This window comes from Pectinophora gossypiella, chromosome 12 (genome assembly GCF_024362695.1).
Source record: "Pectinophora gossypiella chromosome 12, ilPecGoss1.1, whole genome shotgun sequence".
NCBI classification, from domain to species: Eukaryota; Metazoa; Arthropoda; class Insecta; order Lepidoptera; family Gelechiidae; genus Pectinophora; species Pectinophora gossypiella.
Window position 1 is genome coordinate 5033066 of NC_065415.1, and position 144179 is coordinate 5177244.

General features: G+C 36.2%; 1 protein-coding gene across 3 annotated transcripts; it reads left to right on the forward strand.

Annotated features, from left to right (window-relative positions):
* Nucleotides 1–24795: 24795 nt before the first annotated feature.
* Nucleotides 24796–100153, forward strand: LOC126371498 (uncharacterized). Of its 3 annotated transcripts, none has more exons than XM_050016811.1 (7): nucleotides 24796–25524; nucleotides 58491–58528; nucleotides 92154–92311; nucleotides 92648–92746; nucleotides 97196–97357; nucleotides 97921–98094; nucleotides 98333–100153. In XM_050016811.1, the coding sequence occupies exons 3-7, from the start codon at nucleotides 92243–92245 to the stop codon at nucleotides 98516–98518; spliced, it is 690 nt and encodes a 229-aa protein (XP_049872768.1). In that variant the 5' UTR covers nucleotides 24796–25524; nucleotides 58491–58528; nucleotides 92154–92242; the 3' UTR covers nucleotides 98519–100153. The 3 variants fall into 3 exon arrangements, with proteins under 3 accessions (XP_049872768.1, XP_049872769.1, XP_049872767.1); XM_050016812.1 differs by having other exon boundaries at nucleotides 24796–25137; XM_050016810.1 differs by lacking the exons at nucleotides 24796–25524; nucleotides 58491–58528 and adding an exon at nucleotides 83088–83377.
* Nucleotides 100154–144179: the final 44026 nt, after the last annotated feature.

Genomic DNA, 144179 nt, shown 5'->3' on the forward strand with positions numbered 1-144179 from the left:
AGTTTTTAACTTGATTAGTTGTGAGGTTGCAAGTACATAATTATTAATTACCTTTTGAAAGTTTGTCACAAAAATGCCTGTTGCATAAAAAACTTTGCTTAACAGTTCACGACCTCAGTCCCTAACTCATGAGCAGTAAAAAAGTTTCGCGACAAACCACATCCGTACCCTGATTGAGGACACGACAAATAAATCAGTAAGCTTCTTAGAGTGAAAAGACAGAAAGAAAGCAATGGCCGAAGGCAAAGTGCTGACATTAAAAGCAAATCACATCACCAACACCACACACACCAGAAACCAGGGTTGATAGGGTTGGTAATCCACCTCACAATCCACACGATAGAAGAAAAGAAGACTTAAATCAATAGTCATTTCGCTGGTCTAAAACAGACACATTGATGTAATACATCATTAAAGCAAAATTGCTTTTTGAAATCTTGGTCGTTTTGTACTTTTATATCTGTGCGCAAATATCAAATTTCAATGTTATTTTAAAGATAAACAGCTTCAAAGTGACTTTTTTAGACTCCTGGCACTCTGTTTCCACTTTCGCTAATTTAGACCCCGTCTGATCAATAAAGCTACACGTGGCAGTTTTCCAAATATAGGCACAGTTCTGAATTAATCAAACAAAACATGGAAGTATCGACAAAATGTCTCCGTCGCACCCTCTAGGGACTGTAACTATGAGAAGTACCAGTAATATTTCAATGCTCCTGTTAACTATTCATCGGCCACGTAAAAGACTAGAGCAAGTGGATGGATACGCGTTAGAAGGGATACAATTTCTGTACGTGAGTTTATAAGGGTCGGTTTTATCACTTGCTGATAGACTGATAGCCGATCTGCCTGATTTGATGCCGTTTTCATAGTCGTGTAAAAGCACTTTATCACTCACACACACCCTGTGTATGTGTACATTTCACTTTAAGCACTTTGTGTTTTTCTTTTGTTAATTTTTTGCTAGTGAACCTTTATATGAAGTTAAAGATCTTTGTAATCTTCTTGAGCATTCTTGAGCTTCTTTTTTTTTGCTTATGTATGTTGAAGATCCGAGTTTTCTTATGTTTTCATCAAAATGCATCTAGTCATCAAATTCATAAAATTCATTCATTCATTCATCAAATTCTGGTAATACATACTTAAAAATGCCATCCGCGGTCCACCACAGAGCCATCAAAATCTTCACTTGCTATTCTACTTAGGTACAGGTATTATAATATTTTAGGTCAGACAAACTTTGAATGTTCTTCAGTATTAAGCTCTAAGAGAAACTTCAGATTTCCCGCTTGTCAAACCGAACCGTTGGGGATAAAGTTTCCCCTTGATCTATCTGTAATAATCGCGGGTGTAATAATGATGGCTGACCAATGGCCAGTTTCCAATTATCTAGCTCGGCGATGGCCAAAGTGGGTCCCCAGAACTTAGGGGTTCGGTAGAATAGTATTTCATTTCTATAGCTCTCACTCGTGCTAATTAATATTTAAAAGAAAATTATAAAGTCGTTTTTATTTTTTTTACACATTCACTTTAATTCTTCTAGACAAGAGGGAAACCACTGCCCTATTTTCCCTAAAAAAAAGCATGAAGAATGATACACCGACAAGAGCGTGGCTCTCAAATTGACTGTACCTACTTAATATTTTTAAAACATTGAATTCGTTTACATTTTGTCACCGCACTCATTTCATTTTGGAACGTAGTTAGTTTTCGTTTTCAACAAAAAGGATTGTGGCCCTTTGACTTTTCAAATTGTTTCTCTTGCTTCAGACTAAGTACCCAAATTGCACTTGCTTGCTTTTGTTTGCATGCTTGCTTGGAATTTCAATAACTTTTAAAAATGTTTGAACACTTTCCAACGTCAAAATGTAAGTGCAACTTAAAACTGCATAATGTGGGATGCATTTCCAAAAGTATGACGCCAGTATGCAGTAGTAAAGTTACATATTACTAACAAACCACTTCTCCAACTTTCAACTTCTTACCAGGGGAATTTAACTGTAAGAATTTTTCACTTTTGAATTTCGATGTAAAATTTAAATGAAAACTTACTTTTGGTTTGTTAAGGAATGCGATGTTTTACAATTTGTGGCTCTGCTTCTCGAATTCAAAATAACCGAGTTTTTGTACCTACGTAAGTATCATTCAACTGTCTGTGTCTAGTGGTTACGGCTCTAGTGGAGCTCTGGAGGTCCGGGTTCGATTCCTAATGCACACATTGTCGAAATCACTTTGCTTGAATGTTTTTATAATTACAATTATATAGAAGATTGTATTTCCAGTTCACACTTACGTAATAAACCAGTAGCTAACATTGTGAAATGAAATCTTTTACCCAATAGTTCTAAGCCTGAATGCGGTGAGTGTGGCAAATATTTAGTGTGGAAGTTTTGTGGCAGTCGTCTGCGTGAGCTGCCTCTAAATTGGCGCCGATCAGAATCCAGCCTCGTTGCCAATATTCAGGTATTTCTTCTTGTATTTTAGACTCCTAAGCAACTAGGCGCTACACTGACTTAGAGAGAATACCAATACCGACATTTCAGTGTATAGTGTTAATAATTATACATCAGAAATGATTGATAGATAATTACTTAGATAGTTTGTACTTGGAAATGAGTCGAGTCGCTAAGACATTACGAAACAAGCATTGTACCTACATTTTGTCCCTCTGTGATTGCTATTGCCTTTTGTTTTTTTTTTTTCTAGAGAACAAAGTAAACTAACGGTTAATTTCCTTCAATGTTTTATCTATGGGTAATTATTATAGGTCGGTTACCTACTCATACACATCGAGTTTTTTTTTTTTGACGTGACTTATTGTAGATTTGCCGCAGATGGCATTAACTAGTTGGCCTGACAAATGGGGAGCGCTGAAGGTTCTCACCCGGTACAACATTTAAGACAACAGGCCTAAGGGTGCCCAGTTGGGCGCGAACCTCGGCTCCTGAGCCGTCGTCTGAGAGGAAAATTATTTGAAAGCGACTCTAGTGGGTCTATAGCGATAAGCGCTGATTGAGGCAAATCGTCGTCCGTCGACATTGTGTTGAATCTTTCTTGTGTATGTTTTAAAATGTTTCTTCGGTGATGTATAACTATTATGGTTCTTTATATCAATCTCAGGACTTCATAAGTTGGTATTACTGTTATTTTCTAGAGTGCATGTTATTTTCTAGTAATTTGTGACTATTTTATGAGATGCGTGCTTGAGATCAATATTCAGTATTGCATTAGAAAATCCCTTACCCGAAATTTCCGTAAGCCTTAAGATACAGAAGGTACTTGTAATACTAAGGAAGAAGCTCTTGTTATACTACAACTTGTAACTAAACCTTAGAAGCTTAGACAGAGTTGAGCAGTATCAACATTTGCTCTACAAAGTTGCATTGTGTCTGAAGCATGCCTTCAGCTCGCAAATTTAGCGCATTTTGTTCCAACCACGGGCGTTGTGTGTAAAATAACACTTCGCTCAGGAAAAGGAGAATTCCGGAATGCTAAGACTTTGTAAATGCCTGTAGTTTGTTTTTCTTAATATACTTTGTTGTACTTATATTTGTTTTGTCTGTATTTTAAGATTCTTCCACTTATAACGAGAAAGTCTCTATCAAATATCCATTATTTTTCGTCACAGTATAACCTGTATTATCAACCCTTCGTTCAGCAGGACCTAGTTAGATACCGGAAAAGTAGTTTATAGAGATATGAATCAACATCCCGGGTTCGAATTCCGACTCGGATTCTAAACTACTGAATTCGACTTTATGAGTTTGGATCATTGAAATCACGTTATATGGCAATAGGTTCGCCCCCTATATATATTTTTTAAGAACGTCTAGCGCCCTGTGGCGAGGTTGTGAGAAGCTGCAGTAGTTTTAGGCGGATGAGACGTTCGTTATGTAAAAATTTACGATTCAAAGTGTAACTATGTTACCTACTGAATAAAGATATTTTTGAATTTGAATTTGAATTTATTACGTGAGTCTTGAACATAGCTGGCAAAGAGTGGGTTGTTAATATGCTATAATATGACAAATTCTAAAATACGCATCTCAAAACATGCCGCGTATAAACTGACACGACACGCGCAGTACCTGTAGTGTTAAAAAGAGTAAAATCTTTGTCCGTTCTAGAAGATAATGCCACAAGACACGTAAAAAAAATACAGAAAATCTATATCTAACCAATAGGATGGCTGTTCAACTTGTCCCTACGCTGAAGTACGGTAGTGAATGTTGACTAATAGATTAATAGTAGGATTAATTCTGTAGAAATGAGGTCGTTGCGAAGCATCTGCGGTGTTAAACTGAGTGATAGAGTGAGAAACAGTATGATAAGAGAGAGATGTGGTATAATAGACGATATACCTAGTGACTAAGATTGAGAAGGGAATATTAAGTCACGTAGAGCGGATGAAGGACAATAGGATTACAAAAGTAGTATATAAATCAGAGGAAGACCTAGAAGGACGTACACTGACCAAATTGGAGATGTCCTTAGAAAATGTTCAGTACGATCTACTCTGAACCGGCGTGCGTGTATAAAACGATTGATGAATATGGAGAAATCAAGAGAAGTGTGTCAGGATCGAAGCAAGTGGAATTCTATAGTTTCTGCTTACCCCGGTGGGAAAAAGGCGCGAGTTTATGTATGTATGTATAGCTAATCAAGCCATAACAGCTGTAACAACAACTCCTACGCCGCTAAAACTTCGCCATTCACCGGCATACTTATTATTCGACTTTACATAAAAATGTGCGTTCATGAGGGATTTTTTCCTTTCAAATACTATTTTGTTAGATGTTACGGCATAAAAAAGGTCGAAGGCGATAACTGAATAATTCATAAGCCCTTATGTGGCACATATAGGGTAGCGACAAACGAACCGTAAGTTTGGTGAATGGAAAACCCAGGGATTCAACGGTTTGGTGGCTATTCTAAAACAATAGGCGGGATTTGCCAAGATCGTGTTAGATTACCAAATGAAGGTTCCGTTTATTCATTCAGATTTAATTTTCAGCAAAATAGTTTTTTGGATAAGTGGCTGAAATAATTGAGTTCAGACCAAAAAAAAAATAAAGAAAGCTAGAAGAAAATGTGTCCCTCGTTTGGTTAGGACTTTACAGGCTGATCACCTGATTGTCCGAAAGTAAGATGATCCGTGCTTCGGAAGGCACGTTAAGCCGTTGGTCTCGGTTACTATTTACTGATGTAAGTATGTAGTCGTTACATGAGCCATGTCAGGGGCCTTTGGCGGCTCAGTAAAATCCCTGACACTAGGGTTCATGAGGTTGATATTCCACCTCACAACCCACACGATAAGAAGAAGAAGAATGTGACTTTTCACTTTGTTTAAAATAATGCGTAACCCTAAATCACCTTTTGACTCCAGGGTAAATATCAACTCGTAAAAATGAGGGTAGATACAATTGAAGTCCCAACAGAGACCTGGGGAATTCCAAGGAATTTCTCGTTTATTTGTTTGCCAACTCAACGATATGTAGACAATACTGAAGACACTAGACTCGCAATTTGACCACTGTCATATTTTAGCCTAAATATTATGATGGCTGTAAACAGAAATGACAAAAGTTGACTAGTTTTGTGTCTATCATAATATAACTTAACTTTATCTATTTTGGATTGATTAGATTATATTTTATTTTCATTATCAATTTTCAACGATATTTTCATTATACCTACTCATGTCTTCTGAACCTCATCCAAAGACTTTATATTGTACCTATATTCTCATATTTTTTTTAGTAGCATATAGGTAGTACGGTTACGAGCATTAATATGTATACACTTTGGTACCATATCACATTAACTTTTTTGACAAATTGAACTGTGAGTCTCACTAAATATCAAACATGTTAGTGCGACAGAGTCCTAAAGTGGGTACATTATATTGCTCATGACTGTACTCGTAAGTCCCACTTCTACGCAACGGTTTCCCTGATCTCCTTCCAGCTTTCTCTACATTGTTGTTACTTTAATTGTTGTACTTTTGCGTCTCCAGTAAAAAATATATTCATTTATTTGAAACCACAAAGTTCGCCTTACTCTCGCTTACTTTGTAACTGTTCATGCAGAATATCAAAATTTTATGAACTCAACTTTATTACAATGGAAATTAAACTTCACAGTTTCGAATGAACAAGTTCCGTTTTTGAGAAACTAATGACTAACTTCGGTTGCTATTTATCAGTAGATATTTAGTTACGTTACAGCCTCCGTGGTCTAGTGGTTAGAGCGTTAGGCTCACGATCTGGAGGTCCGGGTTCGATTCCCGATGGGGGCATTGTCGAAATCACTTTGTGAGACTGTCCTTTGTTTGGTAAGGACTTTTCAGGCTTGAATCACCTGATTGTCCGAAAAAGTAAGATGATTCCGTGCTTCGGAGGGTACGTTAAGCCGTTGGTCCCGGCTATTAGCCGTAAAAACACCTCCACCAAACCGCATTGGAGCAGTGTGGTGGAGTATGCTCCATACCCTCTTCGGTTGATTGAGGGGAGGCATGTGCCCAGCAGTGGGACATATATAGGCAGTTAATGTAGCTTTAAAAAACTCATCGACATGTGTATTCTGCCCATCCTAACCTACGGTGCCCAGACCTGGTCATTGACAGAACGTCAAAAGTCCAGGCTCAAGGTCTGCCAAAGAGCGATTGAGCGTAGAGTGTTAGGTGTCAAACGAATTGATCGAGTCCGAAACACAACACTGCGTTCAAAAACGGGAATCGCTGATGTGGGATTTAAAGCCGCCAAACTCTAGTGGGCCGGACATGTTTGTCGCATGCACCCTGAGCGGTGGGCACGGATCGTCACGCATTGGGTGCCTCATGACGGGTACAGGCTTCGTGGCAGACCTCGAAAGAGATGGCGTGACGACTTGGACGCTTGCCGGAGGGACTGGCCGGAATACGCACAGGACCGCGAAAAATGGAAAGAGGAAGGGGGGGCCTTTGCCCAGCAGTGGGATCTTGTAGGCTAGATTAGATTAGATTAGCTTTAAATTAATTTTCTGACAAAATCAAAATATTATCGGGTATTTTATTGTAAAAACATAACCTCAAAGAAGATGAATTTACTTAATCTAAAATTTTGAATAGCAATTTTATTTTTATTCCTAAGTAAGTATGCCTTTCACAGTTTCTCGGAAGGAGAGATACATTTTTACGTACATACATAATGTTCAAAGTTCCAGATTTCTCTCGAGTGGCATTGATTTTATTGACTGGTAAAGTGCGACGATTTAACGAAGTACGGCTGTCAGTCGCTTGTGCATAAATCCTTCCATTCACCGGCCATCAGATGAATACTTAATGCTCTGTGATTGAAACTTGTCCGTACGAAGTTGACAACGCAGATTATTATTGATTTGCCTTTGTTGGCCGTGGTTGATTGAATGTAGACGATGGTTGAAAGTCTGGCCTAATAGAAATGCGGTTACCTACTTAATATTAATGTGTTCGAATTACTGCAATAAAATTTATTAGGCACTTATATCAAAACACCATTTTTTTCTTATAACATTCTAACAAAATATTATTCCAATTTTTTTATAGATATATTTTGTGATCGGTTTAATGTAATTAATTAGCATTTTATTGTAAATGAACCTGTAGATTTGGACACCTTAACTGAAAATTGGAATGATAATAATTAAAAAAATCTGTATTTATTATATTATTAATGACTGAGCTATATCAATAGTAACCCTGACACCAGGGTTGATGAGGTTGGTAATCCACCTCACAACTCACACGATAGAATAAGACTAATCACTTTCCAGAAAAAAAACAGTACGGTATAAACAACATTATACCTAGGTACCTATACCAACGTGTAGGAGGTAAAATTACTTTACGTATAAATAAAACCCATCCACATTCGCCCCCGTTCGCTTTCAGCGGCAATAAAATCCCTCCATATTATAATAAAGGTGCTGAGTTCAAAGCATTTATAAAGGACAATAAAGCAATTTTACATTTTCCATTACTCGACGGAAATCGATCAGTGCGATTGAATGCCTCTACTGAATTAATTACTTGTGATCACCTGTTACCTGGTGATTGGAGGGGAATAAATTGGCGAATTAAACTCGTTTTGTTAGTTTATAATAGAGTTATAATGAGGGAAAGAATTTAAAGTTGGTGACAATTTTTATCAATTCAGGTTTTAGTCAACATAATTTTTATTAAGTGAGGTTTTAGTTTGCAATGTTATAATAAATTGCAGAAGGTAGTCTCTTGTCTCTCACAAAGCATTAGAATTTATAATCAGTGATAAAATATTTAACAAAATACATTGAATTTATAATATACCACTAAAGATCTAATTATAAAGTTTTAAAAGTTTTTTTGCCAAAAGATCCGAGTAAAAATTAGGTTTTTACAAAAGTGTCATCTAGCGGTATTTTTGCGAAGCTTGATTGTAGCGCATTGTTAACTTACGTTGTCTGGTTCTCTTTCACCTTAAATTTTGTAGGTGGCGCTGTATCACAGTATTAAAGAAAGAGTTATTATTTGCGTCTTTGGTGCAATTATGAGTGCAATAAAAATATTCAAAATAAATAATTTTACTCTAATGAGAGTATAAAATATGTAAATAATTGCTTAAAAGGAGTTGAACTGCTAATAATAAAATTAGTTTCTCTATTGCCCACTAGACAGCGCTTAACCTTTAAAGGCAGGTCTAACAAAACTATTATTTAGTTTTAAATATTATTATTATTATCTTAATTACACAAGTACACACCCAAGAAGAATAAAAATTGAAAGGTCTGAGAGAAATCTTAATTTCGCAAAAGTCAGCATTTAAAAATAATGGTTCTATTATTAGAGGTTTTCAAATATTGGTTGACTTTGCTCGTCCCATACGTTTCATATTGATCGTAGTTCAGATATAGAGTAGGTAGATAAGGTATTATAATGAAATTTACAAATTTATTATATATCTATTTAAGTACCTAGTCACTTAACATTTATTTCAAAACGCATTTCGCTCTAGTCGCCGCCGAAAGGCCTAATCGGCAAGAAAATAATTTCAAAACTACAAGTTTCTGCGAACACTATTTATCCGCCATCGCTCTGCACGCACCGCCCTCCCGAGTGGACCAATGCGCGCGAGTTGTCAAGTGACATGCAAAATTACCGCTCGAGGCGCATGCGTGGCCGGCGCCAAATTATACTTATTTCGTACACGACTGTCGCTATTTGCTGGAGCATTTCTGTACTAAAGAGACAGGATATAAGGTAAGTACTGTCTATTATCATGTCACATACTTACGTAGGCGTTACTTTTTATCTACCTATACCTATGTTGGGAAATTGTTGGTTACGTCCCTACCTGACTTTAAATAGAACACACACATAACATGAACTCACAACTATGTTTCCAATTGGGGCAGTTAGAGGTACGTCCATCGCAAGATGAACTAAGCGAGTGAATGTGGAGGAAGCAAGTACCTATTAGGAAAGGAGCACATGAAATTCCATAGTCTCTGCTTACCACGATGGGAAATCGGTGTGAGTTTTATATATGTATGTATGAACGAAATATCCAAGTTAAAATTAAAATACCGCTTAATATTCATTTTACCTCAATCTTATATAGACTTTATGGGCACACATCAGTGCGTATTTTTAGCCTTATAAAATTGGCCTCGACGTAAGTTAATTTGAAACAATTGACAAAATTAATCAATTCTCGACTTGGAATGTCGGCTGTTGTTTTCTTGAATCGTAACAAGGGTGACATCATATTCATCTTAGATTTCAGGACTACGCGTGACTGTAAGTTGTCTTCACTGGTCTTTTGTGGCTTGGTCACCCTAAAAGCATTTACCTTTTTTTTTATTTAAATCTCCAACTTCAATAAGTAGTTAAGAAAAAGTGAAATATTTACAAGTGGGTAGGTACTTAGTTTTGCATGTTTTGTACGTCTCGGTCTATACCGGACAGAAACGCTTTTTCTGCTGAGTTCTGTCTTAAATTTAATTATTAATTACAGAAAACTACCTCTGAGGTTCGTTTGTCAAAGTTACACCGCGATACGGAAATTTCAAAAGTTTCCCAAAAGCCCCCTGAGTCAGGGGGCACAGCTGAAAATCAGCGTGGTGGCACTTCCTCAATGTCGGAGTGTCACAACATATTGCTGAGCTGAGTCCCTTTTTAGAAATAAGGTTTAGTTATTATGTTTACTCCTACTGTGTACCTATACTTACTTATATCTCAAATAAATGATTTCTATTCTATTCTACTCGACAAGAATAAGAATTCTTAATACTAATCTATAGTAATTATGCCGTCCAAGCCTACAAGTCACTTTAAAATACCTGCATAGATGGATTTGTTGCACAAATTGTAATACATCGGTATCTTATTGTAAATAAGGTATCCTCAATGCCTCTTGTTTAAGGTCAACTGCAGAGAATTCTTTACGAGTGGCCAATATTTATGTTTAAAATGAAATCAGTAAATAAAATGTGTGATTCTGAATGCTTGCCTATAGGACTATACGTTGGTTGGTGCTAATACTGCAAGTAAATATTTACAGTAATGACAGCAATATTATTATGTGCATAGTGCCACTTATACAGGGTGTTAGTGACATCGTACCGAATACTGAGGCGGATTATTCTGAGTTAATATCATGTGAAATTTTCTATCGCAAAATTCATGTTCATTTTCAATTCTATATTTAAAAAAAAATCACGAGCTAAATCATCCCTTTCATTATTTATTACTATAATATCACTTACACTCCATACAAGTACGTACAGTCATGAGCAATATAATGTACCCACTGTAGGACTTTGTCGCACTAACATATTTGAAATTTAGTGAGACTTACATTTCAATTTGTCAAAAAAGTGAATGTGACATGGTACCAAAGTGTATATATATTAATGCTCGTGACCGTACAGGTAGCTGTATACGGCTGTTAGCTGTTGTATGGGTGTTAGTGACACCGTAACGAAAACTTTGTTACGATTTCAATAACACCCTGTTTAACCATGTATAAAATAGCTCAAGAGTGGAATGGAAATCTATTTAAATTTGTATAATAGAAAAAAAATCCGTGTTCCGTATTTTCATGAGTATATCACTCACAAAATACACTATCCCACAAGACGCCATTCCGAAGTTTCTTCTGTGACAAACGAACCAATTCTAACTCACATTCTTTAGGTCTGCGTGACCAATCCAATTACGTCTTATAATAAGCTACTATAATTTACAAAATGACATTCCGACTGTCAATATGTGTCATTTATGTCATTTGTGGGACAATTACGGGACAATTTTGCCCGTGGCGACGCTAGTCCCGGAGATATGGATTTGATGATTATGTTCGCTTTGGTTGGAATATGTTGTTTTATGAAATGAAGCTTCGGTTTCAAGGCTTAGTTGACCTTGTCTGGTATGAAGATGTAGGTACACAATATACTCAATTAATCACCAAACTTTTGACACGGGGATCGTCTTTCTTCAACAAATGTTCTTCCTTATAGCTGCATTGATAAATGATTATCACGCATCGGGGAAGGAAAGCATCTGATACGGCTCATGAAATGGCTCCTTTCTTACATCAGTAAGAAAGAACCGAGACCAACAGCCTAACGTGCCTTCTGAAGCACGGATCATCTTACTTTCGGACAATCATGTGTTCAGCCTGTAATGTCCTAACCAAACTAGGGATCACAATGTGATTTTTGTGATATGTACCCACCGAGAGTTGAACCCGGGACCTCCGGATTGTGAGCTTAACACTCAAACCACTGGAGCACGGAGGCCGTAGATCAAAATACCTACCTATAATACCTAAGGGTTAAACTTTACATACGGTGTGGTAGTAATACCATTTTATAGTGCACACCTTTTACATCCCGGTTTTCTGAAATACATACCTCTACTCTTTTTTTAAAGTTGTTTATTGTAAATTTGGCAAATAAAGCATTAAATTACTTGGCCTAACAAAACCTTAGTCACTTACCTAAAAAATATGTAAATTTATTATGAATTATTTTTGATTTAAATAGCAGATGGAATTGTGTAATTGCTAACAATATTTTACTGGCAAGGTAGAGGTTATTTTGAGGTACCGAACAGAACATATATAGTACTTAGTCACAAGTTCAAAGAGTCTCGTGTCAATTGGTTCAATTAATTAGTTGCAGTTCTGCCCAACCCATAAAGATGACAAGCTCAAGTCCTTTCAAGATGGAATTGTCCAACCGAATAGCTTCTACAATTGAATCCCGTGAATCTGATTTGATCTATTTTAAATTACAAAAAAGCATACTTATAATTTACAATACTTACTTTGCTTTATAAATCTATTACATATTTATATAATGCAAGTAGCTTGTCGACACGTATGTCTGTCTATCAAATTAAGTTATTACCTTTTTAGCAGCTGGCATTATAATTTACAATTCATATTTCACAGATTAACACCAGTGCAAAATCCGTTATTGCCCTGTTCGGTAAACGCGTGATTTGCATCGTAGTGTCCCTGGTTCGAATCCACACTCGGATTTTGAACCACGTTTGGATCATAGATAATAATAATAGATACCACGAGGTTTCTAGTCGTCCCCTATGACACGGGACCATAGAATAAGGAATATACTACGTATAGAACGGCAACTCTCCGCTCCCCACCAGTTACCGAGCTAGGTTTACCTCACCCCCCCTCGAACATAGTTTAGACTTGAATCGTATGGCGCCAGACGTCACACACACAGATGCGTGTGTACGGAACGTCAATGTTTAGTGTCTGTGTAAAACGAGGTTGTTTGTATGATGTGTCCGAGGTGTGAGGGGACTTAAGCATACATGCCTAGGAGTGGCTTCGGGTGTACAGACGCGATGCTATGTAAGGGCGTATACAGAAACAAAGCTGGACAAGTTGTCGGCCTCTTCAGTGCTTATCGGTGCGCATTCATATATTGTCCTGCGCGGGTCACCAGCGCTGTGAAGCGCTGGTAAGCCCTGATAAGCGCTTATAAGTTTGCAGCTTTCTTTCTGTATACGCCCTAACACCAGTGCCCGCAGATTACAGCCACAGTGTGACCAGGGGGGTTCTTCTTCTTCTATCGTGTGGGTTGTGAGGTAGGTTACCAACCCCATCAACCCTGGTGTCAGGGTTACTATTGAGCCGCCATAGGCCAGGGGGGTTAAAAAGGCAACAACAAAGCAATTCACCTCATCATCATCTCTCTAGCATTATCGCGTTTCTAACACGGTCCGCTTACTTAACCTGAAGATATGACAAGTCCGGTTTTACACAGAAGCGACTGCCTGTGTGACCGTACAACCCGCGAAGGGAAAACTATCCCAATACAGATTAGGTCACATAATGCAAAAAAATGAAAATGCATATGAAAAGCAAAGCAATTCACCTAAAAAGCAATATTTCTATTTGACATTTGTTTGCATTAGCCACTGACTGAGATACATAGTAGCTGGGACCGCTCCGATACATAGATCATTTTACTTTCGGACAATCAGGTGATCGACCTAGAAAGTATCACAAGCGGGAATCACAAAGCGATTTTTTTATATGTCCCCACCGGGAACCAAACCAGTGATCTTCAGATCAGGAGGGCACTACTCTAACCACTGGAACATGATGGCTTCTTATCCAGTAAATAGCTACTTATAAGTAGCCACTTAGTCATGGTCCGTTCCACAATAAATATTACATGACAAAACCTATCTAACACGAAATCGATAACAAAACTTGACGTCACAAAAGGCCAATTAAAAATAAAACTAATCGATACAGAAAACAGGTGTTCAATCCCCAATAAGTTCTCCACAAACTACATATCCAATAAACTTCGATTGAACATTTCAAATTTTAATCAGTCCACTTTGAGGTCATTAATCAAATGGTACGTGACCTAAAAACCCAATTCACTTTCACTCTTAAAGTGGTTTGAATACCAGACAGTGAGACGCCAGGTGCAATTGAAAGTGGTTCTATTCTTCCGAGAACACCGACTCATTATCATTAAACTTTTCTCGTAACATATTGTTATCATACATAACTATGGTATAGAAAAGTGAGTTAGTTAGGTACGTAACGAGAGGAAGATTTTGTGAGGGTTTTTTTTTGGTTTTTGTACTATTACAATTTAGTCTTTTTTTATCTTTTTGCGTTACTTACAAAGTTTAGTTTCTTTAAATCACATAAAATAAATTTAAGTATTTTAAAGTAGTTAATTGTTTAAAGTAATAGTTTACTTTATGATACTGTAATTAAAAAATCGCAATGAAATTAATAACTGAGTGACTGTCATCATCATTAATGATTACCACAATTGATTACTTAAAAAATATTTCAAATGTTGATTTTTAATTTAATTGTATTTTCGATTTGATATTACATACCTGAACTAACTGGATTTTATTTTATTTTTTATTTATTTTTATTTTAATACAGATCACATAAACTTTCTTAAGCATTAAGTAGCTACACGGCTTCCGCGAAAGAGACCTCAAGTCCTAAATCTATCACTACTTGTATCTCTGCTAACCCATTAGAGATCACGACCGTTCGTTTATAATATATGCAAGCATTGCACTTTTTTTTCTAAACCATAGAAGTTAGAGATTAAAAAAAAAACTGTTTTATAGATATTATCAGTTTTCTTTGTAAATATTAAACTATACATTAGTAACAATCCATTCATTTTTATTTCGAAAGTTTGTCTCGTGCACTTAAAAAGATATTATAATTTTAAAAGTGTAGTAGGTACTTAATTTTGCAAGTCAGTGTATGTTATTGCGTCTTCCGTAATTCACCTCATGAGTTGCCTGTTTTATTTTCGGTAAGAACATTATGATCGACGCAGGCTTCAAAATAGAATCCCGACAGACTTAGCACAGTGTAGAACTAAAAAATAATAAATAGACGTGATGACGTACTTAGCGACGAGAACCGGGAATAGTTCGGCTCGGCTCAAGACTTTAATTGTTGTAATCGATGTTTTTGTTGTAACGAATGATACTGTAATTGTGGATCGAGTAATGAATCGAATCGGCTGCATCCGCAAAGTAATCGAAAGTGAGACTGCGCAAAAAGGATTTTTATTTTTTTACATGTTGTTGTTGCATGATACCGTCCATTGCGCAGGAGTGGCTGCTAGGGATCTTCATATGTGGAACCCTCGTATGGGGTCCACTGCATCGCCACAAAATAAAAACTTAGGGTTAGCTGGCTTGATGAGCTTAGATGAACCGATAGCAATAAATATTATTATCACATAAGACCATATTATAGAATGAAGAATAACAAATGCCTACTACGACCATATGCGTGTGGAAAATAAAACAAAAGAAAAGTGAAATAGCATATAATAATAAATATTGCGATATAAATAAGCAGGGTAGTAGTTTATTTATGAAAAGAAAGACATCATAAACAAATCCCCTTTTACCCTGTTACCATTACTTTTTTCTAAATGGAAGTGATAAACTTAGTGTTAGGACACCGACCATGAATCCCTTCCAAAACTCCTTTGGTTCGCGCCAAAAACTCCCGCCACCCCAAGCCACGAAAAAAAGAAAAAATAAAGTTGACTCGACTACCGCCATCGCGCGTTTCTGTACAAGACTAAAATAACATAAAAGTATATTAATTCAAGTTGTGCTGTTTAAACTTAATCTGAAAGTGCACTAGCAGTCTCCAGAGCACCCCGGGGTCAGAAGAAAGCAAATTCAACAATCCTGTAAGTACCTTTCCTTTGGTCGGTGTTTTGTATGGGCAAGTCTATTTTTCAGATTCAAAAATATGACTAATCTCAGTTATCCAACACTTAGTTCTCATTATACATACTTATACTTTTCAGTGGGTCAATATGTCACCTACATACACTAAGGAACCTATCTCACTAGGACAACATGCATTGCCGAGATTGCTCTTCCCATCATGATGTCCTAGTCTGTTGGTGGCAGTGGTGTCGCTTTATTAAGCTTAGAAATGATCTAAATAATTCTTAATCTTTTGACATACTTTCCATTACAGGAGGCAACCTATTTGTTTCCCTTTTACCCGTGGTCCCACCAACATATCTCCCTGGTGGGTCCATGGGTATTATTTTTTTACCTGTTTTTCTATCGTTTTAAACATTGATAGCCAGTGGGTCTACGGGTAATACAGGTCATTAGAAACTATAGCTACTTTGTAAATTTATTGAAAGTACAATACTTTCAATAAAACAAAAAACAAAAGAACAAAAAAAATTTAAAAAAAAAATATCTTTTGTTATTAAAAATAACAAATTATAATTAAAACGCACATAATAACGGGTTCTTACCGCTTTTATAGTAGGGATATGAGACTCCCACACCGCGTAAACTTAAAATAATGTATAAGAAAATATAGCTTAACGTGCCTTCCGAAGCAAGGAGGAGCTCGAGATGAACTTTTTTTTTCGTGGTTACCCATCCTATGACCGGCCTTTGCGAAAGTTGCTTAACTTCAACAATCGCAGACCGAGCGCGTTTACCGCTGCGCCACTGAGCTCCTCGGATCCTGTAAGTTATTTCGCTCAAATTAAGATAAAATAAAGCTAAAAAAATGTGGCTGTAAAAATAAAGTGCAATATCGGTTGTGCAGTGCCGTTACACGCCGTCGCTTGTGATAAGATGCACCGCGTACACTTTTTGGATTGGTTTTCTTCTTGTGGGTTGTGAGGTGGATTACCAACCCCATCAAGGCAACATGCCCTGACATGGCTCATGCAACGCCTACTTATTTACATCAGTAAGTAGTAACCGGGTCCAATAGCCCGGATTTGGATTGGTTGTCTATTTGCTGTACGAGGTCTATATAGGTAGTTCATATTTTTATGGCTAGGTTTTTAAACATGCTAAAACGAAGGTCGTTAGTTACTGATAGGATCTAACCTAACCCAGTCTAACCTATTTCTAGCTCGCGTGACCTCGTGGCCCGACCTGTGGGCGATGGTCGCGTGACGGTCACCATTACCTACCACTACCCACCACTATTCACCACTGCCGACCATCACATGTACGCTTAATTACTTTTTGACAACTTAATAGCTTAAGCGAATATTACTCGTAAACATTTGCATTAACGTGCTACTATAATATTTGTTCTAAGAAAAAGTGCTTACCTATAATGTGCATTTTGAAATTAAAAAACAGTTTGACTCTAGAAAAGTAAGCGTAACGATGAAAATTTATTTTTAAAATAAAAATAATTAACACTCGACAAGTACGTAAGTACCGACATTAATACGTCGTTATTAATTTTAGAGTTCCTCAATGTGAATTCTTGCAGTTGTAGAGAAATTTAAGAAAGAACCTACCTAGAACTATAATTGGAATTTGGTAGTTACCTAGGTCAAAGATGATGTATGAAATTCTGATAATTAAATAAAGACAGATCTAAAACTGATGAAAAACTTTTTCTTTTACTAATAAAGTAATAAAGGAAAACGTAATAATAAGTGCGATAGTTTATCACGTTATTCAATAACGTCGTAGTTTGCTTTTTCATAATTTATGATTTTTAGTAAAAAGTAACTGATTTGACTAGTTGGAAACTATCCTCTTATGGCGTTGACAGCAAGTCCCTGTACGTCAATTCCCGCTACGGCGAGTCTCTATATAGTGAGTGGGTCTACGTCACGTATGTCATTTGTTTGTACAGTCCAAAATACAAATATTATAATGACGTTACATACTCTTATATACAAAAAATAATTTCCAGTACCGGTGAAGTCAAGGTGTAAAATGGTTTAAAAAAACCAGTTAGGTACTTTTGGTGTAAGGTACAAAAAATAAATGGGTAGGTACTTATATTCTGTCCGACATACATCTCAAAACAATAGTGAATTTGTTTGACTGTACGTACAATCAATCAATATTTTACAATTAAGTGTCAGTCATCAGTCATGACGGTAGAGTGGAATAATTGAAAAAAAAACTGACATAATTATACATAAACTCACGCCTATTTTCTATCGGAGTAAGCAGAGTCTATGGAATTCCATTTGCTTCGATCCTGACACACTTCTTTTGCTTCCTCCACATTCATCAACTATTGCATACACGCACGCGAGTTCAGAGTAGCTCGTATTAAACCTTTTCTAAGGACATCTCCAATTTGGTCAATGTACGTCCTTCTGGATCGTCCTTTGCCAGCCCAACCACCAACCTTCGCTTTATATACCGCTTTCGTAATCCAATAGGATTCTCTCATCTAACAATGATGAATACATAGGTACCTAATATTACATTTATAAACCATATCTACGGTAGTTGTAATGATGTTGTTGAGGTAATATATAACGTACCTAACTCGCAGACTTATGACATATTGTGCACGATCATAAACAATACTTAGGTATGATCCAATATGTTCCACGATCAATATATAATAAAAAATATATATACGTATATACAATGCGGGGACATTCCTACAGACACCTAATTTTATTTTAAGTTATACCCGTCAGTTTTTTATTCGCCAAAAGGGACGAATACTTGACAACAGTTAATTTTAAAATGAACAAATAACCTGGGCAAATAAAATAGGCATCACGCTCATATGCAATCTATTTGACACGTGCTGTCAACTTAATTCTGTTGGGTTATTGGCCTATAAGTGTCTGCCTAAAAAAAATTATGCCTGTCGATTACACGTCCCTTTCCTAATATTATTTAGCGGAATTAGTTTTGTGGGGTTTTAATAGTATTAATGAACTTTGTGTCTTAAGTCCTTTCATTTGGTACCCAACACAATACCATTTGAAAAAACTTTTTTTTTCGTCCTCAGTTAATTTCATTCAGAGGGCGCCATATTGAATTTAGCGTGGCGTCACATAGCCTATAACCTCCAGACAATCAAGAAGTTCTAGTGACACCTCAAACAGACGTGCATAGATACATAAATAGCAGTCAAACACATAACCTTCCTTTTTGCTTTGCCGCAGTCTGGTAAATAAACATTTACTCACTTTCGTACCACACACACATAATCCACACCCCAACCCAAAATCCGTACCTATTGCATCACGATTTTCGTGATTATTAGAATTATTTTTCCTAATTATAACGTATTCTATTAGATGCATTGTATGAGTCTCAGTTAAAATGAGAGAATAGAAAACCCACGCAGCCAAAACTTATTTCATAGTTTGATACTACAGATTTGTAATTGTTTTTAGTGTTGTGTTTATATGTGCAATAAAGCATTTTTGTATTGTATTGTATTGTAAAGAGCGCAGGTACACTTATTATATCAAGGTACAGTCTATGTAGGTACTTATTCTTTTTAAAAGGATTGCATAAATGTTACCTTGCACTAGCCTTGTACGGCCTCTGCTTTGTCTTATTAACACATTGTTTGTGGGTCGCCACTGTTTGATACTTGTTTAGAAGCGTGAAGTATCTTAAACAATACTCGTAACACGTAAAGTTTACGTTTACGTCGTAAACAAAAGGCGTATAAAGCATAGAACACGTAATATTCTCCAGTCAGGACCAACAGATTAACGTGCCCTTGGAAGTACGGAATCGTCTTGCTTTTTCAGGGAATAAGGTGATTCGAGCCTGGAGTCTTTACGAAACAAAGGACAGTCTCACAGTGATTTCGGCAATATCCACATCAGGAAACGAACCCTGACCTGCAGATCGTGAGCCTGGTGCAATTAAGTGTATTTGTATTGTATTGGCGTTAAGCCGTTGGTCCCGCCTATTAGCCGTAAAAACACCTCCACCAACCCGCAGTGGAGCAGCGTGGTGGAGTATGCTCCATACCCCATCCGGTTGATTGAGGGGAGGCCTGTGCCCAGCAGTGGGACGTATATAGGCAGTTTATGTATGTATGTATTGTATTGTATTGTGGTTAGAGTCTAACCACTAGACCACGATGGTTGTTATATTAGGTATATAATAATATGTATTATTATATCAGCATATCCCTCGAATTATCCCGTTTACTTGAAGATTTGACAGGTCCGGCTTTTTAACCGACTTTAAAAAGAAGGAGGTTATCAGTTTGACCTCCGGATCTCCAGATCGTGAGACAAACGCTCTAACCACTAGACCACAGAGGTTGTTACTATTTAAGTATATCTTTTTATATTTACGTTTTATTTTTGCTGACATAAATGGTATAAGTTATATTCGTACTATACTTAAGATAAACCTTATAATGTAACCATTTCACAAACTGACTGCCTCTGAAAGCCAAGCCAGTTGCAAAGTTGCAGCCTGGATTCAGTATTTTTTTTTTGTGCATTTTTGTTGGTTATAGCTGCACCGATGTAAATCCACCTTTTCAGTCGGTGCGAGCTCGACGTAACCCTCTCGCTGCCCCCGCGGCGGGACGGTATGCGATAGGCATTTCCCCTCGACAAAAAAAGAAAGGCCACATGAAAAGAAAGGTACATGCCACGATCAGATTCAGTATGTTTTAAAGAAAGGTCAGGTCAATAATACTCTAAACCGACGAGCATGCATGAAGTCTTTCATGAGAGTGGAAGAAACAAAAGTGGTGTGTCATCAGGATCGTAGTAAATGGAATTCCGTGGTCTCTGCCTACCCCAACGGGAAATAGGCGTCACCTTATGACGTATATATGTAAAATTTTAAACATGTAGTGCTTAGTTTTGCAAGCCAATAGTGCTGATAGCGGTACACACCACCTAAATTTATTTTAAGTTATAAAAGGAAAGGGACGGGTAATCGACAGGCATAAAATTTACAGAACACACGTCAATTTTGGACAGGAATTTTAAAAACCCTGGGAGGGTTTTTAAGTTGCCAATATTTATAAATATTGGCAATAACCCGACAGAATTAAGTTGACAGCTCACGTCAAACGGGTTGCATACCAGAGAGATGCCTATTTTATTCGCATGGGTTATTCATTCATTTTTTAAATTAACAGATGTCAATCATCCGTCTTCTTTCCTTTTGGCGGATTGGAAAATTACGGGTATAACTTAAAATAAAATTAGGAGGTGTCTGCAGGAATCGGGGCCAGTGTATTACAGCGATGACCAAAATATTTACCTGAGTATTCACCCTATAAATAGGCATCTATTGGGTAAGCGTTCTACTTTTGGCTACGCCGCAGCACCGCCACTTGCGGTCAGGTAAGAATGTGACCAAATACGAACGTATTACGTACGTACGTATTACGTAAAAAGTAAGATGATTCCGTGCTTCGGAGGGCACGTTAAGCCGTTGGTCCCGGCTATTAGCCGTAAAAACACCTCCACCAACCCGCAGTGGAGCAGCGTGGTGGAGTATGCTCCATACCCCCTCCGGTTGATTGAGGGGAGGCCTGTGCCCAGCAGTGGGACGTATATAGGCAGTTTATATGTTTATGTTATGTAACTATTTCTGTTCAAAGTAAAGCTGGGCTAATTTGAGTAAAAACTGGCTCATAGCTAGATCAATTCAAGGAAGGACTTCCATAGACCTACTTACGCTGAAAGCAGAACAATGTTTTCCGCATAGTAGGTACGTGTTGTCAGAATTTATCCGATGACGTCATTATGATGTCATATTGATTATTTTTCAAATAAAATAGTGATCATAATTCCTTAATAAAACTGAATAATTTGGCAGTGCATATGACGCAGAAGAATTTAGATTTAATGGCATCTTTACACTATGATCCTGAGACGTACTTGACATAATACAATACAATACAATACAAATATAATACTTACATATTATTGCACTAAAATAGAAGAAAATAGTTACAAAAGACTAAAACTAGGTACAAAGCAAATGGCGGCTTATCGCTTAAAGCGATTTCTCGAAGTGGGTATTTCCGTTTTTATTGTTATTGGAAAATAGGTAATAGGTAAAAACAAACGGAAAAATGCTTATTAAATTATTGCTAATTGCAATAACTAACTGTATGTCATAGTTAATTGGAAGTGAAGTGAATCCTAAAAAAAATGTAGCTATTTCCTGGTAAGTAGCAAGAATTTATTGGAAGTGTGAAGTGACCACTTCCAAGAAATTATTGCTTCTTACCTACGCACAACAACAGCCTCCGTGGTCTAGTGGTTAGAGCGTTAGGCTCACGATCTGGAGGTCCGGGTTCGATTCCCGATGGGGACATTGTCGAAATCACTTTGTGAGACTGTCCTTTGTTTGGTAAGGACTTTTCAGGCTTGAATCACCTGATTGTCCGAAAAAGTAAGATGATTCCGTGCTTCGGAGGGCACGTTAAGCCGTTGGTCCCGGCTATTAGCCGTAAAAAACACCTCCACCATCCGCAGTGGAGCAGCGTGGTGGACTATGCTCCATATCCCCTCCGGTTGATTGAGGAGAGGCCTGTGCCCAGCAGTGGGACGTATATAGGCAGTTTATGGTACCTACGTACATTCATAGCTCTTTCTTTTGATTTTGCTGTTCATATTTCTCAGTCTGAAAAAAGCGTGTAAGTTAATTAAACAATTAGTTGTTTTTCTTGCGTGTTTTGGTTGTAAGTTATGTGTCATTCCGTGTTTTGTTTTATGTTTGATACTGTGGTGTGTGATTATATCAATCAATCAATCAATAACACTTTATTGCACAACGACATATACAAAGGACATAAATATACGAATAAAAATAAGCACAATAAGCAGCTTTATATCTTCTGTGTGATTATATCTTTCTTTCTTTAATTATGGAAGTTAGGGAACCCTGGCCTAAAAACCATTAATGCACAATACTGGTTTGATTATCTCTCTCTATTTAAGAGCTGCGCTCTTGTCGGTGGAGTAACCGCCATTCCTCTCTTCTTCCCGCCAAAACCTTCACCTCCCGATACGACACACCTGCACCTTCTCTTTTATTTGTTTCATAAATGTTATCCTAGGTCTACCCCTTCCTCTCTTCCCTTCAATTTTTCCTTCTATAATGTTTGTTATAAATGAATGTGTTTGTTTGTTATGATGTGGTTTGATTATGCTGCTGTGAAATTTGACTAAACGACACTAGCATTGTGACCATAAAAAAGCCATTAATCAGGAACAAAAGACTTTTCAGGCTACGTTCACCACAAACAATATAGATGGCGTTGTACAGCTTTAAATTGATATTTACTTATTTTTTCAATCGGGCACATAATTATTCCAAAATACAATGTAGTGGCAGAAGCATATTTATAAAAAAAATATTGCTTGATATTTGGATCTCTTGTTTATTTTGTTTAGAATAATAAAAGATTGAAGATGCAATTACATATTCAATCTTTTGCCTGGATGTAATAAAAAGGGTCCTCCATTTATACCCAAAACAAAGATAAAAGGTGCATATGTCCATCATATGCACATATGTCGGCATATGTAGGTGGTGTTATCCATGAAATTAGAAGGTTAAACTCTGCATTTTTTTGAAGAACGTAGCCAGGAAGTCCCCGATTGAATTGAATAAAAACCCGATCGTATGCAAGTTTCCATACGTTCTGTTTTTTTTTTATACAATCGTTTTTCTGGCTATTAGGCCTACTAGCCCAATCCCTTCCATAATCCCGTAATGGACTACTGTTTGCCTCTGTGGTGACTCCATCTTGAGGTGGATTATGCTGCATAGACTCATAGTCTTGTTCCTCTGTGGTCCAGTGATTGAGGGTTGGGCTCACGATCCGGAGGTCCTGGGTTCGATTCCCGGTGGGGACATATCACAAAAAATACTTTGTGGTCCCTAGTTTGGTTAGGACATTACAGGCTGATCTAATTGTGCGAAAGTAAAATGATCCGTGCTTTGGAACGCACGTTAAGCTGTTGGTCCCGGTTACTACTTACTGGTGTAAGTAAGTAGTCGTTACATGAGCCATGTCAGGGGCCTTTGGCGGCTAAGTAGTAACCCTGACACCAGGGTTGATGGGGTTGATAATCCACCTCACAACCCACAAGATAGAAGAAGAAGAGTCTTATTCTCTCATAAGTAGTGGAGCTGTTTTTGTTATGAGTAACATTACATTACCCCGAAAACATCCTTTGGCGGCAGCACACCCTTGCCGCCAAATCATTATCGTAGGTAGTACAGCTAGTAGGTAAGAACTTTCATATCATCATCCTCCTGACTTGACCTTATCCCACTCTATGTGGTGGCGTATTCTTCATTCATTCATCTCTGTCAGTCGTCTTCTCCGTACCCACGCCTTTCACACATATATCCTTCTTCACACAATCCATCCACCTTCATTCATTGATATACACGCGCTAAAATCAGTGTAATATCAGATTTGCAGTCACAATATATAATTAAACGATGGGATTTGGATTTTTAAAATACTTAGGACCTTAAGACTCTTTACCGACTGGGAATTATCTTCTTATCAATTGTGGTCACGTCGCGAATGTATCATTCATAAAAAATGTTGTAAGATGCTAAATTTCAACAGGTGAACTCTTAAGCCCAAAGTATAAAAGTACTTTTTGTATGATACAACAAATATAAATATGTACACGTACATACATTTAAGTGAAATTACCTACTTACGACCCAAATACATTTTTAATACATGCGCACTCAAAACAATAAAGATTTTCCTGAAAACTTATTAAGATTTTTTCTTCTTCTGTAGTGGGAAATATGGTATGGCGACCCAACTTCACAGCGCTCAACGCCGTATTAAAATGAGCGCTGGGCAATAAATTTTCTTATCAAGATTACACGAGCGTCGTACAGAATTGCGTTAGTGCCTACCTAATAGCAACGCGCCTTTCTATACCAAACTTTATGTCCCTACGTTCATTGGAACAGTTGACGAAAATAGCATTGTGGGCGAAGACTGCGGTAGTACAACGGCGATAGTCCCCACACACGCTTGTCGTTATGTAATTTTATATTCAGAAAAAAAAAAACAAACGTACTAGTAAGACAATTGAATCGTCAGTATTATTTTCGCCGTGTATTAAGATGCGAGTTTGTACTGTTTAAGTTAGTTTGTTCGCGATAATACGCCGCAGTCGACGTTCGGTGTCGAGCACAACAGACCAATGTTTTGTTCGTGTCAAAATTGATGTTTCTGTGAAGCGAGCGAAAGTGTTTCGATTTCGTTTTGTGTTTCTGTTTATCTAACTGTGTTGCGAGTTGGAGTGAGATTCGGTCAGTGGAATCTGTGTGTGGTAAACTACGTGAGTATTCAGTGCGACGGAATATTTTGATTGACAGTTCGGACATAGTTCAAAATATAAAAAAGATTTCGACTATTAACTGAAATAAGTACACTGAATTTCAAATAGCACATCCACTCACATCGATAGCACTACGTTATCTACATATCAACAATATCATAACTGATATGGCAATTGCGAGTTGCAATCAGTAAACTAGAAAGCGGGCGTGCCCTAAGATGTTCTTGTACTGAAATCGTGTAAACTGGTATCAGTATTCGGGTTATGAATTATTGACGAGGGAAGTAACACGCCCAGTCATATTACACACCTTTTAATTCAGTTAACAAGACGCGAATAGTTTGAACTGTTTGTGTTGCGTCGAGGTCTGAGAAGAAACATCTTGCGGTAAGAATTTACACTTGTTTTATAAGTATTTGTAGATCTTATTTACAGCTTGTCATTACGTACGTGGAAAGTTAAATTTAAAATTGTCGGAAATAATGGTTATATAGAATTCCCTGTTTATAAAACACCTGAGATTTCAATTTACGAAATGGCATTTTCAGATTCGCTCGTATAATTATTTGATTTTTGAAAATTGTTGGAGATAATGGTACTTAAATTAAAATTCCGTGTTTTCCTGAAACAACTGACAAAATGTCAAATTACAAAGTTATTTTGAGGTTCGTTAGTTATTTGATCTTTCACGTAATACCTTACCTTGGTAATTAATATACACAAATAATATTTTAATATTCATTAGGTGAAAAATAGAATTATTGTTTTGAAGTACTTTTGATGTACATACTTAATAAAAACTGTACTTAACGATTTCGGGTATGCGTGCTGATTGCGCAAAAACTTCTGGATTGACCTTAATGTATTTACCAGTTTTTACTTTAGGAGGTTGGTTAAAATCGACACTAGCACCCGCATGCCTATCGCGCGACAAATACTCCATTCTAAATACGTTGGCCGAGCTGGCTCGCCACGATCAGTGGTCTTGTAAACGTTGGCCGAGCCCAGTTCGCCCAGCTTATACGCGGCTTGTTTTTGTAGGCCGAGCCGGCTTGGCCAACGTTTATTGTGACCATGGATTGCAGCGAGCTAGTTGGGCCAATATGTACTGGGGCATGAAATTTTTAACGTGCCTTTTTGTATATTTAGCTCGGATAGCATTTCCTACATGACCGGCGAACTTTTGACTTTAGAACTCAGTACTGCATTTAATCAGTAAATATGCTTAAAGGGTTTGTGTCATGACGTTTTTCTTCGAACAAAATTTATGACATGACGGGTGGAAACTAAATAAAGCTTCAAATAATTCATCCATCCAGTTCTTTAATTAGAAGTATTATGTGAGAAGGTAGATATAAAGTATAGTTCGACGCTTATGAGACATATTCAGTTATGTTGTGAGTAGAACTTTCTAGACTACCTAGTACCCGATCCTTTACAACGCTTAACGACTGTCTACCACTATTTAGGTCAACAGCCCGACTATTAGACTATTGTAAGTGCCGTTCCAATCACAAACTTGAAATTAATGTCATTCTTAATCGTAGGGTATTCATACAATGACCGAGCAGTGGCTCAAATAAGGTTCACAATTTCACAAGATACCCTTTATTCCAATTTATCATTTTGTCTTTGTGCTGGTTATCATTGTTATGACGCTAAAGTACTATACCGAAAGTATTTATCTGCGTTCTGCCTTTTGATACTTTATGGTCTGTTTTTTTTATGGTTTGTCCAGGCATAGACTACTTCACCGGGTCTGCCGTACCTAGTGGAGTAGGTACCGAATTATTAAGCGTAGGAATTACATTGTTCACTATCAACTCTTAGGGCCCTATCTTAATTTGACACAATGGTTGCGTAACCACCGGGAATTTAGTAGGAATTCGGTTGCCGACAATAAATTAGTTAGCAACCAGGAACCACCGTTTCTACAACTGCTACCGTGGTGACATGGTGCCACCATTGGTGTCGAAGCGAGATAGGGCCCTTAGTTGATGAGATAAAATCCACTGTATTGTGTTACGGGCTAGTGTAGTAATATAACCTTATATTTGCGGTTTTACGTTTTCGTATAGGTGGTATTATTTCTATAGGTAGGTACCAAAGTAATAAATACTTCACCACAATATATTATATATTGATAGGTGACAAAATTAACACGGCAACACTGACTTCTTGGTATTACTTACGTGGCTTTTAATTCATTCTTAAAAATAACCGTTTACGCTATGCTTCAGCTTGAAAAGTTTAAGGTACAGAAGCAGTTAAGGTTATCATACCGGTATGAAATTACGGTACTGATTTTCTATTTGTTCATGAAATGGTTAACGTAATTTTATACCGGTATAATAACTGTAACTTAATACGACACGACGAATTTATTAAAAACATCATAGAAGGGAAGATACAAGGAAAGAGAGGAACGGGAAGACCAAGAAGAGCTTACATGGAACAGATTAAAGAGAAGGCGAACGTCGTGTCTTATAAGGAAGTGAAGGACTTGGTATTTGATAGACAAGAATGGAGAATGCTATACCGACAAGAGCGTGGCTCTTAAATTAGTGATGATGATAACTGTAGCGTAGCTCTCTATACCTTAACTTTTTCAAGCCCAGGTTTTAAGTCAGTGATGCCTCGCGTCGCGTCTGTCTGGTTAAATAACAATAGGTAACAATAGGTAATCATTTGTGACAGATCCATTCACATCCGTCTATAATTCTAAATGCAGTTTTACGATGATTTTTATATTTCTGATAGTACACCGTTCGTATCGGCATACCTAGCAAGCAAACGATATTTCCTTACTAGTGAACATAATGACAGCAACCCTTGAAGTTTTTGAAAGAGAATAAGTATTTTATATTTGTTTATAATATTCTTTTTTAAATATATTATATAAAGCGAAGGTAGTATGTCAGGATAGTAGTAAATAGGATTCGGTGGTATCTGCCTACCCTAACGTGAAATAGGTGTGATCTTAAATGTGTATGAAAATAATATACACATTATTTTTCTTTTTGCAATGCTGGCAAAAACCGTTTTTCTACGCTCTAACTCTATTTTTCTACACTCTACCTCTCGCTTATATGAACGGGGCTTTAGCCATTGGTAAATAAATTCGTCATTGACCGGCTGTCATACTATTACGGAATCATCGATCCATCGTGGAACTGTTCGTCACGTCATTTCTATACCGAGTATAACGAGCCGCCATTGTAAATAATCGTAATCCATTATACAAAATATAATAATATATGATTCGAACTCTTGGTAGGGAAGTACTTACTATTTCTACTGTTCGTATTTTCTCACTGTTTAACCCCTCATTTGTAACGCCAAACACAAAACATGAAAAAGAGAAAAAAAGAGATAAAGATGTTGCACTGTCTCGCACCAAATTGTGATTAATGTTGTCTTGCCCGGAAGAAATTGTTGCTTATATGCTGTACGTTGTCGATATCGTCGTTAACGATAGGCCTAGCCCACATACCTATAATTTCACTTCTAATGACATCAGTGATCTGAACAGGCTGATGAGTCAACTATCTGTCTACTAGTTCCCGTATTTGGATATGACTATTTTTTATGAACGTACGTATCTTTTATATTGCGCGCTTTGTTAGGAGTGTAGGTGTGTGGCAGATACCAATAGATTTCTAATGCCCTATTCAAAATTAGCTTTTTTTCACGTGACCTATTTGGTAGACTTGGTCGGAGTTCTAAACTACAATGCAAATACAATACAAATATGCTTTATTGCACACAACATATAAAACAAGTTTTACTCGAAAAATACAGTACAATCTGGCTACCTTATTGCTAAGCAGCAATTTCTTCCAGTCAACCAGTTGCAAAAAAAGAAACATTTATCATTTATTTTTTTATTTATTTAACTACCTGCTGCTATCCGGTTTTTGTTTTTTTATAGCAGTCACCCGTGCTTTGGGAAACTCACAAAGAGAAAATAAAATCGATTCGCGGCTCAGCTTAATTCATTAAAAACTTAAGTGATCTATATCATAACATAGCATCACTCAGAAGTGTAAGTGTAGTATTATTATATATCCACTCCAGCTATGTTTACATTATATTTAGGTGATAGGGGGCGAGCCTATTACCATTAAGCGGGTAGAAACATTTGGAATTATCTATAAACCAACTATAAATTCAAATGTATAATGTTGAATTCCCGAGCTAGAATCAAACCCGAGCTAACACGTATTTATAATACAGATATATTATGTAAGTAATTTTCAATTGCTTAACATACTGGGAGTGTACGTTTCATTGTAAATTAATTGACGACTTCCGATTGTAATTGATTTGCTTAGAAGTGAAACCATTTATAATTCAATAGGTAAGGTGCATCTTATTAATTCAGAAATATACTTCAATCCTTTTTACTTTATCTAATTCACTCCAGTACTCTCGTTAACACGATAAACTCCGTTAAGCTCCCTTGTAATAAGTATCTTATTATTTTTCCGGCATAACACAAAGCCGCAGTATGGCGCCACAGTCGCACGATTTTTAGGCATATTTTCCACGTACGTGTACAGAAAAATGTTTGCCTTACATGTGTTTTTTATGTAGTTTTACTGAGAATTCAATAAAAAATAATCTGCACGCACTTAGCTGTAAATGCTGGTTGCAGCTGTCATTCACATATAAACGGATGTCAGTCAGACATCATTTACCGACACGGGCGTAAAAAGAGATATAAGTATTGTACATTGACGTACCATACACCTAATAAAATACCTCATTGATGTCGAAAACTACATTATATTGGATTAGATTGGCCCATCATTAAAAAGATAGACCATTTTGAACTAATTGAAACAATATCGCACATTTGTACTGTATCCATATCTTGTGTCTGTATGTTGAAATTGTGTTGTGTCTGTGGAATAAAGTACTTAATATTTACTTATAATTAAAGCACATAATAATGGGTTTTACCGCGTTTAAATGGGGATATGAGACTCCCGATATTTCGACACTGTTGCAAGTGCCATGATCACGGGATGACTGATAGACCCATTTAAACGCGGTAAGAACCCGTTATTATGTGCTTTAATTATGATAATAACCGCGTAAACTTAAAACCATTATATTTACTTAATTTGATTTTGACCTTCTACCAGTTCGTATTTCACGACAGGCTCAGAGAGACAAAGAGCTAAACTATATTGCTTTATTGTTTGGCTTGTATTGTTTTTTATTCGCTCCCAATTCAGCATAGAAGGAATACGATACGTTAATCGACTTCTACCTAATCTTGCCCGAAATGATATAAGATTCACATTCACATAATCTTTATAAAAAAGTTTATTACTTATAAGATTAGTGACTGTCTAGGCCCTGTTCCAAGGCTTTTCTTGCAGCTAGGTACTTTTCCTCGGCTATACAGGCCATGAGAAGTTGCAGTAGTGTTAGGCGGATAAGACTTTCGCCGAAAAAATATATTTACTTACGTAGAAATTGACGATTCCAAATATAACTATGTTACCCACTTAATAAGATATTTTTGGGTTTGATAAAGCGTGCAATAATGTATAATTTTCATCCTAAACTGTAGTGGAACATATCGCAGAATGTAGTGATTGTTATAGACATAATGTGACTAATAAATTCTCATGCTATTGCTCGTTTATACTCAGTTAAAATTAAATGCTACTTGCAACCGTCATTTACTTAAACGATGTGTCAATTGAGCCGTTACTTAGCCAGACGGCTATAAATAGTTATTAATCCAGAATACATAAATTAATACATATTGAATAGACTCATTGTGTGTATGTCTATTTGCAATTAATTCATAACATAAACTCACAAAAAACTCGATCAAACTATATTTATTATTTAATGTGAACGAGAAAGTTATTTTTTTGAATTGTAAAAATCGGTCCAGTACTTGTCAAATTATTGAATTTTAAAACAAGGTATTAAGTCGCAGGTCGCAAGTAATTAAAAAGGATGCTTAGAGATTTCCATATACTTACTTTCATAATAAGTATATATGAAAAATGAAATGTCTCGTAGATCCGCCATGGGGTAGTACATCCATCGCAAGATGAACTAAATTCCCAACCCACACTTCACCGAGCTTCTTGTGAAATCTACAAGATTATTAGTGAGCCGTATCGCCAAAATTGCATTTAAAAGGTAAATCAAGCTCGAACTGTTATGGGGCAGAGAGTGCCCAATCTATACTTAGTATTATTGTTCATAATCTGTGTAGATCAATGTTTCATCATAATAAAATACGTTAACGAGATAAGTCGTGAGCATTATGGCGTAACCTGTTTAAATAGTAATTTTTTACTCAATCATGATTTATGGGTTCAATTTTTATCGTAATTCTTTAACACAATTTTTTGTGATACTTTCCATGGTGATGCCGTATCCATTATGCATTAAATAAGTATTTTCTTTGTAATATTCATCAGTTAATAATCAATCACATCTGAAAGAGCCTTGTTAGTACTTGTTAGTATAGTCGCTGCATCAGCGCGCAAGTTAGCATTTAAAGCAGACAGATAGAGAAAATTAGCGTCTGTAATTGCCATTAGGGTAGACAGAGCTACTGTCATAAGTACCTCAATAATTTGCAGCTATAATTGGTATTAAAAGAAGTTGAAGAACACTTAACTCTCATGGTGAGTTCGCTGGTTCAAATTCAACACGGGCCAACCATTGATATTCGAATTTGTTTTCAAAATCACGCTTGGGTGAAGACCCAAGCGCTTCAGTGGTGAAGGAAAACACTGTGAGGAAACCTACATACCTGAGAAATGTGTTTTCGAAGATATGTGACCTAATCTGTATCGGGGTGGTTTTCCCTTTTGGGTTGGAATGTCAGAAGGACAATCGCTTCTGTAAACAAAAACAGGACCTCTGAAATCTTCAGGTTAGGCAAGCGAACCCTGTGAGAACTGAATAACACTAGTATAATGATGATTTGGTATTGGGGTATGATGAACCATTATGGACATTTATATACGTAGTTTTTGACGTGGCCTATTGTAGATTTATAGAGGTAGGTTTCCTACCGCCAATAAATTACCGTTATACCGTTACCGGTGGTTTTGGCGGGTTTTACAACATGTTTTAGATACTTTTTTACTTGCAGAAACTCACGCCCGTAATCCCTAATAGGTTAGGCAGAGCCTCAAGTAATCAAAGACGTTTTGCATGTATATGATTGTATGTATATGATGAACCTTACGGTGACAAGGGACCAGACTATCGCCCATAACAATGAGGACCTTTCCAATCGGCGTTCCCCAAACACACGATAGATGGCGTTGTTCACTTTTGACGTGATATTTACCTATTTTCTCTTTGCTGGGGCACATAATTATTTAAAAATGTAATGAAATGGCAGAGCATTTATGCTACATTACAACTTACAACATTGTTTACATTACATTTTTAAATAATTAAACTAATTGTTGCTCGATATTTGGATCACATTATGTACCTATAGAATAATGTTGCATGCTTCTCTTTATTTTGATCAGAATAATAATGCGTGGAAGTTGTAATTGTACCTGAGTGCAATAAAAATGGTTATCATTCACACCCAAAACCAAAGATAAAAGATGCATATGTCTGTTATCCATGAAATTAGAAGTTTAAACGAAGAAAAATCTTAACAACGCTATCTATCGCGTTTTTGGGGCACGCCCATTGGTAAGTCCTTCATTGCTTAATATTCTGGATGATACGCATTTAATCCTTTGTGTTTTGTCTTTATTTCCTCTTTAGCACAGAAGTTGAAGATATTCACGTGCGGAAGATCATTGACACCGATTTTGTATGAGCGGTTTTGTTTGAAGAAGGTTTATGCCTCCTATCCCGATGGCGCAAAGCACACATGCGTGAAGATTCGCATCTTTATCTATATAGCCGTATAATATAATGTATAGTATAAGTACAGTCATGAGTACCCACTTTAGAACTCTGTCGTACTAACATATTTGACATTTAGTGAGACTTACAGTTCAATTAATGTCAAAAAAGTTAATGTGACATGGTACCAAAGTGTATACATATTAATGCTCGTGACCGTACAGCCGTATAATATAAAAATGGTACTGAGTGGTGTCTGTAGTTCAGCGGTTGAGCGTTAGGCTCACGGTTTGAAGTCCTGGATTCGATTCTACGTTTAATAAAAAAAAAACTTTGTAAGACTGTCCCTGGTTCGGTCAGGACATTGCAGACTGAAAACATTTGATTATTCGAGAAAAATAAATATTCCGTGTTACGGAAGGCATGTTAAGCAGTTGGTCCTGGCTAATATTCACTTGACTATGTGTATCTATCATGTTGGTCTAAGAGAAAGCTTGATAAGTTGTGGGTACTTAGTTCATCTTGAGATGGTACCTCTGACTACCCCAATTGGGATATAGTGGTGAGTTTAAGTTTAACGACTACATCATTAGTTGAGCTATATCTCAGGGGCCTTAAGCGGCTCAATAATAACCCTGACACCAGTTTGAATGAGGTTTTTCATTAATGTATGTAATGTTACATTACAGGCGACTGCTGGCGGTGAGGGCACAGCTTTATGGTTGACTAGCTTTTGCCCGCGACTTCGTCCGCGTGGCGTGTTATAAAAGAGAGATCTTTGTGTGTGTGGGAGTGCATATCAAATTTCAAGCATCTAACTTATGCAGTTTAGATTTCTTCATACATTTTTTTTTCCCGCTAACTTCCATTTTTCAAAATACAGCCATAACTAAACTTTATATTTACTAAGGTATGCATGCATGCTAGATTGAAAACATCTATCTTACGCGGTTTCGATTTTTTCATACAAATGTTTCTTCCCGCTAACTCCCGTTTCCGTTGGTATTTTGCAATATCCTGTTGCAACTAAGCTTTAATTTAACTAAGGTACCTGCGTGCCAAATTTCAAGCGTCTAACTTAAGCGGTTTAGATTTTTCATACAGAAGGATTTTCCCGCTAATTCCCGTTCCCGTGGGAATTCCGGGAATTCCTTTCTTAGTGCACCTCTACGCTACGTCCTTCCAAATTTCAAGTGCCTACGTTTAGCCGTTTAGGCTGTGCGTTGATATGTCAGTCAGTCAGTTTCTCCTTTTATATATTTAGATTCCCAGATGTGTATTAAATCATTTGACGCCCACGCTTTTGTTTCCGCTCCGTTCAACGTATTTCAAGACTTTCAAGTGTGGTTTTTAGCATTCGTGTGCTATATTTAGCATTAGCACATTCTTGACGTGCCTCACTCGTTACAGATAGCAACATGATGTATCGTTTTATTTCGTTAACGGAGTTGCCGTTCTAGTAGTATTATTCTTTAATCTATGGTAATAGATAAATTAAGTAATTATAAGAGACATAAACCGCCGTTGGTCCCGGCTATTAGCCATAAAAACACCTCCACCAACCCGCATTGGAGCAGCGTGGTGGAGTATGCTCCATACCCCCTCCGGTTGATTGAGGGGAGGCCTGTGCCCAGCAGTGGGACGTATATAGGCTGTTTATGTTATGTTATGTAAGAGACATAAATATAAATCAATAGTCTATAAACGTCCCACTGCTGGGTACAGACCTCCCCTCAATCAACCGGAGGGGGTATGGCACGCTGCTCTACTGTGGGTTGGTAGAGATGTTTTTTACGACACGGAACCATCTTACTTTTTTGGACAACCTGGGGCCTGTTTCATAAAACTTACAATTGTAAATTACAACGACAATTTGGTCGTCATTACGTAGCTAATATGAAATTGCAAAATATTTGTGATCAAACACTCCGCAATGTACAACAAATTGTCTTTGTAATTTACAATTGTAAGTTTTATGAAACAGGCCCCAGGTACCCTTTGCTTGGTAAAGACATTACAGGTTTGAATCACCTGATAGTCCAAATCGTAAGATAATTACTAATTTTTTTTCACTTACCTTATTTGTATGTCTTGAATTGATGTAAAATATGCTACTATTAGAAACTATTTCCGTAGTGTCAAGAACCTCGGCAGAACTATTAAAAATTCTTCCATTTTCAATTATGGATATGTCACTCAATAAAAATATGCCCACTCCTATACCTACCTACAGATTTGGACTTAATAGATTAGATATTGTATTCTTAGATGATTTTAGAAGTGTCAAGTTTTCAAATGGTATCTTAACATATTTTAGCTTTCTTCTTCCTTTAGACATATTTGTATTGTTAAAAATAGCTACATAATATACATCATAAGAAATAATAATATACATTTTTACACAAGATTATAAATATGTCTACGGATAAACATACATAGATAAACTCATGCCCGTAATCCCTAATGGGGTGGGCAGAGCCACAAGTAATCAAAGGCAACTTGTAGCCGCTGTTGATACGATGTCGTAAGCTGGATATGATAAACCTTATGGTGATAAGGGATCAGCCTATCGCCCATAACATTCTACTTTTAAACAATTTTCAAAAATCATTTATTGCGAGTTTAGCTGAAGGTATTATAATAATAATATATAAATAATATACAATAATATATACAATATAGAAGAATTAAAATGTCATATTGTAATCTTATTTTCTTTTCCTTTCACCTATAAAAAATACGTAACAATGTTTGCTCATTATTCTTTTATAGCTTGATTGTAATACGGTTTAACAGTCTCTCATAATACATTGTAAGAGGTAATCATGCCAACTAACACCAATACGGAATGATTCACCAGCCAATTTGGAACGTTGTATGTTTGCTTACTTGTTTACATCATTATTACACAACAACAGGAGGTAAGGAACACACTCCGTCACGATGTGTCCGTCAAAAAAGTCTACAAAAACAAAAAATAATCGAACATCGATTTAGATTTTATTATATTCTTTGAATCCCTTACCGACTACTACTTTCTAATTGTACTGTTATACAAGTAAATACCAAGATATCATACCTTACTAACGTTTTGATGGTTGAGAAGAGGAAGTCATCAACCATGGAGGAGGGAGGCATCTCATTCGTAATAAGTAATGTTACTTATGCTCAATATTATACAAACTTAAAGATCATTAGATAAAATAAACAGCCTATATATGTCCCACTATTGGGCACGGGCCTCCCCTCAATCAACCGGAAGGGGGTATGGAGCATACTCCACCAGGCTGCTCTACTGCTGGTTGCTGGAGTGTTATTTACGGCTAATAGCCGGGATTTACGGCTTAACGTGCCCTTCGAAGAACTTAATCTGTTTACTTTTTATAACACAATGCATTTTGCTATTATTTACCTACTTCAAACGTTGTCCATAAATTTCTCGTAATTATGTCTAAAAGTTCGTTTTCGATGTAAAGTATAACAAATTCGTGACGCGCTTAAAGAGTAAAGTCCAAAGCCGATTTGGTTGAAGACAGTTTTTGCTCATTAAAATCAGTTGCCGCTCAAGATTACAGCATCGAAGCAAAAACAAAGGAAATTAATATCAACCATACCGACCAAGTTCAAGGTTGCTCAGACGGAACCAGTACAATAAAGTACCTACTTAGGTACTTGATTCATTAGGTATCACGTTCTTATTATGCAATTGCAGGTAGATATTACTATTATAATGTACCTACATTGAGCTGTAGACTGGAGACGATTGTTGATTGAAATAAATCTTGGCCATGGGCTGATAGTGACAGTAAACTATTTTAACGGGTCGATACGTGATTTAAAAGTGACTATGGACTGGATAGGTTGCCTTTTATTACTGTTGTCGAACTATCGGTAGTTATTATCCCAAAAAAGAGCAAAAAAGAAAGCTCGGTGAGGTAAGCATAGATACTTAGTTCATTTTGCCATGGATGTGGGTACATAAATCGCAAGTTTACAATATTCAACGACTACAAAAATGAATAAAAATGGTAGTTTAAGGTGATCCAATAGTCGACATAGTCCATTAAACAATTATAAGTGTTTATTTAAAAGTAACTATGTACGGTTACAAGCACTAATATGTAATACACTTTAGTACCATGTCACATTAACTTTTTTAACTAATTGAACTGTAAGTTTCACTAAATGTCAAATATGTTAGTGCGACGGAGTCCTAAAGTGGGTACATTATATTGCTCATGACTGTACCATTTGATTAAATATTTGTTCAACTACACAAATAACTTATTTGGAAATTAAAACAATTCAGACACTCATGGCGAAATGTGATATTAAGTTACATTCGCTACTCTACAGTAGATGGCGCTACAACAATTAAAAATGGTTCCGCAAAATATTAATACCGCTACTCAACAATAGATGTCGTATAACGTGCGAACTTTGGTGTGAAATAATTATGATAGATGTCGCTAGCTATATGAAATGAAAGATTCTTGCATGAAGATTTTTTTTGTTCTTGCTGATATTGCCAAGGCTATTGTAATTGAAAATAAGGTGTAATAATTCGTTTTATTTTATAGAGTGAAAAATATCTGCTCAAATTAAGTTTTCGCCCATGATTAGTGTAGGTAGAGTCATTAGGTGACCTAAAACTGCAGGCATTTTGTGTTATTCTTAAAATAAAAATGTCATCTAAAGATTTTATTTTTCATCTTGGTCGAGTATCTACTATTAAAATACTTTTTACTCAATTACTTAACCTCACTTAATTATTGATGATTTCAATAAGTACCTACCTGCTTAACGCAAATAATTATAAAAATAACTTAACCATGATTCAAAAATTATAATAATATATTATAATATTATATTTATTAGGATCCTTTTCCAATCATTAGAACCTAATCTCCCCCCATATTCATGAATTTCGAGAGAACTCTGTTGGGAAAAGTCCCACCTCACGGTTGTGACGGCATTAACGACGTGCGCAGAGTTCTGTGAAGCGACGCGGTGACGTATCGCTGAATGACATTACAGCGCGTCACGGCGACACGCCGTATCGCGAGTTACGTCACCCGCGACAGCGACAAGGTCATCGTGCGGACAAACGGAACAAACGCGCCTCTGATTATATTACACACAGTTATATAAGTTTTATTTATTTACAATTTATTGCGGTAACATTCTGTTATTCACGTGTGAAGGGGTTTTAAGGATACGATTTGTGATTATATGGGTGTGTTTATTTGGTAGGACGTTCGTCTAACAGAAAGCTAATAATGATATCACTACAAAATAAAATAAAATACATACATAAAGAGCCTATAAACGTCCCACTGTTGGGCACAGGCCTCGCCTCAATCAACCGGAAGGGGTATGGAGCATACTTCACCACGCTGCTCCCCTGCGGGTTGGTGGAGGTGTTTTTACGGCTAATAGCCGGGACCAACGGCTTAACGTGCCCTCCGAAGCACGGAATCATCTTACTTTTTCGGACAATCAGGTGATTCAAGCCTGAAAAGTCTTTACCAAACAAAGGACAGTCTCACAAAGTGATTTCGACAATGTCCCCATCGGGAATCGAACCCGGACCTCCAGATCGTGAGCCTAACGCTCTAACCAGTAGACCACGGAGGCTGTTTTATATATATTTACTGTGTGGTATTTATCTATTTATTACGTATCTTTTATTTGTACACTTTGTGCCTTCCCACTTTTGTTAACCTCACACTCCATGCTGGGTTGGCTGGAAGAGACCTCTTTTAGAGATAAGTCAACCTTTTGTACCTATTTTTTTTTACAATATTCATTGTATTAATGTATACAATAAAGAGATAAATAAAAGATATAAAATATGTAAAAATTAGCTTCCAAAGAGCTTATGTATGTGTGTATGTATCAACCACATTACATACATTCATTATCTTTCATCTTAACTGGTAACCTAGATACCATCGTCGCATGCCATTGACGCACAATAACGAGAAGTATTTGAGATCGGAAGTCACGAATTTCTCCAAAGGTCCAGACACTGACTCACTCATCTCATTCACTCTCCAGCCCGTGTTTCATTCATAGGGTTTTCCACACAACCCAAATGTTTCCACTCTAAAGATACTATTAGTCATTGAACTGCATTACTGCATTGTTGAATGGAATAACACTTGCATTTTATTGCTTTTTTAATATGTGGTTTTGTTTGTTAAGTATGCTAAAAGTTAAAAGTTTTCAACTTCAAGGAGGTAAAGACCTAACAGGAAAACCATAAACGCTGAAAAAGCTTTTAATTCATTCATTCACTGATTTGATCTATTACATGTATTTGAAATTTTTTTATTTTTTTTTTATTTTTATATAATTTGGAGAACTTACAGACTAATTATACATTAAATGAACTAAATATACATGAGACAATGCTAATAACAAGTTCCCGCCAATAAATGAAAAGGTAGGAGAGAAATTAAAATAAGATAAGAAAAGTGGCTAGAATGATACATAAAGATAATAGCTAACAAGGAAAAAGAAAACAAAACCCTAAGTCAGTTCGAATGCAGGTGGGTTAGTATACTAATCCAATTTAACTTAACCATTATTATTTTATGAGTATAATTATAACATGAGTAAATTTATTGAGTCTCAAAATATTCTTGTGTTAGAATTCGCTTAATAGATGCAATACTAGTGTGGAATAAATCTATGCTGTTAGATGATTCATTAAAAGATTTGCTCGCACGTATGAGAAACGCATTAGATCTATAGTTAGTTCTCGATCGCTGTATGTGAAGCAATGGACGCTGCCTTAAGCCTAGAGTGTTAGTCCTCAAATATATTGAAGACAGGAGCTCAGGACTGTCGTACGAGCCATTCGCCAGCCAATTACTCAACATGAGATTAATTTACCTATTAGGGAGATGATGCATTAATATACCTATTAATCTCATGTTTAGTAATTTTCTTTCTCTATGGATTATTGTTTTCTAGATTACTTAGTCAGCAATGAAAATACTTAGTCATTATCGGCTCCGTGATCCAGTGGATGAGCGTTGTGCTCACAATCCTGAGGTCTTGGGTTCGATTTCCGTTGGGACATGTAAATAAAAAAAAATGTTTTCATCACTAATTTAAGAGCCACGCTCTTATCAGTGTACCATTTTTCATTCTTGTCTATCAAAGATCAATTCTTTCACTTCCTTATAAGATACGACGTTCGTTTTCTCTTTAATCGATAACTTTTATTACCCTTTCAATAATAGATTTTAAAAAAAAAACAAAAAGTCACGTCTAAAAAAAACAATAATAGACAATCGTCATTATCAACTACTACTACTTACAATTAAGGATACCTTTTTTGTATAAGTTATGTACGCCGTAATTGTCATATACAGGGTGTTAGTGACATCGTAACGAAAACTTTGAGGGGTGATTGATGCCATGATTCTGAGATGATATCAAGTGGAATTTTCCGTCGCAAAAGTATGGAACTGAAAATAATAAAAAAAAACACAAAAATTTTCATGAATATTCAGACTGAAAATTCCACTTGATATCAACTCAGAATCATAGTCTGCACCCTCCCGGTTAGTATTCGTTACGATGTCACTAACACCCATACCTACTTGTATGGCTACCGTATGTACTTGTGCGGGGTGTAAGTGACATCGTAATGAATACTGAGAGGGATGATTCAGCTGATAATTCTGAGTTAATATCAAGTGGAATTTTCCATCGCAAAAGTATAGAATTGAAAATAATTTAAAAAAACTAAAAAAAATCATGAATTTTGCGACGAAAAATTCCACCTGATATTAACTCAGAATCATGGTCTGAATCATCACCCTGAGTATTCGTTACGATGTCACTAACACCCTGTATATTAGTCACAATACCGATAATATAAATGTAAAATGTTTTAATGTATGTGATGTGGTTGTACTTTATAAATAAATAAAAGGATATTAATCTGAAATAAATAATTAGAATTTTAAATATCTACTAAGCACCATCAGTAGGCTGTGAAGATGAGTCACTAACCTTATCCTACTACCTACCCAGCTCTACTCAGTAGACCTAATCCTTAACAAGACAATGACAAGAATTCTCATTAGACATTACTCTGTTTTACGTAGGCCGGTTGCCATGGTTTTTCCCGAGACGCAATTACGGAAGATGTTTCAGTTCACTGAGCAATACTGATCACGGATACGCATAGTGTACTATGTAACTCTGAGTCAGATCGCGTGCGTCATTCATTCATCTTGAACGATGAATGGGACACCATGAAATTGGGGTTGACGGGGTGACGCACTCAAATTTGCTACTTGTGACTTTTTGTCTCTAAATAATCATTAATACCTAGTCATCATCATCATCACCAGCCCATTAAAGTCCCCACTGCTGGAGCACGGGCCTTCCCTATGGATGGATAGGAAGATAATAAATACCTAGTATTAAATATAAAACAACGTAATCTTCATAGCATCAAGCCTACATCCCCAAAGGTGTAGGGCAGCTATGTGTAAGGCCCACGTAATAAATAACAATTGTCCATCAAGTTGAACAGAAACGGCCTCTGTGGTCCAGTGGTTGAGCTTTAGGCTCATAATCTGGAGGCCCCGGGTTCGAATCCCGGTGGAGAAATACCACAAAAATTACCTTGTGATCCCTAGTTTAGTTAGGACAATACAGGCTGATCACCTGATTGTCCGGAAGTACAATCGTGTTTCGGAAGGCACGTTAAACCGTTGGTCCCGGTTACTACTTAAATCTTGTGTAAATTCTGCCACAAGGAGGTTGAAACTGCCCACCATAAAAGTGTGAAGTGTGTGTGTGTGCGTGTATCCATATAAGTGTGGGCGTTGTGTCATATTTAAAATATAAAAATATATATTTTCGGTAACACTTAAATTAACCTTATTTACTTAGAGGTAATTAAATTACCTAGTAATTATTATACTTAATGCCGAAACAGCTTCGGCTCAGCTGATGTGACAGCCTAGCTGTAGCTAGACTATGACGCTGATTTTCAGCTGCAGCCGGTATTTGAAGGACACCTAATGAGGGGCCAGAGGCGCTCAAACATCTTATCCCTAAATAAATAATACACTATATAAGTAGATAGGGCAAAGGTGAACTGTAGCATAAGGCGGCGATTTTAAAGTTTTAAAGATTAAAGATAATCTTTAAATCTATGTATTTGAAGGGCCCCAGAGGCGCTCAAACATCTTATCCCTAAATAAGTACTACACTATATAGGTAGATAGGGCAGAGGCGAACTGTAGCATAAAGCGGCGATCACAATAGATCTTACGGGTCGCAGTGATACAGTGCATGAAATGAGGCCTGTTTAGTCCCAGTTTCTAAAAAAAGCTGCCAAGATACGCCTAGTAGTCAGCAAAAAATTCGAAAGTCGAATGACCCCCGTTAGTTCCCGTGAAAATAGAGGTCTATGTCCACCAGACACGTGTATCCTAGTTGCACGAGCAGCCGGCTTATTTACTCACTCAACCTAAACTTGCTATTTCTTATAGGAACTATTTGGTAAAGAAAACTCTTTGAAGAAATCGAAAGTCATACATCAGAATAACCGGAATAATTGATTTTCTATGGCATATTTAAAAAAAAAACTGGGTAAGTAAGCATAATTGAATACTCGCTTTTATGCTGGACTCTGAAATATAGCATTATCCCGTTTTTCATAGGGTCCGCTTACTTAACCTGAAGATTTGACAGGTGCGGTTTTTACAGAAGCGACTGCCTTTCTGAACCTCTAACCCGCAAAGGGAAAACCAGCCCAATACAGGTTAGGTCCCATACTTCCGAAAATGCTCTCTCGGGAATATGGGTTGAGGAGCTCGGTGGCGCAGCGGTTAACGCGCTCGGTCTGCGATTGTTGAAGTAAAGCAACTTTCGCAAAGGCCGGTCATAGGATGGGTGACCACAAAAAAAAGTTTTCATCTCGAGCTCCTCCGTGCTTCGGAAGGCACGTTAAGCCGTTGGTCCCGGCTACATTAGCAGTCGTTAAAAACCATCAAGCCGCACTGGGCCCGCGTGATGGTTTAAGGCCCGATCTCCCTATCCATCCATAGGGAAGGCCCATGCCCCAGCAGTGGGGATATTAATGGGCTGATGATGATGATGACATGAATTCGACAACAAATTCGACAATCATTCTCTCTTTTCGTCTCGAATTTGAATCCCGGTGGAGATATATCACAAAAAAACACTGATTTGGTTACAACATTACAGGCAGATCACCCGATTCTCCGAAAGTAAGATGATCCGTGCTGCAGAGGGCACGTTAAGCAGTCGCTACTGTCTATTATTTACTTAAGTAAGTATGTAGTCGTTACATGAGCCATGTTAGGGGCACGTGGCGGCTCAATAATAACCCTGACACTAGGGCTTATGAGGTTGGTCACCACTTAACCCCATGTCAGAAGAATATCTGTTTCCGTTGATATACAAAAATCCGTTACCTAATTACAAATGTTACAGAAATGTTATAAATATGAATATTATGAAATATTTATCTGGGTGAGATGGTTTGCGTGGCAAAATGATGAAGTCATACGAGTAGGCATGTAGAGGTGACAAATATTATGTTTATTTTATGAGTAACTCCACCAATATACTGGATTCGCAACACACTACGGTATTTCATAGTATCATCGTATTATCCATGTTTATTTTCTTTATCTTACGTGAACGTGTATATAGAACTGAGAAAATAGAGGAAATGATTAAGCGAATTTCTTGTACTTATAGGGAGATCCCGACTTTCATTATAGTGTTTCTAATTGATGACTTATGAATATAGCATACTCACCACTTATTATGATGACAAACGCGATACAATTCATATGTAAAAGAAAATGGGTTAGTTTTTACCCATTAACATGAATTTAGCAATTGACTACTTGCATTGCATTCCGAATATTCCTATGTATAGTCAACCGACTCCAGATAATATTTTACTATGATGATACGTATAGGTTTTTAGGCCATGTGTTTAGATAAACTTAAAATCTTTCTTGATACTGTCGATAAGTCGGCGCGTTATGATAATATGAGGAAGTGTCTTCTAAGACATCTCAAGAGATGATCAGGGTTTTCATAGTAAAGTTGACATTGCGCACTTCATTTATATGTATTTAAATGTCAATATGCAGTATTGCTTTTTTAGAATCTCCTACAGGGTCTGCACGGCAACAGAGCCGCGCGCGTCGCGAATTACATCGAGGGCTTCAACCAAAAAACGCGGCAAAACGTCGAACGACGATTGGTCGAAGTTCTCGATGTAATTCGCGACGCGCGCGGCTCTGTTGCCGTGCCGCGAGTACTGTCCTATACAGTTCGTCTTAACAAGTCCTATTTTAGGGTTCAAACCGCGAGCTATTCTCGTCCTTTGGTTTTGCGGATTTTTGTAGGAATTATGGGTTAAGTTAATTTATATATGTGTCTGTTCATATTCTTTTAGCATACGTGATCCAATGCACGTCGTATGCACCTTTCACCCAAATTTTGACTCATCTCATAAGATGCCTTAACCGCGACATTTTAAAGACGTCTGCATCATTAGTCATTATGGGAAATCCAATTTTTTGGTCGTTTTCCAAAATGCCTTGAAGCGAACTCACGATCGTTGTAGTTTATATGGGTTTACGTCATTGTTTTTCTTCAGTTTGGCTAAATACCAATCAATTTTGGTTTATAACGACTGTGACTAAGAGAAATGCAATTTTGTTTTCAGTAGGTCCTTTCGTTACACTTTTTCTGATTGAACCGTAAACATAACAAAAACATGCATGAGTAATCTAATGCAATGACAAAAATGCATAGAAGTCGAAATTACAAGAAGGACCGCATTGCTTAGTATTAATCTTACGATAGAATTACAAGGCAAAAATAAAAAATAAATAAATTTGAAGCAGGACAGTACAAATATAACAGTACGTAATGGTAATATTAGTATTTATATTATATTCAAAATTATTTTCAAAAGTATGTTTTAATAGAGTAATAGGCTACTTGAGAACCTAGTCAAATGATATACTTTTTACGAAACGTCAAAAATAAAGTTTTCTTTGGAGTTTGTATGGAAATACTGTCCTGTGCTCTCTCCAATAAAAGCGGTCAAACGTCGTACCCATTGTTACTTTATTCATTAATAAAATTCGAAAATTAAATGATATTGATTTTTTGTCATCTTAGACTGGCTTTTATTTCTAGATTAGCATTTTATAATTTGTCTTTGAGCCAGTCAAATACCGTATTACAATCGATCGGATTTAATGAAGTATTCGTTTAGTGAGGCAATGTGTTACATTTATGACTCGTGGCGTCGTAAAAGCGTGAAGTTTCATAACATTGCGAATACCGATCTAACACTTCCATCGCCTGTGAATCATAGGGTGAAAGCGACCTTCACATTCACTGGCTGGACATACAGACAAACAAAACAAACATTACATATAACCGTGAGTCACGAACGCACGGTGTGAATCGATGCGATCTTTTTTCGACTCTGTGGGTAATAGCGCGGTAACGCAACTTAGGTATGTGTTACATCGTAGGAAGTAATTCGGTAGTATTTGAGGTGCTGGTATATTCGATAAAAACGATAAAAAAATGTACTCTACCTAATTGATTATTTGCTAACGTAATATTTCAAAGAAACCTCTGCCAACTTAGAGACTGTGCGATTTTTTGAAATTAGACTGTCAGGGATTCTATATTTTGAATGAAATAAATGAATTTATAAATTTTATTTATTTAAAAATAAATGTTTAGTACATTTGGTATAAGTATATATTGGCATTTAGTTGAATTATAAATTAATACTACTAGATCCTTCATTAATACTAGGTCTAAATTTGTAGTGTTACTAACAAATAAGGTCATTTTTTATAAGTCTAAAATAAACTTTTAATAATTATTATTTTTAATTTACAGCGGCTCGTCATTCCCTTAGAATGTGATCTTTGAAATAAAATACGTTTACGACAATATATCACAAATTGAGGTCGTCAGGTACATCCATCGCATGATGAACGAAGTACCCACACTTCACCGAGCTTTTTGTTATACCAAATCGATTAAAGGTGGTGGCGTCTATATCATCTGCAATAAGAAAATTATAATAATATTAGTATAATTTATAAGATCACACCTATTTCCTATGGGGTAGGTAGTAACAATGGAATTCCAATTAGTACGATCCTGACGCACCACTTTCGCTTCTTCCACTATCATTAAAGACTTTATGCATTCACGCTAGTTTAAAGTAGCCTTGACCTAGTTTTATTAGCCTAATATCTTAAAGTGTCTTACTAAAAGTATATTAGATTCAGTTTTATAAACGTAAATTTAAAGTAGTACGCTCAATCTGGTTCATATGAGTACATTATCAAAGTTAGTAACTCCAACACAACAACTGATTTAATTCGACAAAGTTTTAAACTTCTTTAGTATACTCTTACGCTTTTCTGAGTTGTAACCTTCATCTTATTGATGTGATTCCCCACATTCTAGAGTTTTGAAAATTCGCATTATATATGTCGTGGCCAGATCATAGAATTGACCATTTCATGAAATGATCGACCATTTCATGAAATGGTCGTATTTCATGAAATGGCCAACTTTAACTGACCATATCGTTTAAACGTCAGCGTTTAATGATATTTCCATCCACGTTTGGCCATATCATAAATGTAGGGTGTCCATGATAAGTGGTGTAATAAAAACGCGAAATAAGGTAGGAAATAATGTATTACTCTAGTACAAAGTACAAAAATGTTTAAAAGTCAAATAAAAATTAAAAAGTCATTTTCGATTAACGGAGTGTTGATGTAGTTGACATATACGCCGTAACTGCATCTCGCTTTGAAGTCGTCGTCATATTTTTTGACACTATTTCATGCCATTGGTCATCATTCAGTATACTTTTCGTGTGTAAGATAAACATACTGGCGGCGTAGGGGTGGCCCAAGGGCCACCCCCGCCGCACCATAACCTACCGTTATGCCTTGTAAAAATTATAAAAAAAAGGATTATGATAATTTAAATTATAACAAAAACATTTATGCGTTTTAATAGAATCCCGTTTCAAGTAGTTAATGCCATCTGCGGCAAATCTACAATAAGTCACGTCAAAAAAAGAAACTTTACGGACAGTAGGATCGTCTATATTTTTCTTTTTTAAAATTAATATCTCTTCATTCGCAGTTTTAATTATATCACATTTTGAAATCCAATAATAGTCCATTGATTTACGTAGCGTGGTCACTCGACCTTCATTATTTGCCATATAACCTAAAAATAAAAATAGTTGCTGTCTACTGTTAATACGAGTTTTTCTTTTCACCTTAGTGTCAAAACATTGCTTCACTGCACTTTTATCTTGTATTTGCTCATTATTATTCGTATTATTCGCGTTCACACAAGAATAATTATTGTCCGCCGCCATTATGCAAAACATAAACAAAGCGACACCAGCGCCACTACCGGTGGATAATGTTACTATTTTACGATATGATCGCTAACGTTTGGCCATATCATGAAGTAATCATGCATTTAGTTGGTCATATCGTTAAACGTTTTGTGTTCATTGATCTGGCCAAACCACATCATGATGTGGCCAACGAATGTTGTTCTATTTCATGAAATACGACCATTTCATGAAATGGTCGATCATTTCATGAAATGATCAATTCTATGATATGGCCACGATATATACATACAGGGTGTGAGTGACATCGTAACGAAAACTTTAAGGGATGATTCAGACCATGATTCTGAGTTGATATCAAGTGGAATTTCCTGTCGCAAAATTCATGAATATTTTAGTTTTTTTTTCAGTCCCATATTGCGTTTTAAGCTGCATAGAACCCATATTTAAAATAAACAAATAAAGATTACTTTTTATTAAAAATATATTTTTAAGTGAACATATTTATATAAACAACAGTAGAGACGGCCTTCTTTGATATGACATCATTCATTCATTCAACTCCTTGCAGGTAATGGCATATCAACAGGAAAACCAAACAGTAATTCATATTTGCTTATCGTCATAGACCACCTATATTATGGCAAAAAAAAAGTATTGGGATATATAGGGTCAGCGACTAATCGCAGGCTGACATAAGTGAACTGTGAACTTTTACAATATATAATTATGTACTTCTCATCAAAATAATCGCAACTTGCGGACGCAAAACAAATTTTAAATTTGAATTTGGAACAATAACGTTCATCTCGTAACGTTTGACAGGAACAATAAACATTAAGAATTAAAAAACGAATACCTACTGTAAAATGAAATACTTATTTGTTTTTATTCCTAATACTCGTATATAATATTTACTGTTTTTTTTTAATATTTTCTAAGTCGGAAGGAGGGTCGGACAGGCAGTCGCTTCTGTAAAAAACCGGACCTGTCAAAACTTCAGGTTAGGTAAGCGGACCCTGTGAAAAACGAAATAGTGCTGGGGGGATGAATATTTTCTGATAATCCTTATGAAAAATAAACTTGCGAGGAGTTTACTAAGACCGTCACGTGTAATCACGTTTGTCCTTGAAATGTACGTACTAATTAAGTGTTCGATCCATCCACGTACCAACCACCAACCAACCACCAACCAACACCAACAACCAACCATTCAAATCCGTTGAACGGAACAATCAAAAACTCATAAAAAACAACACACTATCGCGTCCACTTATTATAAGTTTGATATTTTCTTAAGTAATGTATGTCGGTGTACGGACTTTTGGTTTTTGTTGCACCGTCAATTGTAAAAAAAATGTATTAAGTACTGTACTTATTTTTAATAAAAAAAAAAAAAAATATCCACTCAACTAGTTGTGTGATAGTGATTATCTATATAAATAAAAATGAATTCCTGTTCGTTAGTCTCGCTAAAACTCGGTAACGGCTGAACCGATTCGGCTAATTTTAGTCTTGAAATATTCGTGGAAGTCCAGGGCAGGTTTAAACGGTGATAAAATATGGAAAAGGGTGATACGAAGTTCACCGGGTCATCTAGTTCAAAATAAAATCGTAAAAGTTACGTATCATGTAAATATGTGCACCCGCACCCGTACCGCCGGCGTGGTCGACGATTTCCCTCATTCAGCGCTTATCGCTATCGACCCACGAAGGTCGATTAATTCGTTCAAATATTCTTCCTCTCAGACGACGCCCTGAGCCGAGGTTCACGCCAAAATGGGCACCCTCAGGCCTGTTGTCTTAAATTTTGTACCGGATGAGAGCCCTCAGCGCTCTCCATTTGTCCGGCCAAGTAGTAAAAAAACGCGTACCCATCACTCGACCTACTCGGCGTCCGCGCATAGGGCTATTGATGTGCGCTGACCTTAACCTGCGAACAAGGTTTCATTGTTATATTTCCCATCATCATAGTTTGCGGTATACCCCGTCGATAACGATCACATGCGTCATAGCGATCTGATTTTGATGGCGTCATGAATGATCGTGATTTTGAAAGCCGTGCCGACCTTTCGGGGAATTTCAGTGCGGATTTTACAGATCGGTATCGGGTTTGCTATTACGGAACGTAACGAAAATTAATGAATGAGTAACGTGTAGTAGATCCGTGTTCAGTGTCAATGAAAGTAGACCAATATCATTATTGTTACATACATACTGACGCAAGAGACGCAAGAGGAAAACAAATATTATAGGTATCATCAGGATCTTGAAGCTTTTCATATTGTGCAGGATTAGAACTTATTGTTAAAGGTCTTCTTCTATCGTGTGGGTTGTGAGGTGGATGACCAACCTAATTAACTCGCATCTAAATAAAACAATCTATGTATATAAACAAAATAGAAAGTCGATATAAAAATAACGTAGTAATGTTTTTGTCGTTAACAGGTAATTTAATCAATCTTAGTTAATATTGCAGTAACAGGATACACTAATTACCGAAATAAGAATCGGTTCGGTAGTTGAGCTTCGATCTTGAATTACGGATCTAATTGCTTGCATTCTATTTATAGATCACATTCAGCTGTTCAAGAGTATATTGATTTTCATATTATTCATTCAGTGTTATTTCGTATTTGGTCAGTCACTTTAGTCCTGTGGTACACCGGCTTGCTTCTCAATTGGGGACCGCTGATTTGGAATCCGGTAACGTACTTGCACCAATGAGCTATTAATTTATCTTCAATGCAGTTTTTACTAACACAGTTGGCTCGCCCATTATAGACGGGGCGATACGCCTCGCCATCTATCACGTTGATCTAACAGAAAGCTCGATAAGCTGTGAATACTTAGTTCATCTTGCGATGGATATACCTCTGCCTACTCCAATTGGGATAAAGTCGTGAGCTTATGTTATGTTATGATTATAACCGCGTCTTTCTCCGTTTGTACGGGCCCTATCTCACGAGGACACCGTGGTGCCGCCCGCAACCGTGGTTGTATGCAATTGTATAAACGGTACCTTACCTAGTATATTGCGGGTTGCACAACCAAGAAGACACTGTGTTATCTACGTACATTATGTTGGTGTCCCAGTAAGATGTAGATATAGCCTTAAATAATGTAAATTATACTGTATTTTTACTTGTATTTAATTCTAACTCATAAAAAGAATACTTAGTAGTTACAAGAAGTTAAATTGTTTCAATTTCATTAAACGTTAAAATGGAAAATATTGTATGAAACCTCAAACCATGATGACGTCATAGAACACAATGTGATAAAATACATAAGAAGATTACATATCTATAAAAAAATACCAGTTACATTTTGACACTGCCTTGCGGAAAAAAGGATGGTCAGACGAGCCTCAAAAATTAATACTTGTTTCACGTCGTCGTCTAGCATACCAAACATACAAAGTCCATGTAAATACCAATGACAAGTAAGCGAGTATGCTTCGACGCCCATTTGCGTACATCACGTAATCTAAAAGCAGTGTTAGTAAACATTGGGACCTGGACTTGTTTAAAGAACTAAATATGGCTATAACTGTTAGCAGAGTTACGTCTTCGCAAACAGCGAAAGTACGTAAATCATAATGAAGGAATATGAATAGGCGACGGGAGTGAGCATTTAGCCTCTGCGTCCCGGTGGTGTCCATTCAGTGACTGCTCTGGTCTGGATCCATTCTGTAAATATGACCAGCCCAAATCCAAAAAAATATGATTACATTTTATTTATAATTAAATAAATAACTATTTAATAATCTCTAAAATACGGGAGAGGTGTGGTATAAAATAATAAAAACTGAAGCGCCTCAACCCAGCTTTGCCTGGGTACAAATTTTACCATACATAATGTACTTTAATGAAGTGTGTTTTTAATTGGAGATATTAATATCGTACATACTTACTGTAAAAACAGCTTGATGCAGACTCATTTGATTGTTTTTGAGATAGGCCCAAAATTCATAGGACATTATTTTATATTATTTTGTATTGAAGATTGTTATCGATAAATATTCTCTGATACCAATACTTACTTGAATACATGTCTTTGAATGGAACTAACTAACGAGGTTAGTCAAATTATGAAACCTCTAAAATGAGTTAATACTAACTCCAATAGAGTTACTTAACTGCCTAGCTGGACAAACCATGCGAATTCAAATTGCGGATCTTTAAAGGAACCTAGTGCGTCACATCCGAGCTTATAATAGATGTGACATGGAACTTAACTTAGTACTGTTTGGTCGTGTAATTAAACCTGTCAGCATACTATTATTAAATACTAACACTTACTACTACACTTATTTTTTTCCACTTACAGGAAAGAAAAATAAACTAGTTGGAAGAACGCTTGACTCTCACTGTAAGGTCGCACGTTTCGAATCTAGCATGGGCCTAAACCTATGATTTTTGAAATCGTTTTCCGAATTCATGTTTGGATCATAAATGATTTTCACGTGATCAGCGGTGAAGAAAAACATCGCGAGGAAAGCGCCATACCCGAGAAATGTTTTTCGGAGGTATGTGACTAACCTGCATTGGGCTGGTTTTCCCTTTGCGGGTTGGAATGTCAGACAGGCAGTCGCTTCTGTAAAAAACCGGAACAATCCGGTCAAATCTGCAGGTTAAGTAAGCGGACTCTGTGAAAACGGGATATCACAAGGGAGATGATGGTGAGGGAAGAAGAATAAACGTATTGTTTTTATTTTAATTTTTTTTCTCACTGGATTAAAAAAATACTTATCTCTAAGTTAAGATCAGTAAGAAAAGAGTGTATATGACCCGAACTTCATTCTGTTCATGAATCTCGAATAACATTATTCTATAGATGATGGTATATACAATCTTACGCCCGTAATCCCTAATGGGGTGAGCTGAGACATAAGTAGTTAAAGACAACTTACAGCTATTTATAAATGATGTATGTATGTATATATTAATACGTGAATATCTTTTATATCATATAGACGACAATACGGCTCACCACCTGTTAAATTAGTATAACAGAAAGTTCGCTGAAGATTGGATACTTGATTAATATTGCCATTGAAGTTCCTCTGACTAGTCCGCTTAGGAATATTATCGTCAGCTTAGGTAAATCATATTTTGTTACTTATGCTATATTATGTAATACCAATACATTCCATATCATCATATTATATATTATGATATATACTTACCTAATATGCAATGTATTGGCAATCTGTCAGAGTTCGGTGTAGAGTTCATCATTATTATTATTATCTTTGTTAGGCCCTGCAGGTTATAATATACAAGACCTTTTAATTTATTTTCGCTGAGCTCCTTGCTTTACGACAGTTTGCGGATGAGTGGAGTGCAAAGTTGAAGTATGAAATATTTGCTCATACTTGAATGGCGCCCGTTTTGCGCTAGTCTGCGAAGGTCTGTGTTGCTATATATTCTTAGGGCTCCAAAAGATGGCTAGACATCTATTTGTCAAATTAAGGATCATCAAAGAAATTTCGTGCTTCTTATAACATAAATATTATGAGACATGGAATTCAACTTAGTCTAGTAATCTTCAAACAAAGACATATTTGCATTTAATGGAATAAGTATTTGATTTTTATAAAAAAATATTTAATCCTTTTTCATTGAAAAATTTTGGATGAATGAGTTTATATACCTACTGATATATTTGTACGAATTTAATTGAACTCTACTTCGCGGGCTGTATTCAAACGTAGTTTTTATGACCTATTTAAATATTTGATGGTCTATTTCTGTTTGTTATGTATTTTTGCATACATTCATTCGATAACCGTCATTATTAATTAAAAATATGAATTAGGCTTGTATATTCTCATAAGTATTACCTATGTATTGTAGAATATAATATGTTAGGATGGTGTACGTGAAGATAGTGGAAATGAGCTGCCATGTTATGTTGTAATTTCTCTTGTTTGTTTGATGTTTATACGTGTGCCTTGTTTGAACAAATGTTCTTTCTCTCTCTCTCTCTCTCTCTCTCTATCTGCATAAAACATTTCCTTCTACTTATCTATTTTTGCAACAAGATAGAATGCCCAACCAGAGACATTATATCATCATCCTTCTGTCGCTATCCCACTCTAATTTGATAGGAGCAAGATGTATTCTTCTTTCATTCATTTCTGTCAGTCAGTCGTCATGTACTTATACTTATTATCTTTCTTCACAGATATATCCTTCTTCATACAACCCACCCACACATTCTTGGGTCATCTCCTACCCCTATATCCATCCAAATTCATACTTGTCACCTTCCTCGTAATTTGCCTTACATACCAAGCTTTCTTTTTGCTCCTTACTTATCAATTAAAAGATTTTTAAAAACTTAGTCAATGTAGGTATTTTCTTTTCTTCTACACCTCACGGTCCTAGATTAACAGCGGTTCCTTAAGTATTTCGCAAGACGATATTTCCGATTACGCATACGATTAGTAAGTACGAATGAAACTCGGCGCGGCTCCACGGTTATTAAGAAATGCATCATGCAGATGATCTGTTATGTACTAAACGTCTTGAGTTAGCTTTTGGCAAAGGACCGGTAAATAACGAACAAATCTGTTTATTTATTGACTTTACAACGTATTTTCTGAAAGTTTTTGGTTTACAGTTGTTCCGCGAAGTATTATGACTTATACATTCCGTCTTGTTAAAAGTATCGGACTCGGACGGCACTTGAGCCCCCAGCTCTTGTCAAACTGGGAGCTTGGTAACCATTACACCACCGGGTCCTCCTCCTGTCCAAGCTAAATCTTTCGATGTCATTAAGCCGACGTCTAAATCTAATGTTCTCTTTGTTACTTCCCCTAAAATAACAAAAATAATTGCTAAAAGTGGCCAGTCTTTTTTTTTTAAGTTATAAAAATTCAATATTTTCTACACGAGGTTTTTTAATGGCAACATCTGAGTCATATCAGGGGACTTTGACGGCTCAATAGTAACACTGACACCAGGGTTACTGAGGTTGATAATTCACCTCACAACCCACATGATCGAAGAAGAAGAATGGCAACATTGCACTTATCTGCCGTTGGTCTGCCGAATGTCATCAAAGGCAAAACTACAAAAAAATCTCGTATTAAATTAATTGATTTTATTCATTGTATTTTTAGTTCTTCTTTTCTTCTTTGATTTTCTTTTTACTGATTAACAGATTTGCTTCATTCTTATTTTTCAATTTACTGTTTCATTTTAATTTTACTTATTAATAAGTACTTACTTGGGTGAATATCAAAATTTCAAGTTTGGTGGCGAAATTTCATATTATTTTTTCGTGAAAAATTGGGTTCCGACATGAAAAAGATCCAAAAAGATCCTCGGTTCCGACATGAAAAATAATCCTTTTGGAACCCAATTTTTCACGAAAAAAATATATGACTGTTCGCCACCGAACTTGGCACATTTTGATATTCACCCACTTACTGTTTTTATCTATCGCTTTGTCTACCATGATTTACTGTTGACTACTGCCTACTAATGACTGTTATTTTTCTGCATTCTGAATAACATCTTAAAACTTTTAGACTCTCTATACTATACTTTCGTTGTTAACATTTTGTACTTTCCGATAACAAAAAACCGAAGATGTTCCATTTATTTATCACAATTCGGAATGTAAACATCATCTTGGCATCGTTTAGTACTACTTTCCTCGAGTGTTTTCTCATATCATTTTCGTGCCAAGTTCAATGCTCTATCGATATCCAACGTTGAACGATAAACAACCAGAATCAAGGTCCCCATTCATTGAGTTGTACGTATACGTCATCTCATTGATAAAGTGTGCATGTGTGTGTTGATATCAGTGTAGCGTATCGATAATTCGTTAGTGTGTGTTATTGATTATTGCTTTACTAGTACTAGTATTATATTAATAGTTTTCGGTAAGTAGCTATCACATACAAGCATTTATTTTTTGTTTAACAATGGCACCTCTACGAAAGTATTAATTTAGAGATTACGGCAGTTAGTTTTATTAAGATAGGCAGGCCCACAAAATGTCACAAGAAAAAATGAACCATAATCGTTATCAGCTAACGCTTCACCTATATAGATGACCATTGTGACCACACTACATACTCACACTTTAACTAATACCTATGTAAACACTTTGGTACCATGTCACATTAACATTTTTGACAAATTTAACTGTAAGTCTCACTAAATGTCAAATATGTTAGTGCGACAGAGTCCTAAAGTGGGTACATTATATTGCTCATGACTGTACACATTCGTTCTTATGATTTCTTTGTAAGAAAATTAAGACTATTAATGTCTCATTCCTTGCGCCAGTGGAAAACATATCGCGTATGACGCCAAAAATATCGTGGCTTCGACCAATAGACACAACTACGACTTGTACATCGATACATGTCGCATCGCTCGCGATAATATAACCTCTCCTAAGTGCAAAGACCTCACTTCCTTTACATTTCCTCTTATTATTGATCTCATTCGTTTCTTCCTTCTGTACGGCTATAATTATCTTCACACCTTTTCCGTGATAAGTACGTTCGTAGCTACTTGGCACATTGTCCCCATTCACTATCTCGTAAGGAAAATACTATATTAATTTACTTGATACAGTACTGCTGTTTTTGTTGATGTGACTTACAGTAGATTTACCGCATATAGCATAACTACTTGGCCGGTCAAACGGAGAGCGCTGAGGGGTCTCACCCGGTACAAAATTTAATTCCACAAGGAGTCACCCAAAAAAGATATCAAACCCTGTCAAATCTCAGATTATATTCGCAAATGTAAATAATAACAGTCTAATTGCTTATGCTATATTGTAGTATCTTAAAGCTTCTTCTTCTGTAATGTGGGTTATGTGGTGGATTACCAAACCTCTTCAACCCTTCTTCTACCCCCTCAACCCTGATGTCAGGGTTATTATTGAGTCACCAAAGGCTTCCGAATCACAAATCTTACTTTCACACATTCAGGTGACCAGCCTGTAATGTCCTAACCAAACTAGGGATCACAAAGTTATTTTTGTGACAGGTCCCCGCCGGGATTCGAACCCGGGACTTCAGGATCGTGAGCCCGACGCTCAAACACAGGACCACCGACGCCGTTGTGTGTCTTATGTGTATGTGATATATTTGTGTAATGTCTTAGCTGCTGATATCTAAATAAAAAAAAAATTGAGAAAATTTGAATATGCCTAGTACGCGTGTATGCGTGCGCAGTACGCGTACGCATGTTGGCAGGACGTACGACAATAGCCGGAATAGGAAGCGGCGCGGACAACGACAGTGCTCGAGCTCGAATCGAGTTCCGTAATCAGGTTCTTGGCTCGTGTAACTAGAGTACCGAGAGACGTATTACTCGGATAAGAACGGGAAAAATCGACTTCAGACACAACATCGATTTTTAATTTATGGAAAACCTGCAAAAAATGACAGTCCGTTTATCATTGTCATCGGATAAAATTATTATAATCAAATCTTAGTTACTTACTCAAGTGAATAAGTAGTACTTGGATATTTGGTGATTTATTACTTTAAGAAAAAGATATTAAAAGAAAATTCTCCTGTCGACGACAAAATTAGTTCATCGTCTTTAAACCTCGGTAAAACTTTTAATCCGGGACCTTTAGCAGATCCTCTATAAATATACTTAGCTTTGGAAATCAAGAGAATCGATTACCAACGAGTGGAATAACGTTATTAAAAACAATATACGTGTTACTAATTTAAATTAATTCGATATTATGATATTCTATGTGTTACCGACTTAAAAGTTTATAAAATCGATATTCTAATCTAAAGCTAATCGCAAAGACCATCAACCACGTCTCTAAAAGTTAGTGTACTTATTGTTAACACCAAACAATATTAATTTGGTTTATTGATTGGAAACAATAGGCCAGGCGGCTTTACGCGTTAGATTCTGCCCCGATTAATTTTGCTCAGAGGAAATCCTGGTTCATCTATCTGCTTATACGCAGCTATTTTTAAACTAACGGTTTGTTTGGTTTTTTTTTATTCTATTGTCTTCTTTGGCCATTGTATGCGTTGAAACAGGAGATAGGAAAGTTGAAAAGGAGGTATTTCGTCGTCGCGTGTAAGTCTGGATTCCGGTTAAGTTGTTGACCTAGTAATAAATTTCAAGCTTTCTATAGACATTCTTGTTAACGAAAAAATATAAAATGTTTTAGATAAAGAACATTGGAATCGATTGGAGATTTAAATAGGTTTTATGCAGCGCGAACGCAGTTTTTCTTTAACACTGATGGGTTGCTATAAGGGAAGTTACAGTCTTCAACTTAGTTACATGTATGCATGTTGTAAAAGAAAAAAAAGCTCAAATCTATTTTGTCATGAAAATACCTATATAAAGTAAACCATTTTTAAAGAATCGTCGTGACGGTTTTTATTACGTGTGAGCGAGTACCTAAATCTTTATAGTGAATAATACTTACCTATACAAGTATGTGTCAAACTAATAAAAATAATAAATACATAGTCCTAAAAACTTCATCCCTTTTCATACAGCATAAATCTGCCTACTGACGCGTTCATTGAATCTTTAAAACCAAGTCCGGTGTCTCGACTCAGACCCGTCTAAACAGATATTTATATTCATATAGATAAACGCTTATTATTGCTATGACCTTCTCTTGTTCCTCATGATCGTGTCTGCAATATGACAGGTTGTAATTTCGTTAATACAAGACCAAAGCTTTGGGACCCCAAGAGACGTGTGCCGGCAACCGATTTAAAACCATAACTCGTCACATAAAGGATTACGGTGAGGGTGAATTTTGGAAGGAAAGAAGTAAGATAAAGACCTAATCATTCTGGTCAAGTGTTCAAACAGATCTAGGTCACGAAAACCATTGCTTTCAGCCCCAGGCCTAACCATCGAACCTAAATACTAAATTATCAAACGCCGACTAATCATTGGTTGCGATACAAAAACTTCTTTTAAAATAATATTAAATTGACTGCATTTTAAATGCGGCAATGTTTTTTGTATTTTTAATAAATTGAGATAAAAAAATTGACTTTTTGTTGCAGATCTGCAGTTGCTACAGGCGGAAGGCAATAACTATACGGTAAGTGGATGATCGTTTTTCTTGCAGTTCAAATTCAAATTCAAAAATATCTTTATTCAGTAGGTAACATAGTTACACTTTGAATCGTCAATTTTACATAACGAACGTCTCATCCGCCTAAAACTACTGCATTATATTTTATACCCTCAGATTCATGCGATAAACTCACAAATCTAGTATGAATATTTTTTCAAAGTCTGTAGTTTTGTCTACACTCTTTAGTGTTAAAGTTTACAGAAAATGTTAAATATTATGTAACTTAAGACGGCATTCTAATTCCATTGCATGATTTATGAATTTATTCAATTATAAGCTAATTGCGCCAAGGTAAGGTTTATAGCCCGTAGAACAGGGAACAACTAATATAACAAATCTGATTTTCTATATTGAAATAAATATATGTTTGCAGTCAGCTACTTATGATAAGTCCATATTTCCGAACTATTCTGAAGATATCTCCCATACATAGAGCAGAGGTCCGTGTTGGGCTATGTTTGGCCGCTAGATTCAACACTAACTTTGGTCAAAAAGGTCCTTGCTGTTAGAACATGTCAATATATTCATATTTTTTTTATCAGAAAGACATACATATAGACACATACACACACCTTTTTCCCGTTAGGGTTGGGGATGCCACGAAATTCCATTTACTATGATCCTGACATACCACCTTCGCTTCTTCCACTCTTGTCAAAGTCTTCATGAATGCTCGCCGATTTAGACTACATTTGACCTGGATTTTCTTTAAAACATCCTGAATTTAATCGCAGTGCGGTGTCTTGTTGTATTATCAGCAATATGAATAAAAAATATAAGTTATACAACTAAAGAGATCGTATTATCAAACTCCGACCTACTAGAACATCTGATAACGTCAAATTGACATAACACGCTGACATTAGTGTCTTCACATCACTTTGTGTAAATGTGAAAATTTCTTATTGATTTTATAATATTTTTCGTGAATCTATTTTTGAAGAAATTATTTATTTACGTGAGGTCATGGTAAAATATCATGTGTTGTAAATTGTCTTCGGAAAAGGACGTTGGATTCGTTAGGAGCGCGTGGGACGAAATCGAAGGGTGGTCATCATGTTGAACGGATGGTTGCATCGAAGAACAGAAGAGGTTTCCGCAGAAAGTCTTCAGGTATGATCTTTAATTCGTACTTTCATTGCCCGCGACGTCAACTCCGGATCCAATTTTGCCTCGGAAACCTTCGCGGCGCGCGCACATAACCTATCAAAGTTCCATCGAAATTAATATGAAACTAATAAATACTGAATAATTTTATATAAGTAATATAGCGTTAGATACGAATATTATCCTATGAGAATCTGTACAAAATGCCTAGGTAAATCTTAGCATTGAAATTGCTCGTCTTCTTTATTGTAAATAATAACTATAATTGTAGAAATATGTACTTATTTCTTTTTACAACCACCGTAAATACCCCATTTTGGACTTTTGAAAATCGTCTTCTGACAACTTGTGGCTTCACCCATTCCGTTGTATAAATTGTGTCTTATCTCTCAAAGTTCTACGATTCAACTATCCGTGGACTAAACTCGAGAAGAAGTGTAGGTTCTAATCAAGGATTCGAAAATCATATAAATTTGGTGATCGAAAAATCTATGATATGCTCAGTGGTGAAAGAAAACATCGTGAGGAAACCTATATTCCTGAGATATGTGTTTCAAAGATAGTATTTATGATCTAACCTGTATTGCGCTGGTTTCCTCTTCGCGAGTTGAAAGGTCAGCCAGGCAGTCGCTTCGGTAAAAGACCAGACCTGTCAAATATTTAGGTTAGGTAAGCCGACCTCGTAAAAAAGGAATTACAGTATGATGATATTAGAGCGTGTTCACAAACTAGTTCATTCCCCAGTTTTGTTCACCATGTACGTCATTACGATACTAATTAGCTAGGTTGAAATATCCCGTTCGCCTGAGGTATGCTAATTGCAATGCGGTGGCGAGCTCGATGAGTCTTCTCACAGCTTTTACCACAGAAATCTGCTTCTTTAGACTGTTTTTATAAATAAACTTTCTTTTCCTTGACCAAGTAGTGAATGCCGTTCGAAGCAAATCTATTAGGCCAACAAGACTAAAGTAGAATTTAAAGTATTACTTAGTTGTCAAACTGGGATAAGCGTGTTACCAACTACTTACTAATAATCACTAAGCCACATAACGACCTCCATGGTCCATTGCTTGAGCGTCGGGCTCACGATCCGGAGGTCCCGGATTAGAATCCCGGTGGGGACATATCACAAACATCACTTTGTGATCCCTAGTTTGGTTAGGACATTACAAACTGATCACCTGATTGTCCAAAAAGTAAGATGATCCGTGCTTCGGAAGGCACGTTAAGTCGTTGGTCCCGGTTACTACTTAAGAACTACTTACTTTGTAAGCAAGTAGTCGTTACATGAGCCATGTCAGGGGCCTTTAGCGGCTCAATAATAACCCTGACACCAGGGTTGATGAGGTTGGTAATTCACTTCACAATACACACTATAGAAGAAGAAGAACTAAGACACATAACATAAGCTCACGACTTTATTTCCAATTCAAGTCAAATTCAAATTCAAATTCAAAAATATCTTTATTCAATAGGTAACATAGTTACACTTTGAACATAATTACAGTTACAGTCAGAGATACTCATTCATTGCATGATCTTCTATCGTGTGGATTGCTAACCCAATCAACCCTGGTGTCTGGTGTGGATGGATCGCATGATGAACTAAGTGCCCACGCCTCACCGAGCTTTCTGTCAAAGCAACGTGATAGGTGGTGAGCCGTATCACCGTCTAGATAATCACGAATAACTAATTTAGGAATTAAATAAAATATATATGTAGGTATACTATGTTTGTTATGGTTTGTTCGAAATAAACGTTTTTATTATTATTTTTATATAAAAATACATATTTGTGGTGATAAACAGGATAGACAGACGAAATTAAAATAAACCCTTCCAACATTTTATGTTCGCCAATAACCCGACAGAATTAAGTTGACAGCACACGTCAAACGCATATCAGCGAGTTGCCTCTTTTATTCGCCCGGGTTATTCATTCATTCACTCATTCATTTTAAAATTGACAGTTATCAATCATCCGTCCCTTTTCTAATAAAATTCTGTCATTTTATTAGGAAAGGAACGGATGATGACCAATTTCAAGTTATACCTGTGTATAACTTAAAATTTTAAGTTATACCTGTGTATAACTGTTATACCTGTGTATAACTTAAAATTGGAAGGTGTCTGCAGGAATCGGGGCCATTATCAGCTTAGATCTAAAGCATACGTCACTGCACTAGTTCACTGTTTCAGTGTTTTAATAAACACTAGTGCAGTGAAGTACGCAACGCAACACTACGCTACATTTATCTAAGGGTAACGTATGACAGCCAACTCTACGATGCATAAGGTTTATTGTCCCAGTAAAAAGAAGATCAATGGACCGCGCTCCCTTTCGAGTTTTTACCACTATAATGGCCTTTGATTTTAATTGTTGAGTTAATTACGACATAATTTGACGTCCGCACAGTAATGTTTTAATTGTACACCCTTCTCTTTTCTTTTTAGCTAATTAGGAAACCGCTGATTTAATTAATATATCATCTGGAAAGGAAATGAGTCAATTAATTTTTGATAATGATATTGAGTGTGTTTTATGGGATAAAATAAAACCTATATCTAAATAAAAGTACAGAAGTGAAGTCGTAAATTAAAAATTACTTTTTAAATGGTTTAAACATTTTGGATTTATTTTATTAACATTTAAGATAAATAGTGATGTTTCTTATTATTTCTAGGATTTATTATTATTAGGGATTATAATGCGAATAATGTAACCATCTGTTATCAAAGCATCTACAAAGCATCAACACTGAATATTACTTCTAAAATTACAGACACTGGCTTATAAGCGTTAGTGTCTCGATCGCGTGCAATCGAAGCAATATTTTTTGTAAAAAATAAAATCGTTATGGTTTCGCACAGTTCGAAATTTTAAATTCGAAAATGGGGATACAAAAAGAGGAGAGGGGCCTACGTTGCTGCCCACCCAGTCGGCGATAGCAGAGCCGCAATGTCGAACCACTGCGAGCCTTGCCGAATACCGACAATTCCTTTGCCTTACGGTTTTAAAAATCCATACGACATAACTCGCCACACGCCTCCGTGCAAACCTAAACTTAACGGAAACGCCATAAGCTTCTTTATCACTCGAAAGAGTTTCAACTAATTTCCAACCATAATGATTAAATTGTTTCGGCATGTCAGATCAAACGAAATTATGCTGTTATATCTTGTTTAATGGTACTTTTATGTTGGCTCGGTACATGCCAACATGGATACCCCCAAGTGAGATTTCTCTTTTAAAGGATTCCTTTAAAATGTTTTCTTTAATTTCGACCGAGATTTGGTTAAGCACAATTTCACTTTTCCATTTGAGGAAAAAATTGTCGTTGTTTTTCAGATAAATGAAAAAGGTATTTTATTGGTTAAGTACTTATTATTTACGATATAATAACATATATTGTATTGTCAGATATTGAGTATTCAGATTAAAATACTAGTTATTAGAGTTTAAAATATAGATAATGTTTTACCCTTAAAAATCTATAAGTATTATAAACTAAATACATAACAAAATACTCAAAAGAAAAAAGTAGAATGTAATTATGGCAAGTACTTCTAATTTGACATAAAACTCACAACTATTTACATTATAAAATTGTATTCTTTATATATTATATTGTAAATTGCGATGAATCTACCTCTGACTACCCCAATCGGGATACACGTGAGCTTATATTATGTTTTGTTGTAATTTAAATAACTACTCATTTCTTTATGTAAATAACTATTTCCTCTTTTCATTCGTGATCAAAATGGCATAACTATTGAGAAAGTGAAACTTTAGTTACCTCTGGAACTAGGTACATAATGTTAGTATGGTTAGACGACATTTTTCACATAATACACTCCAGTCTAGGATATTCCTAGATATTCTAGGTACATGCAACAATGTTGCAAATGATACCGTCTAACTTGTCTTAGGTATGTAAAGTGTATGTCTTAATATTGTGAATTAGGTAATTAGTTGGCGGTTTCATGTTTTAAGTCGTTTTGAGTATTTTAATCGCACATATTTATTTGCGAAAAATGCCGTCACTTAGACACTAGGGAGGGTCAAGCAAAAGTTATTATAATTTGATTTCGTAATAAAAAAGACTATTCACAGCTCCCTATCCATCCATCCATAGGGAAGGCCCGTGCCCCAGCAGTGGGGACGTTAATGGGCTGGTGATGATTCACATTTAAAACAAAACTTATCATTCAATAAATAATAATAACAAAATTTCGTATATTTTATTATATTACAAATAACATTTTATTACATTTTTCGTACATTTTATTACAATTAAAAAAAAAATATTACAAATAACAAAATAATAATTATAATTTCCTATATTTTATTATATTTATTTTTATATTGTGTACGTAATTCTATAAATATAATATAATGTAATATTAACATAAGTTCGAAGCAAAAACCGTTTAAAAAGTTTGAAAATGATTACGTTGCAACTTTGCACCTTAAGCGATGATTTATTGAACATTTTTTAATAGGCCCTTTAGTCATTCTAAGCTAGAACATGGTCATGGGTATATCTAATGTCCAAAGTCTATTGTTTGATCCGTCTTTACCTGCCGCGTCATGATGATGTTCATTGTGGTCTTAAGATAACGCAGATGTAATGAAGTAAGTACCTATAGCTTTTCGCCTACGATTTTATCCGTGTGCACTTCCGTTAAGTTTTCTAAAATTTCCCAATTTTCTGCACTCATACCTACAAACTCACACCCGTAATCCCTAATGGGGTGGACAGAGCCCAAAGTAATCAAAGACAACTTGCAGCCACTGTTGATACGATGTCGTAAGCTGGATTTGATGACCATGGTGATAAGGGATCAGCCCATTGGTCAAATTTCTGAAAAAAAAAAAAAAAAATTTTTTTTCTTCCCACAAGTACCTACTACAAAGTAGGTCGTTCTCAAGTTATAACGTCACCGCGGAGAAAATGGCGTGACCAAGGAAACGGGGATTATTTTTTATATAAGTTCTTTCCATCGAAAAAAGCGGAATCACTACAAAATTTTCTTTCAAAAAAACACGAGTTAATTTCAATTTTGAATTCGAATTTCGAACATTAATATTAAGAATCAAAAACTATAACCTATAACTCTTTATTCCTAGTACTTACTTGTATTTTTTTTTTCTAATAATATTGTGATGTGTTTAGTTTATTTTTGATGAGAAGTGTATACTTAATAGACTAGCCAAGGTACTTGTTGCAGTAATTCGGTTGTTAGGCCCGAACTCCACCAACGCGTAGAAGTTCTGAACTGTATTTTAAATATCCAATATAACTTCGTTATTACGTATCAATGGCGTAATTATTTTCCGCCAAATAGTTAATGCCACATGCAGTATATTTTACAATAAGTCACTTCAAAAAAATATCGAAATTATATTGCTTCTTCTTTTTAACGTGTGTGATGAGGTGGAATACCAACCTCATCAACCCTGATGTCAGGGTTATTACTGAGCCGCCAAAGGCCCCTGACATGGCTCATGTAACGACTACATACTTACATCAGTAAGTAGTAACCGGGATCAACAGCTAAAAGGTAAATAAGTACTGGCGATTAATTACATTTTTACGTGTGTGGTGCTGGTGTTCCGGCCAAGAAGTTTTTCGGCCAATTTAACCAAGTCTACAATAAGTCACGTCGAAAAAAGGTGTTGATGTGTACCAGACAAACTACTGTTACCAAAAAGTTTACTATACTTAGTTCGGTAGCGGTGCAAAGGCCCGAACTCCATCATTACAGCCTTTTTGTAGATGCATAGTCCTGTCAATTCGAGATAATCTCCGTTGCATATGTTGAGGTTGACTGGTTGAGAATATTCGTTATGTAAAGCGAAAGATATAATAGACACTTACATATGACGCAATGCGTTTAGCAAGACGACATTGGAATTCAGTGTCTACGCGTTACAATGACTCATTCGTTCTGTCTGGTTGAATCGATGTTTTAAGAAGTTGATCGGAGTCAATTGTTTTGTAACTTATTTTTCCTCTTTCTATATTTAAATTATTTTCATGAAATATAAAAAAAAATAAAAGTGAGCATAATTTTAAGCCATATTACTATTGATTATTTCAATGCTCACAAATTACCATATAAACATTATCTTAGCCTGTAGCTATTTAAAACAGCTGATTTGAATATTAATTACTTACACGTTAATTGATTACATAATAATATATCCTAGTATACACGAGTAGCATATCACGTACGCATGTTACTAGAAATCAAATACAATATTGCAAAACACGGACTTAAAGGCAAGTTCGTTCCAAATTTTCTGATCCGTGTCATTCATAACCTTTTCAATGGCAGCGAATTCACTTTGATCCGTGTCACTTATAAAATATGTGATTATATTTTTATATAGAACGCTTATATCTTGCAGTGTATTTCGTCTTGTACTTCCTTACTTCTTCGTCTTCTCTCGTGTGGATTGTAAGATCAAGGACCGCCTTCATCAGCCTTGGTGTCTGTATTTAGATACAGACACCAAGGCTGATGTCGTTAGCGACTACATACTAACTTAGTCAAACTTGCTTAACGTGCCCTCCGAAGGGAATCATCTTATTTTTGGAAGATCAGGTGATTACAGCCTGCAATCCTGGCCAAACCAGAGACAGTTTCACGAAGTGATTTGTTGTAAGACGTGTCTCCACTGAAAATAGAACTCGGCACCGCCGGATCGTGAGCTCAATGCTTAGCCACTAGACTGCCGAGGCTGTTCTTTTCTGAACTGGGAGTAAAGAAACATTAAATTCCGTCAGCTGCTTACTATCTCGGGCATGCCATAAATTTCGACTAAAGGCTGTGTGTCGACTTTAACATTATGGACATAGATAATGGCTAGGAAGGGTTTACCTGTCACCATAAGGTTCATCATTCATCATATAACCATCTTAAGACTTCGTACTAAAATTGGCTGGCTATTCTGATTTCTCTGACGTGTATGTTTCATCTTATTGCACAAATTTTGATCATAGTTAGGGCAAGTAAAAGTTCGCACTGAAAGTGAGTGAGTCATTCATTTCATGCGCGTTATTTGGTATTTTTCGATATCCGCCTTGTTAGAAACGCGCTCTCTTGACCCTGAAAAATACATTCGTCATCTGTTTTTACAGTTGAAATCATTTGCAAATATGTTAATAGTAACGACTGCTCTCAAAGAAGACATAGGGTGGTATTCAGAAACTAATCTCAGCTGACACTACACTCTATATGCACATGATCTTGAGAGCAGTCTCAAAGCTAAGATTAGTTTATTAATACCACCCTCAGTATCGACTGAATTCGATCAATCGATACTTAGTTGTGTAGCATTCTCCATTATTGTCTATCAAAGGCCAATTCTTTGACTTCCTTATAAGATCCGACGTTCGCCTTCTCTTTAACCTGTTCCATATAAGCTCTTCTTGGTCTTCCCATTTCTTTCTCAAGTAAATGTACAAAATCGCAATAAGTAGTTAAAATAACCGTGAACTTGTAGCGACAAGTCAATTATCCAAAGTTGCACCGGAAAGAGGGCGTATTGTTGACTAGCTATTTATCCAACAAACAGCCAATGATACCTCTATTCACAGATTTTGAGCAAAATTTCACGCCACTCGTTGAAGTTTGAATTGTGAAGGCTTCGCTTTGTATGACATTCGTTTATGAGACCGCTCGGTTTGATGATGGAATGTTTAAAAGGACGCAGTGTGGAGGCAATTGGAGAAGACATTTTTGACATGTAGGTACTTATAGGAGATTGGAATAAATGTGAAAAACTTATTTGGGGAAAACTCCGCAAGTTTACGGGCTTTATAGTTATGTAGTTCTATTGTCTTTATTTTCTTAAATAAATATAGATTTAAGTAACTAAAATATTACGATTGATTAAAAAATAGACGTAAAATAAATATATAAAATAAACTGAGCAAAACACATATCAAATAATATTACGCGATCAAGCGGAAGCCGTGAAAGAAAGTAACGTTTATTATAAAGGGACACCACATAACAGATAAAAAACAAAACACGGAATAACACATAACTTACAATCAAAACACGTAAGAAAAGCAACACATACTCTACTTTGAATTTAGATTATTGTTTTAACTTTGCAAATTCCCTGGCGTAAATTTTCGCAATGCTCTCTCCTCTAAACAATAACATTATACTTTTATAGGCTGCCGGTTTGCAACAATGTCCCGAAGTGAAATTTAAAGGCAGTCGCACGCTAGTTTTTGTCGCATCTTTATGGACCTCCACAGAGCGGGTTCCACTACCGTTAAAACAGAAACAAAGACCCAAAACAGACCCACTAAAATAAACCTAAAACGTTACAAAAGATCAATTTATTGCATCATATATAACGTAGTGAAAGTTAAACTTGAATTCATTGTTCTAACGCTAACGGTAAATAAAACAAATCTTCGTGACAAAGGAACCGCTCTAGTACAGAAGCGGCAGTATACAATATCCAATAAACAGTTTGCGAATTTTAATGGCCCATAAGGAATTTATATTTATGTTTTAAATAATAGCCGCGACGCGTTTTTAAATTTGCGACGAATTCGCGTTTCGGCTTCTAAGCTTTTATGATGGCGGAGGTATAAAATGTTGATTTGATAATTTGGCTACCTAAAAAGTGGAGTATAAATTCGAATGCATGACATTTTACAGTGTAAATTACATCATTTGAATTAAGTTTTATGAGTCTTTTTATGAGTTTTGTTAAATACCAATTCCTTTGTCTTATAGTAAAATGGAAGCTACAAAGTACAAAGGGGAATGATGTTGTCGTCTGTAGTACTTAGCACCAAAAAAAATAAATACATCGATATATTCATTCTGATGTTAAAGAATATTCTCAGCAGGTATCTTTACCTATTCATTCTCAACCGTATTCTTCATTGTGACACCATTTTACGACCACCGTGACTCGCCCCAAAGTTTTTTAAAGTGTGCGAACATTCTAATTTCTTTAACTTCATGAGTCACTCAGAAAAAAGTAATGAATTGAAAGGTCTCGAGACTTAGCTAATCAGCTCATTTAAGGTATTAAACGATTAACTCGAAGTTTCGTTCAATCTTTTTTGGTTTTAAAGTATTATTGTCAAGTACGGGTTTGCATCGTTTGTATTATTTTTTAACGTAACATATTTATGGATTTACTTAGGATAGCATTCAAATTGGCAGGAAGTAACGATGTGTCATAACTGGATGGAACGTGCGAATCGTTTTTTGAATTTTATTGGTAGGTACTTTTTCAGATACAAAAAAAATATAGAGTATCAAAAATAGTCCTTCAACTTTCAAGAGGCCAAATTAATATTATGAATTTATTATGATTAGTACGAAGCATAAGAGAAAGAGTAAATAAGTCGCCTCGTATCTAAACTTTCATCAACAAAGCCTGGATCAGATTTCGCGAGAATCTTGAGTAAAATTTGACAAAAGTAGTGGATATATTTAGAGCGGCGATAATACACGGGTATAAATAGCCGAGTTTTATTTAGAATGTGGCCGTGAACTTGAAAAGCAAAGTCAAGGCCATTTTCCGCTTGTAGGCCAAAGCTTTCGTCATCTGAATGTACGGACAGACCTTCTTTCATTCATTTGAAGCTTCATAGTTTGAGCTACTTGTGTTGTAACCCATTTACTGTTCTTGTTAATTTGAAACAGTCGTAACACGATTGTATTCTCGGTCAAATTCTGGTGAGGATTTAGTCGTATTCTGTTCTAATTCATCCATGCTTGGGCATCTTAACTAGTTTTGTTTTTCATACAAATTAGTAGCTGGAAAACTTAGATTAACAAACTAAAAAAATAGTTTGTAAGTTCAAGAAGTATAGTATAGTTACTAGGTACCAATTAATACTAAAAAAATGTACCCAATTGGGAACCCTCAGGCCTGTTGTCTTAAATTTTTGTATCGGGTGATAGCCCTCAGCGGTACCCATATGTCCGGCCAAGTTAACACCATCTGAGGCAAACCAAACAATAAGACAATTTGCAAATTGGACCTTCTGTACCTAAACGGTATAAGGACACTAATGTACCATTTGGAACAACCTCCATTCACAGTATCGCTATAATAGTGAATTCGACGTTATCATCATGTGGCGTAATCGAAAATACCGGTTTTCCTACATAGTAATCTTGCTGGCCGTCTAAATTGGCCTCTCATGACTTCTTAGTAATATGCTCTTGATTCTGAGATGTGACCTTCGGTGTCCTCGTTTCGTCACTATAGACGTCAGATATAAAGTGATACTTATTAGCTGAATTCATAACGTTAAAGTATGGGGTTCGGGTAACATTCTTAAGAAACATAATGACGTATTTGTCGTGACGATTTGTTAATTTCCATGAGATCACCATTATTGTGCTGTTGTTTGTACATTTGTGATGGTACGGGTCTTTTGACGCGTTTGGAGTTTGGCGAATTATGGATATCAATATTTGTAATGCATTGTAAAACGTTTTACTTATAGGAGTAGTAGCGTTTTTAAAGTGACTAACTGTATTAACTGGGTAAAAAAGCGAAGGATGAGAATCGCAGCTTGGCAATGTTGATATATTTTTAGCAGGCTGATGGTTACAATGTGAATCACTTGATATTTTGTCATTAAAATAGTACACAAACTCGCATATAGAAGTCTAACATTTACGCGTGGATCTTTATTCTTTATAACTAGATAGGTAGATAATAAAATTCTACCTACGATTAAACTACTACTTAATAAATATTACTCAAGTTTATATCTGTGAAAGAATTGTTCATATTGATTCAAAAGTATCAAAAAATCTTTACCACAAAGGTTTTTTGACTTCATAATATTGCTTAGTTGAGAAAAATCGATGTCTCAAGATCGCGAATCGCGATCTATTTGCTTTAAAGCTAATTTATTATTCAACTTTAAGCATATTTATGTAGCTTGACGATTAAATGAACAAATATATATATATTTTTTATAACTTGATAACAGTTTATTTCTACGATACATGGTTGTTATCTTATAAATAAAATGACGTTAAAGAACAGCATGTGGTGAATATTGAACGTTTAACATAGGATGTAACGATACTATGATTTTGCTGGCTTCAGTTTTAAGAATTGAAGCATGGCTAAGTCATATTTGCGTATAGACACGGCCTGGATTTTCCGTTAGCTCACTAAGAACAAGCTACAGACAAGAGTCGGCGCCAAAATATCCTTTTAAGTCAATGTCTATATTTTTGACAAGGATATGACACAGTTAGTACACGCCATTCTTTGTGCAAACCACTTTAAGTAAGGATGATGACGTATTGAGTGACGAATTCGAAAAATGTAAGGTTGGGCTATCTGATGTCAGCGATATACCACGTATTTACATGGAAAAACTGACTGGCTGACTGAAAAAGGAAATATCCATGGTGACACTGGCGTTATAGTCATAGATACATCTAAAAATAGTTTGCTTCTTGAAAAAGAAACATTGCTTGCAAGTTGTATGAATTATTGGCTCATATGTACCTTTTAGGACCCTTTTTACCACTTGCTAAACTACCTGAAGATGAGAGCCTACTAAACAGATAATTAGCTGGTAGCTGTGCTATTATCTACCAGATAAGTTTTTAACAAGCTATACGACCATTAACTTTACTGTAAGTTGAAACTATAATAATCTTCAACAACTTTTTCAGATTGTTATTTCAAATCGTCGTACTTTCCATCCATCTTCCTCGGTTATGTTATCAATTAACACCAATGTGGTTATTCTATTAATTTGACGATGCATTATTGTATTATTTCAAATATTATTATGTGCCTAAAAGCACGTGTTCGAAGCATGCGTACATGAGCAATCACATAAACATTTTGCGGTCGTATCAGATTTCTTTTTTAGGTTACTTGATCAGGTGATTATATACTGAGTATACGTGATACTAGTCAGTATAACTTAGAAATATACATTGTTGCGCAAATTTATTTATTTATTTAATGAATCATATACAGCTATGCACATTATAACATTTAGTTAAAACGTAATGAAATTAAGTAAAACAGAACTTATTTGTAAGCCATTTACAAGTGAACACAACATTCATCATAAAGAACAACATCTAATAACATATATCGTTATATTTAATTTCTGTACAAGTTGGTATAAAAAACAAAGAAAATAAACATTTATATCTTTCACGTAGCTAACACTGCAACTATTGTCTCTGAGCACTTGTTTTTGAGCTAATTTGAAGATTTTTTTAATTCTTCCTAGGATTACTATGTAAATCCAATGGACATGATCACAGGACTTTGTATCAAAAGAGGAAGCAATACTGTCTTCTGATTATCTGTGGCTTTATTGTCCATTATATTGTGGGTCCTAATATAATGATATTCTTTATTATAATCACAGCTTATTATTATATATACTATTCTAAACCATGATATAATAATAATGTAATATATTCTATATACATATATTATAGCTTCCAAGTTCCGCTGAGTTCGTCTTAAAACTTACTATAGATAAATATTTCAGTTTCTATTGTATCACAAAAGAACTGGTATGACTTGATATAAATATTTGGAACTAAATATATTTGAACTTAGTTTGTGGTTAAATAATACCAACATAGTAATGTCACTATATTTGTAGTTTGCGGTCAAGAGTTATTGCATCGAAATATAATCGTATTGCGTAATAATGAATATAGGATACATATACAATAATAACGTGCTAGACTGCATGTCGTCTCCATATCTAATCAGAGCGTCTCAGTAGCGTCAGCTAAAAAAAATTCGTGTAATTGTTTATTTATATTGTAATCTGATTACTCGCATTTTAAAGAATCTGTGTTTTTAATCGTAAGCTATTTATACAGAAATAGCTCTTACTGTTAAATAACTTTGTGATATATTACCACCTTTTTAAAGTTTTCACCTTTAAAGTGCGTTTGTTCTTATTTGCCTGACATTTGAAGTCAATTTTTGATGTCTTCATCATCTCTTCGAACCTGCATAGGCCATATTTTCAAAAACATTTTATATCAGGTTTTCCTTTCTTCCTGGTGTTGTTCCTGAAAATTATAAGGTCAAAGATATATTTTCTTTTTTTCTATCGGTGCATTCTTTCACCCTTGCAAGTTATCAACAGGAAAGTCATAGCTGATGCAGCCGCAGGTGAGGTTCACAGAACTTAAACCCTGACGTAACGTCCGGTCTTCCGATACCAACGCTTCCAAGGAATACTATTCTATTTCTCGAAATAAAATTTATCAAATTGTTTTAGTGACTTGTCTGGTTATCGTTTTGTGAGTAAGTTGATGACTTGATAAGAATCAATGGATAGAAAATGTTATTTGCGTCTACTGAACTGTATTATATCATACGTGGTAAGTTAATAAAGACGCAAAAGATCAGTAGAAAAGGATAAAAAAGGGATTTAAGTACTTACTGATGAAAGTTGAACGATTGACTTTTAGCCAGATAGGAAAGGTTCAAACGCTTACAAAATACGGAAAAGTGTGCCATCTAGTATTATGGACTGAATTTTGATATCACTTGCTATCACTTTATTTGTAAGTATGAAAACTATTATTTATTTTGAATTTGAGGTTGGGGGTTTCTCATCTAAATCTTCCATTAACCTATCTAATAATATCTATCTTCTAGCTTTAAGTTACCTCAAACACGTGTACGTGTTGTTTTATTATTTGTTTAAAACTAATTTGAATGTTTTATACGCCTGTAATGGTGTAACATACGGTCACTGTCCGTTGAATTTTATTCATGTATTTTTTATGTATATACCGATGGTGTATCTTAAATAAATATATAACATAAATATATCTAAGTATATTTTTATAGTCATAATATATGGATATTTATTGATTTATTTCAAGATTTAAATGAGAAGCACTGGGAAAGGAAGGACTGCGCTTATCTGGTTATCTAACTGGGCGTCGCGGATGGAGCACGTGCCCCACGTTGTCAACAATATCATGCATTGGTCTTCTATATACACGGCATAAAGGTTTGACCTTATAGTGTTAAAATGTTTACAAAACGGAATTGTTGTTGAAATTATGGCTTTTATCTGCTGTCAAAATTAATGTTGCCAGATGACACTACGTAGTATAAAATGAAATTTACAAAAATAAAGCTGGAGACGTAGCGTATATGTATAGGTACATATATGAGAATATACCTCATACATATATATGTAAAATTTGTCTTTTATTTTATAATTTTTTTTTTATTTTGTTTTACATTTTTGCACGCTATACTGCTGCAGTATAAGTGTACTATATTCCCAGCCGAAGGTTTTTTGGAAGAGATCGCTCTTAGCGATAAGGCCACCTTAGAATAAGTTTATCCTGTAAATGTCTTGTAAATTTGTGTGCAATAAAGTGTATTATTATTATTAATATATACACAAGAGGTTGATCTGTGATAAAGTATACTCAAAGTGTAAAGATTAACGAATGAAAAATGCTATTACAGTATACGGATGACGTAAACGCAGATAATGTGCAATTTGTGGCTTAAATGGTTCATTTAAATACAATCGAAAGATTATTATTAAGTCGTTAGTCACTCGTTAAAAAATTAACTAAGTAACATAAATGGCAATAAAGAGAAAGGAGTATGTACCTGCAGTGTAAGTAAATGATAGTCTTTTATTAACTAATTGTTTTTTTTTTATTAATCTATTCATTAATCATGATTATTTTACATCATTAACTAAACGTTCTTTAACTAATGAAAGCAAAAATTAATATTACACCTGCTTTTAAAATGGGTTATGATAATTTGCAAAGTACCTAATTATAGTCATTATTGAACGGGTAGTTAATAATATTAATCTCCTTGCTATTAATTAATACAATACTATGATTGTTGAGCTCGATAATATGCAAATGAGGTAATCGGTATTATACCCGGGGAATTGACGTTAAATTACCCATTAGTAATGTGCAAGTCCCGTGCAATTTCGGGGTAAAATTAATTATAAAAATACGTCTTACGTCACATGGCATGAAATAGAATCACGCCTTTATTCCCGAGAGGGTAGTCAGAAACTACTCGCCAGCTATGTTTTTACGTAAGTTGTATGTAAAAGGTTGCGAGCCTATCGCCATCAACCAGGCACACAATCCTGGAAATTACTTGATATCAATTATCTATGATCTAAACATGAATTGAAACTCATAAAGTCGAATTCTTCGAAGTTGAATTATGGACTATATGAACGCTAGACTAATATTGTCACCATTATGGATTGGTGTATGATATTCATATTAGAACTTCTATCTATAGCACATGTGGTTGTAAATTGTGGTCTATCTCTGTGACTAACTATTTAAATCACGCGGTTAGGCGGTTACGCCAGGCTACAAAAAATACGGTTCTGTAATATTACTTAGGAACCTAGTTGGAAGTTTGCCTAACGCTTACTGTAAGGTCGAAAGTTCGAAGTCCAGCAAACTCCTAAACTAATTATTTTCGAATTCATGTTTGGATCATAAATTATTATCGCGGCTTCAGCGGCGAAGGAAAACATTGTCAAGAAATCCACATTCTCGAGAAATGCGTTTCGGAGGTGTTTGACCTAACCTGCATTGGGCTGGTATTTCCCTTCGCGGGTTGGAAGATCAGATAGCTGTAAAAGCCTGTATTATAATCTTCAGGTTAGGTTAACGGACCACAGGAAAACGGGATACTTAATTTTAGAGCGATGTTGATCATGTTTCATAATATTTTAATGATACCTTTTGAGCTAATAATAAACGTTTCTTTCTTTCTTTAATAAAAATAACCCTTCAAAATGAAATAATGATGACTAAATTATTTTACATATAGGTGTTATAAGTACCTGTTGATTTCTTCGCTGATTCATTTAATTAGTTAGGTATTGATTATTCATGAAATGACTATTTCTTAAACAATTTTTCCGCTTTTCTTGTTGTTTCGTTTTTGTATTGAATACCTAATACATGTTGGTCCTGTTTATGCTAAATCCAGTTAGCATGTTAGCTTAAAAATAAAAGATTAAGTAATAAAAGTAAGCTATTTTTTACAAATAACCTCACAATACGTAGTTTATGTGGCATACTTTGTATGGCTTAATGTGACTTCATCATGACCTAACGTAACCGTTATCATAAGAACAGAAAAGCGTGGCTGATAACAAAACATTGTTCCTATCGTTAATTTATAAAATAGTTGAAATTTTATAAAGTATTATAAAATTTCAACTATTAGATATTATAATAATTAAAATTAATTAATTAATTAATTAATTAATTTTAATTAATTATTATTATATTATTATAATTTCAACTATTAGATTATTTTGATCAGTAGATCATGATCTGCAGATTTGTACTCACTGAAAATAATATCAAGCGTGCTATCAACGAGGTCTACAAGGACTTAGTGGCATTTGCATCTTGGGAAAGTTCTCACGGACTTGTTGACCGCAGCAAATCGCAGGCCATCATTGTTGGTGGCCGTGGATAGTTCCTGGGGGGTTCAAATGGCCACATCGAAGCAATTCACCTAAGAAATCAATATTGTTGCTTAACATTTGTTTGCATTGCGCACTTACTTTTATATGTTAAATTACAATATTGCTTTTTTAGACAAATTGCTTCAATGTGGCCTTTTTACCCCCCCTCCCCCCCGTATCGATAGATCCCGTTTTGGCCTCGTGACCATGCACCGTTCTTCCTCTCTTTGAGGCTGACAAAAACCTGGAAATATTTTACAATCAACAACATAACATACAAAACAAGTCTTACACACATGAACGAAATATACAGTACAATCTGGCGGCATTATCAATTGTAATTCAATTTGTAAAAAATTGATAGTACCTACTCTTTCTTAGACGCGTCAGGTCAATAAGTAAGCCGTTAAATTTTTGCTTCCCCTTTCGGTCTCTTGGGCGCATTCATAATTTTCTGCTCGTCAAGACCAAAGCCGCTCTTGCCCAGTTCCTTCTCCTACGGCATCGTCTGTTATCTGGGTAGCCATCTGAAAAGTAATAATTGCTATTTGACAATTGCTCATGTAAAAGTAAACGCACCATACCAATACCTGTCAAATAGCAATATTGCTTTTTAAGACTAGTTGCTTCTTCGGGACTATTTTAGGCCCCCCTTGTCACACAAAACATTCTCTAATGGTGCTCCGGCATAAACGTGGGCGCATAAGAATTTAAATTTAAATACAAATAATCATTCATACTCACTCAGTTACATTTCCCTGTGAAAAAAAGTTGGTATTCAAGCATATAATTTTGATTTGTTATTGATTTATAAAACAGTTTTGGCACTAATAAATTTGTTATTCGCGCTGTAATTTCTTCTGCTTCGACGAAAAATATAACTATTATTGGAATACATTGTTTTCGATCCTCACTATATTCGCTGTTACTTCCACGTGTGGTGACAAAAACAACATGTGTATACATCGTGACCACCTCTCCTGGAAGTGTTGTTACCGCCTATCTTAGAACTGTTTACCCCCAAATCCAGGAAATTTCTAATCTCCGGGTTATTAGGTTAAGTCAGTGTTTAGCACGTATGTTGCACAGTTCTCTCATATCTTAGATGAGAAAGTGAGTATCTGTCTGTTGCGATATAAACCGTTGAACCTATAGTAATTAAAGGCAGAGTGATTATTTCAACGCTTAGAATATAGTCTTAGCAAGCGAAAGCGCGTGCGTAAGACTAGTATCACATAATATTGTGTATTAGTGTATTATAGTGTAAATAGTGTATTGGTTACCAATACTTGGCTACCAATACTTCCACGAGTATTATAATACACTATAATACACTAATGCATAATAAATAAATAATGCATAATTGGTAGTAATACTAATATATTTTTTAATTTTTCCTCACTTTATGATTGTCTGGAAGAAATCGCTTTAAGCGATAAGGCGCCATTTGCCATTAACTTAGTTAAGAGTCTTTTTGTAATTATTTCTTTTTATTTTGGTGCAATAAAGTGTATTTGTATTGTATTGTACACTACTAATACACTACTATAATACACGTGGATGTATTGGTAGTAACACCAATACACTATTTACACTACAATACACTAATACACTATTTTATGTGATACTAGTCTTACGCACGCGCTTTCGCCCTTTACATACACATCTTTTTCTTCTTTTTTTAATCCTTTTATCCCCTGTTGGGATGTAGCGCTCGAATAGCAGATTTCCATTCCTCGCGATCTTTTTCAACCTCTGTAGGTAGCTTGCTCCCATGACACGCCTAGAGTTTTTAATTCCCGGTCAACCGAGTGCCGCCAGGTAACTGATACCACCAGGTACCGATAGAAGTAGGCATATTTATTACACATAATAATAATAAATATGCCTACTTCAATCGGCACACAGGACACATAGTACAGAAACCAGCAAATATTAAGATGGGCACAAAAGGCGGCCTTGTTGCTAAAACAGCAATTTCTTCCGGGCAACCTTAGTGTACAAACCTTAGTGTTTTTGACAGATGTACAGTAGCAGCGGGTTAGTGGGATTTATAAATAAGAACAAAATACTAAAGATAAAGTGTTTCATTATATGAAAATACGGCCTCTGTGGTCCAGTGGTTGAGCGTTGGACTCACGATCCGGAGGCCCCGGGTTCGAATCCCGGTGGGGGCATATCACAAAATTCACTTTGTGATCCCTAGTTTGGTTAGGACATTACAGGCTGATCACCTGATTGTCCGAAAGTAAGATGATCCGTGCTTCGGAAGGCACGTTAAGCCGTTGGTCCCGGTTACTATTTACTGATGTAAGTGAGTATTCGTTACGTGAGCCATGTCAGGGGCCTTTGGCGGCTCAATTATAACCCTGACACCAGGGTCGATGAGGTTGGTATTCTACCTCATAACCCACACGATAAGAAGATATGAAAATAATTATAATAGCGTATAGCTTATTATGCGCTTTTGAGCTTAAAGGCATAATATTTACTTGAACGGTTCGGTGTTATAGTGCAGTCCTATTTGGTTGATAAGAAACAATCACTTGTGATAAGCTAGTGTGCTTGGAAAGTAGGTATGACGTATATTTACGTCTACATTACCGGGTCGATGTCTGTATCCTGATCTGTTATGTATTTGACCCAACCTTTGATAGTGAAATAATTATACCTACAGCGACAAGTCGAACCAATAGCAAACACAATTGAATAATAATATATTATAATGATAAAATTAAACAATTAAAAAGTGTTATAATCTCGTGCGCAATATAAAGCATCAATTTCCCGTTTTCACATTACCTGAAGATTTGACAGATACGGTCTTTTAGCCTTTAGACAGACGGACCGCATTTCAACTGCAATCCGACTGCCAAATTGCAGTTCCGATGCAGTTTGAATGCAGTTGACACGACTGCAATAGACAACCAAACGGGCAGTCCGATTGCAGTTCAATTGCAGTCGGCGGCGTGCAGTCGTGTTGGATTGCGGTTGAAATGCGGTCCATCTGTCTAGAGCCTTACAGAAGCGACTGTCTGACCTTCGCACCTGCGCAAAAACCAGCCTAATACAAGTTAGGTCACTTCAACTAAAACGAATTTCTCCGGAATACATGTAGCTTTTCTCACGAACTTTTACTTCATCGTGCACATCATAAATCTTCATACACATACATCGTTCATATTGCGATGGATGCACCTTTGACTACCCCAATTGGGATATAGTCGTGAGTTTATACCTAAGCCCTATTATAGTGGGCGACTTGTTACCACTGGCGGTTACGCCATGCTACAACGAATTAAAAAATTATGGATGACTGTAAAGGGCTACTTTTTATTCACTTTTAAAACTTTCAAATACTTATTGGCCAATGATTCTGAACAATTCCAAAGAAGCCATAAAATAGGTCAAATCTTGAAACTTATTTATTCGTTCAAATTTTTTAATAATTCGATGCGACATTTTGAAAAATAGAATTTCTACTGCAGACTGGGTCAATGATAAATCAATTATGATTATGCCTATTTGATTCGCACTGTTTATTCATTGATTTTCAAATTAAAATCTGCCACATCATCCATCCTTTCGGCGGATAAGAAAGTGACAGGTAACTTAAAATAAATTAAGATGGTGTCTGCAGGAATCAGTACCAATGCAAGTGTTTATGGAGAAATTAACGACCTTGATACTTATCATTATCATTTCGAGTGTTCCGTGATAATAAATACCTATCATATAGTATCATACCATTACGCTTGTATCTCCAAAGGGATAGACAGTTGTGTAGATTCCGATATTGCATTCACGAAATATGATCTAAATATGCACCCGTAAACAAAAAGTAGTAATTTTTTATTTATTATTTATTTCTAATAACTTGTGGTTTTCCAATTAGTGATAAGAAGCGAGGTACTTCAAAGTTCGAACGTAACAATAAAAACCTAACAAAATTATTTTATACGATAATGTACGTAATGTTACGGTAGGTATTCCCTGTACAATAAAACGTCATGGCGCGTAAAAAACGATAATTTTCAACACAGTTTGTCTTATCTGTGCGGTGATTCCGTAATAATTACGATGTTGTTTTATGATGCAGCGGATTTTTAATTATTTTTTTATGTATTAATTTTAAAATACAAACTTACTGCCAGTTTGAAGTTTTATGACAAACCCGGTGTGATTAATATTTTCTTGATACTTTTTTTCGACGCCACTTATTGTAGATTTGCCGCATATGGCATTAACTACTTGGCTGGAGAAATGGGGAGCGCTTAAGGCTGTCGTCACCCGGTACATAATTTAAGACAACAGTGCCGTGTTTATCAAAACTTACATCTACACGTTCACAAGCTAAAAGTTACTCACAAGTACGTGTAAATTATGTTTATCAAAAAAAGTAGAGGGATTGTAATGTATACTTACTTGTGAAATAAATATTGACACTTGTGACATGTAATTTATACGTGTAGTTTTGATAAACTCATTCTTGTAATAATGAAAATTTTTACAAGAAAATTTCTTGTAATACAGGGCTTGTAAGTTTTGATAACCAGGGCACCGGTCTGAGGGTCCCCACTGCTGGGGCACGGGCCTTCCCTATGAGATCGGGCCTTAAACCATCACGCGGGCCCAGTGCGGATTGATGGTTATTAATGACTGCTAAAGCAGCCGGGACCAACGACTTAACGTGCCTTCCGAAGCACGGAGGAGCTCGAGATGATTTATTTTTGTGGTCACCCTTCCCATGACCGGCCTTTGCGAAAGTTGCTTTACTTCAATAATCGCAGACCGAACGCGTTAACCGCTGCGCCACCGAGCTCCTCCAGAGAGTGCCCAGTTAGGCGCAAACCTGGGTTAATAGTGGCATCTGATAGGATTTTGTTTGAGACGGCTTGAGCTAATGTAGCCCAAATGGCCACTGCGACCTAACTGGAACTATTGTGGCCAAATCTGAGAGGATCGTATTTGAAATAATTAGTCGACACTAGTGGGCCGACGATAAGCGATAAAAGCAAGAAATCGTCGACCACGCCAATATCCTTTCTTTTTATACAAAATACATAAACTCACGCATATTTCCCACCGGGGTAAGCAGAAACTATGGAATTCCATTTGCTTCGATCCCGACACATTTCTGCTTCCTCTACAGTCATGAGCAATATAATGTACCCACTTTAAGACTATTGTCGCACTAACATATTTGACATTTAGTGAGACTTACAGTTCAATTTACCAAAAAAGTTAATGTGACATGGTACCAAAATGTATACATATTAATGCTCGTGACCGTACATTCATGAACACCATCATACAAGCTTCTTTTTATACAAATACCCATATATGGTCGTAAGGCCCAAAGTCCTTTAAAATCCAAATCCCATTGTTTAACTATTGTGTCTGGAAATCCGGGCCTTACGAGGATATAGAAACAAGTTTAGTAGAGTGAGATAATATTATGACGATAGGCAGTTTATTTTTAACCGACTTCAAAAAGAGTGAGGTTATTTTCATTTGTGATTTACATTGAATAATAATTTGATACTTGGTACTCATAGCATTGCTCTTCTCTCCGTTTAGACGCGTCAGACTGCTTGCAGCTGGTGAGAATATACTCATTTAATATAAAATACATACATACATACATACATAAACACACGCCTATTTCCCACTCGGGTAAGCAGAGGCTACGGAATTCCATTTGCTTCTTTTGCTTCCTCCACATTCATCAATAGTTTCATACACGCACGCCGGTTCAGATTAGATCGTAGTGAACCTTTTCTAAGGACATCTCCAATTTGGTCAATGTACGGTCTTCCTCTGCCAGCCCTACCACCAACCTTCGCTTTATACATATACTGCTTTCGTAATTCATTCCTTAATTTTTTTTATAATATTATTATTAACCTGTATGATCCCACTGGTATAAAAAATAAAAATCAATATTGAATTATTATTTCTGTAGGTTAAAAAAAGTAATACATTGATTCCTTAATGTTTCATATAGGTACTTAATATAATTTATATAAAGAACATTTCCACATACTTCTTAACTAATATCGTGCTGTATCGTGTAACTCGTGCATATTTAAAAACCAATAATTGAACTGTTGTTAGATACTTATTTTACATTAACTTTGTAGTTATGTGGAGCTTGGCGTATCAAGGGAAAATTTTCGTTCTTTGACAATTCCCACTATCCAAATTATTGACTAAGTCATCGATGAATAGGATCCGGTAAGGACTGGAAAAATATAGGAAATGGTACCTATGTGGCTCGTAGAGAATTGGTATGACGTGCGCATGGGCATGAGTCATAGAGTCATAGTGCACCGTCATTGAGACGCTTCTACTCCCTTGGAGGATTTTATGGAATATTTATAGCATTCTTTTTTTTTCACTCTTTTGTTATATTTAATGCCTTAACAGTTACGTAATAATAAAGTTCGGCAATAAAATTTGCATATTTTTTAAAGTCAATGACCTATATTCTTATCGTAGTAGACTGAAACTAGTCAGTTGAGGTAGGGTTTAATTGAGGAATGCATTCTAAAAATAAACTGAGAAGATTTCTGACGGTCATCGTCTAAGTATTACAACCGGATGCTCCGGGGACACTGACCCGGGCGCAGTTTTCACTGGAAACTGTTTTGCGCTTTTAAATCGAAACCGAAAATTTAGCAACCGGATTTCCAACCCCTATCTACCGGACCCCTACATAGAGGTCGCTCGTACCTGGGCGGGTCGGGCCCGCCTCGCCGCGAGTTGATTGGCCGGCCGGCGCGGGCTCGTCGCAACGACTCTGGCGATTCGCCGCGTTGTCCCCACTATCTCCAAACACGTGTGCACCAAGCTTTATCTTCGCGCTAGCCACCGAGTCATTTAGTCGGACACTCGACACGACCGCGCGACATCGTTTTTGGGGATGCCATGGCAGCTACTATGGAACATATTAGCATCCCTACTTTCGCGAGGTTGAGATACGGCACTGTGATAGTAAGACTCAAGATGGAAAGTTCAAGTATTTGTCAACATACTGTTCACCCCGTGAAGAGTTGGTCGAGGGTGTTGCAGAGGGTGGCGAGATGTGAACAATGTAGTAGGACCACAAAAGTTAGCCAATATAGTGACTGTGATAGTGATTTAGTGGGAACATGTCGACCCTACAGGACGAGAGAGGCGAAAAGTAGTAAGCATTTTCATTTACTTTTTTAAATTATTAAGTAATTTTAAAAGAAAATAATTCTTACTTATTTTCTTGAAAAGATAATAATTTAATAACGAAGCAACAGGTGGTTAAGTAAAACTCGTTCATAAAAGTTATTTATTAGTTTTCCATTCTTAGTTTTAGTATTGGTTAATACTTATAAGCAAGTTAATTGAAAGTAACGTTAGTTTAATTCGTTTGCTAACCAAAAGACTGAGAAAGAACCCCTGAACCGTAAAATGTCATTAAGAATTTCTTATCATAACGATTAGACTACTAAGTGCTTGGGTGGCACTATTAATATAAACTGTATATCCGGTCCTACCTACATAGATGCTGATCTGTCTGGGATTTATAATGTTTATACAATGTGAAATTCATATCAACTTGACGACACAGAAATCTATTGAAATAATTTAAATCATAAAAACGATCTTTCATAAAATTCCACGTTTTTTTCTTACAGAATTTTCTTTACGTAAACAATACCGACTTTTTATGTACATTTCTTCAGTCTTCAGGCCCATTTTATTCAAATTCAAACTTAGAAGCATTGTTGAAACTTTTTATTCCGGCCAGTATCAAAGTTAAAGATCTCTCCGTAATCGAGCTTACAATTTTATTACGAGCAAAAACTAGGCTCGGAGTCTACAATGCGAAACACGGAGATCAGGACTCACTAACTAGGGCTTAAAGTGTAATTAAACCAGCTTACTGTTACCGGTATGACATTACTGACTAAATGTTTCTATCCTTTAAAAGCCGTACAGTTATGTCCATGGCTCAGAGGACGCTCTTTCGTAATTAGTACTATCGCGACTCTATTTAAGGGAAGAAATGATTTAAGTGTAGTTCGATAAAAAAATAATCGAACGCTCAACAGTTAGTCAAGCCAATTATGTTTTTGCGCCCACCGTACGCTCTGAATGCATAATTTTGACAAATGGCCGTATCGATTAAATATAATTAGTGTGTAAAATAATACGTAATTATGACAAGGACATATTGTTAACAAGATCGAATTTTTCAAATCGTCTAGATGTCGTGCGTGGTCGCCTGTTCATTAAATGATATTGCACATTAATCGTGTTCATTATATTTAATATGATTTTTTTTTCTGATAGTAAGTATACTTACAATATACAAGTGACCACCCGCGCAGATAGTACAATTTGATCTTGATGGTAAATTAAAAATAATTATACTAACTCGGAGTATTTGATAACATATACCTAAGTAGAAACTTACTTAAGTTATGCACTTACCTAAGCGCCACAGTACACGTGGGATAGATAATGATTAGTATCTAACAAACAAACATTTTCTTCCTTTATTATGTATCTTCAAACATGCGCGTCAGGAAGTATACATATATAAAACTTTAGACCTAGACTTAGGTAGATTCACAAATATGAAGTCAACTATGCAACCAATATTACACCGTAAGATAAATATGCATAGTGATAACCTTACCAAACTGAGGTGCAAATGACAATTTCCATTCAATTTAATTTATGAAATGATATGAGACAGGTCATAATCTGTTAATCGATTATATAATGTTATAATCTATATGATAAGCAGCATAGACTATTCCAAGTTTTTCTTCTGACACTTCGGAAAAGGTATATTTATATATATTTACCTAAGCGTCAGAATAAAAACTTGGAATATACTATGTTGCTTATTATATCGATTATATATACATTTTATATCATTTCTATAAACATTACCCTGTACTAGCAATCTCACTTAGTGTTCCCCTTAAACAGTATATGAATATTATGTAGTTCAGTAACTTTCTATTATTAATTGCAACAGTTGCAAGATTTCAATGTCAATGTCGGCCGGAGATAACTTCTAGATAAATTGTATCGCTTATTATACAGCGTGTCATAATAGTCATTATTATGTATTATTATATCGTCATCAATTATATTCTAGTTTCTTTTTTTCCGATTCTTAATTTAAAATGTTCAATATTAAGTTTCAATATATTTATTACCTAATTAGATAAACTTATTATCCCTACCAGGACGAATAGGTAGAGCTAAAAGTTTTGAAGAAAACTTGCAGCCATACTTGGTCATTAAAGTCCTAACATGGATTATAATGATAAAGTATGTAAAGTATGTTACTTGCGCATTAAATCAATTACGAAAACGTAAAAAAATCGTCAGATCCACAAAATCAATCGACATTTGCAGATTACACGTCTGAAAAGAAATTTGCTTTCTCATAAAATAAAATAAAATTAATAAAATTATTTATTTAAAACCAAAATGATTTATAATATAATTATTAAGTTATCAGAATTATAATTAGTTCATTTCAAATTGAACAGCATCTAATCCGTAGTAGAGATAAAACACAGATGATTTTACAATGTTTAGGAAATATAATAATTATGCGACAATGTGACTGTGGCACGGCCATTGGCTTCTGTGACATAATCTGAACTTGTAATAATTATAATTTTAATTATATTTCATTGTTATCATTTTAAATAATATGATTTTAATTATTAGTTAAACAAGGAAGAAAGAACTATGATACTGAACTCGCATTTTTAAATACATTTTATTTATATCTATGAAAATTCATTTATTTAAATGACAAGACGCGGCATAATTATCTGCGTAATTTTTATGATATAAAGTTTATCGAACAGAATAATGTACAATAATTTGTCAATAAGTAAAATGGACAAAATGCAAAATTTATTTTTCTTATTTCTAAACTCTTACTTAAATTATGTGTGACTTGCGTCAGATGTGACAGTGTATTTAGAACACAAATTAATAATCCTTATTCCGCGGTTTTGGTAGTCTAACCGCATGTTATCTAGACAATTAAATAACAATTATAAATCGTGCATTTGCCGCCAAAACAGGGAAAACGAGTCATTGAAACGTTTGCCATGATTTTCCCGGAAGTAAGCTTACACCGACGCGATTCGTCATTTTGAGTATGTGTGAACCGTATTATCGAGATATACGGTACAAATTGTGTAAAGTCATTGTTCTACTATGAGTGTTTATTTCTGTCGGCTATTTTGAGGATAGAGTAGTTTAGGGTTTTCCCTTCCCATGGGAAGTATAATGTTTTGCTAAACTTGTCCTAATAGGGATGATGTATTGTTTAGTGCGGGTAAAAGATCTGCAAATTGTTTATAAAAATATAAGTGAGTAATCGGGTTTCCCTTTTTCATGACAAATAAAAAATGAAACAAATAAGTAATACAATGTTGGGGTTGCGGTTAACAGATACATACTGTATTGTTATATTTATCTTTAGTTCAGCACATGTCTAAAATTAAGATAATAGCAACACTAGATATCCGTTTGTTGTTCAAAGGAAATTATCTCAATAATACACATAACAAATATCAATCACTTCACATAAATTGTTGTCAAGTTGGACATAGCGGTCAATATATAAATATTCATGTGGAAGGACGTAGTGTCGCGAAGTACGTAATGAGAGGTAAATACCTATGTAATGTTAGTACCTATGTACGGGAGGATGCAGGCACAGCCTGACTAGTTTGTTCTAAATTATTAGCATAATAGCAATGTCATATAAGTATAGAGGCGCAGGCGGCGGTAAGGGCGCACGCACACCGCGCCGGTCAGTTTCACGAAGTATGTCCGCGTCATTAGACCGCCGTCCTCTCCTTCATTAGCAACATTTTCACATAAAAGCGCTCCTCAAGTAAGTGCACCCGACGATCCACACCACAATTATAAACAGCTATTTCAGTGAGACCTCTCATAATTGCAGTATTTAGCCGTCACCCATTTACTGAGACATGTCGAACCGAGCTTAGACGTAATGCAAGTACTTATTTACACGACTCCGCTGCTAACAGCTTTAATGAAGGAAAGTTACGCAAAAAAGATAATGAAGCCTGAAAATTGCCGGACTCAATTACATAAATATACATTTCATATAATTTCGACTTAAAAAGTTATTACGGGAAACATGTAAACGTCGATTGAGACCTTATTAAATTTTCGCTTGTTTCATTAATTCAAAAGCGGACGAGGTCGATCGATCTCCGTCGCAGAGCTATTACCATTTAGAGCGATTTTCAGTTAATGAAGAGTGTATCACCGCTCGGCGTGTGAGCTCGCCGCCACGCGCGTCCCCGCGCGATAATCGCCCTTATTATGTGCAGTCAAATTTTACGAGCGCATCGGTTGTTAGCCGCTACTAACAAAATGATGAACCGACTCAAATTAAACCTCTATCATGGCTAAACATGACGCTTTTTCTATTTTATGTCACGCGGATGAGTATCGATACCGTTAATGACCTAGCGCTGCGGCCTACGACGCGGCGCGACTCGGATGCAAAAACGCATCGATAATTTGGTGGAGATCATTTTGTAACGAGATAATGGTCGCTCAGATTTCTGACGTCGATGTTCGGAATTTACATAATGATTGCGCGGGCGCCTGCGACGATATCCGGCGAGGGCGCGCGGCGCGACTTTTCTCGGTTTTCGAGCCGAAATTCTAGTTAGCCGGCGCGCGATTTCTTTTAAAAAGGTTAACAAGGTCCCCTCGTTTGGGTCGTTTTTCATGCCGCGATGCCTCCTTTTGTGTACGGGCGAGCTGTTAAAAAATAAACGAATTCTTTGTTTCTCGGGTAGTCGGGGCCGACCTCCGACGCGGACCCTACTTTTTTATGCCCCCTTATAACCTGTGTATTACCTACGTGTAGGTATCTACGGTTTTTTATGGTCGCCCGGTCAGTTCTTCAATGGGCTAAGGAATTCGATTGAGACTTCTCATTATTGTGTTACAAATAATCGAGTTTGAATTTAATTAAGTGCATTCTATTTTTCAATTAATAAATAACTCGACAAATTGGTGTCTGTGTTCAGAATTTCAATTCATTAGAATTTCATTTAACATTGTAGTTATATGTTTAATGAACATTTAAATCAATAGGTTTTAAAACTTAATCAATTGACACGTAAATATGTGGTCCACTGACCTAACGAGCGAGCTTTTCATTGAGAGAAAATCCTATTTCCCACCCAAGTACCGCGGCGTCTAATAACGCATTCTCGAGACGACGGAGCGTGGCTGTTATAATACGACATCAATTAGATAAAAATCTCAACATTTCTCGTAAAAATATCTGTCCCACGTTGACTCTATGTCTTTTACGATCTGACCTGTTATGTTTTTTTGGTTGAACTCAAGTCTGCGGCCGCTTTTGACCGGAGTACTAATAAAATGTTATAGCTGTGTGATGGTGTGTTTAACGCATGTTGTCGGGTCTCCTTTTGACATGATCGTTATTGCCAGTATGCGGTTAGCTTTGTCTGCTAACAACATTATTATTGTATCAATTAAACGCCGATTGTGCAACTAGCCATGTTTCTTTGAAAGTCTATACGTTTTCTTGGTAATGACTCGCGTGAAATTATATATCAATTAGGGAAAACCTTTTCGTATTTTACTCTATCTGTTTGATAGGATATCAATTAGGAAATGTAATCCCGACTCGAGATCGCAAATTCGAGGTCCCGCGGGATTCCGAAATTTTCGCGATCTAGTTCATAAAAAAATGTAAAGTTAGGATGGCTGAAAACGTTGAAAATTACTTGTTAATAGTGAGGTTAATTAAAACAAAACATTTTTTTAATGTAAATAAAAACCTTTATTCTCAATATAACTAAATAATTAAGTTTTCTTTGGAAATCAGCATAACCAAAACAAAAAGTATAACTCAAGGAGATTCGCCCAATCCCGTCAATCTATAAATGAGATCTCGTCATATTATACTTCGGGATTAATCCCGAAAAGTTAGACGAGATCTCGGGAGATCGGGATTTCTTTCCCTAATATCAATATGCGTATTTTACCTTTAATTTTTAATGTAAAATTCAAACGTGAAAACACCAGAATACGATACATTTCGAATATTATAAAAATATATCGACTCCCCAATTCACCTAATCTGCCCGTCCGTTGCACTGATCAATATCGTTTATGCAAATGCATTTTCGTGCGAGATGTAAGATGGCGCCTGTCCTAACGAGGGGGCGTGATATCGGGATCAGTTCAGAGGGCTAGTTAAATAATAAGCGGCGATTGCCCTCTAACTACAATCTGCTTTAATTCGGCCGCCCGCCCCGGGCGCGCGCTGCCTCCGCGCTAACGAGATAAAAAAAAAGCACTGCACACACGTTTCTGCTAATTATGTGAGCGTATTGATGGATTTGAGGTTATTCTTTTCCCACGTTTGTTTGTCAAGGAGCTTAGAATGTAATGTGACAAAATTTCAATAGCTAGAAATAGGTTTTTAACAAACTCGTGAATAATTACTCAACGATAAAAGCAATGTTACTCGCACCTGGTTATTAATAACTTTACACTTTGTTCTTACAGAGACTTCGAATGTAAGTACGTATACAATTATAGTTTATCCATAATATTTAGTTTTCTACAGAAATATGGCCAATGGCTGTCATAATGGCTTAGTTAACGGTAAAATTATTGAGATAGGTCGTGGTTCAATGGTTGATAGTGTTGACACAGGATGTGTCAAGTTCTCTTTTATTTATATTATTAGTAAAGTTAATTAAATTCTCCTTCGAACAGCGAAACATCTTACAAGATTGTCGCGTTAGTCACGAGTTCAGACATAATACTAGAGGCAGTGATTCACACATTGAGTCAAAACAGTGAAAAAAATTAACTTAGAGTGAGTAACACAAATATAATAATATTTTAACAGTTGGTTACAATAGATGTTAGTACCCCCTTCAAAGGCTTGGGTAGTTATTTAAAACATAGCATTTTACGTCAATTATTTGAAAAAAACAGGTGTCTGTTTTTGATACTCAAGGTTTTAATAGCTCCTCAATATTGTATGTGTAAATGTCTAGCAGAGTCAACGCAGACTTTACGCTATAAATTAAAAAAAAAAAACAGTAATAAGAATAGTTCACAAAAGAACACAAATTCCCGCAGAAAAACCTTAGCAGTCATTCGAATGTTATAAACAATACAATTAATAATTACACCCTTTTTAATCAATATACTATTTCCATGTGCGTTATTCCCGTAAATCCTATTGTTAATTAATTAGTTTAAAATAACGCGGATACGTTGACGCAGAAAAACTGGACGTTTGATAACATAACCATTAACTGCAATGCCAATTAAGTTTGTAATTTTAGAATTCCGTGCGTAAACGACAAAATCCTTCAAACGACTCTAGCTTGAGCACCACGTGAACACATAATTTCTCAAACATCAAATAAATATTTAAATTTAACTTCCAATTATACTAGATGTAACAGCCTCGTGAATCCTTACTGAATGTGATAATATTTAGTAAAAAAAAAACTACTACAGGGCATTTTTTATTCTATTACCCCTATGTATTATGTGTACATTTTTATAAAAACGTTTAAATTAAAAAGGGATAGAAAATGGAAAAAGAGTGAAGAAAGTGCAAAGGTCTGAGTTATTATTTTTTAAATAAATAGTACGGAATACTTTGTAAAAAATATTCTTTGACCCGGTAGTAGCACCATTATCCTTTTTAATATTATGGGGTGATAACATTAATACCTATTTTATGGGATAACAGTATAAAAGCTATGAATGAACAGGAATTTTATTCAGTCTATCGATTTCATTGATCCAATATTAGCGTAGCTAGTATTTTCAAGTTTTTTGCTTTTTGAAATATTTTGTATCGATATTTTTTACTTCTTAACTTCTGTTTTTAAGTTATTTTTTATTATATTAGTACCTAATAGGTAACAATTGGTAATTTTGTTCTTATTAAAAGAACACAAAAGTTTTTAAATTTTTGAAAGACTTTCGAAAGTTTAATTTCTTATTTTAATGAATTATTGCGCAATGGAGCTGAAAGTACGACGTGACGTTTTGATATTCAGTAAGATATTTATTTTGTATATTAAACTTAAAAAAAAAGTTTTATAACCATTAAATATTGCAGACTTTCTCATATATTACATGAATATATGCCATTAAATACATAAATACAGTCTACAGACAGTAGTGTGGAGTAGTGGGACTGTAGTCTTTATACGTCCCATTGCTAGGCATGGGTCTCCGGGTCTCCGCTCAATCAACCAGAGGGGGTATCGACCATCTATTCCACCACAAAAGTGTGCCTTCTGAAAATACGATCACGTCGACAACCGTATCATTCACCCTACAAGAAGACGTCCCTATAACCGACCACCGTTAATACCGCATTACCGATTCACGCGAGTTCACCGCACAATTAGCAAAGGCTGTCCACCTCTGTGCAAGCGCAGTATTTATTCATCGGATGTCCAACGATTACCATAATCGATAACGTCGCGCGTGCCGCATACGGAACGCCACAACGTTTCATTGATGAGATGTAACCGGGGAATAATTAAAAAAATAAAATACGCTTCTATGTAGTAACATAGACAATCTTGAGAGTTTAAGAATCATAACTAAATCTGTTAATCAAAGACCTTAGAATACATATCAACACGACGAAAGCAGAGTTGATACTTGGTATCGCAAGCGTTGCGGGCCGGTCAGCGGGACGTTATACGAAACCTCGTCACTTCACGGCGAATCTCTGTGTAGACACATGCTTATCAATACGAATATTGCAAAATATTTCCAGCTTAGATCGTCCTCTTCAGCTTAAAACTTTTTAATTTAATCGTAAGGCTCTAGAAACGAAGTAAATTGCTAAACATGTCCAATTTGCTCCTCAGGATACGTCAACGTCTGCGCAGCAGTGTGCTTGCTGCTGCTCGTCGGAGGGCTCACACCGTCGTCGGCGGCACCGCATCGGACGCGCAGAATGGACAAGCGACAAACGGAACAGGAGAACGAGACGTGGTCCAACCCTTGCGACTTCAATAAGTCACATGTAAGTACTCTATCTGTACATAAAAATGGCTTTTATATTTTTCCGAATTACATTGGTCCAAATGAGTCATTCTTAATTAAGTAGCCTGTTTAGTTGGTGAACCAACGTAAGAAAAGAATGTGATAATCAATAATATTTCTAACGACAGGAGACATCCGCTTACCGTATCGTAGTATTCTGACCTTCTTACAACGATTGGGAGTTGGGAGAACCATTAAGAAGAATTTCTTTCATGCTTTAAAAACTATTTCCGCAACGAGAAAGGCTGTATATTTTTACTTATAAGAATTACAGACAAATATTAGCCGTGTATCTAACAATTTTATTTCTTTCCAGATTAATTCTCAATTAAAATACAAGTCGCAACTAGCCGAAGATGTGGCGATACAGTCTAGAGATACAATAAATAGAATGATGGGGTACAAAGATGACATTGTAAGTACTATTTGTAATTTTCTCATTTTCCAACGCAGAATTCTATTTTGACCGACTTCAGTTTGACAATCAATCTTTAAATCCTTTGCAGCTTAAACTTACAATACTACAGATAAAGGCTAAGGTTAAACAAAACAGAACGATACAAAAAAACACTTCGATTATAATAAATATGTAGAATCTAATGTTGTTATAGGAATAGTAACATGTAAAGTCGATGATATAATACACAGTGTAAGCGCGAGTAAGTCCTCAACACTTTCATTGAGTGAGTCGAGACAATCGCGAAGCAAATCACATCTGTATGCCCGCCGCGTCGTTTAAATGAACGGACGAAGCTTGCGACTCACCAATACCAATAAAACTTGCACGTCAACGCATGCCTTCAGGGCCCAGTGTTAAATGATTTTATCGATTTATGAATGGAAGTAGTACCGTCGGCTGTACGAGCAACTCAGAAAAATACATTTTTGTAAATGCCGAGGCGTGATGACGATAAGTATATTCGTTGCGTTTTGATTCAAAACAGTAAGTTTGCACAAATTCAACCATCAACTTACGACTAAAGCAAAAAGTAACTTTGTAAAGGTACAATTTTGCAGTTCCAAAAATTTGGCAAATTGACTTACAACTTGCATCGTGCGCAGGTTAGCGACGTTTTCTCACCGCGTTGCTTGCGTGGTAGAGATTGCATCGGCGCGGGCGCCGCTCCTCGGCTGTCCGGACGCGCTTCCTCCCTTTTAATTATAATTTTGCGCTGTCTCGCCAGAATATCGAAACACTTGGAAACTCTGTGAGAAAATGTTTAGTCAGTCGAATACAAAAAAATTAACCCATACCACGTACACTTATAAAAGGTTTGAGTAGCAAGCAGTATTGAAATTCATATGGAGAATTTTAAAATTCGGAAGTTCTGCATTAATGTGACAGCTGAACCACCACAACCTACATTCAGATACGTGTCAATAATTTTAATTTCATAAGAAACAATCGTTGACATGTTAATCCTATCATTCACATGACGATTCTATTCATTCCAATCCTAGGAATATAATATTTCCGAATCGGAAGTAAGGTGGGTTGATCAACGAGCAATAATGCGATGTCGCTGTCGCGCCTCGCATCATTTATGGATGACTCTCTACCACCATCCTGTACAACAGCGATACATTAAGTTTGTACACTGTCCATTTCAACTTAAGTTAATACTTGAGAAAGTTTCTCATGAACTGCATCGTCAATGTAAGCGCTGTCGCGGAGGGGGATGGGTTTGGGTTGAAGCATTGGTAGTGGTGTTTGCGTATGAGGTATGGTGGCATTTGTAATAGGCTCGTCGGTCGTAACGACGGCGACGTCCTGTTCGATCGCCTCTGCCTCCCCGTCGTAAAACATTATCGACTCACAGTAGCCGGAACGAACTACAGGACGGTGCGTGTACGCATCGAATACTGATTGCGCATTAGTATTGCGCGACGCACCTGACCGTCGATTTTTTTTCTGTCTCTCCCCTTAATGTCGGTCATTCGTTACTAATGTATCATATTTATTGCGATTTAGATCGATATTTAGAGCCAATGTCCCGTCATTGTTAAGATACCCAAGGTCGTTTACGTCTTCTTTGTTTCGAGTCATGATTTTAATTCGGCTAAACGTTTAAATATTTACTTAAGAGTCTGTATTAGTCATGCTCCTTACAGATGACAAATAATGATAATAGAGTTAAATGTGGAAGCCGCCGAGACGACGTTAATAAAAGACAATATCAGAATTCGGGCGGCCACATCTCTCGCCAGGCCATTACGTATAAAATAATAACTGGTCATGTCGTGCTAAGAACGCTATAACAAATTCAACGAACCCTACCGGTACTGTGTGAGTGCCACCGTGTGAATGTCTCATACGAAGGTTTTTGACTACCGGTGTCATGTTATCATACATTTTGTCACCAGCATTCCTTTAGTACTTGTCAAAAAAGTTCCGTGCATATTTACTAACTTTTACCTGTACAATTTCGCGACGTAACCTGATAAGGCAGTGTGTCGTGCTGCGGCATGATTTCGCGCTATGCATCAGTAGCGTTTATCTCGCCATGGCCTCACTCGATACATAAACATTGAATTACTTATATTACATACGATATGTACATATATACGTACTTGCCGCGATAGCGTTGTTCACACGAGGCGACAGGCTGTCTGCGACGCCCTCGCGCTCGTGTGCTATAGATATGCGTGTAATGCCGTGTCTGTGTGGGTGCATGTTTATTTGATAAGCTTCCGATGGGTCGAGCTAGGCATTCGGATGCTAAGTCGTCGAATTTCTCAGTGTCGGCCCACCCACAGACCTTCCGAATGCAAACGTAATCGATTCTGCACCTAGTGCCCGCTGGAATTCAAATGAAACACCTTCCATTGAGTGTCGCCAATATTTATTGCTCCAGTCTAATACTTGTAAAGTTTTATTACTTTCCATTTATACAATAAAATTTATTTATACGTGAGAACGTATCTAAACTAAAAAGTGACTTACATTTAGAATATGTACCTACCTGACATTATTTTCTTGACGCTTTGGTAATTTATTTTTATTACGAGGTTTTCCTAATCATTGTTTTTATTTGTGGATATTCCAAACATTATTTACCCAGCTATTTATGTTCATATTATCATTGAAGAGTTTAAAAAAGTTCTCGGGCGATTCAGTATACTTGTATATTGTTTATACAAGGTACGTGAAGTAATTGCATAACGATTCATGTACTTGGAATAAAGTGTAGTTGTGTGGGTGTAGGTAGTGTTTCGGATATGGTGTGATACCGGACGAACACCTGTGGCTTTAGTAGGCCACTAACTACCAAGCACATTCCATTTCTACCACCAAGCACTTTTCTAAATACTTACACTTTAAATAACATACCTAAACTTTATGATATCGAATCACAATATTATAATATTGTTTATATCAAACACTTTATCAGCAGGCCCTGATTGTTACAACCGATTGATTTCAATCGAGGCAATTAATTCCCAAAATTATTAGCAATACTTTACAAATCCTCAAACGTTTCCACACCGAGATAACATTACAATACGTTTACGTATTTTCGAGGGTTTGCCACCTTTAGTACACTTTTAATTAGCAGTATTGTCATGTAACAATATTTGTGCAACAATCGTCGTGTTCAATAGGGACAGTTAATTTCAATCGCATCGTTACATCTGCCACCGGTAGTCCGCACGTGCTAAAGGTTTTTGAACCCTGTGCGTGTAAATTAGGAGTAGTTTTTGTTTATTCACCCGCTGTCACGTATGCTCTAGACTTAGTGTCAAATTTTATTGCCGAAACGGTTTTGTTACGTGATGTCGTCAGCGGCGGTCGGACCTCCTGTTTCAATCTCATCTTTCGCGCAACCTTGAGTACTAAAATATTTATTAACGCCGAACACAACGAGCTAATGTGCGTCCCTCCAATTTCCTGATTTTACTTTGCCCTTATCTATGCGTTGACTTCTGATCCCGGAGCTAAATAAATACGAAATTAAGGCGAATCACAAATACGCACTCAGAACCCTCGTATTTATCTAATTGACAGCTCGAACAGATAGAAAGATTGCGCTGGTAACAAACCACCAGTTTATTTTGAGATGCAACTAGGGATATTCTTTATGAGATCACAGTTCTATAACGTTCAGTTTAATAATGCACGTGGATGCAACGTACGCCATTTCGAAGAACAATTTGCGACTAGGTAGCACGAATGTGTAGGTGTTTTTGAGCCCATTTGCGCCTTTTATTTTAATGTGACCAGGAAATTGGAAAATTCATATACGTTCAAATCTAATCTTGAACAAATATACACAGCAGTTTAATCCAACTGCTCATGGTCTCTAACAAATTATTAACAGCTCTATCAGAGATTAAATTTATAGCGAACATACCTGAAAAAATATAGGGTTGCTCCTGGAACTGCACTTACAAAACAACAGTACAGACGTCTTACTAAGACAGAGAATGATCCCCATCTCTTTATATACAAGCTGCAAAGGAAACTCCTATTACTACCACAATCCCATCTTCCGTTCAATCTTCTTTTCCATGAAAGTCAATCAAGGCATTGTATTAACTAGTAAATCTATTTCCATCATTCAAAGAAGCCAACGGGTTTATATGAGTCACGTATCTGTTTACCACTGCGAATATTCATAAGTATATATACATATATACGTAAAATATTGGCTGGGAATGACAGTTCTGTACTCTGCATTTCCAATTGATATATAATCATAACAAAAACAGCATTGGTATAAAATTTTAACGAATTTGATATATACAAATATAGAAGAGTCTTTATTTTATTTATGTAACAAATCAAATTGTATCGGTACTAAGACCGATCCTTAGGTATTCATACATTTTGTGATTACTAAATTCCCTTTTACTTTTGTTACAGGCAGAATTGCACTCTTACAGTAAATTCGAGGATATGTTAGATATATGGAGCGGCACTCTGTGGTTACGGTCCTACAACGACTCGTGGTTAGAGAAACCTGCGTTTCCTGACAACAAGACGTTAGGGAAACCAATGGAAGAGGAGGAATTGAAGAAACTGGTGGTATGTACACATATTGAATAATTATCTTTTAAACCCATCGATATTACACTATAACTCCTTTCAAGGCAGCTAACTATCAATAATCCATTTAATGCTACATCTACAATCTAATGATTATTTGAAGTGATCTTAAAGCGGCGTTTCCCATTGAATCACAATATGACCGTTGCCAGATTGTCGCTTCCTCTGAGCACTATAATCGAAGGGCGCCGAATTCGCTGATGCCAAAAACGTGCATCCGTATGTGTTTTTGAATCAATTTCGAAGAATCGCCTTCGTCGGTGGCACTTATTGTTGTCCGACTATCGCTTACGTGAGAACACAATCGTTTCGCAAACGTTACAATCAATGTAATCGACAATTTGGATGATAATGTATGTCTTGTGACTGTGATCTTCCTGTTTTTGGACTTTGCGACTTGGGCTGTTGGAGTTTAGTACAACAGCAATAATTTTTTCTTTGTTCAAGTTTGACATAGTTGTATCTGATGTTGATTTAAATCAAGGAGATTCCAATGGAATCTAAAGAAACTTAACCTGATATTGGAAATTCTTTGCCAACAGGAGGATCCAACAAAAGTAGACAACCTCCTGCCGGTGATCAGCAAGGCATTGAAGATGGTTGGTGCTGCTCTGCAAGCAGTCAGCGAACCTGACAAGAAATGGATGCCTGACGATCTTCGTAATAACCTCACTATGGCAAGCAAGGATGTACGCCTGGTTCTCTGCTATGTTAGTGTAAGTATTTACACCATTAAATTCTTCGTTTTTCCACTTTTTCAAAAACTTTAATAAAAAGAAAACAAAAAATACGACCAAATAATTACATTTTATAGATTTGCGGTATCAATGTCTGTTTTTTTTTTCGTTACTTCATAAAATTATCATTATCAGTTTAAAACAATAGAAACTGTACAATAGAAACTGATGCAAATGCGTAGAACTTGGTCTAATTATTTGTGTTTCATCTTTACAGGAAGTAACAAGGGCACGTAACCAGAGAATGTTGCCTCTTTACAACAAGGAGATACCCAAATACACGGAAGAGAGGGAGGCGGTAAGGGATGCTTTCCTCATCTACCGAGACACTATCAACTTATTAGAATACGTCGAAGAGCTGTTCAGAATGATGAGCAAAACCGACATCTACGAGAAGAACTAAAGACGCTTACAAGAAACTCTGTGGTTGTGTTATGTAGTGTCATTCCCGAATACCCTTAATCTTATTTTTAATGTTCACCAAAAGTGGCTGATTCGCAGCTCCCATGAGAATCTTGCTCCTTATAAAGTTGCAAATCGATTTTTAAAGCACTTGGAAACATTATTTATTACTTGTTTCCTGCTTACATGAAGTGGTAAGAGCACTCGATGCCCATAGTCTCATATTGTCAAGAAATAAGGGTTTATAATAAATAACTCTTAATAGAAATGGGTGGACATCTAAAAAAGGGCTGTTGATTTTCAAGGAAACTTCGAATATGTAAGAAAATATTTGGTTGGGTGTGGGGATGACGATAATTTTATTATTTATGTTGAGGAGTAGTTATGCTCTTATTTAGAAAATTGGATCATGATTTTACACAATCGTGTGAACTTAGACTTGATTATGTAGGGAAATGACGGCCTGGCCCTGATATTCCCACAGTCACCTTAAAGTAGTTCTTATTTGAGCTATTGAATGATTGGTTGTTGTTTTTATTTATAAAACGCGAATTTCCACTGGCTAGTTAATTGCTCCTCAGTTAGCCCACTGTGAAAGTCTAGAAAATTGTTTTGGCTGTTGATTAGAGAATTAATATAGAAAATGTCTTTGCCATTACATTGCCATTTGGTCTAGAATGAATTAGTTCCTTTTGTATTTTTGTAAATATTAACGAATTTATTTATTGTATGCTGGCAGCGTAACATTCTAAATTTTCCGATAATCCTAGTCAAGGTCTTAACTTATTTATTTCTCGATTACTTTAATTTGGTTTCCTTCTAGTTGGGCGATTAAAGGAAAATATTATTGCAACTATGCAAACCTTGATGTGTATTTCAGTACAATTATAATTTTCAAGTATTATATTATTAAAGTGGTTATTCCACTAAATATCATCTTCTAAATAGGCCTGTGTTTGTAGCACGTTCACTTATAAAGGTCATTTTTATGAGATTACTACTTAAGTTGAAAGATCATCAAAATTTGCAAGGTTCATCGGCTTTACAAACTGGGTATAATTGTATTTAATTTTAGATTTTAGTACTAGACTTAATTCCAACAGATTTGAATGATATGATTGTTGTTAGTAAATTATTGAGTTAGTATTTTATACTTCAGACCCAGGAGTTAAATGATTGTGTTAATTGGTCTGCGACTTTAAATTTAATATCTTTGGGTTTTTCTCTATCCTGTTCCATCTTTGTCAGTGTTATAGATCTTTTTATTAAGATTATAGACAGTCAATACATGTTCAGAGAGGATCCCAATGGTGCCAAATTTACAGTTGCTGATCAATATTAGTACTGACGATAGATTGGTCACGGCCAATGTGCGGTTGAGGCTGCAATTTATTTTAATTGTACATTATTATTCCTACTTTCATTAGTATTACTCTCTTTGTTAACTATTTATATTACTGTTACAGAAATCCAATGAAGTATGTCTAGCTTTAATAGAGCTGTTAATTATATTATTGTAAAATACAGAGCCAGTGTATTTATGACTTAATCATTATTTGTATAGTTCAAATAGTATTTATAACTGCAGGAAACATAATCTCTATGTTTAATAAATTAAATTATTATTGCATTACAACCGACTTTGTTTTTGTTGCGCATCCTACACAGAAATGACAAAAATAAAGATTAAGTTTACATATACTAACATGATAAAAAGAGAAATAATTTAACCCTGATACTAGAAACATACACACATACATAAACTTACGCCCATTTTCCCCGAAGGGGTGGGCAGAGCCATAAATAATCAGAGGATTATTTGCAGCCACTTTTGATACATAGTCCCAAGATGGATAATGATGAACCGTATAGTGATACTAAAAATTTACTAAAAAAAGCCCAATAGGTACTATGCAAAACTATTAGATGTATTGTTAGATCATTTTTGTACTGACACAGCGACTGATGGCTTAATTTTTCTAACAAAATTACTAAACTTCTGATATAAAGAATAATATTTCCGTTTTTATAAGTACTAATGGACCAACAGAACAAGTAATCGTACCTTGTATCATATAATATAAAAAAAAAATTGAGAGGCATAATCTCGATATTATTGTCGAAATGAAGAATTTATTTAAAAATTGAATACAAATTTTACTGACAATATGATTGATTCAAATAAAATTATGGACTATTTCACGTTTATTTAAACATCAATACACATAACACATACATATATCTACACAATAAACCAACTGGCAACATTTCATTATTGTAAGCCACAATATAACAATACTTACGGTGTAAAAGTATGAAGACCGGACCATTGTCCGCGTCAAACGTTCGATGCGACGTAGGTAGAACAAATATACAAATAATCATTGCCACCACAAAAAGATAAGCGACATTCCCTCATCACCCGTTCCCATGGTTCGTTCGGAAACAATTTCATCTCTTGACATAAGATATTCACGAAACGCTATTTGCATTGGTGACTTGGTCACCCTGACAAATTAGAGCGAGAGGATGGCCGCAGGAAAATAAAGAAAAAAAATATCAAGTGCGTTGCTAGCCTGTAGACGAAGGGTTCCGACCATAGGGATGGATATTGCTTGTTTTAAGATTATGTACTTATATTACTTACTTAAATACTGCATAACAACTTAATCCTCCAGATATTAGCCGATTCTATTGGCTACATTTATTGTGATTCAGCAATAAATCACTAATCCTCCTAAAAGTAAGTAATACTTAAGTAAATAATATTATCATTATAAATCGTAATACTATACTACGACTAGTATAACGATTTAAGGTTATGCGTTCCACGATATTTAAAAAAACATTTTTATTACTTACCGGTTTTTTTTCTGTCATATCGGGCTTAACGTCATATAAAAATGGGTATTCTTACTAAAGAACTGTAAAATTGTAATTACTTAAATGTAACATTATGAACAGACTGGTCAATAATAATATTGATTTCTTAACAAAATCAGCAATCATTGAAACAAGTGGAACCCTAGAAATCAACACTTATCGAAGGCTACGAGAAATATTATTCAAAACGAACCCTTTTTTAAGCCTTAAACTTATTCTTTAGCCTTTCACGGGTTTAGCTTAACATAATAAAAGTAGCGCTACTGATCTGAACTTTACAAAATGGTTGCCGCGATATTTGTTTAATATTTTAGCGGGTAGAATGTAATAATGTGTCACAAGCCTCCTAGGTGGTTGCCAGCGGGAATCAAACCGTCAAAGGTTGTGATAATTTGGTGGAATGTGTATTTTTGGTGACAACTGTGCGTTTGAGTGCGCTTACCGCTACTACCTACGAGTACCTACGTCGTCGTTGAGGTAAGTATTTACACTACAGTATTTAGACTGATATAATATATTTTTTAAATATTTGATAATACTGTGCTTGACAATAGCTACGTAATTGACATTTATTACCTTGCTGTTTAACCTAACGTGTTATATAAAAGACTGTCAATTATTGATGAAGAATTATAAACGAATAGCGACAACGCGAAAGAATTCTAAGTCAATGCGAATAGCAATTAATTCTTTTTATTTATTTAATAGTTTATTGTACACAGAATTAAAGCATAAAAAGATAGGTCGCTTACACACAATACAAACAAACGCTTCAGCTTATTTCTAATAGAAATCTGCCAGCAGACCGGGAAAAAGACAAACTGAAACCAGAATGGTTAAAAAGGCCGCATCGAAGCAATTCCTTATTCATCTTAAAAAGCATTATTGCTATTTGACACTTGTTTGAATTGCGCACTTACTTTCATTTGCGCAAATGTCAAATTGCAATATTGCTTTAGATGAATTGCTTCGATGTGGCCCATAGTTTTATCCGCCTTTAATACGTCATATATTTTATACCATACTATATCCTTGTTATAAAAATGCAACAAAGTAGTATTAAAAACAGTTTGATTCGGGAAGTAAAGAGCGATTATCACTCAATTTTAACGAACCTTACAAATACAACAGCTAAGTGTGTATCTGAAATGAATTGATAGGGTTCCTGTGTGATACCATTTTACTATTAAATTATTGATCGATAAAGAATATTCTTGTTGTTTTTAATTTAAAATGATAGGTAATTAGGTACTCGATGGTAATCGAAACGCTTTTCTTCAAACATTATTGTAATATATCCCTGTGTATTGTAATTTTGTTCTTAAATATATTTTTAGGTACCTACGTAGCATTTAATCCCTAGCTTTTTATTTCCAAACTACTTCCCCTCCGTTTGATTGAAGGAAGGCCTTTACCAACCAGAGTGGTGTATAGGTGGGAATACATATTGATGATACATTTTTTACATATATGACATAATATTTCATATTTGGGTGAATATCAAAATGTGTCAAGTTCGGTGGCGAACTTTCATATTATTTTTTCGTGAAAAATTGGGTTCCGACATGAAAAAACAACAATAAGGAACAAGTTACCTCGTAGCTAGAACTCTCCTTTTTCCAATTTATTACGAAAAAATAATTTCGCCACCAAACTTGACATTTTGATATTCACCCATTTCTTTTATAAGACATAGGACGAAACAAGGGTTTTTGAACCCCCTTTAGGAGCGCAACCCTAAACCGCCCGTCACGTGCGCTTGCACATTAACATAACCCCGTTTTTTCGTTCCAGATTCGTGACACATCGTGTGTGTGCCCCGTGGTAAATAATATATAAATATAAATCTTTCTAATAAATAAAACAAGGGAACGTGAGCGAGATAAAGAGCGCAAGCGCACCCATACGACCTAAACGCCATTGTGACACGCCGACAGATCGTTAAACGAGTAAGTATTTTGTGCCTTTAGGGTTCATTGAGAGGGCAGGCATACTATTTATTGGTTAAACTCAAATAATACTAGGCATAGAACGGCAACTCTCCGCTCCCCACCAGCGACTGAGCTAGGTTTACCTCACTCCCCCTCGGTCTTACTTTAGTCTTCCATCGTATGAGCATCAGACGTCACATACACAGATGCGCGTGTACGATAATGTCAATGTGTAGTATCAGCGTAAAACGAGGTGTTTTGTATGGAGTGTCCGTGGTGTGGTTGAACTATTAAATTAAGACTTACAATGAGTTTGCTCGTCTTACTTTCTAAAATGTCTAGGGTCAGAGTTTACCTCCACCAATATGCATGCATGAGTGAAAACTTTGTCCCCAAGCATAAACATAAACAGCCTGTGTACATCCCGCTGCTGGGCAAAAGCCTCCCCTCAATCAATAAAATAAGGTAGGTATAGAGCAAAGTCCACCAGTCACCACGTTACTCCACTGTAGATTGGTGGAAATGATTGAGCTAGTATTCAGTCCGTTAACATAGTTTTACAAGCCATAATATGTCCAAAGAAATTCGCGCAAGTCATGAAAAATGTCTTTAAAACAATGCGGTAGGTCATTCTCGTTTGTAAATGTAAATAATATGTGTTTCAAATTTACAGGTCTACAAGAACAAATGGTTACACAGGATCTAAAAAAACCTTACAACAGAATAACTTGGTTCATTTGCTTTTGCGAGTTACAATTGCATGAAATATTTCGTTAACACGCTCCGACTCTTATGTGATGGAGATGAAATTCATACACTGAATTCTATATGATGGTATGTTAAGTAAGTAAGTATTGTAATTTATATTATTTTTTACCGTTTTTGTGCCTGTTAAATTCAAGATTACCAGGTAAAAGCCTTAAGCGCTCCCCATTTGTCCACATAAGTACAGACAAATTTACGAAGACTACTTCAATTTTTTTCTTTTTGTTTCCTATCTACCTACTATAAGATTGAGAATGATTTGATTCCCATTAAACACTTAGTCATCGCTCCCTTGAAAAAAAGACTTATAAGAACTCCCGTTTAAGCTTCTTGACTTAGTGGAAATCTGTCATGACCATCAGATCAAGACTGAATATAATTGTAGCACTTGACCTTACTAATCATCAAGAAATAAAAATAGAATACGTTTTCAACGGAGCACTGGTTTCTAAACACCACTCAGAGAGTAATATAGCACACTCCAATGGAATGAATCCCGGTAGGGCAAATAACTTTGTGATCCCTAGTTTGGTTACGATATTACAGGCTGATCACCCGATTGTCCAAAAGTAAAATTATCCAGGAAGGCAAGTTAAGCCGTTGGTCGCGGTTACTACTTACTGATGTAAGTACGTAGTTGTTAGAAGTCATGTCAGGGGCTTTTGGCGGCTCAATAATAACCCTGACACCAAGGTCGATGAGGTTGGTAATCCACTCATAACCCACACGATTGAAGAAGATAGCATACTCCATCGCCTGAGATTATTAATTAGCTAACAACAACAACCGTGATAAAAGATTTTATCTTGAAATACCCCAAGTGTTACTGTTGAATAATGCACCCAATGAATCCTGAGTCATTACTGGTCAGCAAAAATTTAATATCGATCGCCATCGACTCGCAAAGAAGAAGAAGAATCCTGAGATTTTATTGATATTTGTAAAAGTCCTTTTATACAGTCAGCTATTTCCTTCTGTCTGTCCGTACATGGTACAACTTTATCATACATGTATGCTTTCTATTAGCTATTTTATTGGTTTACATAATCGTTGATCTAAATAATTACTTTATGATGAAGGTTACCTCGCCTTGCAGTCTGGTTTAGGGTAAAACAAAGGTATAATTTTATTCTCCTCCGGTGTAATGCACAATTTACCTACACAAGTATTTAATCCATTCACCATAACTTTGCCTAAACAAATTGATTCATCAATAAAACTTTTCTCTACATGACATAAGCCCACGCGTATATCTTAATTTAGGTGAACGCAAGATGAACTAAGTACCCACACATCACCGAGATTTCCGTTAAATCAACGTAATTGGTGAGCTGTATTGCGGCCTCAATAGTCGAGCCAACTGTGATAGTGAAAACTGCACTTAATATAAATTAATAACTCATTGGTGCAAGTCCGGTACCGGGGTTCAAACCGGAGCTCCGTGTTTGAGAAGCAATCCGGTGTACCACAGGACCACAGTGATTATTATTATTTTTGTTTTTTACCTATATTATTATTTATTAAGTACACTAGGAGCATAAGCTGATGCGTGTACGTCACTGCACTTATATATGTATTTTTTTATTTTTTTGTGAACCCACTTTTTCACTGGTTACAGTGATTGTTAGCTACATAATGGTGCTAATTCCTGCAGACGCCATCTAATTTTATTTTAAGTCATACCTGTCATTTTCTTATCCGCTGAAAAAGAAAGGGACAGGTAATCGACAGGCATAAAATTTATACATCACACGTCAATTTTAAGCAGTAATCTAAAACAACCGTCTAAAAATTTTACATCGGCCAATAACCCGACAGGGTTAAGTAGACAGCACACGTCAAACGGATTACATACCAGCGAGATGCCTATTTTAGTCGCCCGGGTTATTCATTCGTTTTAAAATTAACTTGTTGACAATCATCTGTCCCTTTCCTTTTCGGCGGATAAGAAAATGACGGGTATAACTTATAATAAAATTAAGAGGTGTCTGCAGGAATCGGGGCCATTATTTTGCTTATGTACGCATATGTATATGCTGCTTGCATAGTGTTTAGTATAGTAATTAAATTTCTAAACGTAATTGTCACTGTCATATATTGCCATCTTGCTTTCTATCTCTCTCTCTTCTTCCGATATTTCTCACGCGCAAGTTTTCACTGTTTAATTTGTTATTTTGGAAAATACAGCGTATATCGAAGTAATCTGCGTTTGAATTAATAAGACAACCCAATCTGAATAAATATTATATACAAAACGTAACACAGTCACTAACCACTTCCTCGAAAGAAGTACTAGAAATAGACCACTTGTCCTAGCTTATACTTGGAAGTCCCTGTATCAGATCGATCCTTTTAAGACAGGATCACACTCTTGACCTGGACAAAACCACACGCCTACCATGACCGAGCAAACAGACCTTGTTTGAGCAAACCTACGTTTGCGAGCCCTAAAACAAACTTCGAGTTACGTAAAATGTTTTGTTAATTAAAACTCATAATAACGGGTTCTTACCGCGTTTAAACCAGGGATATGAGACTCCCAACCGCGTAAACTTAAAACAATGTATAAATGTTGTGTTATTACCACTTTATTTCTGCTGGCGACTTTTTTGTCGTATTTTTACCTCGTGTAAAGTAAAACATAAATAGAATAATTTTGAGTTTTCTTTTGAGAACTGCGAATACATAATTAATTTGGATTAGTTTTTGATTAGTTTTTGATGTTCGTTTGTTTGTACCATGGTATTTAACGTGTTTTTATTTTGACGTGACTTATTGTAAATTTGCCGCGGATGGCATTAACTACTTGGCCGGACAAATGGGGAACGCTGAGGGCTCTCACCCGGTACAATAATTAAGACAACAGGCTTGAGGGTGTCCAGTTGGGTTAGGTTAGGTTAGGTTAGGTAGGTTAGGAAGAATATTTGAAAGAATTAATTGACCCTAGTGGGTATTGACCCACATTGATATTAGGGAAATCGTCGACCACGCCGGCGGGGTCGGTATCAGGGTTCTGAAGCGTTTGGTGTCGCTAGCTGATTGGCCGCCTCTATGGCTAGAGTAATCGGGTCGTCGGGAATATTTAACGTGGAAGCTTATGTGTACTCAATTATTTTCCCTATAATTACTTCGTTAAATAAACAAAATCTTAAATACAATTTGTAATCTCCCATCGAAGCGCAGTTGGCTATCGACCACTCCAACCACCTAAGTTGGTCTAATAAGCTCGATGGAATACGAGGCAGTTCAACATGCAATGGCTTATGCCTCTGACTACCCCATTTGGAAATATAGTCGTAAGCTTTTATTATATTATTAACGACCTCCGTGGTCCAGTGGTTGAGCGTTGAGCTCACGATTCGGAGGTCCCGGGTTCGATTCCCGGTGGGGAAATATCACAAAAAATACTTTGTGGTGTTTAGTTTGGTTAGGACATTACAGGCTGATCACCTGATTGTCCAAAAGTAAAATAATCCGTGCTTCGGTAGGCACCTTAAACCGTTGGTCCCGGTTACTACTTACTGATGTAAGTAAGTAGTTGTTACATGAGCCATGTCAGGGCTTGGCGGCTCAGTAGTGACCCTGACACTAGGGTTGATGAGGTCGGTACTCCACCTCACAACGCATACGATAGAAGAAGATTACTTATATTATTATTCTTATAAGGAAATTAAATTACAATCTAACATTGTTCATACTTATTTCATGTCAGTAAAAGCCATTAGTTTTCTGTACCACCAGAAAGTAAACCAAAACTTGTGGCTCTGCCCACGCTGTTAGAGATATTAGGCGTGAGTTTACGTGTGTATGTATCACAGGATCTCACATTCTAAATCATTTAGAAACAATCCAACAGCGACTTAAGACTAGCTGATGCTAATGCCCTCAAAACAGTTTGACATTACAAATGAAAGGATATATTAAATCAAACAGTCTGGATTGGCGACAAGTGATCGTGAACAATTATCTTTTCGTCTCGTAAGGTCACACACGTTCCGTTTACACAACCTCGGTGACCTTGAGATCGAAAGAGCCTAAGCGACGACAATGTAAATGGAGTTGTGACGTTTTAGTTGCGAGGTTCACAGTCCTCTCAAACTATGACAGGAAGTCCCCGCGTGCCTTTCTTCAGGTGTTGTCAATCGATTTTCAGTTGCAGATTTCCGATTTTTATAATAGTCTCGTGCTTTATTTTTCTATATATAGAAAAATAAAGTTCGTGCTTTATTTATATAGACTGTATAAACATTGTAAATAAATGAAAGTCAAATATTTAATAGTAATATTTTTTTATGATACCTATATTATGTACCTGTTAAATAGATTTTTGTTGAACCACAATCCCGCCTGACGTAATATGTTTTGAATAATTCGTTATGAGAATTAATGTATCGACTTTTACTCCGGTAATCATATTATAGTAAATGTGTAATTATTATCCTTTTTCACTCATCAACAAACACTAAAGATTTTTTTTTTCGATTTATTATTAAAATATTCCTATATAAAAAGAGCAATTATAAAATTAAAGAAAATTAAATAAAGATAGTTGACCACCACTGCGCGTGAGTCACATCATCGCGTGCAATTACCGTAGCTAACCATATTCGATATTTGGACTGAGAAAATAGTCTCATTTAGATGCCGGCTATATTTTGGTTTACAGCTATTTTTGACCATAAAAATGCGTAAGTCGATAAACTATGGATTTCTTATATATAGAATAATTAATTAATTAAATTATATTGTTTGGCGAAAGCGCGCATAGAAATGTATCGAAAATCGATTGAATGTATCCAGGCACGTCTTATTCAGCAACCTAATCAACCCATTATTGAGCCGCCAAATGCCCCTGACATGGCTCATGTAACGACTACTTACTTACATAAGTAGTAACCGGGACCAACGGCTTAACGTGCCTTCAGAAGCACGGGTTATCTTACTTTTTGGACAATCAGTTGATCAGTCTGTAATATCCTAAGCAAACTAGGGATCGCAAAGTGATTTTTGTGTTATGTCCCCACCGGGATTCGAACCCGGGACCTCTGGATCGTGAGCCCAACGCTCAACCACGGAGGCCGTTTCTCCCGATTCTCTTTATAAAGCGAGATACAGTTACTTAATGTCAAGTTCGACATGCGATGTATGCCTAAATCTTCAATTTGGGTCACGCCGGAAAGTACACCGGGAGGTCCGCACGACACTGTTACATGAACAGATAATGTCACATGATTCACTCCCTTTCACAAAAACTGTACAGTGTTCAACTCATCATCATTAGCGAGGCAAATTCACGCTCACATTCACGATTGGGAGAGACAGAACAGCGTTACAAGTAGTTTTGAAGATAAATTAGAAAAGGTTTAATACGATCTACTCTGAACCGGCGTGCTTGTATGAAGCGATTGATGAATGTAGAGGAAGCAAGAGAAGTGTGTCAGGATCGAAGCAAATGGAATTCTATAGTCTCTGCTTACCCCTGGGAAATAGGCGTGAGTTTATGTATGTATGTATGTTGATTGGCCACCTGATACGACACGATTCATTTATAGCAAACATTATAGAAGGAAAAATTGAAAGGGAGAGAGGAAGGGGTAGACCTAGGTTAACATTTATGAAACAAATAAAAGAGAAGGTGCAGGTCGTGTCGTATCGGGAGGTGAAGGTTTTGGCGGGAAGAAGATAGGAATGGCGGTTACTCCACCGACAAGAGCGCAGCTCTTAAATAGAGACAGAGAATGTTGAAGATAAATTAACAGACACTTTAGTTTTTATATTTTTCTTCTTTTTCTTGTAATAATTTTATCCCCTGTTGGGATGTAGGTCTTGAATAACAGATTTCCACTCCTCGCCATCTTTTTCAGCCTCTGTAGCTTGCTCCCATGATATGGAGGGGTATGTATTTTTCTTATTATAAGTTAAATGAACGTATGAAATCAGCCTCCGTGGTCTAGTGGTTAGAGCGTTAGGCTCACGATCTGGAGGTCCGGGTTCGATTCCCGATGGGGACATTGTCGAAATCACTTTGTGAGACTGTCCTTTGTTTGGTAAGGACTTTTCAGGCTTGAATCACCTGATTGCCCGAAAAAGTAATTTGATTCCGTGCTTCGGAGGGCACGTTAAGCCGTTGGTCCCGGCTATTAGCCGTAGAAACACCTCCACCAACCCGCATTGGAGCAGCGTGGAGGTACTTCACACAGATTATATAGGGTATTAGTCACACCGTACCGAATTCTGAGGGGTATGATTGAACTCATGACGTGACATCTTAACAAGTAGAATTTTCCGTAGCAAAAAAAATGTTTGTTGATTGTGGATCCATCCCCTCATTCGGTACGGTGTTACTAACACCCTGTATAAGTACTGTAGAATTGTATAACCGAGTAAGAAGCCATAGAGCACAAACTTCATCTCCACGTGAAAAGCCAGAAATGGCATGCGAAAGGAAAGTAAGAATAAATTATTAATTATAACCAGTGGAACTTTGACTTAGTATGTCTTTAATAGAGAGGTAAAGATTTGATAAAGCTTCAATTTGCTCAAGACTTTATAATACTTTGTTTGTACCTAATTATAACGTTGTTTCGCCGCAGCTTTTTTTTTTAACGAGACTTATTGTATATTTCCGTCAAATGGCATTAACTGTTGGCCGCATGATTAGAGAGGGTTGACCCCGGTACGAAATAAACAACAGGCTTGACTGCCTGCGGGTGCTCGACGGATGCGAAGATGGTTCTAGACTGCATCCGAGAGTATTGTGTTTAAGAGAATCAGCCTCGAGAGGACGTTTGTGAAACGGAATAACAGGGGCCTTAGCTTTGTTGCAAATGATTATCGGAAATTACAGGAACAGTGATAACAATTAATATTTGGAGTAATGTGTATAGAATAAGAATAGAAAAAGTTTATTATAAAAGGACGCCACACACAAAAAGAAGTTTAAATTTTCACAAAACAATTACAAAACGCAAGACTGATGTTCGTCGAAATGACGTCAATGAGGGTTTGGTGGACGTCATGATAAAAGGGCCTCACTCAGCACAAGTCGCGGCGTCACGACGCTGGTGTTCCGTGTTATGTGGACCCTGTTGGGTGAGGCACAAACAATCGAACATCGTCTTCCATAAATATGCGTTAATAGTGTACATTGTGTGCGTTGAGGAGCTCGGTGGCGCAGCGGTAGACGCGCTCGGTCTGCGATTGTTGAAGTTAAGCAACTTTCGCAAAGGCCGGTCATAGGATGGGTGACCACAAAAAAAAAGTTTTCATCTCGAGCTCCTCCGTGCTTCGGAAGGCACGTTAAGCCGTTGGTCCCGGCTGCATTAACAGTCGTTAATAACCACCAATTCGCACAGGGCCTGCGTGATGGTTTAAGGCCCTATCCATCCATAGGGAAGGCCCGTGCCCCAGCAGTGGGGACGTTAATAGGCTGATGATGATGATGAGTGTACATAGATTATTAATACCAAAATATTTAAATATGTCACTTTATGTCATTTTTATCACTGTGACTGTCGCTTTTCGAAATCGTTCCCAACTTGGCTAACCCTCCAGGCCACATTATATCGCATGATTCACATTTTACAAAAACATCAACAGTACAGATCTCATCATCATTAGCGGGAATCTTTTTGAAATTTTGCTCTGTAAGCTGTTGTTACCTATTTTTTACGGTTGATATTGATAGGTGCCTTCGTGCGATACTTACTGCAAATGTTAATGTTACCTTACGTTATAGTTATAATTAAACAGAAGTTTTTTTTTTTAACTTATACTACTTCTCGGGTACGTAGTTTATCATGCGATGGCTGGAAATCTGACTAGCCTCAAAATATTTCTTTTTATTTTTTCAAAACATTTAATTTTTCGCACATTTTTTTTTGCAAGAAATAAGACGCTTATCTAAAAGCCTGAATAAGGCTTATGCAAGAAGCGAATATAATTGCTCCCTCGCTACAGTGCATATACATACATAAACTCACGCCTATTTCCCACCGGGGTTAGGCAGAGACTATGGAATTCCATTTGCTTAGACACACATCTCTCGCTACGGTAATAATTATAACATTTTGAATTAAAACATTACGCACTTACGAGTGTAGTTGTAAACTAATAATTATGTTTCTATATATAAGTACTTAGTATATTTTGTTTCTCCAACAGGGCGCAGTGAAGCTGAATAGTGAAATATGCTTAGCACACCCTCTAATTAATGAGGGTAGTTAGTTACTTTTCGGGAATCTTGCAGACAGATCTGGAATAAAGGCTGGCATCTACCGAAACGTCGAGGAAGCAATAATAAGGTTTTTATTACCATATTTTTTTTAATACCACGCGAAAACCCGTTTAACAATATAGCAATATACCTCCGTAGAAGAAAGCGTTAAGTGCACTTACGACATTTTCATCATCATCAATTTAAGAGCCACGCTCTTGTCGGTGTAGCATTTTCCATTCCAGTCTATCAAAGGCCAATTCTTTGACTTCCCTTTAAGACACGACGTTAACCTTTTCTTTATGTAAGCTCTTCTTGGTCTTCCCCTTCCTCTCTTTCCTTCTAGCTCTCTTTCTATGATGTTTTTAATAATTTCGTCGTGTCTTATTAGGTGTCTAATCATCTTGCCTTTTCTGTCCTCAGTAATTCTCAGTATTTGTCTTTTTTCCCTCACTCTTAGTAGCACTTCCTGATTTATAACCCCGTTACGACATTTTATTGAACCATTAAATCCGCCACAAATACGCCTTCCTACAAAATAATATATTTACCTATTGAGATTTAGAAATCTCAATACGTTCTGTTGGGACCACTGGGTCTATATTGCTTGTTTGTAAAGTTATGTTATTTTATAACATAAACATGTATACTACGATCACATCCGTGATTGTTTGACAAAACACATTATTACAGTTTAATTACATATTTTACGATAGATTGACCCATAGAACCTTTGCAACAAGAGGATAATGTATGGTTTTATTTCCGTTTTTTTCTGAGACTCCATCCGTGAGTCGACTAGATACCACGTTACACCAGTTAATTACACATTTGAATAAATTAAATGAAAAAAAAACTAAACTAAAAGACTACTTGACAATTAATTCAAATGAGATACTTTTTTACGAAACGTCAAAACGAAAGTTTTCCTTGGGGTTTGTATGGAAATACTGTCCTGTGACGTTATCGATAAAAGTGGTCAAACGTCGTACTCATTGTTACTTAATTCATAAATAAAATTCAAAAATACGTCGAAAAGTAAAATAAAATTGATTTTGGATCATCTTAGACTGGCTTCTATTTATAGATTAGCATTTTATAATTTATTTTTAAAGCAGTCAAATACCCTATTATAGTTTTAAAGTAAATAAGTATATCGCGTCATGGCTTCCCATTTATCCGATCAAGTAGAAAATCTAAGGTAAATCTACAATCATCATAATCAATCAGCCCGCATCAACCCACTGCTGGGTAAAGACCACTTCCATTTTGCACCACCCTATTCATTCTCATTTCACCCACAACTACAATATTAAGCCATAAATTAAAAATGTATAAAGGACGGATTTCCGACTTACTCAAAACATTTCTACTCTGACGCATAGTTACATAACACTTTCGCACGTCACGGTAAGTCCGCTTACCAAAGTTACCTCATTACTTATTAACTCATTAAGCTGAGGTAATAATGAGCTCACTCGCAAGGTTAGGGTGTGTATCCTGGAACCAGAGGCGGATTTCTTAGCAAAAACCTGCCGTTTCCACGAAGTGATTCATACTGTTACAACATAGCTGTTACTTCTTCAAAACTTTGGTTGTGTATGTTTCTACAGTCAGTGCTTTGTGTTCTGTTTGAGGACAATGTTTTGTTTTTTTGACGTGACTTATTGTAGATTTGCCGCAGATGGCATTAACTACTTGGCCGGACAAATGGGGAGCGCTGAAGGCTCTCACCCGGTACAACGTTTAAGACAACAGGTCTAAGGGTGCCCAGTTGGGCGCGAACCTCGGCTCAGGGCGTCGTCTGAGAGGAAAAATATTTGAAAGAATTAATCGACCGCGATACGGTCGATAGCGATAAGCGCTGAATGAGGGATTGAGGACAATGTGGATACATGTGAATAGTATGTACCCATATATCACGCGTGTATGCCCAAAGGGCTGCACAGAGGTATTAGAGGTGTATTTATTTATTAATATGTAAAATTAGTATCTATTAAACTAACTGTAAGTAGTTTTTTGTTGCACCATCGCCTTCAAGTTTATTTGTGGCTGCTTTCTGGTAGTGGTTGCCAAGAATAATTTGCTTTAAAGCAATAAAGCCGCCCAATTGTACTATGCATCGTTATGTAAGTTTATATGTGTCTGTTATTGTGCACTAAGGTATATTTATGATGGTAATCTGTTTCACTGAAATGACTGTAATGTAATTTAGTGTTTCTAACTGTGGTTAATTCAAAGCAGCTGTTTTTACAGCTTCTGAAACCTTTATAAAGTAAAGTTTATTTCCTTATTAACTGAACAAATAAAAATAGCATAAAAGGGAAATGGACCTTCAAGGCATGTCTTATATAAATACTTAGGTTTGATCTATAATTCAATGAATGGTGAACCTTTTTAGCATAGTAACATAACATGAGCTCACGACTATTTCCCAATTAGGGTAGTCAGAAGTACATCCATGGCAAGATGAACTAAGTACCCATACCTCGCCGAGCTATCTGTTAGACCAACGTGATAGTTGGTGAGCCGAATCGCTGTCTATGATAGTCGAGCTAGCTGCACTTAAGATAAATAAATAACTCATTGGTGCAAGTCCGGTACAGGTAGGTACCGGGGTTCAAACTCGCGCTTTACGATTGAGAAGAAAGCCACAGTGACTCTCAGCTGATAATAAGATATAAAAATATGTCATTGACACAAAAAAGAAGCAGAATCAAAACTTATCACTATTTATCACATAACTAGATATACTTAGGTTACATAACCTCCAACGAATTCGATAGTACCCCGATTTAAACTACTTACCAACATGTTGTTATAAAATACCGGACCATCAAGCAAGTATTAACCGGATATCTCCTCCGTTTGATCCAGTTCCACAAGTTCCGATGGCAAGGTCGGCTCTCTCAACGCGAACGAAAGTGATTCATACTCCACGCAAAAAATGGTGAGTAATTTGATACTACTTACTTACCTGCCGATCTAAATATAAGGTGAGGCACAAATATGCCGCGATGTAGTAACTCATAATTTGAATGTTTGGAATCCGCGTAATCGATAATTTAAATTTTTGATACCAATTCAATTTAGTTTTATTTTTTTATCCGGTAACTTTTTGGATTAGCATCTTTGGTCAATAGAATAAATAATAATACGACGTATAGAATGGTAACTCTCTCCCCGCACCAATTCGTATCGGGCGCCGACCTCACTCCCTCTGGGTCTAGGTTAGTACTTTAGTTTTAAATGGTCATAAGCGGCTAAGGACTAAAAGGGAGCGCGTAGACAGTACGTTATTCAGTACTGAAGGCTCTCACAGTATTTGCTCATTTTCTCTCGGCCCTCAAGAGTATTAAAAGAATGTCTGTGGCTGTAATCTTTCTTGTGCTTGTTTTAAAATGTTTCGTGTACGTGTGTGCACACACATAAAGAATATTTTTCATTTGATTTGAATTGTACACGAGCTTAATTTCGAAGTTCTAAGTTGAATGAATCCTAAAGAGCACTAGATCGTCGTCTCAATCATGATGGACTATTACATCACCCATCTATTTGTATTTACATTTTAGGTATCCAAAATAGGTATTTACCTCCTCGTATTAAAGCAGCAAAAACAAAACTGAAGGCGTTGATCTTCGACCATGAAAGTTACGAAGCTATTTCTGATATTATCAACATCAATATTGACTTTCAAATATGACTAATCTGTTGAGTAATCGTTACGCTAATAAATAGTTCAATTCATTCATATTACTTATCATTCGGCCTTGAATTTATATTGAATAATATATTTTCATCCATTGTTACGGCTATTTTAGGTTTAAAGGTATTTCCCACGTTTGAAAAATTGATAACCAGTGTATTTCACGAAATAGAAAGCAGGCACAAAATTAATTGCGAAAAGGTACACACTAATGGTCCCATATCGAGTATTGCTAAATTAATTCAGATATTACAATATAAAAGTACAACAAATAAAACATTTGTAAGTAAATACAAATACATAAAATATAAAAAAATAAATTAAAATGCTTTTTCCTTTTTTTTTATTTAATTATATCAAGGGCGTTTAATTTACTTACCAAAAGTAGTTTACGTGTGAAGTATGGCGACAGATACATCTAGATTATATCTCGTAAAAAAAGAAACAATGTACTAAACGGAAGGGATATCATCAAGTATATCCGATAGAAGATAAATCTGATTAACTAATTTACGAGTTCTTAAACTTCATCATAATCAGTCATAATAGCCAAAGTCCACCATATGGCCCACACGCCGTATGAGACTTTACGGTTTTTCCGCTCACCAAATCGTACTACAGCATTCCCGTACACTTCCCATCATATTCGTTGAATCGTGAATCACATGGCTATGAGTCACCATGAGATATCCACCTGTAAGTCACTACGTCACAATTGAACTTTGCAATTACGCACTTTGTCGACTGCTGGCGAGTAGCGACAAAAAAAAATCTTCTTGAATTATAACATGCGCGGATCGGCATACAGACTGCGCTGTTTTTGACCTGCCCTTAGTGTGTCGAAGCGAGCTATTATCGCTTTTCCAGTCAGGTTGTGAATAACACTCAACGCCAATGTTTACAGTAAGTCAAAGTTAAAATATTCTAGATCATAAAATTATTAAAAAAAATAAAAACATAATAAATAAATAACAATAATATATTGTTAAATTAATTATTAAACTGTTAAATAGGACGATATTATTTCTCTGAGACCAAGGCATTCTATAATCAACGAAATTAAATACCTAATTAATAGAAATGTATTTATTTTTAAATAAAAAACAATTTTAAAGGAAGATATGTATATATATTTGCTGTTTATTTGCTATTTAAGACTAACAGTACAGTCTTAAATAGCAAATAAACAGCATTATATGAATAAATAAGGTCATGTCAATATCGCTCGCAGTCGCGCTGGTAACGTATTTCGTCTACCAATAGAGAGAAACGGTGCGCGGCGCGGACGCATGATTCAGTGTATGCAAATACGCTTCATTGATTTGTTTATTGAATGAGGCGCCAAGTGAAATGTTTGTATTACTTGATGCAATTGTAGCAAAATGTTTTTATAGAGTTATCAAAACTGACGATCTACCCAGTATTATGAACAAAGCTAATAATTACAATAAGTACTATTAATAAATAATGATAGCGTTTTATTGTGATGAGCATTGGAAACCCAGTTGGAAGAATGCTTGACTCTCACTGTGTGATTGGAGATTCGCATCCATCAAAGGCCTACATCAATGATATTCGAATTCATGTTTGGAACTTAAATAATGGAGAAAATTGCCAAGTGCTATTGAGTCAAGTCAAACATTGTCTAGTCTACTCGCGAATAAAGGTGAATCCAAAGGATTAACAATCAATTAACTTTGGGAACTTATCAGTCCACTAAGCACTAACTACAAGCCAATGACCAATGGGTTTTTTTTACAACCATTTAGTTACAAGATAAGAAAAGGTACACAAGCCAAAACCTTGCTAGAAAAAAAAAGTAACTCTAATTGAGAGGTGGCATCCTTATCTTTTAGGGTTGTTAACGATCTGTTTCGAACAAAATGAGTTGTACCACAGATAACGATTTGCTACCAACAAACCCTTATCTTTACAACATTGTTTTGTTGCACAGTTTTTTAAGTAAAAGATTTGGAAGTCCTAGTATTTTGTAAAGAAAAAAATGTAAAAAGCAGTCGAGTAGGTAGCTGAATGGATATTTGCTACCTAAGCAGGAAGTTTGGCGCCAAATATTTTGTTCTCAGGAGCATTATGACTTTAAGACTACTTACTTTAGATAACATTAATATTTAACTTTAGACAACAATACCCATTTGATGACACAAATTGTTGGGTGACGTAGTGCAAACTAAGAACTTAGAAAGTGTGGAACTAGTTGAAAAGGCCAGCAGCGTGGTGGTCCGATGACGTCGTATGTACCCGGCGCATGATTGAGACGAAGACGAAATTGGCACAAGTTCGTGATTTGGTACTGAAAGTTTCTATAAGTACTTATATAGCTATCAGACAGAAGTATTACACGAGTGTAGCTTGTCAAGCAGTACATAAATACTTAATACAATTTCTAATTATTAAACGAATGTTATGAATCTCGCATTGATTCTAATCACAGTTTGGTACATAATGAATTTGAACCTAAGAAAAGAAGAACTCAGTATAGGTTTATTACCTTATTTAAAAACGCCATAAAGAAGAAGACAGGATATAGACACACTTTAAATTTAAGCATGTTTCAAACCTATTCCTAAAGCAAATCAAAATTCTTCCGCATCGTAAGCGTTGCCAGAATTTTCAGTTTTAGGTATATGGAATTACAATTACTATCATTGAACAGAGACGGTTTGATTCGGATTTATATGATTTGAATTACACCGTACTCTTACCGTATTCTTCTGATGACGTCATCAGAATTTACCAAATAAACGTATCAAAAATCGACCTTTCCTCTTCTGTAATAATGATTCTGATTAATAAATCCATATTAAACTGAAAACACATGTTGCCTTAAAGTACGATGCCGAAGAATTTTGGTCTGCTTTCAGCTTAATCCTCTATTGCCATACTCAAGCGCGGACCAAAGACAAATAAAAAAATCCTGCGACAATTCCCATACCCCTGGTTTGCTTAACCGGCGTTAATTGACCCCTAATCTGCTCTCGTGTGAATGTCATTTTTTATACGGCTTCCATTTTTTTCCGCCATCTTTATTTACCGTTTGACAGTTACCGATCCGGTGGTTGTTTTGTTAGGCTGCTTAGGTTGGTGGAATTTGTTTTTTTTTGTGGTTTGTTCTTGAGGTGGTCTAGGAGTTTTAGGTGGTTAAATTTTTGTTTTGGTTTGCTTTTAGCCAAGGTATTGCATCGTTTTGTTTCTAATTAATTTGATATTATATTATACGCTATATGCCATTATTCAGCTGTGCTGTTTCTGATGACTGTATTACGAATTAGATTACAATTTAGGTACTAGTAATGACTAAGTTCGAACAATGTACTTTACATTATTATATTTTATTCACTTTTAAACTTATTTTACTTGCTTTATTTATGCAAGAAATGCGACGGTGGTCCGAAGCAAATGAAATTCAAACCTACACTAAAATAAAATTATGGGAATTACATACATACATACATAAACTCACGCCTATTTCCCACCGGGGTAAGCAGAGACTATAGAATTCAATTATGGGAATTCATTAAAAAAATCTTAAAAACAGTTTCACAAATCACACAATGCTAATAAAATATCCATACTAGAGTAAGTGAGAGCGGAAGGTAACTCGATACTATAACTATTGTACTCTTATTGTGAAGGCAAATAAATAGCGACAGCCTAATGATGGAGCATGGCCCGAGGGTAGAGTTACAAGATGGATCTATCAATGAAATGTACTGGAAAAATTGCGGTTTTTAAGACAACATGTATTTTGCCTGGAATATAGTACAAAGACACTGAATATTTTATCTTTTCATAAATCAAATTCGATGTGGCCAGTGTATTCCTTTTCAGTGGTATTCGGACTGGATTGTAATCCGGGTGAGAGCTCTTAGCGCTCCCCATTTGTCCGGCCAAGTAGTTAATCCCATCTGCGGAAAATCTAAAATAAATTACGTCAAAAATAAAGGATTGTAATCCAGAAGTAAGTATCTATAACCATGTTTACATGGGAAACATAGTTCGCCAGAATCAATCAATCAATAATTAATTCTTTATTGCATAAAAACACAGAGATCATAAATCAGGACATGTACAGACGAATAAAATAAAAACAATAGACCTTATTATTAAACATCAATTTCTGCCAGACACCCTTAGGGTAAAAGAAAATAAATATTATATATATTTTTTATATATTTGCAGTAACAGTGTAAAAGATATTTAATTTATGAAGTATGTAGTAAAATTACGCATAATTTAATTATCTTTTTAACTAACATAGGACTTAGTCAAGTAAACTAATACGGGCGTACGGTCACAAGTATTAATATGTTTACACTTTGGTACCATGTCATATTAACTTTTTTGACAAATTGAACTGTAAGTCTCACTAAATGTCAAATATGTTAATGCGACAGAGTCCTAAAGTGGGTACATTATATTGTTCATGACTGTACCTCTAGCCGCAAAATACAAAAATACTACAAGAAGATGTCGCAAATCTCAATTATAGTTTTTAATTCTTATCGATTATATAACGTAAAATTCAACCGTATTCCATAACTTCGCGGTAGACGTAAAGTTCTCTAACAATAACATAATATGGGCTGCACTGGCGCCGGCGAGCTCCGCACACAATGCTACCAATATTACAAATAAATGAATATTATAAAGACGATGATAGCTACGTGTGAAATCCAGATCACACCAACAGGAGAATTTGAAAAAAAAACTCTTCTATGGCGGATAGTGCGATGCTTTTTGATGAAAAATAAAAGTTTAGAAAAGACGACGTTTAAAATACTGCGCAGCAAATGTATTTGAAACTAATTTGCGAGACAGAATAGTTCAAGAGTCATAACAAATTCCGAAATAAACTATAAAACACATAGCGCCGAGTTATATATCTTGTCCTATTTTACCTATTTCCTTTATTAATTATAAGCCAAGCGCTAAAAAGACAGTCGGACTTTTAATACTTAAGTACTTTTCATTTAAATACTTTTTACTTGTTTGTATAACTGCGTAAGTTTAAAAAAATATAAAGGCGTCTCCGAATGAATTCGACTAACACCAATACACGTAAAGTAAATACCTACTATTGTTGTAAACAAATACATTTACGTCAAAATAAAGTAAAAACATTGGTTTCAAAGTAAATCTCTACTGTTTCCTACTCAATTTCCTTGAAACGTATAAAACTTTTGCCTATTTATGTGAAATACGTCAACCATTATTCAAATTCAGAACATAAAAATAAACTCGACGATCAAAACATTATCAAAGAGTTATTGACCAAAAAAACGGCCAAACTTACGTTATGATATCACCAAATTCGATTCACGATTCCATTAATAAAGTCATCAAAATATTAATCCATACTACCATTAAGGACCACCGTAACGGATTTGCAATTCAACGCGTCAGACGGACCGTACGAAAATTAATTGGACATAATTAATAAAACATCTAAAACAGACTCTCAGCTCCCGACAGATTTTTTTCATCTATTTTTATTTGTTATAAAGCTGGCAACTTGTCTTTTGAGCCCACGCGGGCCTCATATAACTCTATGGTGTAGACAATAAGGTTTAAGTTGTGATGCTTTTAGTTAGTGAATGGAAAAGGTAAGATAATCGTGGTGTGTATCTAAGGGTTTTTGTTACGACATTCCGTACAAAACGCGCGTTGTAAAGGGCCCCCGACGATACCACCCATTCATGAGGACGGTGGTGACCTATTGAGATTTGTCATGTTGATACATTGTGGATATGCTTCAATATTGTAATTGGATAAATTATTTCCGAATTTACCACGAAATTGTGTTTACCACTTATACACTGTTTAGGATGAATGACAGGTAAGCAAAAGTGAATCCAATTTTCAAATAATTCGATTGTACTTTGCTTAGCTTTAAGTTGTAACACTGATTTGTGGAGCCGTTTATGTTTTGTTTTATTTTTACACAAATGCTACGTGATATAAACTCTGCCTTTAACAACATAATTTCACTTTCTCTACGGAATATATTTATTGCTCGTGCTTCATATTGAGACTAGCTAAGCCTTAGCCAAGTTACAATGTTAGTCCCATACATATTTTTTACACTTATTATTATTACTCAGTCGTTTTTTGTAATCGTCTACTTATATTATAAAGTAACTTTAACAAGGAACAAATCGGAAAGTATATTTAATCTTTACACTCGATTTACATACCTATTTATTATTGAAGATATCTATCTCTCTTCGCGCACTAGACTTACATCAGCGCGGGTAAAACCTTCAAGGAATATGTTTGTTCGAGTTAAAGTTTTATTTTTATTAGTAAGACAACTATCCAAAACACTAACCGTAATATCCACCCTATTCTCATGTTCTGGGAGCCCACACGCGCGTCTGAGGCAGCCTCTTATAAAATCGACTGGAAACTCTTAGTCCTTTTGTGCTTTGGCCTTGAGGACCAAATTTACGACTCGGCCAATGAGCGTCAGCGCAACTATTAACACCTTTAGCTCAATGAAGATGTTCTCTAACAAAAGCTTTGGAAACTGTAGCAGATAGGAAACGAGGTGTGATGACTACAATTAGTGTTACTATTATTTGTACTTCGGTGACCAATTTGCGGATATTTTCATCGTGGTTCTTGGTTGGTTCCTATTGGATGCAACAAATAGGTATACGTATGTATAGGTATTTATTAATAGGTGTAGTTGTGTATGTGTAAGGAGTTGGTATGTTAAAATGTAAAATAATATACGACACAATCTCACGACTATATCCCAAATGGTGTAGTCAGAAGTACCCACATCTCACCGATGCATAAATATCTTTATTTCAAACAAACCTAATACAACCTGCACGGTTGTATTTCACGATTTATAACTTGGCCTAATTCGGATGCTGAGGTTAAAGTGCTGCAATTTGCGCATATAAATGTAAGTGTGCAATCTCAGCGAATGTCAAATAGTGCATTAATTTTTAGATGAACCGATTTATTATGTTTTTTTTAACCTCCTTGGTAGTAACTTCCTCATCCATTTCACACACGTCACTATCTTTATTCCACGCTACTACTAGCGTAACTAACGAAAGAACCCAAACATCAATTTCACCGTGCTTACCCACATAATACAGAGTGGAAAGCACATTACATCTTTCAAAAATTGTCAAGCACATTTCACACCTATTTTATCTGACACCACAGCATAAAAAGCGTGACCTGAAACTAAATCGAAAATCCACTTAAATTGTCAAGCGATCCACAAAAGTATCAATGAAGTACAAACATATCGAAGCGTGTAATTAGTAAATAGCTGGTTGGGTAACAAACAACCAAGCTCACACCTCCTAACACCTCTTCAATAAATCCATCCCCAAATGCCGTTTATGATTTTTAAAAGATTTCCAACATCCAACAAAAAATAACAATTTATGAGCACTTCACCCCCGCTGTAACCATTCAAAGCCCAATAATTGTATATTCTTTTACAGTAGTATGCCGTTTTGTATAGCCGATGAAGGCAGCACCACCGTCAGAAAAAAAAAGCATTCAAGTAAAATCACAGGCGCCTTTAATCACCAGCTATTGAGATCTATCGCGGGATCAAAGCACGCGCGGCGCCATGACGAAATCACCCTTCACAATATTGAAGTAGGGTACATTTTAAGGGTCCAATCGGACATGCTCGCTCACCTTTTTTGTGGGCAAGCGGATGCTCGTGTCAAACGCTTTAGTATTTTGAGTTTGTTTTGAAAATTCTTTTATCTGATGTATTATTTGCTGTTCCCTTTGTTAGGGTTTCGCATGGTTCATCTGCCCTATTCCGGGGGGCGATTTGTTGGAGGGGGCGGCGTCTCGCAATAATTTAGATGTCAAATAGGCAAGTTTTTGTGCGTGTGGGTTGACGGTGCGATCATTTCAGGGTTATTTATGACTTTGACAGGCTTTCGCGCATTGTGCAGTGGAATTCGCGGCGGCTTTGAACCTGACGCACGGAGGCTCGTTGGTGGCATTTCCGTTCATGAAACAAGTTTTTTTTTACTTTTGTATGTACTTCCATTAGATTGTTCATGACTGTGTTATTTCCTACTGAGTCAGCAAAGGTGTTCGCTCGCTAAAGTCACGACGTAACTCGCTCGTAGCACTCGTGTTTTCCTCTTAGAAAAGACTTCAACGCGCGCTTGCGTTGATTCTCTTATAGTTTTAAAGCGCTGAAATCTTCCTTGTCACAATGTAGAAATCAGCTAAAAGATAGGTAAAATATTCCACTAAATATTTCACTTAAGTAATCAAAATCAGTCACTGCATTTGCCTACACTCTGAATGTATTAGACAAGAATAGCATATATGTATAAGAAAAAAGCTCCCTATATTATTTTTTCACTATTTAAAATCTTAAACCGTAATTCGCGATCAAAACTACCATATCATCGCCGCAATTGTCACCAAATCGCCGACATGTGACCAAATGTCACGGTAATCTTATTAGGGACAACGTGCAAAAGAGACAATGGCACACGCGGCGCAGCTGTTGTACGCATGCGTGAGACAGGTGTGCGCAGGCACATCCTAGAGCAGACAGATTTATTTTATTTTCTGGTTTGGTTTTTATATTTGAGGAAAACTTTGATGACGTAAAATTTTTAAAGACTTAATCGTACATGGAAGCTTTGTATGACTATTTGAACTATTTGGATACCTAATTACAATTATGGTTTTAATTGGATACCTACTCCTAAGTTTTTGTTCATAAATTACCTTAAATTTTGATTAGGTAGGTTCCTAAACGATGTTAAACGAACCAAAATAAATCTTATTTCGTAAAATGAAGACATTAAAAGAAGCAAATATCTATTTTGGTCGCAGTCACGATTAAACTCTACCCACAAAACAAGAATTAACAGTCTTTCCTCATAATCTAATAACCGTAAAAATCCAAAACAAAGGCGGATCTTAACAAAAATATCATGTTACTGTACCAATAAAACCCCTGTCCAAATATTTAGTATCATAAAACCGATACAAAAATAATATATAGCACAATCGATGCATTTGTATGCACCCCGCACACAAGTTATAAAAAGATTATGTTCATTTTAACTTCTTTTGTTAAAAAATTAAAGTGCTTGCGGCCGCGTCACGTAGGTACTTCCCTTTAAACTACCTGTTATAAATTAAACTATAACACTTGTAATAAACTTAGGTTTGTATAAAGGATGATGACACTGAATGAGATGAATGGAATGGCAAAATCACTGCTTTTCTTTATAGTAATCAAGTAAGATTTTAGACCTTAAAAGTTTAATATAAAGTATAAAAGAAGCCACACAAAAGAGGATTACAAACCCTACAAAAAATAAGCTAACAAACTTATAATAACACCTAAAATAGCTCGCATAAAATATCGCGAGCCATAACTACGCATTTCCTTTGCCGCTGAAAGACGTATAATCTAAAACATTTACATATGAAAACACTTCACCCATAAAAATCAAATATCGATTCCAATTCATCATAAAAAAGACATCAAAATCAATTTATGGTCGGCCACGAAACAGCTTTGACATCGAGTCGGGCAGCTATTTGAGAAAATGCATCATAATCCTAAACGCCACTTGTCAAAAGTCTTTATAATATTATGACAATAAAAAAGCATTCATTGAGACAATAGTAGAGTTGGAGCCCACAATAAATTCTGACGCGGTCCATTTATCACGGCAGATAATCATCGGAGCCTGAGACACACACGGGGCGAAATTCTTTTGGAACTTGTTCACACAACTCCGTCTAAAAAGTTTTAATTAAGTTTCTAAGTACGTGTTGAGGTATTCGGCAAGTTTGTGTTGTTTATACAGCATTGGATTTTGGACAATAAGTTTGGGAATGCCTTCCAGAATACTTATAGTTTTTCAACATGGAACTTAATATCATTCTAAACTACAAACTCAATCAAGTTATTCCAGAGCGGCTATTAAATATATATTGTGTTCTAAAATATGACACAATTTTTGCATATTTATAAATAACCAACCCTTTTCACAATCCCCTACCGTGTGTACCAAGCAAATGGTTTAACAAATCAACTACAATGTTCATCGCGGGAGCGTCGACCAATCAGAGCAGCGCATTCCTGCGCCGCGGCGCGCGCGGCCCTTTTCACACAGGGCGAACCCAAACGCACCACTCCATTTAGTTTTACGCCCAATTATTCGATCTATTATCGTCATATAAACATGCTTATTTACGACTCATGTATTCTCACCGCGCCCGTTTTTATTGGCAATAAAGTATGAAATTGCGCATTAGTAAACCTTTCACATCCAAGAGTTTCATATCAGGGAGGGACATAACTCGGGATTTAGTTTTAGCGGTGTTGTGTACTGCGCCCGCGCCGCGATGTTTTGATGCGATATTTTTATGGAAAATATATTATCGGTCCTTTCGGTTTATGACTCTTGCCACTTTGTGAAGACGTTGTTGGTACATTGGATGACAATAGCATTGGGGTGCTAAGCTTGCACCAGTATTTATCATTTTATGACAGCTCGACTAATGCACCACCAAGTACAGAACTTAGTCAACTGTCGTTGAACTTTTAATAGTCATATACTTTTTGACAAATCATTTGACCAAAAAAGGTAACCAAATCCTTACGGAACGCGCTATAAACATGCGTAAAATTAGGTCTAAAGTCTGAAATTTTGCATTTTTGATGTTAACTTTCCCATTAGTTCCATTAAAAAATATCGCGGTGTGGTAACAAAAAACAGCAATTAGCGATATGATCTAAACATTTTAAGAGATGTGTCACCAACATCGCAGCCTCCGAGGTTTAGTGGTTAGAGCGTTAGGCTCGATCTGGAGGTCTGGGTTCGATTCCCGATTCTGGACATTGTCGAAATCACTTTGTGAGACTGTCCTTTGTTTGATAATGACTTTACAGGCTTGAATCACCTGATTGACCTGAATGATTCCGTGCTTCGGAGGCCACGTTAAGCCGTTGGTTCCGGCTATTAGCCGTTAAAACATCTCCACCAACCCGCAGTGGAGGAGCGTGGTGGAGTATGCTCCACACCCCGTCCACAATTTAGTGAATAAGTAGATTAATAAGTAGGTATATTAATATTACCGATACATAATAATCTCTACAATAATAATAGCGGGATCATTGAGACAAACCTACGAGGTATTATTGTGTGTTTTCAAAAATAATAATCATTATTATTCATTATCCAATGAGGTGGACCGACGATCTGGTGAAAGTCGCGGGAAGCCGCTGGATGCGGGCAGCGCAGGACCGATCGTCGTGGAGATCCTTGGGGGAGGCCTATGCCCAGCAATGGGCGTCGTACGGCTGATGATGATGATGATGATGATGATGATCCAATGAGGGACTTTTCAGGCTACGTTCCTTAAAATAGTTTAGAGGGCGCTGTATATATTTCAAAATTAAATATACTTTATTGCACAGAACTAAATTTCAACAGTCAGACATAACACATGAATACAGTACAATTTAAGAAACAACATTAGATTTTCCTTCGTTTAACCTTCTAACTTCATGGATAACAGATATACGCATCTTTTACCTTTGTTTTCGGGTATAATTGCTGTTTAGCAATAAGGCCGCCTATTGTTTTTATTTTTATTCGTATGTTTATGTCTTTTGTATATATTATGTCGTTATTATTGATTGATTGATTGAAATGATAACCCTTTTTCACCCAGGTACAATTACATCTTCCACCCATTATTATCTTGATCAAAATAAAGACAAGTAATATAAGTAGCAACATAATTCTATACATAATATGATCCAAATATCAACCAAAAATTATTATTATGTACAGGGTGTTAGTGACATCGTAACGAAAACTTTGAGGGGTGGTTCAGGCCATGATTCTGAGTTGATATCAAGTAGAAATTTCCGTCGCAAAAATATAGAATTGAAAATAATTTAAAAAAACTAAAAAAAAATCATGAATTTTGCGACGGAAAATTCCACTTGATTTTAACTCAGAATCATGGTCTGAATCAACCGGTGTCACTAACACCCAGTATGCTTCTACTAATACATTGTATTTTGGAATAATTATGTACCCGAGTAATGAGAAAATAGGTAATTTAGCTTTATTTAGCTTTAACGTGAAAAGCTGTACAACGCCATCTACATTGGTTTTGGTGAACGTAGCCTGAAAAGTCCCTCATTGCTTAGAAAAAAAAGTTACGAAATAGCTATCATAGACGGTCATAAATTAGTCCAATACAAGGTTTGCCAACAAATACATTCCACGATGACACATAAAACGGGCCGGCTAATTTTGGTCAAAGTCAAGAGGATCCGCTAATGTCTCAATTTCAAGAACGGACCTACATCTTACGGCCAAACATACCGCCCTAAAGATACCCAGGTGTCGTCGTCACAGTTGCTGTTGCAATAAATTAATTAAACGACAACGCGGCAACGGTCATCTCAATTTACACAACCGAAAACGTTAATACGCTTTTCATTGTTCGCCGCGTTTTTAGATTTGGGACGTCATTTAGAAGCGCGCACGCAATGTATTGCGTAACTTGTTAATAATCTTTTGATGGTAGGATGTGGTGGTAAAGGGAGCGCTGTGAGAAGTTGGCGCGGTAAGGCTCGCCCCCCGTCGAGAGACCTCCATTGAAGCTCACGTCACAGCAAACCGCCTTTGTATACCAAAATTCGCCTCCCATTTCTACCTCTTACAGAAAATTTATTTGAATAAAATGCGCCGTCTTCAGTGGTTCTGTAGGTAGGGTGAAATTGTTACGCAACTAAATTGCGAAGTTACGGAACTTTACAATTCAAATAAAGTTTTGAGAGTTAATCTGACTTCTTTTATTGTGTTACCAAACGAAATTCCTCATCAACTCAAAACTTATTTAATTCTTCTTTTTTACACTATTACGAAATCCCACTTATCCTCCTTATTTCTTCAAAAGAATTTTCAAAGTTTCACAAATTCTTAATTCTTATTTAAGTACTTACTGAAACCAAAAAAGCGGTATGGAATTTAAGCGATGTAAATTTTGTTCCTGCTCCACATTGATGTCCTGATAACCTAACAAACGCCTACAGACCCCCAAATCCCGATGGTCGGCGCGCCTTTGCCTCCCGCTCATCATTTTTCACGTCTCATTCGATACTCGATGCGTAGACGCAGATAGCGATCGAGTTTGAAATGTTACGACGCATACATTCCCAAGGATATGGTATTACTTTGCGTGCGAATGCCGACATATTGTTGTTCAAAGTCTGGATATATGGGAATTACTGCTTAAAATTTATGGCCAATATTTTGGGTATAGTAATAAATACGATAATGATGATGATGGAAGATATAGTACCTAACTAAAAATGTATTGGGTTCTATAAAATTGGTATACGACAGTAATAATATTGACTTCAAGAGTCAAAAAATGGCTAGGTATAAGTAGGAATCGTTACCAAATAAAGCAGTGACTTGTAAATTGTATCAAATTAAGTACGAATAGCAAGTACCTAAACATTAACACGTTTGGACTGGTTTTAACACGCTCGCGACTAAGATGCGCACTTAAACATAAACTTTCTTTTGATAGGTCAATTATTCTACGGAAAGTTTTTTCAGCGCACACCCTGATCAAAATGGCTAGGGGGAGGGGTTTTCATTGTGAAACATTAGTATCAGGCTTTTTCATTTCTCCTCATGAAGAGTAAAGTGAAAACGCGTTTGAAAATCCTACCATACCAACTGAATGAATTGTTATCGTTGTAATAATAGATAATCCAAAGTCGAATGAAGGCGTGAAATGCCCGGATGTGGATCGAAATGTCTGCGTCACTGATTCATTTCACTCAATCCATTCGTTTGCATCACTGCACAGATCTGTGCAGAAGCGTCAAAGCGTTGTAAGTTTCATCTAATGTCATTTGCTTCACAATATTGGGTACATTGTGCGTCGTTTTAAAAACCCTTTTGTGAAGCAAATAAAGGAAAACCTGGGTTTTTGTTTGGTGTTACAGAAATATTTCGTCGGCTACTTTGGAGGATTAGAGCTATTGTAACTGGGTTCGCAGTTTGTGAATAGTTTAGCAGGTACAGTTACATTCATTGAGTGGGCAGATGCTATCTAAAACAAAGTGGTAAGTTTTGCAAACGTTTTTTTTGCAGCGAGTTATCGATGATCTCGGGATGATGGAGGCGTGAGCTTTGACGGACCGCAGTTGCGGTTACCAACCAGTGATTGTCAACCGAAATGCATTCGTATGAAACAATATTTTATAACACAAGCTCATAACTATATTCCAATCTGGATTGTCAGAGGTACCGTCAAGAACATTAATATGTATACACTTTGGTACCATGTCACATTAACTTTTTTGAAAAATTCAACTGTAAGTCTCACTAATGTCAAATATGTTAGTGCGACAGAGTCCTAAAGTGGGTACATTATATTGCTCATGACTGTACATCAGTAGCAAGACGAACGTAATACCCACACCTCGCCGAGCTTTTTTATTGTCTAAGTGCAGATTCCGATAACACTGTTGGCTCGACCATTATAGAAGGCGACACATCACCTTTAAGCGAAAAGTTTAGTTAGGAAGGCGATAACTTTTTTTACTATTTTTGCAATTCAAAAATTGCACAAACATTATTCAGTGTTTAACATAGTTATACTTTATTCATCATTTTTTACATAACGAACGTCTCATCCGCCTAAAACTACTGCAGCTTCTCACAACTGTATAGCCGGGGAAAAGAAGCTGCAAATAACATATAGGTTTATTTGCAAAAAATAGCGATCGGCACATTGTTAATACCCGGAATAAAAATAAACTTGCTTTACAAGTCAGTCGATTACATAAGATTACTAAATCTTTTAAGGGGCAATGTATACGTTTTTACAATAAGATTCCCATTGACATTCAGAATTTGCCTTTCAACTGCTTTAAGACAGTAGTTAAACAAAAACTTTACAAAAAAGGTTATTATAAAGTTAGTGATTATTTAGAAGATATGAATGCATGGGATTAACTGTCTGAGAACTGATATTAGGCAGCTAAATTACTCAATTGTATATCAATATTTTATGTTTATTTTTATTTTTTTAAAGAACGTCTAGGGCCCTGTGCCGAGGTTTTTCTTGCAGCTTCTTTTCCCCGGCTATACAGGTTGTGAGAAGCTGCAGTAGTTTTAGGCGGATGAGACGTTCGTTACGTAAAAATTGACGATTCAAAGTGTAACTATGTTACCTATTGAATAAAGATATTTTTGAATTTGAATTTGAATTTGAATAAACCTCGGGACAGGACCCTAGACGATCTTTATTAAAAATCTGGCTGTTTAACATCAGTTCTCAGGCAGCTAATACCATGCATTCATATCTATAAGGAGATGTTAATAAATATTGTGTTTTGTACAGTGGTCACATTATTCAGAATTCGAATAAAACATAACCCGTAAAAGAGTGAATATTACCAGAATGCATTTAAGTAAATCACAGACAACTGGTAGACAAGAAACAACCCATGTAGTACCTACATTACAAACTCATTTTCGTACTTAAACCTCATTAACTCACGTAACAGAAGAAATCGATTTTACTTTGGTATTATAGGCACAAGTTGTCAAAAGACGAAGTGCTGAATACCTTTGTATCGAAATCCTAAGAATAATACGATGAACTAAGTACAGTCATGAGCAATATAATGTACCCACTTTAGGACTCTGTCGTACTAACATATTTGACATTTAGTGAGACTTACAGTTCAATTTGACAAAAAAGTTAATGTGACATGGTACCAAAGTGTATACCTACCTCACTAGATAGGTACTACATAGACTAGATAGACGCTATAGACAAACGGTGAAACGGATCCTAAATAAGAAAATAAAGTTTGACATTCGCTGTCGTAACACATCTTTATTATCGGTTGTTCTTATCGTGGCTACAGATTGGGCTCCGACGCGTCTGTTTCGGTCGCTTTGAAGCGTTAAACTTCGCTTAAACTGTCACTTAATCCTCATTCAATAGAACGTGAATATTGAATGAAACCGTTCCTTTTTATTACTGGATGAAATGTGCAACCGCTTTTGTCTTCAATGGCTAGATTAGTACTTGCGATTTTTCTTATGCTGCTGTTATGTTAAATTGTTCGTAGCTTCTTTCTATAAACTAATATGAGACAAATTCACGCCTATTTCGAGAGCATAATAAATACGAGGCATCTCTTTGAGATCTTTTGACTCTAGAGCGAATAAATTTTATTTCTTTTTTTGTTTTTTTCATTTCTTTTTCTCTCACGGGATTCCTTTTATTACGCCATTTAAGCTCTCCAACAATCCATCCATCCATCAATATCTTCATTTATACTTTTGCGTTTTAATAAATGAATCGAACAACAACACAGGTAGCGATTTTAATTGTGTTTTGAACTGTACAAATAAATGACTGTTGCGACATCAAGCTACCGTAATTCAGTCATATACCTAATAATTTTATAGATAACTAGCTTTTGCCTGCGAATTCGCTCGCGTTAAATTCGGGGTAACACGGTTCCCCTTTTCTTATATACTAGTTTTTAGCTTCAATTTTCACCCCCTCTTTGAAGGAGTTGGGGACAGATTTCAAAAAAAAAATATGCGTATGATTTTTTTCTGAGTCACAAGTAGTTCGTATACCAGCTTTTAGCTTTCTACCTTAAAAATGCCGAATGCTCCATACAAACTTCCCCCATCGATTTTAGAAAATTAAGGGGTAGAATAAGACAAAATGCAGCCTATGTCACTCTCCATCACTTCAACTGTCTTCACTTAAAAAATCACGCCAATTCGTCGCTTCGTTATGCCCTGAAAGATAGACAAACAAATAGACAGACACACACATACACTTTCGCATTTATAATATATTATAAGTATGGATTTTCGCACAGTTCGTTTATCATGGCACACATCTGATATAAATCTAAACCTTGAAAGGTACAAATTACATTAACCGACGAGCAAACTTAGGCAAAACCTTCAAATTTATTAACCGACAAAACCGCAAAACTCTTGTTTGAATTAAACTACTACCAGTATAACCATAAATGTTAACAAGCATTGACTCATGTCGCTGAATGCCCATTTACTTAGAACCTGGCCACCACTGAAACGGGAAAGCTTGTAGAAAAATGAAAACGGCGCGTTCAAAGGGAGCGAATTCTGATCGAAATCCGCCTACATCCGGTGGCGCTACCAGTAGTGATGGGACTATATAGATAAATATTCAAATAAGTTTATTTAAGTCGATGCTGCATCGGCGGTCGTTGGGGAGAAGTCCGTACCAGTACGATTTTGACTCTTAACACCCTTATTGTTAAAGAGGTTTGTCTGTAAAATACGAAAACATCATCGAAAGTCTGTATAATAATGTGTACACTCTGAACAGGGCGACATTTTCTTCTTATCGTATGGGTTGTGAGGTGGAATATCAAATAATTCATTAGCGACATTCATCATCACCAGCACATTAACGTCCCCACTGCTCGGGCACGGGCCTTCCCTATAGATGAATAGGGAGATCGGGCCTTAAACCACCACGCGGACCCAGTGCGGATGGTGGTTATTAACGACTGCTAATGCAGTCGGGACCAACGGCTTAACGGGCCTTCCGAAGCACGGAGGAGCTCGAGATAAAAACTTTTTTTCTCACCCATCCTGTGCCCGGCCTTTGCGAAAGTTGCTTAACTTTAACAATCGCAGACCGAGCGCGTTAACCGCTACGCCACTGAGCTCCTCATTATTATTAGCGTCATTATTAAGTACTTATATATATATATATTCACTATACAATAGACAATAGGTTCCTGTAACTAGGTACTTTAGGATAAAATACAAATATAAAGGATAATCAATACCAAGAGTAGCTGCATTTCTTCTTTCAACTTGTGGATCTAAGTATAAACAATAAATGATGATCACGACGATCGAAACCGCATCCGGAATGATTGCGATTAGCGTTACATCAGATAATTTTATTTAATTTGCCTTCTCTTATAAAAACATCGACTAATAGTAACAAAAAACACGGTACAAATCAGTCTACGTGTTTTGTTTACGACTATTTTTACAATTTATTATTTAGTTTACAATTACCATCATATTACCGTAAAATAGGTATTAAGTTCAATTAATATAATTAAATATTCCCATTACTTGTAATAGAGGTTTTTAAATTAAGAGTAACCCTGTTGGGTGAGATTATTCCCGCCAAGTTATTAATGCCATACGCCGCAATTCTACAATAAATCACAGAACAAAAATAAATCAAAAAAATATCATAATATTTGCATATATTTGCCTAATTGAATCATTTACAACTTATTAAAAGACATAATAACGGGTTCTTCCCGCGTTTAAAGCAGGGATATGAGACTCCCGATATTTCCCGATATATTCCTGCTTTAAACGTGGTAAGAACCCGTTATTATGTCTTTTAATTATAATAATAGCCGCGTAAACTTAAAACATTTACAACTATACTTGGTACATCACTAGCCATTCCGCTTAGATCTTAAAAAATGTAATCTAGAGCTAACGAATGGTTTATAATACGGTGGTCAAAGATGAAAGGGTGCCGATGCTGTGAACAATTCGGCAGGATTACTCATAAATCTACCGCCGGAGCCTCGTTTGTACCCACTAATTTTGTGGCCAAACCTTCTTGAATGAAACCAAAAGATACCGCCTTAAGTATCAATATTTGGATATTCGTTCATGTATTATTATAATATGTATAATTTGTTAAAGACGGTCTAATATAATTTGATAAATTACACCAGATTTAAATTGGGTATTTATAATTTGATTTAGTTATTGGAAAAGGAAAGGATTGTAGATAGTAAAGCGTGACGTTTTTTCTCGTGTGAGTTGTGAGGTCGATGACCGACGTCATCACCCGTGGTGCCAGCCAGGGTTGTTAGAGAGCCGCCAAAAGCATCTGACAGCTTTCAAAGTATAAAGTACTGTATTATGGTTATAAAGTATTGACTAGTGAATAGTATCTAAAGTGGAACATACCTAGGTATATATACCTGAAAACTTATGGGAAGTTTAACATCGACCGTTTCTGCTTCTATTTAGTGTTGTCTATCTCTTGCGAACGTTTCATACGCTTTAAAGGCATGAAAAAAAAAACAGGATAATTTATTAGTTTTGGACACATTTGCGACTCCCATAGGTATTCCTGAACATAACCTCCCTAAAGATCGCGATCCCTAGTTGATGGAATGGATTATTAAGTTTTTAATTAGATCTATATCAAGATACGAGTATATTGGTAGATTAGGTGATTGTAAATTATTAACTAACCCTGAAAATGCAACCCTAAGTCACACTACTGGATTATATAGCTCGTGTGTCACCACCCACGGATCTCCATGACGGATTTCAAGAGGACATCAATACCTATCCAATAATGTGCTTCAGAATGTAAGCTTACTATCGTTTATATCAACAACTCGACTCTCAAATTATAACGTAACTTTAGATTTATTTCAGACACTACAAAATTATAGAACCAAAGCCGGCTTTACAACTTCAGCCAACTACCGCCATCTAGCGTCGAGTAGCATAAAATCGATACAAAAAATGTATTATGAATATTTTATTTTAAAAGTAATTTAACTATTAAACGTACATGTTATTTTATTAATTATAAAATCAATCAGCCTGTAACTGTTTGAAATCGATAAATTAAAGTATACTTCATTAAAATGTCAATAGATGGCGTTGCTAGTCTGTCTATATTGTAATCTTTTTACAATTTACGCAATTATCCACTGAAGTGCTTTTGTTCTGGTTACTATGTATTGTAATACACTTTATGGGGCTTTATATCGTCCTTTTAACTATAATAGCTGAAGATGACCTTAGCAAAACCGTGTAATCTTAACACTGTTTTATAAGTTTTATTAAAATAAGCTGCTGGCTGACATTAATTTATAAGCATTTACGAAGCCAATTTCAATAATCAAATATCTAAATTATAGGTAATAAACGAAACATGAAAAGGCGCCAGAAAACGACAAACATTCACATCCATTCAACTCCGACCCGAATCAAACAGACATAATAAGAGAACAGCGATCTTTATCAAAGGAGTCAGGGCGAAAATGCGCGCCGAATGTCCTGTCACTCCTACCATTTACCTTTTAAAAAAACAAAGTCCAACAGGCGGTTTATCTCCAATCGGCACCCTGTTACTCGTTCCATATGAAGGTTAACACTGATTCATTAAAAAACGACGCCTGTGGACCCCCAAAAGTCTGTAAAAAGAAGGAGGGAACAGCAAAAAGACTACATTTCGGTTACCGAACGGCGCCTAGCGGTGCCGCTGCGGCGTCTGTGAATGCGAGACCTTTATACTGTGCGACTTCCAATTAGATCAAATTAAAACATAAAATTTAGAACATAAAATTTTAAAACATAAAACATAAACATAAAATTGAGGAGCTCAGTGGCGCAACGGTTAACGCGCTCGGTCTGCGATTGTTGAAGTTAACTCTTTCACGGACAGAGACCATGGGTCATTGATGGGTCAAAATAGGTAGAATGAGAGTATGACAACTTGGAATCGGAACGTCATTAGACGTTCTGTCCTTGAAAGTGTTAAGCAACTTTCGCAAAGGCCGGTCATAGGATGGGTGACCACAAAAAAAAGTTTTTATCTCGAACTCCTCCGTGCTTCGGAAGGCACGTTAAGCCGTTGGTCCCGGTTGCATTAACAGTCGTTAATAACCACCAATCCGCACTGGGCCCGCGTGGTGGTTTAAGGCCCGATCTCCCTATCCATCCATAGGGAAGGCCCGTGCCCCAGCAGTGGGGATGTTAATGGGCTGATGATGATGATGAAAACATAAAAATCTCACGACTTATTCCCATTTGACGTAGTCGGAAGCAAATGATTTTCGTTTTTATAGCACTTACCCGTGCTTGGGGAAACTTACAAAGAGAAAATTTCAATCGAAAAAAATCTGTTTCGGACAGGACTTAAGTCCGCAGCTCTTCTTAAGCCGGGACGAGCGTGTTAACCATTACACCACCCGGTTCTCCTCCTGTACATGCGACATTCCTTCGATCTATGTATCATAGATCCGTGCTTCGGAAGGCACGTTAAGCCGTTGGTCCCGGTTGCATTAGCAGTCGTTAATAACCAATCCGCACTGGGCCCGCGTGGTGGTTTAAGGCCCGATCTCCCTACACATCCATAGGGAAGGCCCGTGCCCCAGCAGTGGGGACGTTAATGGGCTGATGATGATGATGTATCATAACTAATCATAAGGCAAGACAAGAGCTGCGTGTTCAAGTCCCGTCCGAGTCAGATTTTTTCAATTTTTTTTTTACGCATGATGAGCTAGGTCTAGGTAAATACCTTCAATTGAAGATGATATTTTTTGTTCTAGGTAAGTAAGCTGACAATCCTATATCATTTACCAAGTATCGCTTTGGAACGTCTTATGGCTCAGGAGAAGAATGACTAGCGCAGGAAGATTCTTTATTAGGTTAGTATGTTGGTACTATTATTTCGTCTATTCGACTATATTTTCATATAAATAACAACATCGCAGGTACTCTTAAAGACATGTTTATTACACAATACCTACTACTAGATAGACCAACCCCTACCTACCTACTACTACATACTACATAACGTACTTAATATGTACTTTATTGCATACACAATCAATCTTTTTCAATCAATCTAATCTGCTGTGCACGGTAAAACTTTCCCCTATTCGAAGTAATCTTACCAAGTAGACTTACCAATTGAACTACTGGGAATTTTCTTCCCAATAGACTTACTGAATAGTAAGACCACAATTACCTACAACATTATATTAAAATCACTTAAAAATAAGTAGACTTACGTTTACGCACTTAGTATTCTGAACCAAAAAGTCATATTTTACGGTACTTGGCACAAGGGTATGGCTTTTGCAATCAATGGACAATAGTTGGCTCGATTATACATTAGCTTACGGATTACGATACAGTCATTATTAGGTATGTTTGCCAATGCCAATAAGTACAATTTAAGATGAAAGAAAGTAAAAAGTGTTACCTACATCACACTGACTTGGTGAAGTATATTTAATTATACATAAGCATGCGCGCTTACTTTTATATGAACAAATGTCAAATCGCAATATTGCTTTTTTAGATGAATTGTTTCGATAGGGCCTTATTAACCCTTCCTGACGACCCGATTACTCCAGCCATAGAGGCGGCCAATCGGCTCGCGACAACAAACATTTCAGAACCCCGATACCGACCCCGCCGGCGTAGTCGACGAATTCCCTCATTCAGCGCTTGTCGCTATCGACCCACTAGGGTCGATTAATTCTGTCTCTCAGACGACGCCCAGAGCCGAGGGTCGCGCCCATCTGGGCACCCTCAGGCCTGTTGTCTTAAATTTTGTACCGGGTGAGAGCCCTCAGCGCTCCCCATTTGTCCGGCCAAGTAGTTAATGCCATCTGCGGCAAATCTACAAGAAGTCACGTAAAAAGAAAACCTTATTAATCCTCAGGTACACTAATACACACACGTCTGTAATCCCTAAAAGGGTGGGCATAGCAAGTACAATCACCTACTGTCTATTTACTGGAGATATTGAAAAGACTAGTAAGTGATGTTACTTTCAATTTGATCATACCTAACTCGTAAAATACAATAATGCTTAATTACGATTTTTTCCCGCCTTAATTCACCTAGTAACTTCTGAAAATTGGTCTAATTCTTGTAGCGTTACAGTCGCTTTTGTGTCACCATAATTAATTAAGTAAATAAAACAATTTTACCTTAATGTTTATATAACAATAAAAAGGTTACACGTTACAATAAATAATATAAATATAACAATAAATATCAAGTAGTCGTACAATATAAAGCCTGTGTTTAGATGTCGGGCCCGATACTCTGAGGTTTCTGCGCCCGCGCCTAATTTATACGTGCGCACTCCGACACGATGCGCTATTGCGTGCGCGTTCGCGTAAATTGTTAGACGCTGACTTCGTATATCGTTAATTTGGTTATTTTATTATGTGAAGCGTTTCACGTTCTTAATTTTGTCGGAAAGCGCTGTTGAAGTATAGTCGGATTTTATTTTATGATGAGTGATAATAATATGTAATGTAATTTAACTCTACAATTCTACATCTGGACTTCTACATTTTACAAAAGCACGTTTGTTAAAGTGCTAATAAAGTGCGCAATGCCAACAAAATGACTAATAGCAATATTGCTTTCAAGATTAATTGCGCTATAATACGACCTTTCTATCCCCCCAGCCCTCCTCAATTGTCTGGCAAAATAAATTCTAACATTATTATACGTTTGTTGACAAAATAGTGGCAAATCTACAATCTACAGTAGGTAATGATACTGATTTCTGTACACACCACCTAATTTTAGTTTAAGTTATACCTGTCATTTTCTTATCCGCCGAAAAAGAAAGGGACGGGTAATCGACAGGCATAAAATTTATGGAACACGCGTCAATTTTAAGCAGAAATTTAAACAACCCTCTCAAAATTTTACATTGGTCAATAACCCGACAGAATAAAGTTGACAGCACACGTCGAACGGGATGCATATGCGCGAGATATATATTTTATTATTCATTCATTTTAAAATTAACAGTTGTCCATCATCCGTCCCTTTCATTTTCGGCGGATAAGGAAATGACAGGTATAACTTAAAATAAAATTAGTAGGTGTCTACAGGAATCGGGGACAATGTCTAATCATAATAAAATATTACGCTTATATTTAATAATATAAATTCTCCATACGGCAAAAAAAATATTCAAGCTAGCAACACATCCACACAATTCTAACCTAAACATATCAGAGGCGCCTAGTGAGCCGCATGTCTTCACGTCAAACGCGATAGCCGACACAAAATATTGTTTAGTTATGACAGATTAACTACCTGGTTGAAGGTAAAACGGTGTAACTTAGACCCGACCACTTTTTAAACGCGATTTGATTTAAAAAATAAAAGTCATAAATGAATCAAAAAAGTATGACATCCTTTTATTAAACACATTTCATAAACTTAACGTGAATATGAAAAATAATAGTATAGTTATTGCTACAAATGCCCATAAAATAAGTACATATACGTTTATTTGCTATAACATGGTCGTGTAATAATACTTGATGTTTACAACTAAGTATATTAAGTTCAACATGCTCTAGAATAAATTAAACCTTTCAGATTTCTAAAGAAAGTTAGAAGTTAAGAGCCGCACTAAAAAGCTAGGCTTTATTAAACAAAGCTTATAGGTAATCGAAGATCATGTTTGGCTTTGACACCATAGAGAAAGATTGAATACATACTTAATACATACATACACAAACTCATGCTTATTTCCCACAGGGGTAAGCAGAGATTATTGAATTCCATTTGTTACGGTCATGACACACTTCTCTTGCTTCCTTAATTTTTTTAATATTTTACCATATCTTGAGTTACAGCCATTTGCCTTAACCCATCACCGTACGAGTCTGACCGCAGGCAATAAAGGGTGAAGATAGTCATCTGCGGTTACCTTCCACCATCAATGAACCCTTTAGATCCGAGATATATCTGCAGTAATAGGCGCCATAATGTTCTGCGTGAGAATGAATTTGTTTTAGGAACGTAGTCCTGTGTAGTTAACATGCTTTTGTGGTTAGGTCAACTAGTTTACATGAATGGGTTAACTTCATTATTTTTTTTTCGTAAGGAATGTTTTTTGACTTAGTCACAACTTATTAAATGAAAGGTTCTTTTAGAAACGAAGTTTAACTTTCGAGTAATTTGCAAAGTTACAGTGTTCTACCTTGAACAGTAACGTCAGTTGCCACTGATTATAGTTATGACTGGAAGGGATAAATTCTGAAAACATTTCTTTACAAGAATCTTAAAAAAATAGGTATAAAGACGAATGCGTCGCGGTACCGTAGAGGTGCGATTTCTATCTACAAAATAAAATTACAATATGGCGAAGGCGCCCCCGCCTCGACACCGCTGCGACACCGCCTCCATTTACCAGTGAGCGCACTGGAAGTTTACGCTTAAAAATACCTAGATGCTGCGCGTCGCGTGTGTACCCTAGCCTCGACTCTGGATCTGTGACGTGGCGTTCCTGGAAATATTTCCACTTTGGGAACATTCCCGGCAGTAAAAAGGCCCAAATGTTATGTAAACTTAGCTTAATTAGAGTACAAGAAAGAATAATTCTTAAAAGCCAGTATCCTTACTAATAAAGAGTTTTTATAACAGAAAAATTCCTACATTGGGAACATTCTTGGGAACGGCTCATCACTGCTCTGGATAGCGTGAGCGCCGCGCTTTAAATTAACCCTTTCACGGGGGGAGACCATGGGTCATCGATGGTTCATAATAGATAGTATGACACCTTAGAATCGGAACGTCATTAGACGCTTTGTCCTTGAAAGTGTTAACAGTGAGATTGTTTTCTACCGCTTTAAAGCTCCGCTTACCTAAGATTATTGATGGTACTTTTTGCACACTAAGATCGTACAAAGGTAATATTTATTTCAACTGCATACGTACATCTTAATGCTGCATTCCTTCGCTTGCGTAAACAGTGTTCTCATTTTTTACCATCCGACTATTTGCACATTACATCTGCAAATGCAACTGCGGTGTGAATCCAAATGACTTGTGCTTCGCGTTCATCATTAGAATCAATTATTTGTCCATTTAGAGCCTGTACACACTACGGCAATAAGACTAAATAAGCTCGATTTTAGGTATACGTACTTATGTAAAGTTGTACACAACGTTTGGTTCACAATGGCCCTGATTCCTGCAAACGCCATCTAATTTTATTTTAAGTTATACCTGTCATTTTCTTATCCGTTAAAAAACGAGACGGGTAATCGACAGGCATAAAACTTATGGAACACACGTCAATTTTAAGCAGAAATCTAAAACAACCGGCTAAAAATTTTACATTGGCCAATAACCCGACAAAATTAAGTAGACAGCATGTCAAACGGAATATACCAGCGAGATGCCTATTTTCTTCGCACGGGTTATTAATTAATTTACTCATTCTTCCTAAAATTAAGAGCTGTCAATCATCCGTCCCTTTCCTTTTCAGCGGATAAGAAAATGACGGGTATAACTTAAAATAAAATTAGGAGGTGTCTGCAGGAATCGGGGCCAAAATATCCATCTAAACTTCAGCTCAGACACTTCATTCAGAAATCCTTAAACTGTGCGTGCGTGCGAGACAGACAACACGAACGCGCTCCCTTACTCCTTAACGGCTGTCTTACGACATATATAGGCACTCTTTATTTATCATCATTAATTCAAGAGCCACGCTCTTGTCCATGTAGCGTTCTCCATTCTTGTCTATCAAAGGCCAATTCTTTCACTTCCTTAAGACACATGACGTTCACCTACTCTTTTCAATATTAGACTGCCTATATACGTGCCACTGCTGGGCACAGGCCTCCCCTCAATCAACCGGAGCAACTATTCTCAATAATCACTCTTTATTTTTAAAAGTTGGAGTAGAAGCAGCCGCCGTTGCCGAAATCGGCTGGATCACATCACTTTATTGAGTAACGAATAACATTTCGAAATGAAATCAACGCTTTCTAAGAAAATTCGGTTCAACAAAGGACATAATAAAGTAGGCATTCAAACAAAAGCTCGAGATTTCCTTTCAAAGACTCAGTGCAGTCAGAACCTTAATATCAATTATTTCTCGATTTACACGACTGTACACGAGTATTTGTCGCCGTGCCCTTATTGTGGGCAATTTAAATAATTTTGTAAGAACACGATCACATCATACAAAGAATGCCTCAGCAGTTGTTAAACGCCATTAATTTTATGTATAAATGTATGGACTAATGAGCACAAAATACCGATCTCTGTTACACATTCAAAAACTCTCGATTGCAAAATAAAATCTTAAGAATGCCAAACTAATTTATTTTAATCGAGTTTGTTTTGTGTTCGCCTTTTCATTTTGTTTGTCGGATTTTGAAATTGATTTTTGTTTATTTTCATTTATTTATTCATATCGGACAACCACGCCCATGCTATTAAATAATCTAAGTTCTTTGTGTACTTACATATTATAATTTATAATTAAACAGTAGTAAGCCATGAGCCATATCCATGGCGCTTCAATAAGTCAATAGTAACCCTGACACCAGGGTTGATGAGCTTGATCGTTGGTCTCTCAACCCACACGAGAGAAGAGAAGAAACTATGCTGATTTTTATATCGGCATTCTTACGTCAACTGTTCTTACACAAACTGCATATAATATTACTGACCGAGTCCTGGATTATACCCATTACTGCAATTGTCGCGACGATAGGACAGGTGGTGGAGTGTCGGCATTCGTCCACAATGACTTGAAACATAGTTTGTTAGAGTCTACTTACGATGAAGAAATTATGGCTGAAACTTGAGAAGTATTCACTCAACATTGGTCTTATGTATAATCTTTCCCGTAACTGTTATTAGAAGGTTGCCTGGAAGAAATCGCTCATATGAGCAATAAGCTCGCCTTTTGTGCCTTTCTGTATCTGTTGTCTTTATTTCTGTGTCCGTTGTGCTGGATAAAGTGTTTATCTATCTATAATTTTACATCAATCATTTATACCAATATTTCTTTTTTCGATGAATAGCTTCTATTTGGCCTTTTTATACCCCGCGTTATTTTTTATTGTATTAAAATACGAAAGATTAGTACTTAGTTGAAATGGTGATGGTCAATACACATGAAAGGATAATCAATAAGAAAATGATGATCAATGATCTCTGCATTGCAAATAAAAATGATTATGTATAGTGATGCGCCGTTCCCGCAAATATTCCCAAAGTGAGAATGTTCCCGCTGCAAAAACTTTTTAGCAGTAAAGACACTGGCTGCTGTTGCAAATTGTTGTTTCTTGTACTCTGGTCTTATAGGCCTGAAGGTTGGGTTATAACCACGAAATAAAAGAGGTTGGAAAGGCCCTAACGCGCATTTTGTATGAGAACCGCTATCGCCGGTTCAACCTCACAATCTTTTACTACTGCTCCTGCAAACAGATAATTACGATAGCTCTGCTGCTTCTCAAATTCTA

Excerpts from the sequence above, each read along its gene's own strand:
- LOC126371498 (XM_050016810.1), top strand. The coding sequence starts at position 83,119 with ATGGCAGCTACTATGGAACATATTAGCATCCCTACTTTCGCGAGGTTG. Across the intron at positions 83,378-92,153 it reads GACGAGAGAGGCGAAAAGTA|GATACGTCAACGTCTGCGCA; the intron begins GTAAGCATTTTC and ends TTTGCTCCTCAG. Across the intron at positions 97,358-97,920 it reads AGGAATTGAAGAAACTGGTG|GAGGATCCAACAAAAGTAGA; the intron begins GTATGTACACAT and ends CTTTGCCAACAG.